Here is a 141799-nt window from a genome sequence, read left to right on the forward strand (position 1 = left end):
CATGCTCAGGGACAGAGGAACTGCCCTTACAAGCTTCTTCAGACCACTGGCAACCCACATATTTAAGAGGTAATTCTCTCCTTCCTGGAGTAGATTTTCTGATACCATTTTAGAGGCTTGGGGATTTGCAAGAAAATTCGGCAACTATAAAGTTGTTCTGTGATTCTGTTATCCTTCTCCCAGATGTCCAGGCTAATCAGTGACAAAAGCTGCTTTTATTTACCGTTTTCATATGAAGTTCTTACATGGATATTCTTAGGGCAGTTCTTTGTAATGGCATTGAAACAATAAAAACCTTCAGTTATCCAGAAAAAGTGAAGACACCAATTTAAAGACCAAATTTCAATACAACTGATCTTGAGACAAATTCTGGCCTGTTAAATGTATTTAAACATTTTGGGGAGTTTTTTTGCAAATACATGATAAGAGTATTCCCAAAAGGTACAGCCTGCTATTGAAAAAAACCACCCTCATTTGTTTGGAGGTTTAAAGTATTAGGGCAAATTATAAGTTACTTAACTTTCCACTAAGACTCTACTTCCTAATGATTCTTACAGCAAAATCAGAATCTTGATTGTAACTATTAACACATTTACCAAGTCTACACATTTTCAGAGTTCATGTAATTTTTTTCTGGTGTCTCTTATGAAAGTAAACAATCCATAGAGCACTTTACCTGTAATTTGTAATGACCTCAGGACTCCTTAATGCTATTGAAGCCTTATTGCATGCAGCTGGAGGTATTTTACTCTTTCATATTTGCCAGGTCTTTCATTTAGTTTTCCACACCACAGTAGATGTCCTGGTAATGACAGGCAATAAACAACATGATTGATTTTGCTCTGATTTATTCCCATCTCAGTGGTCACCTGTTCCCATGTTATTTCTGAACCTCCCACCCTTTTGCTGTTGACAGCTGAATTTGAAAACTGTGGGAAAAGGTTTCATTCAAGACAGTCTGAAATAACTACTACAGTAGTGGATGGGATTTGGGTCATGGTAAGCGGATGGAATATCCACGTTTTGAGTGCCAAAGCTGAAGCCACTCACTAAATATGCACTACTGTTCCTGCTGGGCACCAAGCAGGATTTAATGTTACTTGAAGCAGCAATAACTTCTGGCATATTTTAGTTGCAGGTCTCATACAGTTTGAAGCTTCCTCCTTCCAGGCAATTTTTGTGCTCAGCCCACTGCCTTTCTTCTGCTTTGTCTCTTTGGAGAGTGACTGAGTTATGACAGGACCATCTCTGTGGGCAGCTTCTCTTCCATGCAGCTCTTCAGTCATTGTCCCCGCATTTTCCCACCTGGAGGAAACATGAAGCCTGTAGTAATAACACAACAAAATTAAACAGAGCTATTAAATGAATGACTGATCTTGGTAATATGAAAGATGATAACAGTAACAACCATGGCCAAAACAACTGCAAAGCAGATCTTCAGATAATAAGAATTATTACATTATTACACTTTTAATTTCTGATGAAATTTTCCTACAAAATACTGACCAAAGCTTATTCAAATTGTAAGATATGAAGTCTCTCTAAGCTTTCCCTTAGTTAATGGTGCCATTAAACACATTTAGAAACATTGGAGCTTATACTTCCTGCTTCTCTGACCACATGTGCATACACAAATCCATACCAGGATGGGTTTGCACCAGTGGGAGTTTTGACCGAGTAAGGATTGCAGAGTCAGACCCCACACAGAGCTCTAGACACAGTCTTGTGCTTACTTGGGATAAAAGTGAGTGCATTTTGATGAGCCAAGCACCTAAACTGAGTTAATATCCAGTTTGTCGACAAACTTGTTTTGGCATGCCGGCTAGACCATGGCTGCTTACCTCACATAAACCCCATCTTGGATTTTTTTCATTCCCAGTAAACTGAAGGACCCTAAAATTTCCTTTGCAGTTGGTAGTTCCAGCTCTGTGAGAAGGCAGCTAGGAATTCACAAAAGCACTTGCCAGAGTTTGGGAGGCTTTGCTCCGAGGATGAGCTGAGAACCTCTAGTATTTCCAGACTGACAAATCATACATGCTCAGAGCAACAGGATGCTAAATGTGCAAACAGTGAGTGCAATTATACTGCTCATACAGCATGGGGATGTCCTCTGCCTGTGCCTCCATCAGCTGTTTTCCCAAATATGTGGAAAACTTCACTGTGGGCTGACCAGTGCTGAGGAGCTGGGGGTACCTCTTGAACGACACCAGAATTAATATAGCCAGAATTAAACATACACTACTAGTGCGTTTACCTATACATACAGATGCATATATATGTGTTATTTATATGTAATGTATTACAGTCAGTGCTCTTCCATGAGCACATAAGAGTTTCCTGAAGATAGATACACAACTCATGAAGTGCCTTCCCAAGTGTTTTCCTAAGGAAGGTTTTCCAGAACAAGGATTGTGTTTACAGAATTTATGAAGATGTTTACAGCCTCAGCTACACAAATCTGTCAAAATATTGCAATGGAAATTCAGACCCACTGTTTTGCTTCTAGTTCAGGGGAAGTTGGGGGGGTTCTTGCATATTTTGCAGATTATTTTTAGAATTTGGTGAAAGGTTTGGCTAGTTTTGCAGCAAAAGCTGCTGTTGTGTAAACACTAGTAACTTCTCAAAGACAAAAATGTGTGCATGGTTCTAATTTTAAGCACATGAGGTCACTGGCTAAGTGTTCAAGGACTGTGAGCTGGTCGGACATGAGCGGAGGGATGCGCTGCACAGTCTTGTTAATCCCATTTCAGCTTCAAGTGGCTAAAGGAGGCCGGGAGGCTGGCTGAGGTGCACAAATAAACGGCTTGATTTACACAGACGCTCTGATGCTGACACAGGGTTTTACAAACCTCCAGAGAATCCAGGAATTGCAGACTTGAAGCTGTGTAAGAGGCAGATGGGCTGCCCCACTGCCCTTCCTCAGGCTCCTGGTGACCAGAGATAGCCGAGAGCCAAGGAGGGACAGCTGCTGGCAGCCCACGGGCCAACATCAGCGGCCGCAGCAGCCCACGGGCTCTGTCCCCCCGGCCACACGCAGGGCTCTGGGGCTCCCAGGCCCCCGGCTCGCCCCGCTGGCTCTCTCCGAGGCCTCTCCATGGTGCCGGGCTGAGGGACACGCCCGGCCCCGCGGCGGGCCCTGAGCCCGGGGCACTGCCACACGGCCTCCCCTCGGCGGAGCCTCGCACCTGTCCCGCAGCACCACAGGATACCCCGAGCTGCAAGAGAGCCAAGAGGACCATCGAGTCTCGCTCCGGACCCTGCACAGGACAGTCCTGAGAATCACTATGTGCTGAAAGGGTTGTCCTAAAGCTTTCTGAACTCTCTCAGACTGGCGCTGTGACCACTTCCCTGGGGAGACTGTTCCAGTGCCCACCCACCTCTAGTGACGAACCATTTCCTGATATGCAACCCAAACCCCCTCCGACTGAGCTCCAGGCCATTCTCTCTGGTCACTGGTCAGCACACAGCAGAGATGAGCCCTGCCTCTTATTGGCCATGAGGCGCCATTCCCCTTCAGCCCTGGGCTCAGGGCGCGCCCCCGCCCGGCCCCCACCCAGGCTGTGCCCGTGACGGAGCCGCGGCCTCAGCGGCGCTGGCGCCACAGCAGCGCCCGCCCGCCCGCCCGCGTTTGCCGCGCCCGCCCGCGTTTGCCGCGCCCGCCCGCACCGCCCGGCGCTTCCTGCGGCGGGGGCGGGCAGGGGGAGGAGGCGGAGGAGGAGGAGGGGAGAAGCGGGGAGGGGAGCGAGGCGGAGTCGGTGCCGCCGCCGGATGCTGCGAGGAGGCGCCCCGGCCCCCCTGCGCTGCCGGTCGCTCACCTGAGCGGGCAGGAGGGCGGGGGAGGAGGAGGAGCCGGCGGCCGAGCTGCGCGGAGCCCGGCGGCGGCGAGGCGGGCGGAGGGGCGGCCGGGCGGTCGGGCGAGGCGATGGCGCCGGGCGCGTAGCGGGCAGGAGGCCCCGCGTCCCGCCGTGTGCGCCCGGCTGCCGGCGGGGGCGGCCGGCGGGCTCCGCCGAGGCCTAGGAGCGGCCTCTTCCCTCGGAGCGCCGGGCGCGGCGCCGCCGCGGCCCGCACGATGTCCACCCGCACGCCGCTGCCCACCGTCAATGAGCGGGACACGGAGAACGTGAGTGCCGCGCCGGGACCCCCCTCCCTCCCTGCTTCCCTCCGCCTCTCCCCGGTACCCGGTGGCGGCCCGGCGCGTCGTGCCGCCCAGGCCGAGCGCCCCAGGGGCGGGCGGGCCGCGGCCGTGCCGAGCGCCGTGCCGGCACCGCCGCCTGCCCGCGCCCCAAGCTCCTCCATGCGGCGCTGCCGGGGCGGGTCCGGCTCGCCGCGCTCCACGTCGCCCCGGGCCTCCCGCGGGGAGCCCTCCCGCAGCCCCTTCCAGCGCGGTTGGGCTGGGCCGGGCCGGGCCGGGCTGCCCTTATATGTCCTCGGCCGTCGGCGCACACGGGCTGCTGGCTGCGGGCCCCCGCCGGCGAGAGGCCTGTAGCCCCTGCGGGCGGCAGCCGGGGTGCCCCGCCTTAGGGCGGCCCCCACACACGGCACCTCCGCGCCCGCCTCGGGATATCCACTTGTGGGCTGTCTGGCGGCCTGGCACTTGGCCTTGCCTCACCTTCTGGGGTTCGGCCGTACTTGCTCTTTGTTCGGTTTGCACCTCCAAGACCGTCCCTGGTGTTGTTGTATTCCTTCCTCTGCTTTGCTTTGTGTTGCCTCCGAGAGAGGCTGTGGTCGTGTCCTTGATTCTTCCCGAGTTCATTGTATCTTCCTTTGTGCTCTGTTTAAATATCTTTGCGGTCTCTGCTCCGCCGGGACTCGATGGAGTGGGAGCAGGGTGGTGTTCTCTGCTGTCGTGGTCTTCCGTAGAAAATAACCAGTCTTGGCTATGATGGACAGTGTACCTGAGGAATGCTGGACCGTGTCTGGTCCTGTCCATCAGTGGTGATTATTTACATAGGTGGTGGTGTGGGAGGTGTGCAATTTTCCTCTTGGCTGAGGAGCCGGTGTTAAAAGCAGTATTGTTTGCAATGCGTGTCCTTAATTACTTTTGGGAAGGTGGCAGAAAGGAGAGGGAAAAGGAGTCGTAGGAAATGTAACACATGCAGTTATACCCACCTTCTATTTGTGTGGAAAGTGATTGGTAAGAAACGGGGAAAGATGGCCTGGTGGGCTGAAATGGGGTGGAAATGTTTGTATTGCATCAATCTATTCTGTAGATGCCCTGGCTAGTAGCAGGAGCTCCTAAGATGTGTTACCATACAAGCTCAAGCAGTAGTGCCTTCTTAATAGGCTACTGACTGATACAAAAAGTGAATGTAGGAAGACGATTTGGAAGGCAAAGGTAACAGAAACAACTAATATAGCTGGAGAAATGAAAACCTAATGTGGTGAATTATAATGAGCTTTTAGTATCAGTCACTCAGTGGAAGTTCAATTGATACAGCAATATCAGACTTGTTAGTTAAAGCAAATAGATGTGTTAAGTCTGTCCTTACTCTTCATGGGCTGATGAGTTCTGTGTTGCTCTAAGAACAAAAGCAAGTCCTTGGAATGAAAATTTTGATTTAATTAAATGATAAAATCCAGGTTTGCATGATACGTGTTACTCATGAGTCTCTATTTCAAATGTATAAAGGAATGTAGATGAGAGGTAGATGACAGAAAAGGATAAGAAATATTTATGTATATATCTGTTAGTACAGTCCATAAGACTTGCAAAATTTACATGAGGCAAATAGAAATATTTTCAAATATCATCATCTTTTATGGAATGAAAACTTCAAAGTGTTGGTCGTTAATTTAGAAAATGTTAGGCTACTTGTGAGTGCTCAATTTTGACACCTAAGGAATAGTAAGTGTTATTTTTTTATTACTGTAGTTTTAGAGGGTGCTAATGCATCTGGAACACCCAGGTTTGCACAGCATATCAGAATACTCGAAACTGCCTGTTTGCTTCTGAAAACCTTGGTGTGAGTCTGAAACCTTCTACTAATGAATATAATCTTCTAGCCAGATAAGCACCAAAGATGTGTGCAGTTGTAAATTCCCCAATCTCCAGTGCTGTCATTAGTGGGTGTCCACAAGATTTGGAGCAGAGACCTTGAGTTCTGCCTGTTGGGCAGCCTCAGGAGCAGTCCTTGCTGCCCGTGGTGTGACTTACGTCAGACCTTTGGCTAAAGTGGCAAATGTAGGATGGAGGAGGAGTAGGTGGTCCGTTGCTGACTTCCTGATCAACAGCATTCCTTGATTTAAAATGGGTTCTGTGAGGGTGAGGTGAGACTCTTAAATTACTTTTAATGTTCTTCCTTCTGCTAATAAACAGTAATGGGCGGGGAGCTGTTTATGCTGGTAGCTCATGATGGACCAAGTCGAGCTAGTAAGCCCTGGGTAACCGAGGTGGTGAGAAGTTCTAACTAAAGGGAGATATAATTGGAAAGAGTGAGGAATTAAGGAGCAGGTTTTGGTCTGGTAAAAAGTCCGTCTTTGTAGTGCGTATTTCCAGTTCTCCAGTATGTATATTAGCAAAGCTCCCCTGAGCAGCTAATGGTGATCTTCAGGAGAGGCTCTCTTCTTCCATCTGCTGCTCGTGGCCATCTCGCAGTGTTGCTCCATTGTGTGACTCCCAAGGGACAGACTGGATCTGTGTCCCGGGGAGAGCTGATTGATGCTTCTGAGTACAGCCCTGCCTGTGTGTCCAGCTGTGCTCTGCACGTGGGGTGAGGTTGTCCCACGAAATCATGGGGAGCTACCCTGCCAGCACCACCCCCTGTCTCTTGGCAGCTGTTTTCAGTACTTTGAAATAGAAAAGAAATAAAATTTTCATGTGTGCTTTTCTCAGTGAGTGTGCAAGCATTTGTGTTATCATTTGAAAAAAAGAAATTATAACTTTTGCTATAGCACCTATTAGAAGAATATTCATTCCTTGAGGAATTACAGGAGTTCCTGATGGGATGGGTGAAAAAAACTTGCTTATTTCCATAATGCTTTGTGCCTTTTGTCCCACAGTGCCCTTTGAAAGTATTTTAGAAGAGATAAGATCAGGCAGCATATTACTTGATAAAGTCTTATCAGAAGGCTGAAGTGAAAAGAATGGGAACCGGCAGCGAGGGACAGACAACAGGTGGAGGGAGCCAGGGCCTGGGAGACATCAGTGTGTGTAACTGATAGCTCTGTCCTGTGGAGCTTCACACTCTTTTTTTTCTTTTCTTTGCCTTTTTTGCTATTCCTGACATCTCCCAGGGCTATGTTTAGCTTCCCTAGCATACGTCCACAAATACTTTTCACTGGAAATGTTGTTTCTTGTTCATGAAAGCTGTGTTTAAGGAAGCAAAGTAGATTATGATTATCAAACACTTATTCTTGCTAACGGTTTATTGGGAATCTTGGGGAAATTAATGGGTGGAGGCAGTACTGTATTTTCATGTGTATTCTGGATTTCAAGTGAGTGGCAAGAGTAGTATTCCAAATAATCGTTTCCTCGTGATTTGATTTTGTACATGTAACTATTTACAGCCTCCTCTTGATACATTTTTCGTAGGCTGTGACAGGTAGTGTATCACTGCATTCAGACAATTGCACTTGGGGTTAGTTTGGGTGAACTGAGCTTCTCATATCTGCTGTTGCTGGGAGAGGGACAGGAATCAAAAGCTTTGAGCTAGAGTATCTCTTCTGTTCTCATTGAGTTGATATTAATTGAGGAAAGAGGGGTTTTTATGTTTTTCCCTTCATAATGTGTTGCCTTGTATTGTATCACTGAATTGAGGAATGGTTTTCCTGAATTCAGGCAAAAGAGAAGAAATAAATAGGTAATATAGTCTCTTAGATGGTTTTGGGGAGCTCTGTGTAAGAAAAGACTTGAGATTCAACAGTTGGCTCTATACTACTTGCTGTATACTACTTTTTGTAAAGTTAATGAGAATGCTGGAAGTAGTTTGCTTTTTCTGGCATAAGGACCTCTTAGTCTGGCATAAGAATACACGATTTTTTTTCTTCTATAAGTGTAATTTAATCTTTTGAAGGTATTACTATTTTCTGTGAAGGTGTTGCTGCTCTTGTGCTGTGGTCTCACCTATCTAGCTAAGTTTTCAGGTATTATTTTGTTTTGTACTTTTCAGATATCTCAAAGTTGTTTAATTCTGCTGGAGCAATCTGGCATGTTTACAGTGGAAGAAGGAACAAACAAGGCAGGAGTGCTGGAAGATAACTCTGGCCAGAGTCAAGGAGGAATGTGGGAATTGTGGTTTGTCTCACCTAGCCAGTGCTATATGAGAATGATTGAGATGTCATGGCAGGGGATGTTTTAAGAAGGATAAATGAATTACCTGTGGTCATGTGATTAGCTTCATGATCATACAAATAATGATAACTTTGACTCATGCACACGGGTTAGTGGGTTAGCTATGGGAGGGTGACATCTCACATACGGGCTCGAAGTGGGTGTGGTTAAGGATGCCTGTCTGACGGGAGCCTAGAGACAGCTGCATTTTAAAGAGGAAAGCAGTTGAACAGGGCAAGAGATAAGAGGATAGAATGAAGTGGTCAAGTTGGGATGATAATGATTATACCATGTTTAATTTCCTTTTTTTTTTTTTTTTCCTTCTGGATTTGCTTTTGCACAATAAGAACACATGGTTTTGATTTGGACAGAGGGGGCGTGGGAGAAAGTATCTGACAAGAATTCTTTCCTTCAGTGCCTTAAGCAGAAGAATGGCCTAATTTCCAAACCTTACGGGTTCAAGAGTCCAGCTGTATCTTTCTTATCCACAGGAGATGGACTTGAGCAAAGTGAAGAATGCCTGTGTTTTTTCCTTGCAAGTTTGTTTTCCTTGACCATAAATACACCATTAGGTTCTATGTTTGTTTGAACGGTAAGAAGAGGGTATGTGCTCCTAATCTTATTTTGAAGGTCTGTGTTTCCTCTGTGCAGACCTTTTGTTGTTGTTTTACTTCACATCTGAAGCGAGCTCCTATGTTGTGGGGGGAAAACACATGCTAAGCTAGAACACTATGCATGGAGAGAGCAAGGTTCATTTTGAAGTTAACCTTCTATGTGGATCAGAGAGAATTATGGGACAGGTGATACACATAGTTTAATTTTCTTTATGTGAAGAGGAATATTTTGGTACAAATGACTGAAAATGTTCATAGTTTAGTGTTCTTTCTAGGCATCACAAATGATGTACAGTGTTAAAGTTCAGAAAGAGTTAATGCAGTTTGCTTGTAGCACTTGTTTCATTTCATACTTCCTGGGGTTTTGAGGTTCATAGGTAAACAAAGTTGGATTGTTTGTGGTTGATGTTCTGAAAACTACTTACATGGTGAGTGGACTTAAATGCTGAACTAGAACAAGGAGAATATGTTCTAGGAAAACTGACCAGTGAGGTCTTTACAATTGTATATTTCTGATCCTACAGACTTACTGTTTATATTAAGAGAGATTTAAAAAAAAAAAAAATATGTCTGCACTTTAAATGTTTCATTCATCAGTAAAAGAAGGAATTTTTTTCCCCATGACACCTGATTGCATTTGCAAACTAATGTTTCTTCTATAAATGTGTTAAGTTTCTACCATCACAATTGCTGTTGCTCAGCAGAGGAATCTTCTGCCAGCTTCTAATTGATCTCAGTAGTTAAAACACAGAAAAAGTAGTTACTTAATTTTTAAGTGCAGATACTGTGATTTCTCTAAAATCATGTTCTCAATCAGTGATTTGTAGTTGTACTTGTGGAGTTTTTCTTCTTGTTCTCAGAATTTTGATAGACCTGACCTTAATATCTTACTGATGCTTGAGAGAACTTGAAACAGTGTTTCAGTGGAGCAGGTTCATTAAGAAACTGTTGTGTAAGAAGATGATTTTACAATTAATGTGGAGATAGGGCTTCAGTTGCACTATAGTTTTCTAAGACAGGTTTCTTACAGATTGGCCTACTCACAGCTTGAGAGTTGAAGTGAACTTTTCATATGTTGCAATATAAGAGAGAAAGCATTTTATCACTTCTTTTTAGACTTTATCTTTTAGTAACTTCAGCCTGTCCTTTATTTTAAAATACGTGTTTACAGTCTGTGCTGCCCTCCAGGTTAAACATACTACTTGTAAGCTGCTGCAGACAGTGACAAGTTTCAAATTTAGCTTATTTATGTTGTGGTCATGACACCATCTATTTTGCTGTTGTTGTTGTTGGAAACACAATGCTTGCTTTTTGTGGTTGGATTTGTTGTGTTTTTTTAATCTTTCTGGAATTTCAGAATAGGCAAAAAAAATTTGTTAGAATTTCACAATTTTTTTTTCTGGGTCTTTATTCTTGAAAGTTTACTCTGCTCTAGATAGTAGTCAATTGGGAAGAAATGTTTCCCACAGTTGATTGTGAAAACAGCCATGAAAACAGGAAAATTTCTTCAAAACATTCACATTGTTTAGTGTAATGAATATCATGCAACTTAATCTGAGTTTTAATAAGAAGCTCTTTCTCCACATCAGCTATCAAGCCTGATTAATTGTTAGCATTTCTCTACTTCTTTCACGTTGTCAATTAGCTTTTCTTTGGTGTGTTCTCTGTGCTCAGTGCTAAACCGAGCTTTAAATTGGGCCAGTTGTATTTCACGTAAGAATGAATCATCTTTGTTTTTCTGTGAATAAATTAGTAAAATAGCAAAATCAAAGGCTTGTTGAGATCTCAAGGTCAGCTTGAGACTTCAGAGCTGTATGTGATGATTCAGCTTAGGTTGTTTTGGTGAGCATCCTAGTGAATCTAAGGTTAAAAATTCCAAGATGATAAGATGGCCCTTGTTTTTAAAGTACACTTGCCTGTGATTGTTTCAACTTTTATTTCCTAAATAGTGACCAAATATGCTGTAGTTATTATGGGAAAATAGATGAAGGCAAGAGTATGTGAAACTGCGCTCTGTGCTTGTCATAATCCTGCTTCTTTTTGACCTGAGATGGCAATTAGAAAAAAAAGTTTTGTTGGTTGGTTTTGGTGGTGAGGTTTGGGGATTTGTTGGGGGTTTTTGTTTTGTTTTTTTTAACATAAGCTTTTTTGTGTGTGTCTACTTAAAATGAAAACAGCAACTTCTGCTGAGAGACATATGTTCACAGTTGTAGTAGGGTGCTTGCACAGTTTAGTTCAGCTGGGCTACAATTAAGCTTAGAAGCAATAAACCAGACATGCTCATGGAACACTTCCACAGCTTAGTGTCTAATGATTGATCAATAGTTGTATTTATGTGAAACCCAAAAGTAAGGGTTTATTTGGCATCTCTTAGAGTGGAAGATCATTATATTATTCTAAAATTCTCCATCTTATCATGACAGCTGACAAACAGTCACTTCACATTGCTTAAATCCTTGTGGAAAGCAGACTTTCTTGCTTGAATGAATGTGTTTGTGGGTTTTCAAGCTTTCCTGTCCTGCTGTTTGTTGTATATGGTTTCAGGAAAAAGTAATTTTCCTTTTTTTTAATCTTGGTGTTCCTGTGCTTGTGGAACACCTTAGATACAGAATGTGATGTCAAAGTGAGAAGTGGTCTGCACTCCACTTGTTTGGTTGATCTGAATGTACCTTACAATTAAGATGACTTTTGTTAAGAACCTTTCATGGCTGTTCAAGATTTAAGTGCCCAGTACCAATGACTTCTGTCCCTTTGTGTGCAAACTATTTCAGTTAGCAGTCTTTTATAAAAGTGTATGATTGTTATGGAGACCTAAATATACAATACAGCAACACAATGTGTGTTGAAGAAAAGGGTTCTTACTCTTCACACTTGGTTTCTTCAAAAGCCTGACAGCATCTCAGAAAGAGGATTCTTGATTACAGTAAGCTTTAGCTGGAGTGGTTGTTTATATTGCAAAGATGTATACCCAGTCTAAAAGGGCATTGAATCACCACACACTGATATGTGTATTCATAGCCATAATGATTTCTGAGGTGAGGGCTGTTACATGTAATACTGTTTTATTGAGGTCACAATGAATCAGGTTTGTGACTTCAGACCAGCCGCTGCCTTGCTCACTGTGACCCTACTGATCTGCTGGGAAGAAGCAGAATAATTATCTTGGGTTTTGTTTAAACATCTGTAGAATTCACAAAAGTAGCAGAATGTTAATCAAAGCAGAGAATGATGTCCAAACTTAATATGTATTTCAAATGGTCGAACATAAGGAGTTTCATCCAGCTAAATTGCAGAATCATATTTTAAACACACACAAAATTGTGAAATTTTGAATAATAACAGAGAACTTTACTTCACCCCTAATGAAAGCACTTGTGTAGTACATCACTGTTCATGCAGCTGAACATAGAGAGTTACAGGATAGCCCATGGCAGTCTTTTGCAAAAGCAGATAATGATAATATTACTGGTGACAAAATCTAATTGCTTCTGTATTATAAAGTAAAGTAGTGCATGATAACTTTTAAAATCTCAAGCAGACCCAGAATTAGGCAAGGTTGTTAGAGAGAAGCGATATCTTTCATTAGACAGATGTGGTTGAAGAAAATAGATGAGATTTGGATAGTAGCAGGGCTTGCTGGAAAGGCTCTTGCCTCAGGTGAGGCTGGTGGTAAAACCTGTAGTGCCTGTGCTGTGCTCCTGAGGGAGGGCCCACACCTCACCCATGGTGCAGTAAAACACACACCTCCTTGCAGGCAGAGGCTCAGCCTTAGTCACTGGGATAGAGTGCTATTTTAAGACCTCTTGGAAGGATTCCTCCCTTCCCCACTGCTGGTTCTTGTCTTTTTCATCTTAACCCAATGCTCAAGAAGAAAGTAATAGAAAAATAAAGTAAAACATCTTCGACTTGTCTTCAAGCAGCCCCCTTTATTTTTATTTTTTTTTCCAGAAGGGACAGGCCACGTATTTATAATCTTAAGCTTGTCACATAGATAATTTCTCTTATTTAGTCCCTCAAAAATCTGACCAATTTAATTTTAAACCTGGTACTAGTCCATAACCTGCCATCATCACATCAGCTTTATCCTTCCATAGCCAACATCCATTTTTCTGAGATTCTGATTGACTCTGTTGATTAATTTGCTGGTCATTAAACCCCTGCAATTTGCTATAATCTCACATTCTGGCCCCCCTGCCCACCTTGTTTTCTCCCCCATTTTGCTTACTAACGTGCTTTTGTGCTGGAGCTTGGCATACTCATTGCCAGCTTCCTTATGCTTCTCACTCTTTCTGGGACCTTTTCCAGTTTTGCTCATTTAATGACATAAGCAAACCCAATACAAAGCTTTATAAAAGCCATGTAGTTGCAGCTCCTGTTTATCCTTCAAGTACTACCCTTCTGTATGAATCCCAAGGAGCATTTTAATGTGGGAATAATCTGAATTGTAAAGCTGAAGGGAGTGAAAAAATTCTTTGCTGTGGGTGAGCTGGGAAGACCTGTTTCTGTGTTGGGGGCTCTTCAAATATTAGCAAAACTTATTATTACTGCTTGAAATATTCATCAGTCAGACCATGTTTTCCTCATTCTGCCTTTCCTTCCCTCCACCCTGGTAAAATTACTGGGCTTTCTTCTCTCAGATAACAGCAGAGAGTAACCAAAGCTTTGTAGTGATTACTTAGACAGGACATAAAATTTTATCATGTTCTCTTAGAGTTCTTTTCCATACACTCAGATACATGTGGAATTTAATGGGTGAGAGTTGCAGAGCTGGAGTAGGGGAGGGTAGGGTGTACTGTAGGCTGTGTAGCAGCAGTGTAAATTACTTGTGCTTAAACAGTAAATATCTGAAATTCCTTTTGCGAGTGCATGCTTGGCTTCAGTTGTATATAAGTGTCTTTCTACTTAGATGTTTGTCTTCACTTAAAATAAGTAGAGGCATAGCTCAGAAATTCAGAGAATCTTATGTGTTAAAGAAGAGTCTTGTTTTTGCCATGGAAATTACCTTAGTCTGGGAAATGCTACATTGAGCTCTTGGAGAGGATATGGTTGTTTTCCACAAATGGATTACATGTGTAATGTATTTACTCCTATCTCGTTCCAGATAATATTATTGATTTGAGGTAATATAATTCTTTAAAGCATTTGGGGTTTTATTTAGTAAATTTTTTTCCAACAGTAATCTAATTTTCTTCCTCCTGCCATTATAGTAAGAACAATCTACTGGTGGTTACAAAAAAAAAAATTTAAAAAAATATGTCTTTATTTGTTGGAGGACTAAAATGGTATTTTTTTCTCAAGATCAGACTTTTTCCTTAAGATCAAACTCCCAAAGGAATAGCATTTTTAATCATTCAATACAATGAAATGGGTACAGAAAATAATAATAACACTGTTCTGAGTAGTCTTTAACAGACATACCTATGTATAATAGCTTTTCAAATTCGTTTTTCATAATTTGATATTAAATGAAAAAGACTGGCTGCTATTTAGACTTCTTTCTTTCAGTGACAGACATAAGATGCACATGAACAAAGAAAATTTATGAAAGCCCTTCACAGCGTAACTCTTGCTCCATCTACTGCAGAGTCCAGTGAAATCTTATCCTCAAACCTGGTATGAGCAATGAGGGTAGAGCTAATAGAGATGCTGGAATTAGTCAGTGCAAGACATAATTATTATCAGAGAATGTATGCCTCCAGTAGTGTTTGTAGTCAGGCTAAGAGAAATCTAATCCCACTGCCTGTGCAAAGTAGACTGATAAAATTGCATTTAAAGATCCTTTTTAAAAAAGCTATTCTTGCTCATCCAGTGATAACAGAAGTATAGTACTCATATAAAAGTCAAGTCTGATGATTTGTAAATACCACAAGGTAACATATTATTATTGCTGTTGTTGATATTATTAGTTTTTTGTGTGACTTTTTACAAAACTTTGTGGTTTGGTATTTTGTACAAGCTTTTTCCCTATTATTCATTATATTAATTTCCTAGTGGTGTGTAACATTACATTTCAAGAGTTATTTTCAAGTGAGAGGTGTCAAGCCTTCTGGAGTGGTGTAGAAGAGAGACAGAGTGGACTCCTCTATCCAGCTGTTTGTTTTCATTACCTTCACAAAATAATTACTAACCTGAAGAAGCTGGATTAAATACAGCCCTTGAGTATTAGACTGGAGTTACAATCAAGTGAAGTGTTAGTGGTGCATCAGCCATTTTCCTAATATTGTCCTGATTTAATTGAAGATTAAACTCGGCGACTGACAGACAGAGGAAAAGAAGAAAGCAGACTGGGGGACTGTCGAGTTTATTGCCTGGTAGAACAGTTATTTGTTGGAGTTAAGTGTACCTCCAGATGGCTTCCTACCCTTTCTCCAAAACTATGCTTGATTTCAGGTCACCTGTTGGATCATAGGAAGGCAGTAGAAAATGATTCTTCAACTGTTTGATGAAAAGAGAAAAATATTTAACACAATAGTTGTCATCACCAGAGACTGTGGGAGCATTTTAGTTTGGTAAATTATGGAAAAAAATAGAGTTCCCAGCGAGCCTGTGATAATTGCAAGGGATTGCAATGCTGCATAAAGGGATATGTGATCATCTCTTCTACCATGCTGTGGCTTTCCTCACCTTTTAGGAGGCAAAGAGCATTTTAGCACTGTGGGTGGGAGAAGGACCCTCGACACATTGGTGGTGGAAGAGAGAGCAAAACATTGCTGGCAGCTCATCCTAAGACTTGGAAAAATTCAGTTGTGTCTATTTGAAATCAGCTTAGGGGTGACTTCCCTTTAAGGTTCAGGGACAAATTCCCAGTTTCCACTAGGGAGGTTGGTATAATCCCTGTCACCTGTGACATTGCCCTCAGGTCCCGATGACTTCCTTTGCTTTTATGACTTTCCTTTCCTTGAGACTGAATCAAATTAATTCCTGTTTTAATATGAAACAGTATTTAATATGAGACAGCATTCAGTAAGGCACTTCAGCTGGGGATTTCCAGGCATGTTGCTCTAGTATTATCCAAACTGTTTTGATGTCCAGCTTGGGACAGAATCAGGAGTTGCCCCTGCTAGTGGTGGGTTGGAGGCTGCTGTTGGCTGCTGCTGATAATTTAATGTGTCTTACCATAGATAAAGGCGTCTGAAATGCCCAGTTTTCGCAGCCTGCAGGCTGGGTTGTTGTGTAAAGCCCAAAGCTGGGGATCTGGGATTCCTCGCCCACAGATTGTCAAGGACTCTAGAGAAGGTCATACATATTTTTTCTTACTGTTGGATTGGCTGCTTATTTTAATGACTGTATTCATTTTGAATACATACTAGATTTGTTCAAACCTCTAATCACAGATTATCTGGCTTGTTTCATTAAGATTTACCTTTATATATGTGTCCATTGTTTTTTCCACATTTTCCTGACTTGTTATTTTAATGGTCTGGGTAAATGCAGTATCTGCTGGTTTTGATATTTTCTTTGCACCCTGTGATTTTTCTTCTACTTCCTTAGCCAAATTATGTTATGTGTTCTGTTTAAATTTGTTTTGTTCTTGGTTTTTACATCTGAGTTACATTCACCTGTGATTTCTGTCCATAGGTTGAATCCAGCACGTTGACATCAGTCTACTGTATAGGTGGGGTTGTCAGTATATATTATCTATTGTATCACTGTGTCTTACAGCTTGAAACAGCTAAAGAAATGTTTTTTCTAGCTATATTACATACTTTGCAAAATCTTTGTGCAATATTGCTGCTGTTTGCTTTTTTCATGTATCAATTTAGCTTCCTAGTTGGATGTATTTCTGGAGTGCTACGTTGCAGTAGTTTGTGATCATGAATAATTGAAGCCCAAAGGTGAAAACAGGGTGGCTGCACGAGTTTAGGAACAAGGGGCTCTGTGGGTATTGTAGCCTGAGCTCTGTGAAAAACGGGCTCTTTGATCATAAGATAGGGGCTGGTCCAAGGGCCAGGCACTGTTTGGACAGCTTAAAATTAACCATAAATCTGTGCCAGCCTGGGAATATAGTTGCTAAGTTGAAATGTGGTATAGCATTATCCAGATAAAGGTTACTCCAGCTCAACTGAGGACATTTTATTTGATCTGTTAATTAACACTTACTGAAAAACAAGGTAGAGAAGACTCGCTTCGTTTCGCTGTCTTGTTTGAGTTCACCATGCCCCAGCCAGTTAACTTGGATACATTGTCATAATCTTGCTCAGTTTACATAGTCTTGTAAAGCATAGTTGGTCTTCTGAAAGCATAAATTTAGTGGTATCCTTATAACTTTATCTCCCACCATCAGGTCATGCTCTGCTAGCCTGTTCTCAGGAGACAGAACTCTTGTAAACTGAGTGCTGCTTGAGTGCAAGCTTGTTGGTAAAAATGTCCATGCCAGCTAAGGTGCTTCCTCCTCTTAGGAAGGTGTTCTGGTTTTCCTGTGTGAAAGTATCTGTTACCCCTCCGAGTCAGCCTTATGCTTATGAAAAAAAAAAAAAGTCTGCAGAATGCTAGGTCTGATGAAATTCTGGCTTAAATATGAAAACCACGTTGTAGATAGATGAAGTCCATTAGGCCCTCTGCAGCTCAGTCTTCTGAGGTGAGGCTTCTTACTGACAACAGAACTCCTTGGCTGCAGAACGGTGGACCAGCAGATACTATCAAGCCTTGAAGGTGGAAAAACTAAACTGGTATGCTCTAGTGAAAGAGGCTGTGGAGGTACTCTTCAGGTCAGGAAGGATTCCCTGTGCCTCCCTTGAAGGCTCTGTGGAAGGGCTTGAGATAGGCCTTGTTAATCTGCTGTAGTTCCATGCTTTCTATTCCCCTCTTCTGTCTAGGCATCAAGTTAATTTTGGTAATTACTTCTAGTTACATTTATTTTGTATGTACTGTATTGTATGAAGGGAATTGTTAAGATGAGTCTCCGTACTCCTCAGATTAGACTTCCAAGACCCCTAAAAGGAACAGGTCAAGAGGATATGGGAGACTCATGCTGAACATTGGGTAACGGCATTTGAGACAAAGTTTGATGTGATCCTCAGACGTTATAGAGTCCTGCATTCCCCGAGACAGTTTCTTTTCTAGGACATGTGTACATCAATTACTGTGTACTGCTATCAGGTTAGATATTTTAATTGGTCATCTCATCACTTTTTAGAAGCTGGCTTTACTTTGGAAAGTTAATAAGACCTTGAGGTAAAATACTCTTCAAAATGAGATGGTGATCTGTCTTGATGAATTTGTCATTGGATCCACTGGATAAATCCAATAATGGGGATATAAAGATATTAGAAATACTGTCCAGTTTGCTGGAGGAGGAACTTTATTTTTCATGTAGCAAAGTGTTGGGGTGCTTTGCCCACTCATGTCATCCCTAAAGGGGAGCTTCTTAAGCTCTCATTGTGGGCTCTTCTGAGGGTAAGCAACACGAGTAAGCAAGGCTGTTCACTTGTTTTTGGGACTGTTTTTGTTGGTTTGGGGATTTTTGTTGTTGTGTTGGTTTTGGTTCTTTTCTGAGTCCTTGTGTGTTTTTACCTTGTTGTGGAATGGGAATAAGTATCTCCTAGCTAAAGTTTCACTACTGGTGTCAATTTGCCTTTGGATTATCAAGAAAAGTAGTGTGATCAATTTTCTTTTCCATGTTGTTCCTGTCCTGATAGCACAGTTCCACAAGAGTTTAACATAGAGCTGATGTGATCCCATCTTCCCAGTTCTGGGTGTTGCCTTTTGTCCTTGTGCCTGTGCTGCTGCTGGGGAGGTGTCAGGGGGTGTCTGTGCTCAGGGAGCTGGAGGTGACCCTGGCAGCAGAGTTGCCAGGATGCTCGGATGCCTGTGCTGTCTGTCTGTCCTGCTGCCCCAGCAGTAGTGGGGTTGTAGATGTGTGTGTGTGGGCATGGGAGCAGTGTTGGACCAGCTTCAGCAGCAGCCATCGTGCCACATGGGGACTCATCCAGAGCTATTGTAGGAATGCAGTGGATAAGGAAAAAAATGCCCTTACATAAACTTTGAGAGGAAGAATGAGTTGCAATTCAGAGCCTGGTCCCAATTAGCTGCTGTATTCTTTCCTTCTGTAGAAAAACCTCAGCTGGCCCAGAAGGGTGGTTGTTTGATCCTAAGTGTCAGACATGCTTCACACTCTAATCTGGTCGCTCTTTTGTGAGTAAATCTTGCCTCCTGCTGCTGTTTTCCTCGTCTGGAGACCAGCCTCAAGTTTCAGGACTGCAGTCTCTAGGCTGTAGAAACAGCCCTTTCCCCTCAGTTTTGAAGTTAGATATTAAAGTATTTTCTATTTCTTGAGCCCTGCAAATTCTCGAGAAGCTCCATATGCTTGACATGATTCTGAACTGTAAGTTGTTTCATGTCTCCCTCCTTCTGCCTTTCATCAGGCCGATTGAAAAATGACCTGGCTGCATCATTTATAAGTGCAATAAAAACTCCTGCCAGTTTCCTTTGCCAGAAGTTTCGCTTTCTGGGTGTGTTCCTGTTCTTGTTTGGTTGGTTCAATTAACAACCAACATTTGCATTTAGTTTTCTTTTTGTTTCACAAGGGATTTTTGAGCAAACTGTGGGTGCTGTGGCATTTTGAATCAGTGGTGCCCTGCAGCTGCCTGTGCCTGCAAGCACTGGCAGGATGTCCTGGGAGAGATGGGAATGCTCACTGGGAGCTCTGTGCTGGCAGGTTTGAAGATCTCATGAAATAAGTCAAAAAAGACTGGCAAGGTTAAACTGTTCACCTCCTGAGGAAAGAGCAGTGGCTGGTAAGAAATGTTGAAAGAGCTCTTGTCTGTGAAGGGCTGTGTTTAGATGTGTCCAGGAGGTTGCAGGAATAGTCTTGTTCCTTCACTCTCCCATAAGGGCTTTCCTTCAAAGAATAGTTTTGTGTAAGGTTTCAAGGGTGACGGACATTTGACATTTTATTTTGACAAGATAAGAAATGTCTTGATCTTTTGCTTGATAGGGCTGATGGTGGTTTCTAGTACTGTACCAAATTACAAAAATGAGTATACAAGAGAATTTTACGAAAACTTTGCTTTTTTCCCCCCCCTCATGTTGATTCCATCTGTGGTTTACTGCAGCAGCTTTTAGCTAGCTTGTCTCAGTTTTCGTGGGGCTACAGGGAGGGTTCACTTTGGTCCTTGCAATTAATGGAGATGATATGGGCTGGCTGTCCTGAATTAGCCCTGGAAAATCTTGTTTGTGTGTTTGGGATGAGTCAGGAAGGAAAGTGCCAGGTTGAAATAACTGTGCCAATTCTGAGTGAAATGGAACAAAGGCAGGAAGGTCCTGTTCTGCTGCACCTGCACGCCTGGCCAGGCTGAGGGCTTCAGGCCCAGGGAGGGGAGGAAACATGTTAGCTGAGTTCAGCTTACAAGACCTGATTTTATGCTATGGAGATATTTGTTTTTCTGAAATGCTTTGGCTGTGATCTTGGGGGTTGGACCCGAACGTTTTTAAGGGTTTTTTTAATCCATCATATAAAAAGGATCTGTTATTCCATGTGATAATGAACTCCACCCTTCCACATGACGTTAGTGCAGTGTTCCAAATAAAAGGGAATGGGCATTACTATATCGTGCACAGAATTAATACAGGTTGGTGTAACCATATGAAAGTTAGAATTATTGTAAAGATCCTTCAGTATCGACTTTTGAAACTCCTGTTATCTGTGTCTAGTTCTGCACCGATAGATCATGGGATGTTTTCTTTCCTAGATTGCTTCAAGTATGGAGCTGTAAACATTGTGTCCTGTGTAGCTTGAGATGAGAAAAACAATTCTGTCTCAAAGTTGGCAAATGTATTTCTGTATGTCTCACATAGATCTGCATATGTTGAGTATTTAAAAGACAACCAAACAACAAAACCCCAAACAAAAAACAAGCAAACAAAACCCAGCAAAACTTCCATGGGGCTCAGATCCCATAGTAACAAGCACAGATTAAGATTTACTCAATGCTCAGCATAAATTTACTGTCACCTGTGTACATGTCTGCTTTTAGAAAGGGAACACTATTTGTTTATTGGCATGGGGGGTTTTATTTCACTTTGTAGTGGAAATGTTTTCATGTTACCACTGAAGTTGTCTTTGTGAGATACACAGTTATTACAACTGGGAACAAAAGGGAAGAGATGTGAAAATAAAATGAGGAAGTTATTTTGTTCAGTATCTCTGGACGCTGTATAGTTTGGAGCTTTTTAAGAAGTTTTATAAAATACTTTTCAGAGTTGCAGCGTCAGTTAATGAAGTCTTTGTGCATACTTGACTCAGGCCAGCTTTATTCAAATTGTTGTATCTTATAGCTGATAGATTCAAGTTATGCTGAAAGATCATGTCTGGCATTTTTACATATTATGTAAGTAATCTAAAGAGAAGATGTACATGCACATGTTTGTTTTCTTCTTGCACTTTGAGGTGGTGTGCATAAGCAGGCACAGGAGATGGGTACAGTCTATATTTTGTCACAGTTTTGTCTGATTCTCTTCTTTGTCATGCACTGATCTTGGTATCTGATTTAAGAACTGTAACTACTACTTTCCTCACTCTGTTATTGTTGCTATGTTTTTTCTGAGCTTAGTCCTGCATATTGTTCCCTCTTTCAGGAGGGGAAGGTTGGTTGCTTTCCATTTTGGTGCCTTTTTTTTTTTTAATAGCAAAACTTCTATCATGCATTCACAATCTAGTATGTATTTAATTGCTGTTAAGAAATTATGAAAAAAATCATGTCTACATACATTATGTTTTAAATTGCCCCTTCCAAAGCACTTCTTCATATGTCTGAGAGGAAAAATTAAATAGTGCTCTAGTAGGGCAGAGGTGCTTTAGGAATCATGGTATGATGTGATAGATATGTGTGGCAGGAATAAGGTGTGGTTTGAGCAGATGTGAGGCTTACCTGAAAGAGGAGGGAATCCCCTTCTTCTGCCCCTGTTGGGGCATCCAGTTCTCTGTATGCAGTCTGCATCATACCTGTATCACTTGGATGTTCTTGACACATGATGCAGAACAAGCTCATCTGAACATTTCTGATGGTTTCTACTGTGAGGTTTACCAAGAGCTTTCCAAAAATTGGACTCTTCCAGTTTAGTTTGATTGTTGCTTTAGCAAAAAATCTTGCTTGAGGTGGCTTGCTAGAAGCTCCTAGGTCCGAAGGAGTAGTGACAGACAGCAGCTGGAAGTCCGGGACAGTATTTCGCATCTCTGTCCACTTTCCTTTCCCAGCATTGTATTTTAGAAAACATCTAATTTTATGTGTTTATTTGTAGAGATTTTTTTTTAATACTGACATAAACTGAGTATATCAGGAGTCATGTTTATGGTGTGCTAGTAAAGGAGTGTTTCCCGCTACATTATACATATATTAAGAGCAAAGCTGTTGCAGATCAGAGCTATTTAGAAGACTGTCTTTTCAACCTTCAGATTCTCTCTGTCTGGGCTAGCTATTTTGAAAAATATTTGCATATTTGCAAAATATGACAGCTGTTACAAATCTCATGTGTATGGCACATGCTTGGAAATGGTAGGAGTTATGAACATAAAAATTGGCTTCAAGATACTTACATCCAGGACAGGACAGAAAATACTGAGAGAGAAAAGTGTGATGATTTGCCTTTTCTAGAACTGCATGTGCAGACTTTGCTTCCATGGGCTGACTCTACCAAGGAATTTGTCCTGAGATAAATCAAGATGGGGAATACTCAGGACTAAGAGGTTTGTTTAATCAAGTGAGGTGTGTTTGTAGGCAGATTCATGTGTGGAAATTACCCTCTTACTGTGAAGGACTATAGAGGCCTTCAGTGTTCTTTGAGAAAGGCTGAGTGGATTAGTGACTGGAATGGTTTGGGGGAATTTTTAAGCCCAAGCTGTAGCAGCAGTTAATATAGGTGATGTTGTAAATTTGATTACAGTGTATGATCCCTGAGGGTGCTACTCCAGTGGCTGGTAAGTGGCTAAAGAATGCTGAATATGTGAAGTAGTGAAACCCACATATTGTACCTACTTGGTGGGGTTAGTTCTTCTGAACTTTCTTAAAGATGATGTGTCTGGCCATTGGGTCATCTTGCTTTGGCAAAGTTAACTTGAGTAAACAAAGAAAATGATAGCTTTGAGAAGCAATGGGTCAGGTTAACTCTCTTGTGGTCTTAGTGCCCTTGGCTTTCTGTAACAAGCCTGGTGGAACGTGTCAGAAACAGACCTAGTATGTTACAATTTAAAACTGAATGCTAGAAATGCTTAGAGATTCTTGAAAAGGTGGATTTTGTTTTGCTCGAGCTACTTTCTTATTTTAAAATACTTGACTAATGAGCAAAATACCTAAATGCTCTTAATAAACTGTTTCAGCTCGAAACTTGTTACTGCTTCACCCTATTTTTGTTTAAAATTGCATTTTAAGAAACATCTAGTTTTATGTGTTTATTTCTAGAGGCTTTATTTTACACTGATATAAATCGAATATATTGAGCCATGTTTATGATGTATTAGTAAGGTAGTGTTTCCCACTACATTTATATGTATCTAATCAGGGTATCTAGTGAAATAACAGAATCTCTAATTAAAATCCTTTGTGGGAAATGCAGCTTGTTGGCTGGAATTGTTTTTAGATGGCTGAACTTCAAGGAGAGTGTTGGTTTTTACAGCCCCCTTGTTTCCAGCATCCTGAAAAATTTCTCAGAATTTAGAGATTGTTCTTCTGAAATGGCATTTTAAATAGCCACGTAGTAGCTGATACATAATGAATGAACATATTGTAATGGACCAGAAGGATCTGAAAACTGTGTAGCCTGGCCTTCTAGACTGTGTGGATGTTGCATACTTGAGTGAAATTCAGCTTTAGTATTCTTTGGAAATAATCTCTGAGATACTGTTATTTGACCTTGGTTTTTATTTTTTCCAACTTCTAATCTTTTGTTTCAATTTCACTGAATGTTGATTTCTAAAAGTTGATAAGTTTCTACTTTAAATTCCTCTTTACCTTCCAACAGTAACAAGATGTTTATGTGCAGAAAAGAGGCCTATTGCAAGAACAACTAGAATTTCATTCAGTGCTGTTCAAATTCAGAAATTGTATACATTTATTTATGTGTGGCTCACAAACTAGGAAATTTGACATTCTTTATGCATGATTTCTGTCATCCTTGGGCATAGCTGGAGAAAATGGTTGGTTGACTCTGAAGAGAATCTGTTTGAGAAGGAATAATTGGGAACCATCCAGAGTGGCTTAGTTTTTCTGTCACAAAAAGACCAAAATCCAAAATCATCGCGACCATGAACCTTCTTACTTTTTTTTCTTCTTCAGGTTTTGTATTGTTATACTGTCATTTTGATTAAATAATACTTTCCCTGTTCAATCTGCATTAAAACGATCTGTCCTGTGAGGGCATCTTCCTCTTTGCCCATGGCATTGATTGAGTCTATCCAACTGTTTCTCTAAGAGATCCCTTCAGGTGTCTGCTGGGAGTAGGCTAATCCTGTGAAGCCTATGAAATTGGCAATTGATATTAGGATTGCTGGTGCTTCTGGTAGGCATTGTATCTCCTGTAGTGAAGCTCTAATTCAGTGCATGAAGAAATTCAAAGACTTCTAAAACTTGTTTGTGTAGCACACTGCTGTAGCCCTGGATGGGGTTCTAAGTACAGCTGAAATATTCGTTGTTAGCACCATACAGGTCCTGATTTTGCAGGGTACATTTTTAGGGGAAGCTTTTTTTTGGGCTGTGGTTTATCCCATGTAGGACTGGTGTCCAATGCTGAAAGGATGTTTTCAAAGCCTGTTTGCCTGGAGCTGCCCTTCTGATCTTCTCTTTCAAAGTTCACAGAAAACATTTTAATAATGTGCTTCTAAAGAGTAAATACTATTACTAGCATGTTATTTCAGAGCTGGATAAATTTGTCTGATATACAGAATCTAGACATGCCTGGCTTGCTTGGTTCTCCAGTAATTTGGAAAACAGTTTTAGCAGTGGGAGTACAGTAGTATTTTGTAGAAGGACTCATGCAATGAAAAGACAAACAAAATTATATTTAGGGCTGTTCTCTTGGCCATAGTGAATAATTAATAATGCTGGAGGTGATGTAAGTAGGGTTGTGCTGCATTTGGGAAGAACGTTCTGGTTGTGGTATACTCCTTGTTTTTTCTGGTTGTGTTGCAGCTGTTTGCTACTTTTCCCAATCCCACTACTGCTTATGTCCTGAAATAATCTTGTCTGGTTCAGTGGGACTGTTTGTAAGCCTGAGTGTTTACAGGAGGGGATTGACTTCAGTCTCCAACAAATGCACTGAAGCTGGAAGTACTGCTTTAAATTCTGGTTGTATGTGAAAATAATTCCTTAAGGAATGATGGATGAGATCAGCACAGCCCAGCATTAGTTTGGGTATTGGGAGAAGCAGCAGAACTGCAGCTGCCCTTAGACTCTGCTTTCAGCTTAAGGTCAAGGATCTAGGAACAGGCTCATTAGTGCTCTGTACAAAGATAGACACTTTCTAATTGAGGCAATCACTAATGGGAAAATATTCAGGTGTCTGGTGGTGCTTTATGCTTGGCTGGGAGTAAGCATGCCTTTCTTGCTACAAATCTAAAAACTGCACTGGGAAGACACTCTCTCTACCTCCAGTATTTGCCAGCCTTCAAAGTCTGTAACTTAAAAGATTAGAAGCTAAATTTTACCTGTTAAACATTTGTACCCATCTGCCACTCTTAGAAAGTATTTGAAATACTGAAACACTTAGCACTCCTTTGACATTTTTCATTACTTTGGTTTCTCCTTGGAAAAATTCCAAGCCCCATCTGTAACTTGCCCCTTATATACTTGGAAGTTAGAGTACAGAAGCACTGCAGATTTCAGTGACTAACATTTAATGTGGGATGATGTGTTGGCATGCATTAAAAATAACTTCCTTTTAGTTCTTCAGACTTTTGAGATTTAAAATATTTTATGTGATCTCATGGAGTTTTAAAGAATAGTTATTTTTAAATAAAGATGTAGATAGTTTGCTACTTGAATAAGAACTTTAAAAGATGCAAATATGTTTGGGGAACAAAGCTTAAAAAAAATTAGTAGTGTCATTTGACTGAAGAAAGGTAACAAAAATATAGAGTGAAACCTTGTTTCTAAATATGCCAAGGTACAAGTATATTTTGTACAGTGTACTTTTAAAAGACTAACTTTGATTATGATTAGATAAATTTATTTGCAGCATACTGTGTGGTTTGGCATGTTTAAAAAAAGTCTGTAATGGTTTATAGATTACTGCCTAGGTATCTAGTGATGTCTTCAGAGCTGGTAAAATCTTGCTGCAGACTTTTTCATGAAACGTGTATCAAACTCTGCCCAAAGGCAGCATTTTCTCCTTAGGCTGCCATCCAGAGTTTATCAGTTACATTGTAAAAATTTAAATAAATTATTCCCTTTTACATCTTTTTATGTTCGTGGTCTATTCTGTTGCGATTGTCTAAAATCCAAGGAGCTAAATTCCCAACTATTTTGTCTGCCTTGCAGCACACCTCTGTGGATGGATACACTGAACCACACATCCAGCCTATCAAATCAAGTAGCAGACAAAACATTCCCCGATGTAGGAACTCCATCACATCCACAAACGAAGAGCATCCTCACATTGGAAATTATCGCTTACTGAAAACAATAGGAAAAGGAAATTTTGCCAAAGTGAAGCTGGCAAGGCATGTGCTTACTGGAAGAGAGGTAAGCTTGGGGGGAAAAAAAAAAAAGGCTGGCAGTCTGATTTGTTTTCTCTGGTTGTCTTTATGATAAGTATTTCTTCTAGAAGCTGTTTCAGGATACAGAAAAAGTTACCTGACGTGCCTGAGTTTCTACTGAACCACCCACCCACCCCCTTTTTAAAATGTAGCTTCTTGGTGAAAGGCTCAGAATGTTTGTTGTGCATCAAACGGTATTTTGGGGCTGACAAGGTGTCTGTTCACCCCCAAGCATTTCTAAAACTGAAGAGGAATGTATTGATAGGAAGATTTTGTTGATATTGGTGATCTGTTAATAGAGAAATCTTGTGTTTAGAGGGCCCGGACAAGATAACGTTGTTCAGTCCAAACACAGACAGAAGTATAAAACTCATTCCTTGGTGGCAAAGTTCCAACTTCCTGCTGGTAAATCTTAATAGAGGAGAGAATTTTGCTTGATGAAATGTATAGAAGTAGACACACATGCAGGTTTTAGAGGTGCATCAATGCTCTTGCTCACAGCGGTACAATATACTTTTGTTCAGACTTAATATATTCAAAAATGAATTTTTGTTCTGAGCTTAGTAATTCATAGTTGTTTGTTTTTTTTCTCCAAGGTTGCTGTGAAAATCATAGATAAAACCCAGCTAAATCCTACTAGCCTGCAAAAGGTAAGAATAGACCATAACATCTGAAATCCTGTAAACAGTTGAACTGTGATCCTTTATTTACTTGACAAAAACATTTGATCCCCTTATCTTGCTAAACAACATTTTTGTGTGTGACCTTGGGAGAATGTGGTCTCCCTGCTGTAATGTGCACATACATTTGTCTGAGGGCAGTGACTCCATGTGGTTCTGATCTGAGCTTTGTTGTTTTGCTCTTCCTTCCTCCTCTAGCTTTCCTCTTTGCCAGCAGTAGCATTTCTTTCCAATTAGGTATAAAAACAGTTTGTCTACGTGCTAAACCAAGATATAATGTTGTAAAGGATGGAATTTTCTTGGAATGTTTTTTAATGTAGTAATTGTTTTTTTGTGGACTTAGAGTACCAACTTCTATTGCTTTAATGGGTTTTTCTACATTTGTCTTTATACTCTTTCAACTTTAATAAAATATTAGCTGAACTCAGGGGACCTGTGGCAATTACTTTTTGTGCACAGAATTGACAAAATGAGTGAATGTAATCAAAACAGTGTTGTTTATGCCTGTAGATAGAAATTCAGAAGTCTTTCATAGTCACTGTGATAAAGGTTTTATAGAAACCCTGGGGATTTTTGTTTGGTTTGGATTTTTACTATTTAACTCTGTGTATGTTTTGTTGTGGCTGAAGCACAGAAATGTTGTGTTGACATACTGGAGGATGTCCATTATAAAATTTTGAGGTATTTTTTGTTTACAAATACTAGACTGCTGCTGTCTGTAGCTGTAGAAATGAGAGAAGGACGTCAGGACTTATTGCTGTTATCTCTGGCTGTAATAAATTATTACAATTTATTTTATTGTGTAGCTTTGGTTATGGGGAGTTATAAACAGCTTTGCTTTAATTTTTTTCTTTTATCTCTTTTGTACTTTATTTGCTTTAATGTCTCCCTTGTAGTACTTGAATGAGTTCCTCTGGATTTTTTTTTTTTAATTCAACCCGCTGTGCAGTCCATGCAGAAGCTTTGCTGTTAAGTCCTCTATCCTATATTAAGCAAATCTTCTTGCTAATATTTGAGCTAGAGAAGAGGGACCCAGAGAGGCAGAGTGTGACAGAGCATATTGTGGAAATCCTGTGCTGCTCACGTAGCTTATTTCCTACCTACCTTGGTGTTTACACTTGAAGAACTGGGTTTGTCTCATTGTTGAGCAATGAGAAGCTGAAGTATTTCAAATTTTTCTGGAAAACTAAGCAAGAAAAACTCAGCTTTGGGACAATAGTTTTAATGCTAAGTTGTATTTCATACAAAAATACTTGATAATAGTTCAATAAGCCATTCCAAGTATAAATAAGACTTTCATGGCATGCAAAAATGTTGTCACACTGCACAAATAGTACAAGAAATACTCATGCAATAGGACATGCTGTTATTTGTTTTTTTGAGTGGGAAGCTGGCAACAAGAGAAACAGTGTTAGGTACTGTTAAAAACAGCTGATCATAGAACTAAGGATAGACATTTACAGTTAGTGGTTTAACTGCAATTCCATTCTTCAGTAGCTTTTAAATATATTGATCCTATACATCTTCTGCTCACACTGAAAAAGGGGATAATTTGTTGGTATGTTTTCATTTCTAAAATATTATTTTCAGAAAAATTAATCTTTGTTTTGAAGCATTATGTCTTCAGCTGTGACTGAGTGAATGCATATTGATTGCCTGAAAGCTCTTAAGTAAACTCCAGCACAATTTTTGCACAGTCACTGAAGCAACTGTGCATGTAAAGCAAATAAGGGTGAGAGGGTGGTTTATTAGCATACTTAAGATAATTTCTGTTAGTTTTTAATGGGTCATTTGTGAATTGTAAGTAAAATAATAAAACCTCTTTTTCTGTTCTTTGAAATGAGTCACTCTTTTTTTTTTTTTTTTTCTTTCTGCACTGAATTATTGTATTTTGTTTCTGATTCTTCATGTCCTGTTTAGTATCACAGCAACATAAAGTTTCATAATTTTGCCATCAGGCTTTTACTGTACAAAGGCCTGTTAAGTAGTTGGGCTTTTTTCTTTGAGATGCAGTGTTGGGAATGGGAGGCAGTGATAGTAGCATTGTGTTAATAGGAACAGACACTTATTTAATGAAATTTTATGGAGGACATTGGAGTGTGTTACTTACTGGCACAAAAATACCACTCCTGAGTCTGAACCATCTAAATTCTCATGGTTGAGAGCATGGTCTCTAGAGCTTCAAAGCTGATAAACTGTATGCAGTTCAGAAAAACTTTCAGACTTTCAATCACTACTGATCATTATTATTATTAATCAAACAAGACAAATTTGTAGTTATCTTGGGCATGGGGTCATTCACAAAACCACCCCCTTTCCATTCACCAACTGATGAAGGATACCAAGTGCAAGTCAGTTTTGTTACAGTGTTTGCTATTGACCTAATTAAGTGGAATGAGTCATCATGGCTTCACATGCACCATTCTGTTTTGTAAACAGAAATATTTGAGCCCATACTTCACTTGCTGTAAGTGTTATACAAGCTGGGTCTGTAGTTAGTCACGGGTATGAAAGCAAAGCGTGTTTCATGTCTTAGCTGCTCACCAGTGCTTTTCATGCCCTGTAGTGTGGCCAGGGCACTTCAGACAAGTATTTTAGCTTGTGTCATGGCCTGACATTTGATGGCGTAAGTAAGCTGACCTTGTGAATTTTTAATTTTGCTTTCTTGTCCATGCAATGTGATAGTCTTAGCTTACATTATATTTCTCACTCCAGGACCTCTAGCTCTTTAAACAGAAAATCCATGTTGAATTAAGGGTCCTGCCTTTTTATTTTGTTTTCAGTTTGTTCATTATATGGTTACCACTTGTCTCAGTGAGCATCTGTTTAGAACAGAGCTGGCTTTATTGTTGACTTGCAGTCTTGATAGTAACATACTGTACTGACTTAGCTTTTTCCAATGTCACTGTTGTAATTTGTTCCCAAATGTAAGTATTTGGGTTTTGTCATAACACAAATTTGTATTAAAATAGCTGGTCTATTTTTTGCATATCTGCTGCATTGAAAATTTTGTCTTCTACTGGCTTCACGAGGCAGGTTTCTGAAACAACATTCTGTTGCTCTTCTGCAAACTGCTAATGGAGCAAAAGAGCAGAAGGTGCTTTTTTTCATTAATAGGTTTAATTAGGAAATGGTATTTGAGATACGCCCCTTTTAGTGGTCAGCAAGCTTTTTATTCTTTAAGCATGTTTGGAGCCTCTAACTTAAGTTCCTTCTGTTGTTAAGAGAAGCAGAACAGAAGTCAAGTAGTGTGGAAGATTTGGAACAGAACAATTTCAATATATTACCTATTGAGAGCTGTGCTTCTTTTGTCACGTCCCTTCTCAGTAACAGTTTAGAAAGTAGAGCAGCTTTCAAGCACGTTTTTCCAAGCAAGAAAAAGCCTTGGTTGACTGAATATTTTCAGTTTGATTGTAGTAACTTCAAACAGTAAATCTTTAACATAGCTATCAATCTGACAGCAAGTAGAAATGTTAGTAATGGTGTGGCAAATCTTTGCTTCCTGCAGTTTCTGCCTTGGAAAATTAGGCTGGAAGCACAGAAAACGTTTTTAATTTCTTTTCGCTTCTTTCTAACTACTGATTTTAGGAACTGAGTACAGTGCTGGCTGTCTCTTTCTATAAGTGAAGCTTTTGAGGCTGCAGCACCTTTCCAACACGATGATTGCTGAAGAACTCTTTTTTTGAATGATGACACTTTTTAAGAATGAAGAGTGGTCCTATAAGTATGTGGTGAGGTGAGGAGAGAGAAGTTAGGGAGCACTTACACCTTCTGAGAGAGGACACTGCTGCTCAGGAAAATACACGTGTGTCTGAATTCTGAAAATGCTGCTTTTTGTCAGTAAAAAGATCATAATCCTGCAGTAGGTTGCCTTGTCCTCAGAGAGGAACAAATACTGTTCTGTCCAGATTTTTATAAATTTAAAAGACTTGGCTTTGTAGGAAATAACTGTGGTCTTTTTGCTTAAATACCTCTATGTGCAAAGGAAGAGATGTATGCTGAGTGTTATTGAGGGAGGTAGTGGCTATTGTTTAAAGGTGTTTATATGTGTAAATACATAGTTATTGACATTGTAAATGTTAATGACCAATGTGCTTCTGCATGGGGAAAGCTTGGGGGAGGGGATTTATGTCAAAGTAGTGCTTCATGGAGCGCAGAGTTGCAGTGTAAAATGATGTTAAGGCTTTTATTCAAAAATACTTGTGGAATGAAATTTCATGTCTCTGTAAAATCAATTTGAATCTTAAACCAATTAGTAAACTTCTAGATCTTGTGAGAATGTTTAATAAAATATTGCACATCTTGGTTTATTTTTCAATGCCTACCTGCTTTGTATTAAATATAAAATTGTGAGGTTTATTTTATTCATTTTATATAAAATACAAAATTATTTCAAATTTCTGTAGAAGTCTCAATTTTCTGTGGAAGTCTCAAATTTTAATCGTGCTTTATGAAGGTATGTCTTCATTGCTGTTTTAGTTAATAGTTTTAAGTTATGAAATAGCTTTCCAATCTTTTGTGAGGAACTGATTTTCTACGTACCTGCTTAGGAGCTCTTCAGATGTTTTACTATCCATTCGGTTAGATTTGTTAGCTTCTGATTAGTTTATATTGATTTAGCTGAAAGATTTATTCTTGTGCAACAAATTCCAATACTAAGGAAAACAACAAATTCACAAAGAACATCCTGGTGTGATGTTTTTTCTTAGCAGTGACTGATTTTATGAGGAAAAGATAATTGCTGAAGTTAATTCTGGTGCATAATGTTACATACCTTTGTTTTGTGTTTTAGACGTAAGCAAACTGCATCTGTTCATATTTGCTCAGAGAAATGCTTTTGTAGTCTTCACTTCTCTCTGAAATTGTTTTAATGGCAGTTATAAGGCAAGTGCATAGTAACTAGAATGAAATAAATTATGCAAGTGTAAGTCTAATATTATTACTTGAGCTGCAGTAATCATACTTCATCAAAATCTGATTTTCAATAAGATGTTGCTCTGTAGTCTTAACTTGCAGAATAAATGCAGAATTTCAGAAACATACACTAAAGTGCTACTCTTTGGGGAGCTGTTTAGTCTCTGGCTTGCATCACTGTACCCTTTTGCAAGGGTTGCATCTGATCAACTGGGACTAATTTTGAAAATGGAGGGTGAGATGTCTCTGAGACATCAGGGAAACAAAATAGCACAGTTAATGTGTTGAGTGCAGTTTCTCTCCAAAGAGGACTGTAGTGCTAAGATGTTTCCAAAATGTCTAAGCATTACATTGAAGAGTGAGCATTTCTTCATTTATTTCAGCATCCTACATTAGCCCAATAAGAGTACCAAAGAGTGTGGAGCACAGTAAACAGGGGCTATGCTGTTCAATTAAACAAGCCTATCAGTATTGCCTGCCTCAAGTACACAGCACCAAACTATGTAGGCATTTTTGATTTCCTTCATTTGCCTTTCCTTTGAGCCCATAGATTAGTCTTGATGCACCTCTAATTGATAAAGCCACAAATGTAGAAATTTAAGGGCAATAACCTCTTGTTTTTATTCTTTAAAAAAAAATAATCTGTGTGAAGTATATATACTAAGGGCTTTAAGTTTATCCCGTTGTTTATAATTATGTGATTCAGTGTCATACAGCAGACCTTCAGCAATTCTAAATCTTCAGGACTTACAGGGGGAGAGAGGGGGCTTAGCTGATGTTTGTGACCAATGTAAAATTTGGTAGCTGTGGAAAAAGCAAGCTTGTCTGCTTCACCTCTGTGAAGCAGCAGGACTTGGAAGATATCACAGTTCCTGGTATCTGATTCCATTTGGACATCTGTGTGTGACTTTTCTCTAGTGCTGCACCTTGTACTTGCACCTGCAGTTTCGATGTGTTTAGGGGTGGTTGGCTGAGCTTGCCAGTCACCAGAGAAATCTGAGTGTGAATACTTGTGAACAGTCTGTGGGGTTTGGTCAGTGTGAAACTCCAGAAAGGGCTGTGCAACTTAGTGTATCTGTTGGCGTAAAGCTTAAAAATTAGTCTGGTTTTGGTATGTAGTTATTTGTAGTGGTTATATTTGTGTAATGCATAAGATGTAGATTATGTTTTGTGGAGTTCACTGCACTATATTTATCTATATTTTATGCTAATGCTACTTTCTGTGGCCTTTTCTGTCTTCTTTTTGACATTTAAAATTGCATATCTTGTGTAATATTTTCCTAATAAACATGTTCTAAGGAAATTGTCCTCCTTCCTTGACAGTTGTTTCGAGAAGTGCGAATAATGAAGATTCTGAATCATCCCAATATTGGTAGGAGCCCTGCATTTCTGCAGATTTTTTTTCTGTTACACTGTTTGGCTGTATTTGAATGATTTGCTGTTAAACTTTTTTTGGAGCTAATAGGACAGTAAGCATCCAGTGAATGCTTTGTTGTTTCACCTCCATTATTGACTCCGCTTGCATCAAGAATTTTGCTCAGAGGCGGTAAACTGCTCAGTCCAGGAAAGCCTTACACAGAGTAGGAGCTCTCTGGTCTATCAAGTACTCCAACTCCCTCTTCTATTGAAATTATTCTTGAGACCCAAAAGCATGAGTTTCTTAGGTGAGAGTAGCAGAACTCCATTAGTTCAGTTTAGGAAAGACTCCTGCTGACTGATATTTCCAGAAAATTAGAATTGCCAAGTATGTAATTTTCCCTTTCTGCTTTAGTTCTTTCACCTACCCCACAGCTTCAGGGCCCTACTTTGTGATGACAATTCTTCTGGCTGAGGAGGGCTGGACAGTCTTGTTCCAGAGACAGTTAATGGTCCTGAATTGGCCAGAGGGCTTGTTGCATACAAGGTATGGACGAGGTGTACAAGTTATTACGTGCTAGGCACTCCCTTCTCATCCCTTAAATTGTTTGTTGCTTTTTCAGCATTCATAGCTTCTGCTGGTTTTTGTTTTCTTGGGGGTGGTGGTGGGGATGTGCTTGTTTTCAATGAGTGGTTATATTGCAATGTGAGGAAAGCCAGACATAACATTTCTGGTATCCACTTGGTTTTTAGTTGGTCAGAATCTCGGATTTCTGACTGTGAGCAGTTTGCTAGCAAAACAGGGGAGGTTTGTATGATCCTAAATTAAGGCTGTGTCAGATTAAACACTAATTTCAGCATGAACTTGTTTGTACAGTGTGCATAAACTTCTGAGAAAACTGTGAATTAATATGCTTTATTATCAACTGTGATATAGAGATTAATTTTTGGTCTTTTTCCCCTTCAAAAGAATGCTAACCTAAAGGACTGAAAATTTCTATATGATTTAGCATTATCACTGGCCATAAATTATACTCATTCCATGAGTATAATTTGTTTGTTTGTGCTGTGCTTTTACTCCTGGCTGCAATCTCTCTCATTCATTTTTCTTGCAGTAAAATTATTTGAAGTTATTGAGACTGAAAAGACGTTGTATTTGGTAATGGAATATGCCAGTGGGGGTAAGTGGATTCTGAAATGTACATTAAGGATAAACTGAAATGCCAGTTACATGCCTAGAAACGCTTTAAGGATTTAATGGGTTATTCCAATCTGGCCTTCAGAGCAGTCCCAGCAGACCTCCCAGGGCAGGATTTCTTGACTCTGTTAAGTAACCTCTTAGGTTTGTGCTCGAGGGTAGTTCCCATTCTGAGGTTCATGCTGCAGTATCAAGAGATAATCTGGCACAGATTCTGGCAAAAACTCTCTGCTGGTATTTATCTGCTATATTTAGGCGAGCTCCGGTGCCTCATTTTATCTTGCAAATGTGCGCCAAAGCACTTGAGGAGGCAGATCTGCCGATGGGAATCGGTAACACAGGAAGGGGAACCAGCAGGCTCATAGTGAGCAGGATAGCGAGTGCCTGCTGGAGAAGCTGCTTAGCATCTGAATGGGAAGTGTCTGAATGTGGGAAGGGAATCCAGCACAGCCAGTGACCAGCTAGGAAAGGCTGCTGTCAGGCAGTGCGAAGATGAGAATCTGAAAGGCATTTGAGCAGCTTTATTAGGAAAAGAACAAGAGGGAATAAACAGAAATAATATAAATAACGTTAAGTGATGCCACTAGAGATGTGCAAAACAAATCTGGTGCATAAGTTCCCTGATTCCCAGTGTGTCTTACGCACGATATGAATGTTTTTCATTATTGATTGTTTCTTTCACAGTGGTTAAGTAAATTTGTTTTAAAAATTGAAGAGCCTTAGTATGAAGAGTTTAATTTTTACTTCTTAGTTATTATTTGTCTGAATGAAATCCAATGCGAAAAGTCAAAAGGAATTTTTCATGGCTCCTTCTATTTCCTTTCCCTTCAAGAAGGGAAGCAGCATGGGGTGTGTGTTGTTTTCAAGCATGTTTTGATTGTGCGTGATAGTGAAAAAATAATACTGATTTGCTTTCCTTGTCATGATCAGGAGAAGTGTTTGACTACCTAGTTGCACATGGAAGAATGAAAGAGAAAGAGGCTCGTTCAAAATTCAGGCAGGTATGAAAATAGGGTGTTCGTTCTTTGGTTTTTGTTTCTGTTTATGATGTTTGCAGATAGATGTGAGTGTGAGCAAACTTTTTACTTTAAAACAAATTGTTTTGATAATGTTTATTAAAGCTGCAGTGGAAAAAAAATCCTAAAAGAGAAAAATACCTGATTCCTACATACTGTCTAAAAATAGTAAAATTGTTTTACTTTTTCTTTTAGTCAGTGTTCCTAAGGGTCACTTTTTAAAATTTTGACTCACTTGAAGTTTAAATCTGCTTCTGAATATTTTAGAATTTTACAGCTGTTCTATTTAGAGATGTTGATATGATGACAGGTACTGCTGTGTCATGTCACTGTTTTTGTATGAAGGCAATTCTGTAATAGGCTTTCATATCATTACAGACTTTCTCATTTTAATCCATTTCTTACCTTGGTTTTAGTGATTGTTTTGGAAAAGCTTTAATCAGATAAATTTATCAAGTTTGGTGTTTTTCAGAATTAAGTTACATAATTAACATTTAAAGAAACTGCTCTTAACATGCTGTTTCAGACTTGGTTTTTGTTGTATATGTGAAAGACATGAAAGTGTTGAATGAATTGTTCTGCTAGGGGTGAATTGCAAAGATATGCAGTTGATATTTTAGAAGATAAAATCTGAGATGATGTATCTGGCTATTGGCTTAAAGGGTAGATTAATTTCCTTTCAGTAGTTATTGCTATTGAGTGATTTGCATTTAAAAAATATGTTTCTCCAGTTACCTCGAGTGGTATATATTAAACTTCTTTTTAGTAGGAAAATGAGCTGTTAATAGGGACTTTCTAATTTCAGTATTTAAGCTTTAATGAAAGAAACTTAGATGAATATTTTTTAAGATAAATGTTTTATTCATTTCTTATATTTTAGTGAATCATATCAGGAAACAAAATTACTAAATTATATACAAAAACTTACAGTGAAGTTGAAATAAAATATTTCACTAATCATCTTGGTTTTTCAGATTGTATCTGCTGTACAGTATTGTCATCAAAAATGCATAGTTCATCGTGATCTTAAGGTAGGTTGTTACTTATTTTACCTTTTGCTGCCTATCATACAGACCTAATTTCATGCTGTATATTAGTCCTTCCTACTGCCTGTGAATTCCTCAAACATGTGAATGAGGGAAGTGTCACTTGTATTTTATTCTCAATTTCCTGAAGCACAAAAATAATGTAGCTTGCCTCTTGGAACAGGGGAGAGACAAGAATAGAACATGTGTTACTTTCATTCCAGTTTTGGCTTTTAGAAAAAGACATGTTCTCCAAAGAATTATACCTGCTGTAACGCTGGTATCCACACAGTGAAGCTGCAGATGATCAATTGATACCAGCCATCACTACTTAATTAAAATATTTTCACTTAAAGTATATTGCAAGGATGTATAAAACAGTCTTTCCTTAGGGATTTATAAGAAATAAGTTTGAATTTCTGGTTTATATGCTAGTGTTTAATTTGGGCAGGAAAAATCAATTAAGGGTAAACAGAAATCAGTTGAATTTTTTTTGATCCTTTTTAGTAATCTATTTGTGTAAACCACCAGACCATATTAAGAGTTCAGCAAATGCAAGTACAACCTAAGCCCTGCCTGAAGTTGTCCTCATGCCAGGTTTAGGTATCATGGGACTTGGACATCATCCTCACCCACTTAAAAGCTGTCTTGTGCTGTTGCTTTGATGTCTTTGAACATTTACGGAGAAAATACTGGTGTAGGTTCTTTCTTACTAATGTATCTGAATACTTGTGAAAAGCTGAGGTGGAATAATTCTTAAGAGGTTTTTTTCACCAGTATCTTTCATGTTATCTTACAGTGAACTGCATCATTCTTTCAATCTCATTCTTAAAAATCTGTTCCCTGATACCTGTCAATCTGCCAGCTCCTGTATGTGCGCATGAGGATGGATAATAAATTTTCTGCTGAATTGTCCCTGCCCGGAGTGTTGTCATCTGATTGTGGAGGTGCCTGCTCAGCATTCTGAAGTCAGAATGCAAGGAAGGAAAAGGGCTGGATCTCACCGAAATCTTGATTAAAAAAATCCTCCATATCTTGCCTGACTGTGAATGTTTTGTCAAGCTCTCTGGAGCTTACTCTGCAGCCACTCCTGCTGAGTTTTGCAGAATCCTGCACCCAGGGACTTCTTGGCCAGCCTGGACAAGCCCTTCACTGGTACTCTTGGTCCCATGCTCAGCTGGGAGTAGGGAGCCAGCCACCTCCTCATGGTTATCTAGCTCTGGCTCCTTCAGCCCAGCTATGTGCCTGAATCTTGCTGCATTAACCCGTGCAGCTACTCAGCATCCTGCATCTTGCTCTTTCTCCCAGAGCCCCTTAGTGCCTCCACCTCTCTTCCATTTCTTACTTCCATAGCACACACACAGCTCACAGGTTGAGCTTTCAGGCTTATGCAAAACAGTTTTGCAGCATTCACACAGGGAACTACCTGCCACGAGGAGTCTGCTGCTGATCTCCTCCCTATTTGCAAGACAGCCAGGCAGGCTCCAAAATAACTTTGATTTGATTTTTTTCTCTCTGTCTTCTCTTGGCTATGGAGCTATGCTAGACTCATTTGAAAAGTTCAGAGTAAAGTGTGATTGAGAGCCAGTCAGCCTAGCTGATGAAAAATAAATTCTCCCAAGGAAAAAAGGCTAAATGTGTGGCTTTGAGGAGGTGTTCTTGCTTCATCTGTTCTTTCCAAGTGGTATGACATCTCTGTCTCATTTAAAGCTCTTCTTGTGGAGCTGCAGAGAAGGAAAAAGTAACTTGAAAGTGGTGCCTGCATTCTCATCTGCTTCTGTTGACTCTCCATGGTATCAGCATATTTAGCAATTGATATTGCAGCACAGCAAGGCAGAGGTCCGGAACCACTTTGGATATTTTTGATAAGACTTTTTTGCTTTAATAACAGGGTAAACCCTCTTATTTACAAGTTACTTCAAACTAAACTGGAGAGATGTGTAAGAAACTGTGCAAGTTTATCCAGGCTTTTCTGGTAGAAAAATTGTCTCCTTTTCACTTTGTAATTATAAACAACTTGTGTAGAAAGAGTTGTAACCAATTCCAGCTTTGTGATCCTGTGATGCACAGAACTTATCTTTTCAGTTCACGCTTTTTGCTCTGAACATGTAATCAACAAGAACATCATCTTTCTACTTGGCATATTAAAAAGGTCTTTTGGTGTTCTTGGTTGAAATAAGGAACCTGAAAGCACTTGCCATAGGGCACTTGGGTAGCAGACTACTGTTGAACTAGGAGAACTATTGTAATCACAGAGCAGCTGCACTGACAGTGCTGTTTTCACCACAAGGAAAATGAAGTCTTTGTGAAGTAGTGTAGAAGGCTGTCAGATCTGGAAAACAGCTCTGTGAGTCTGTCTGAAGGCACATCAGCTGGAACCAGCTGGGATTACAGATCATGAATTGGAAAAATAAAATATTTTCCAGGATAGAGTTTGTAAAAATGGGCTGTATTTTATTCCTGATAAAGGCTAAATTCTGTTGTGCAGCTATTGGCTTGATATTCTAGTAGGTAATTGTCTCCTGTTCTGTTCACTGAGTGTAAGTGAAATTATTAAAAATAAACTCAAACCCAGGTAAAATCGTGTTTACCCTTTTAATTGAATGAGCTGACAGATTGCTGCTTCTCCGACTGTGAGCCGAAATATTTTTATATTTTCTGGGCTCAATTCTGAGCACAGCATCTGATCAGGGCTGTCTCTTTGCTATAAAACTGTTGCTTGCTATAAAGCTCTGGTTAATATCTGGCCTCCTGTTGAAAAAGTAGAATTCCTGCTCTGCTTGGTGCTGTGTTGTGTTGCTGGCATGCAAATCAGGAGCTGGGACCCAGTGAGGTAAATAAACATTGCCCAGTTCGGCTGCACTCCATGCAGAGCATCCTTCCCAAGTGATTTGAGAAATCACTTTATTTCCCCAATAATTTATTAGTATTTCTGTAACTTCACCCTTTTAATCTTCTTACCTACCTGCGATACTAAATGTAAGATACTGTTTACTGACTCTCCAGGTACCTGTACACTTGCATCTATGTGTATGTGATGCACTGCAGTCACACGACTGCTGCACAGGCATTAATCTTAGATATATAGAATACATTCTGTGTGAAAAGAATTAAGTACTTGAGTGCTGGCACTTTGGTGTTGCTGTTGCTGAAGCAAACTAATAATAAAAGGGAGAGGATTTTTTTGGTACAGAAGGCTGAGGTACAGCATGTAGCTTGAAGTGTTTCATCTTAGAAGCAGAAGGTATCTTCTTAAGTCTTAAATTCCTTCTAACATTTACTCTGCCATAATGGTAGATGATGTCTAGGATTAGATTTACTCTCCTTGGCATCAGAAATTGGCATGAAGCTGTCAGAAGCTTCAACTGCTGTTCTGAGATGTCTAGATACTTCACTCTAAAGCTGAACTAAGTTATTTCTTCCAGAAAATAAAATGTTAGTGGTTGATTCACTTGCTGACTCTTAAGTTTGTTTAGCTGCTTTTAATAGTTATATTTTCTTGAGTAAACATGGCTGATTTTCAGTCCTTGTAATGTACATGGGGGGATTAGTTTCTTTAATTCTGCAAGAAAGAGGCAGATGGTGAACTGTTTTAGAAAAAGACATTTTTACATTTATTGATCAATGATATATTGTACTGTATATATATATATTTATACTTAACTCCGGTACAAAAATTGTCTTATTTTCCTCTTAGGCAGAAAACCTTCTACTTGACTCAGACATGAACATTAAAATTGCAGACTTTGGGTTTAGTAACGAGTTCACGGTCGGTAACAAACTGGACACATTTTGTGGCAGCCCGCCTTACGCCGCTCCAGAGCTTTTCCAGGGAAAGAAATACGATGGCCCTGAAGTGGATGTGTGGAGCCTTGGGGTGATTCTGTACACACTTGTGAGCGGATCACTGCCATTTGATGGTCAGAATCTAAAGGTACAGTTACAACATGAAAGCTTGGCTTCTGCTGGCTTTAAATCTTCTGTGTCATCAGGAGCTCACCTTTTAAAAAAATCTTATTTTACAGGAGCTGAGGGAGCGAGTACTGAGAGGGAAGTACCGCATTCCGTTCTATATGTCCACAGACTGTGAAAATCTACTGAAGAAGCTACTAGTACTGAATCCAATAAAACGGGGCAGCTTGGAAGTAAGTCATTTTGTCTTGGAAAAAAGGGGGTTCAAATTAAGAAAGAAGAAAATACAACAATTGCTTGAGAATTCTTAGCTTTTCAGGGTAGATACTTTCTTCCTGTTTTAAGGGCCCATAAGTCTTGTTTAAAAAAAAAAAAAAAGGAAATGTCCTAGAAACACTGCAGCTTGAAAATAGAAAGTGTTAATCAATGAAAATCTAACCTTAATTGCAGCTGACTAACGACTAAATTAAGAGCATTTCAAAGCACAAACTGTTCCCACTTGTTTCAGTCAGATAATGGATCTAGTTGAAAATCTGTGGAAAGGGGAACAAGATTGTAAATATAATCCTGGAGTTTTTCAGAAAAACAAGACCAGCAGCAGGCAGTACTATAAGCTTTTTTCAACTGACCATTTTTATGACTTCTTAAAAAAAATAGATATAAGAAGAATAACTAGCAGATGGAAAAGAGTGTGGAGTTTTTTGTTTGTTTTAGTGCCATCATACATGTAAACTCGTAAGAACTCTGTGAATGATAAGCTAATAATGGCTAGTTATTACTGTTCAAGCCTTTTTTTCTCCCTCTTCTGGTAGCTTTGTTTCTGAGTAGCTGGAAAATTTAAATATATGTAATAATTCCTGCTGTGTCCCTCAGGTAAAGTCTGTTTTGGGGATTTCTAATGAGTTATGATTGTTGGTGTTAGTAAATTAGGTTTTCTTTTTATGGGATGTAGAAAATATCTCTGCACAACTTCTAAGGTGTCTAAAAGGTTCAGTGCTTTTTAAGGGGCTGTTTTGTTCAGGATTGATGTATTGGATAGTACTTGTTGCATAGCTGATCTTTAACAAATAATTGGTGTAGAGTTCACTCTAAAAGCTGCCTGGTTCTATTGTGTGAATTCTTTAGCAGGGAGGGATTTTTTTAAATAACATCTAATTACCATAGAGATGAAAGCAGCGCAGAAGATAAATAGAATACTTTTAAAATAGTATTTGCATAAGTTAATCACTAGTGACTTTTGTTTCATCTTTCTGCACATACCTGGGCAGCAGTGGATGTGTTCCAGAAAATAAATCCCACTTAAGCAGCTTTTTGTTTGTAGTGGCATGACTTATGCTTCCTGGCATGGAGGCTACCTGTGCAAGGAAGCATGCACTCAACTGAGCTCTGTCTGCATGCACATTCCAAGCTGATGCTGTTTTATGGCTTTTTATAAATAGTTTTAAGTTGAATAAAGTCTGTGCTGAAGACAATAGTGAATGATGGCTTTGGCTTTACTGACACGTGCTCATTATGTTCTGTGATTACTAATTTATGTTTAAAGGGCATAATGATAAGATTGTAGTCTCTTCCAAGATCACTGTTTACCTGTGTCATGTTTAGGTTTTAGGGAAGTAGTTTTTTCTTTTATTGAATTTTCCTCCAGATTTTCAGCAGTTTCTCTTCAAATTTAATTTCACTTTGATTCTAGGTAGTGTAGTGTTATCCAATTCTTGTAAAATTCCTTCCTGTCCCTGGAGAGAGGTGTTGGATAGCAGCCTCACTGAAAGGCCGAGGTTGTCACATTGTGTGGAAGAGAGCAAGTAAATGTTATGTGTGACTGAGGGTCTTGAGCCAGTTCCAAAAATACTGATAACAGACATTGATCAGTATGCTAACCTGATGGGAGAGAGGGAGGCATCACTGCCTTTTTTTTAAAAGGAATATTCCTGAAATCACATTGGCTGAATTAAAAAGTGTGGTATGTGGTTTGGAAAGAAATCTGTCTGAACGCTTCTGAAAATGTTTAGAAGGAAAGTATAAATTACTTGGAAGCTTCTAAAAGTGGAAAGACAACATCATCTTAGATGGGGAGGATTATCTTGTGCTTTGCCTTTTGATTATTTGCTCAGTCCCAGCCATACATCTTCTCAGTTTCCATGCATGTTTTTGGCAGACCATCCAAAAGGATATTTGTCAGTGACATCAGCATCAAAGCTGAGATCCGCATGGGATCAGCACTGTATGGGTTAGACTTAGGACTTGGCCTCTGGTAAGAACCAGGCAAACCTTTATTAAAATGGTTTCTCTAGACTTTTTCATTGTTGCAGCTGAGAAGAAACATTTTAGAAAGAAGATAATGTTGATACAAACCAGTAAATCTTCCCAGGAAGAGGTGGGGAAAATGTACTGTCAGAAAATATCTCTTAACTGTCAGGATTTCAACAAATTCCTCTTTTTCCTCTCCTCCAGTCTTTAATTCTTTTGCATAGTGTTGCTCTGAAATTCCTCCAGAGCAGATTTATAATTACAGAGTGTAATAAAGCAAAATGATTTTGACACAGGAGTTGAGCCAGACCAGATTTTAATTAGATAGTTTTTCTGAAAATTGAGGAAAAACTCATCAGAAATATCTAACTGGTTGAAATTTAGTTTGGGTTGATGTTTAAGAAGTACAGTTTGTGTCAGATTTCTAAATATTCTGACCAAGGCTGCTGCTCTTTAATCAGCTGACTGAAAGCCCAGCAGAACTCACACAAATGTAGTATTGATCCTGGAATTGGATTGTTTGTGTCGCTTCAAAATGCTTGATTGTAAGAGCCTGTTTAAGAGTTGTACAATAACTCAGTGTGCCCCTGAGATCATGTATTTAAAAGGCAGAAGCCAGCAGAAATGTAGATATTTAACAGATGGAGACAGAGTGGATTACATTGAACTCTAGATCCACCTACTGAAGAGACGTGAAAAACTCTTAAGTTGGAATTTTCAGGTTTGCCTGTTTATTCAAGAAGTATCAAGAAAGGGAGGTAGAATTTGAGCAGTGATTTGTCATCCACTTCATCGTGCTTCAAGTTGATATTTATTTAACAGTATCTTTTAAAAATTGTGGTTGCAGAGACTGCAGAGTCTTTGGGGAAGCTCTCCTGTCCCTGCAAGGCCACAAATATATAACCCAAGTCTCTTGTCAAGTAGATTCATGCTGTGTGTCAGAAATGCAGTATAGCAGTATGTGTTCACAATCCCTCAAAAGCCAAAAAATCAGTTCCATGGTAGAACAAATCTTTAAGTGTTATTGTCAGCAAAATGTTAATTGCCACAAAGTTCTGTATTCTTGTAAGGGTACAGCTGTTGGGGTCTGTATTTTGGCAGCAGCCCTACACACAAAGAATTTGGTTTTATCAATGGAAAATTGAGTCTTTGGCTCTTTGTGAGAAATAACTTAATTTGGTGTTTGCAAGGCATATTTGGAGCCTGCGGGAAACTTGATTTGCTGGCACTTGTTTCGTTCTTCTGTCCATGCAGTGAGCAGTATTAGCATCTGTCCCTGAAGAGACATCTGTGCCTGTTGCTGTAGGAGGGAAAATGATTTTAGCTGTTTAAAGATGAATATGCCCTTAAGGAAAAATTGTGATGGTTAGGGATTCCAGACAATCAATCTTGAAGGCCTACAAAAAGATCCAAGCCACAACAGAAGGAAATTTTCTAAAGAAGGCAGGAGAAATTTTTGAAGTAAATAACTGTATGGCATAGAGAGAGTTAAGAGGCATTTCTCCCTCCAGCCAAACTTGGAAGCATATTTAGGTCAAGTGCAGTGAGAAGATCCATAGGAAAAAATGACCAGTTGGCATCATGATCCTGAAACTAATGACTGTAGGAAGCATCAGCACATTCCTGAATTATGCCTTAGCTTCTAAACACGTCTTTTGCTATTATTTAAAGGAGCTCTTTATCATCGTAGAGCTGGTATTGCATTAGCATCCTAGGATGTTAACCAAGAAGAGCACATGAGTGTCAGTTACTAGACAAAAAAAGATAAGAAGACAGTAGAAGTGAAGGGTACAAAAGGAAAGATTTTGGTTTTCAGGGGTTTTTCTGGTATTTTAGGCAGGGTGATTGTATAGGGAATAGTAAATAGGGGAATGAACTTATGGGAACATAAGGATGTGAAAGATAAAAGATGAGAGGAGGAAAAGAGCAACATTCAGATTATTGTGGACTTTAAGTTAGCACAAGTGTCATGGGGTATGGTAAAGGGCATGTTGGCCTAAAGCTCTTCTCCTTTCTTAGCAAATCATGAAGGATCGGTGGATGAATGTTGGCCATGAAGAAGAAGAACTAAAGCCATATACCGAGCCTGAACCAGATTTCAATGACACCAAAAGAATAGGTAGGACTTTCATAAGGGTGTTGCAGCTGGTAGACACAGGCAGTTTTATCTTGGAAGGCAAACTAAACTCTTATGAATTTGACCTACAATCTCATCATACAAGTAAAATGCATTCTTTTTATTTAAATGAGAAATTCCATTACAATGGTCTTCTTATAATTACTGTTGTGACTTCACTGAGTTGACATCAATCTACAAGCAAAGCAAAAGACAGATAACAGAATTTAGCAGACTGAAGAAGACAGATTTTGTTATGAAGGCAACAATTCTATTTGCTAGTGCATTATTTGTTGTTGAATAACATTGAATGTTGTATAAATTAGTTAAGAGTTGCATAATATAGTTGGGAGTTTTCAAGATGAAAATAACAATGAAAAAGAGGAGTTTGTAGCATTTTTGCACAGTAAAAAAACCTCAGTGGGTTAAGTTGAATCTTAGTTACTTTTAAAGTATAAGGCTGTTTTTCTGTTTTAACTGTCCCTAAGTTGTCAGTAAACCCAAACACTTACTCTGCTGATATATCTGGCTCTTTTTACTTTTAGACATTATGGTCACAATGGGCTTTTCAAGAGAAGAAATCCACGAATCTTTAGTAAACCAAAAGTACGATGAAGTCATGGCTACATACCTGCTTCTAGGTAGAAAACCACCTGAAGTAAGTGCTGTTTACATTTTCTAGTTTGGCCTTTGTGTTGCTGGGTTGAATGATGTTTTTATTAATTATTTTGTAACATTTTTTTCTAAAATTGTGATTGATAACTTATGAATGTCTTTCCCTTTTCATATCCACTTGGATATCTTGTTAGTTGACATACACAGAAATAAATTAAATCTCCAGTATGTTCATGTTTGCTTGTGAATGTGTTGAATTGTTTTTTTTAAAAAGCTGTCTGTTAATCTGAAGTGGTCTGACTTTTAAGTGTTGAGTTTTCATCTTGTCATGTGTGTTTTCAGTTAAAATCTAAAATAGTTAATAGTGATTATTTTTCTGGCTATTCAGATGTGGCATCCTTTATTTCGCAGAAATGTGCTCATCCTTTCTCACTCATACACTGTTTTATAATATATTGAAGTATTCAATAAGTTATTGCATTGTAGTCATTAATATATTTGTGGCAGAAAATCTTGTGATCATTTTGGAAGTAGAAGGATCTATACATCTTTTGGGACCACATGGATTTTTCAAGAAATCAGAGACTAAGGCTTTCTTTGTGAAGAATTTTTTCCCTGCTGTTTCATTTGCCTTCCTTCAATTTCAAGAAAGTGTAGATCTGATATGTGCATCCTTGAGTGCATTTTCTCACATCTCTGAGCCAGAATTCCCTTATGATGGCAGAGCATGGAGGGAATCTGTCTAAAATAATTTTGGCTCAGATTGCTTGGAAGAGGATATTTGTCTTTTCCTCTACTCTTACATAGAACTTACTCTTCTTAAATACGAACAAATCAGTGGCTGAGTTACAGACCTTATAAAGATGTTTTGAAAGCCATAAAGAATCCTTTAGTCAGTACTTGCTTTTTTCGTCCTTCTGACTCAGTCCAATGCATTTTAAAATTGTTCTGGAGCTATGAATGCTCTTAGGCTTTAAAATAAAAATTTAAAAGGCAGGGAAAACCATTCTGTCACTTCAGTTTTAAAATAGCACTATATTTGTTTCTGTCAAGATTATTCTAATTTTGTTTTGAGCATTCATTAACTATGTAGCTTTAGCTATGTGTTTTTAAAGCACATGAAACACAGATGAAGTGAGAAAATTAATCTTGAAGAATATTCAATTCTGGATGCAATGTTAAATTTTAAAAAAGCGCCCTTGATTGAAACTTCGTGCTTTATAATTCTATAAAGGTACCAGTAGTGTTCAATTTCATTTATGCTTTGAAAACCTGTTTTCCTTGTAGTTTGAAGTAGGTGATTCCTTGTCCAGCAGCAACTTGGGTCAAAGGTCTCGTCCCAGCAGTGACCTCAACAACAGCTCTGTGCAGTCCCCTGCTCACCTGAAGGTCCAGCGGAGCATCTCCACCAACCAGAAGCAGCGGCGCTTCAGCGACCACGGTGGGCATGGTGTTCCAGCAAGTGAAGTTACAGGCACAGCTTGGTGGGACTGGGCAGGGATTTGTGGGCCTGGCAGTGCCCCCACTCTGTGCATTTGTTGTGTAGCTCATTGTGATGTGTCTCTGTATGAAGGTGTTTCTGTGGTAAATCTAGATTCATGCACCTCGCAAATTTAATTCTGTGGACTTGTTACTTGGTTGACTCACTAAATGAGACACTTGAGAGTGTTTTCTGTTTAGGGACTAATGGCAGCTCTGGCTCTGGATAACCCCAAGGGCAGCAAACCATTTATTTTATCATTACATTTGGCTGTGGGGCCAAATTGTTTGCTTCCAAGAGACAACAATTTTACCAAGCATTCAGGAAAGGTTTTCAGGTGAAAAATGCTTCTATCAAAAAGGAATACATGTTTAAAACATTAAATGAAAGATGACTTTTTTCCTCCGCTGTCAAATTGCTATAAATATTTCTAAAATATTTGGCTCTTTTCTCTGCCTAATTTACATTATTGTTTTCTGCATTTTTGTTAGCTGATATGATTTTTATTTCAAAGGAATCTAAAAGTCTACTGATGGAGAAGTTTTCCCAAAACATTTTAAAGAATGATGAGAGGGGAAAGAATTGTGATATTTTCCAAGTATAACCATGCTTGTAAACAAATGTAGGCCTATGGCTAGGGGAAAATAATCTTTCATAATATTTAGAGGAAAAGGTATGCAGCAGAAAGTAAAAAAAAAAAAAAACTTTGAAAAATGTAATTTAATTCCTTTTTTCATAATATTGTACAAATTGCATGGATATAAAATGAGAATTAAAATGCCTTTCTAGGTTTTACATATTGATGTGAAATGGGAAGTAGTTCTGAACTGCAAATTGGTAGTGAAGAGAGAGAGAGTGGGTAAAAAGAACACAGGCTGTCACATCTCAATTTAGTAGGTTGGTCTGTGTGCTGAGTTTGCCGTCAGAGTTGTTCAAATGCTTTTTTTGGACTCGGGGAATTATATTTAGACTACTTTGGCCAAGAAAAATGCAGTGATTATTTTTAGATATTTATTAATTCTATTTTTATTTGGCAGTTGGCCCCTCAATTCCTCCTGCTGTGTCATACACAAAAAGGTCTCAGGCAAACAGCGTGGAAAGTGAACAGAAAGAAGACTGGGACAAGGATGTCTCACGCAAACTCGGCAGCACTACAGTGGGATCCAAAGGAGAGATGGCTGCAAGTCCACTTGTGGGTCCAGAAAGAAAGAAGTCAAGTGCAGTTACCAGTGTGAGTTGGGTGTGCTTTTGGCTTGTTATATTTATTTTTCCCTATTTAAACAAAATGTGCAGCACAAGATTACTATAGACATAATGGGTACTGAATAAGCCACAAAGTCTATTTCTGGTAACTTTTACTGGCAGACAGAAATAGGCTACAGTAGATGCCTTTTAAAATAAACCTTTCCCTTCCCCCCCGCTTTACTTTTTCTAACACTAACATAACAGTAAACATGAGAATGTCTGCACTTGGGCAAACTTCAGTTTCTGTCAAGAAAAATACTGGATATTTAAGGAAGGAACATAAGAATGGAGCCAATATGGAGTGCTCTTTTTCTGGTTTCTAATGCTTGTCTATCTGCCAGGAATTCAAGGGACTTCTGGTTCAGAGATTTCATCTGATTAATCCTACATAATATCTCTCGTGAACTTCCTCTGTAAATTCGGCTGTTTGGTTTTCTGAAACCACTTCGTGTTGGACTTCAGAAATGGAGTGAGATGAGGGGGAGCAACCCACTCATTCCCTGGTGCATGTGCCTGCTGATATGATTTACGACCCGACTGTTGTATTAAGCAGCTGAACTAGCAAACTAATAATTTCTTAATGTTTCTGTTATGACATTAACAGTTCTGTAAACTGCTATCATATTACTGCCTCAAACACCTTTGTTCCAAACCAGAGTATGTCTCTTCTAATGTGAAAGCATCTACTTTGCCTTTTGGTAATTCCTGTGCAGCAGGATTGTAGTTTAGGATTCTCAGTGAGAAACACACTTCATGGTGTTTAAACACCTACTTAGGAGCAAGAGTTCATGTGGGGAGAAAAAAATATGCATGAATCACGATTTAAGATTCAAGTATACTTTAAGCTATTTAGGACACATGGTCTATTAAATACAAAAACTCCTGCCATCTTTTGATACAGTAGACTGGCAGCAGGAATTCTCATTATCCTTTGGGATTCTATGTGATCCCATCTTTGGATATTCTGGAAATATGATGTGCATTTCTATTAGAATTTTCTGAAAACAAAATAAATGCTAGTTCATTTAACTCCTAATTTTCTGCAGTACATCTGCACATGCTTCAGTTTTTTTCTTTTTTTTTGATTCTAAATAGGGTTGTTGTCACCCCATCCCCACAAAAGTCTTTGAAATTATGGCTGTGTGGATTGCATGCAGGAACTTTGAGTCTTCTAAGATTAGATTTCATATCTGAGCTTTCCCAAAACTGTATTGCCCCAAAGCTGATTAGAGTCATGTGTGGTACAAGCTGATATGTCACAAGCATTTCTCTGCTTTGTGAGAACTAATTAAATGGAGTATCTTTGCTATGAAGAATGAGAAATTGATTTACTTGCTAATGGCAACTTCAATATTTGTGCATTTTTAGCTCTGTTACTATTTTGAGAACTTTGAAAGGCTTTGTGATGGGCATGATTAGGGAATATTGGTGTCTGATATTACAATAGTAGTTCAAGATTGAGCAGCTTACACAGATAGTGAATATTTTTGTTTAAAACTCAAACATTTCAAGTGAAAAAAGCTAATTTAATGTGGATATTTTAAAAATATTTTTGTGTAACTTTGAGGGTAACATGATGTTCAGAGAGGTGGAATTTCTTGAAAACATATTTATCACCTTCAGTCATATTTGTGAAACTCAGGAAGGTTTACTTTCAGAAACAGCTATTGCAGTAGTTAATCTTCCTTACAATTTGGCCTTAAAACAGTTTATTATGTGGTCTCTGTGGGGTCATACTAATGCTAAAAAACTGTAGATGAGGGAGACCTAAACATAGTAAATCTTGCAGAGTTCATGATGTGCTACAGTACCTGAGTCTAGGGTATTTGAAATCTTTTGCCAGCAGGCATCAGAATGTAATGTTAGCACAGTGCAACCTCTCCCACTCCAAATTCAGTATGTAGTGTATTAAAAAGTGAGAATTTGATGTCATGTACTAAAGCTAAGCCTTCAGCAGCTGACCTGTGCTTGGTAGGAATGGAGAGTCTGTTTATCCAAACTTAAATTAGTAACAGAAAGAAATACCATCAGTATTTTTGCAACAAGACTTATTTGCCATGTTATCTGATTCATAATTTCTGGGTTGACTGACATAGATTGATAGTATTTCTGTTTTTCTCTTGAAAGCTCATTTGGCAGGGGCAACAAACTGGTGCCCTTGTTGGAAAACTGTGCTGTGCAGGAAAGCCTTTCAGCCAGCCATAGGTGTGTTCTCTGGGATCCCGGTTTGTTTGATCCCAGGGACAAATAATACAGGAACACAGTATGTGGGAATTGCATAATAATACTTAGTAAAGCGTGTGTCAGCAAAATTAAACTTCCTTGTGTTCTCTCAGTGTATTCTCAATGGTGCAGTAATGAGATGGTGAATGAGCTATTGGAAAAAACAGCTGATGATGTAAATGATTTGTGTTGACAGATTGACTTAGTACATTTGAAAGCATCAACAATGTGCATAAGTGGCTGAAACACTCTTTTGATTTGCTTCTTCCAATCCTTAGATTTTTGTATAACATGATATGCAGTAGAAAGTATTTAATTTTAGTGTTAATTCTCTTCTAGAACAATGTGTTTTCTGGTAGTGGAATGACAAGGAGGAACACTTACGTTTGTGAACGTTCTTCAGATCGCTATTCTGCAATACAGAACGGGAAGGACAACAGGTACTGTTCAACTTCCCTTGTTTATTAGTTTGGGTACAGGAACAGAGGCACAGAAGAAGCAGGTTATGCAGAATACCATTATGAATCACAGTGTGAAATACATAAAGTCCAAGTGTATGTTTTCATCTTGCACTGCTGCTTTTTTGTTTGTGATGAATTTTTAAGCTAAATATGTCAGTCGGTCTTTGTTTCTTTTTGTGGGATCACGTTGATTTCTGAAGGTTGTCTTCCAACATCAGATGAAATAACTGCTAACAACTGATTGCTCTATGGGCAGTTGTGCTGTGGGGAGCTTCAGATGTATTACTCTGGCAGTATAGCCTGATCCTTTTTCATTTTCCCCCTAACCACTCAAAAAGCTGAAATGGTTAATATTTGTCCATTGTTTTCAATGTAAGTTTTTGGACAAAATAGTATTTTCATAGTGATGGTAACCAGTTTGTTTCTTGTTTGTGGGATGACAGTAAAGCTCAGTTTAGTATGTTTTGTTAAGTAATATTGTTTTAACACTGACAGTCTTTTTAAAATTCTTTTTTTCATCCTTGGTGTTATTTAACCCCTGTATTTCACTGAAAAAATAAAATACTGGCTTTAATGGAAAGTAATAAAAACTGGATTTTTTAAATTTAGATTCAAATAACAGCACTTACTCTGGTGCTTTTCAAGGTATTCGAATACAACAGTTTACAGTAAAATGAACAAAAAATTCATAGCATGAAATGGCATCGTCTAGTAAACTAATTTTATTTTCTGTCATAGTGTTTGAATTTTTTAATGATACATAAAATTTTGGAAATAAGTAGTACAGGGTTGTTCAATTACAGTAAAATGATGAGCTGTGCAACACATAAATGACAACTATTTGATTAAACACTTAAAATTAATTTTCTACTTTTTATTGTACTTCCTTAAAGAATTTCAGTTTCACTTTATTGGATGGGTACTTTCAAAAGTGTTTTCCCAAATTTTTGTGTATAGTTTCGAATATTTGAACAAAGGCAGTAACAATCCTTTTTTGAAAAAAAAAGGCAGATAACAGATGTACTTTAGATAGATATTTTTCTGATCTGACAAAGATATTTTTCTATCAAGAGATTTACTACATAAAACACTGTAAAGAGAAGGGGTTTTTTTCCGAAGTTTTTCATTTTACAGTTGATTTTTTATTGTAATATTGAAAGATTCCTAGTCTGTATTCCTTTAATGAGTGCAGCAAATATTGTGCTCAGTTCTTTGAGCATATTCTGAAAAATTAGTAAGAATTTTCTTCTGAGTTGTATTATTTGCCTTTCCTACAAGATGTTGTGTTGCAGTTGAATTTGTATTTGGTACAGCTGAATGCCTTGTGTCATCGAATTATTCATGTGAAGTCTTTACCTCTTTGCTACAGATATTATTTAGCTGTGGGACTCCAGTTACTAATACATTATTAATGCAATTTCACTTATGCTTGTAGAGGCAAAGCTGTATTTTGCCTTAATTCATTTGACTTTTGTTTTAAAAAGTAATGGCACAGTAGTTTTGCCACTACTTTCATCTTCCTTGCCACTTAGGGAAGGAGAAATAAAAGTACTGATAGAAGGAACTGTACTTTGAAAGGGTTGACTCAGCCCAGCAGTGCCTGGAGGACACTGTCCAGAGGAGGACAAATTGGTCCTTTAAAAACCAGTCACTTCCAAGTGATAATGTGACAGCGGTTCCAATTGTTTCATGTTTCAGATGTTTGTTTTAATTGTAGTTGAGGGTATTCACAAAAGCAGAGTCTATTTGATCAATCTATTGAAGTCTTTGTGAAATTTTTTTTCAGTGTTTTTTTATGATGTTCTTGTATTCATTGTAGTCTTTCTTCATTACTTTGAATAATGTGTGTGCAAGCTTTAATCTTGGGAGGAATGAAAAGGCCTAATTTAACATATATGGAGAATTCATGTATGGATGAACATAGTTTTCTTAGAAATGTGTGTTCGTTACTTTAGCTGAGGCAGCTTGGTCACTCAGTCTCCTCTTAAATTAAGCAGCAGTGCTGAGTTCTAAAAGAAGAAATCAGTTATTTTCTCTTTTTATAAGAGGTTTTACACTAACCTTTCTTTTCTCCTGTGATTTTTCCATCCCTGCTGCCTTGCTACCATGGAACAGCCTGACAGAAATGTCTGCCAGCAGCACATCCTCTGCGGGCTCTGCAGTGGCCTCTGTGTCCACACGCCCTCGGCATCAAAAGTCTATGTCTGCCTCTGGTCACCCTATCAAAGTCACACTGCCAACCATCAAAGATGGTACTGAAGCTTACCGACCAAGGTAACAGATTGATGGCATTTCTTTTTGGCTGTGCACACCAGAAATAATCTTGTTCCGTTCATGACAGACCTCAGGGTGTTTGTAATCCAGTCAAAACTGCCACGTTGCTTTCTGGTTTTAAAAGTAACTTGCTCGAGTATTGTAGATATTACAGATGATTTAAACCTGATTTTGTTCATGGCACACATTTGCATACAGTTAAAGAAGTTCCTTGACTGCCTCCCTCTGGAAACTTCTAGAAAACTTAGGTAGTTAAAAATTTGACTACTTTAGATGGGACTATACAACACAGGCCACCATATATTGAAATGAAATACCAGAATGTAAACCTCTCTGATTTGTATATTGTGAAGCTTATTGGTGTCTAAAAGCACTACTGTGTAGTTGTTCTTACTATTAACTGCCTAAGTAGCTTTATACATTTATTTCTGTCAAGTTATGACTTAAGAAATATCCATTACGTTTTTTGGGGAGTACTTGTGTTAAGGGTATCAACGAACATATTTTCTGGGAGAGGCCTGGGGCACTTTCAGACCTCGCTACGGACTTTTTTACTTTTTTCTTTTTGTCCTATTATCTGTGTATACTTTCTTTTAACAGCTCTAATACTTAATAGAAATAATCAAGAGATATTTTCATTGTAAAATCCAACCCGAGTATGAATCCTAAAAGCAAATCAGGAGCACATTCAGTTTTTAAAAAGAATCAAGAGTCGGGTTTCTTTTCCCGTCTTTTGTGAAACAGTTGTCACGTAGGAGGGCTTTTAGCCTGGTCTTTCTCGTTATTTATGCTTCTGTTTTCCCAGCAGTGCAACTCAAAGAGTGCCTGCTGCCTCCCCATCTGCTCATAGCATTAGCACCACCACTCCCGACCGGACCCGCTTTCCCCGGGGCAGCTCCAGCCGCAGCACTTTCCACGGGGAGCAGCTGCGGGAGCGGCGCAACGCCACCTACAACGGCCCGCCCGCCTCGCCCTCCCACGAGACCGGCGCCTTCGCACACGCCAGGAGAGGCACCTCCACGGGCATCATCAGCAAGATCACCTCCAAGTTCGTTCGCAGGTTGGTACCTCGAGTTTCCAGAGGAAAAAGAATGATAAAAGCACAGCCTGTAAGCAGGACTTTAATTGGAAAGTCTTTGACAATTTCCGGTTTTAATTTTCTGAAGTAAATATAAATTTAGTTAGAATGCTGTTTGGATTTGTATGTTGCTTCCAGAATCTGCCTGTTTTCACTTCCATGTATATATTGTAACCATTGTTTGACCAGCTATTCTGCTTCTTTATCTTAAAGGAGCAAGAAAACGCTGCTCAAAAGGGGCTTTTGCTCCTGGTTCACAGCTGTGATACAATTAACTTAAAATCAAATTCATTTAAATACTGAAAAGAGGGACTTCAAAATGAGTCCTTACTTAATGTTAACAATATTTTACTTCTTTATTAGATGCAGTTTGTTACAAGGGGTAACTTACAATCATTTCAATCATTTTTTTGCTGTTCTTAAAAGAAGTAGGTATTCACAAGTTATTTCAGGTAATTCTAAAATCTGTGAATAAATGAGAAGTTAGAAGCAGGCAGAAGTCTGGAAGTGTAGAAATTATAGTATTTCAGGATCATACAGCCTGTTTTATTATGTCACCAGCTTCTTCAAATGTAAGTTCAGGTTTCTGAAAGAAGAAAACTCAAACATCCTGGATCTGAATTCATTCCTGTGATGATGCTGTCAGTAATAATGTCTCCTGTGAGGAGAGGTACTGAGAAAGGTTTTCAAATACACTGTTCAAGTGACTGTTGATTTAGCAGTCACAAGACCTTTTGCAAAAGAGGGACTTAATTTGTAGTTTGCCTCTTTCTACCAGTGATTTATCTATTAATTCTCAAGCCTGTTTATGGATGTGTCTATAATGCATTATTCTCAGTTTTACAGTCCAATTATATCCTGGAAATTTCTCTTTCCCTTGCTGAATCAGGCTGTTGTGCACTGAATTCTACCATTTGTGTCTAGGGAAAAAAAAATAAATTGAAAGTTAGGTTAAGCTCATAGTTGCAAATTTGTGAGTAAAATATGGTGAATTGCATAAGCTGGTACTCCAGGGGAAGAGAAGAGAGAAAGCTGGAAATGGAGTGATGTTCCTCGCAAAACTGATTTCACCTGGTAAACAGCTGATAGTGCATCAGTGTGTGTGTAAATAATACCTCCTATGAAGACCTAAAAAGAAAAAAGTGTATCAATTATTTTCTTTTTCCAGAAACCTGAACATACAGGACTGTGTTCCTTCCTTATTAGTATCTCCAGCACTTACATAGTTGCAAGGAGATAACTGTTCTCTGATTTTAAAGAGAAAAAAGTACTACAGCAAAACCAGTCATCTGTTGTCACTGTAGATTTCTAAATGGGGAAGCAAGGTATTTTCTGTAGAGTAACTAATAGATTTTGAGAGTATAGACTGCTTTTTAGTGTAAAGCTCCTTGGTTTTTTGCAAGGAAAGGTATCTTGACTTTGTTTTTAACAGATCAAAGAAATAATATTTTTATCTTAAAATATTTAAATAGTATTTTAAACTCTGCGTTTAGAATTCAGATACATCAAATTAGGATATTTTAAATTTATCTTTATAATGGAAGATTTTATACAATTTCCTAGTACGTTTTACAATGTTAAAAGTGTATTTTGTCATGGCCCTGTAGGGTGTGTGTTTTGTTGCTAGTGATGGTGGGGTGTTTTGTTGGTTTTTAGGTGTTTTTTTTAATTTGAGTTGTTTAAGACTTAATGGCTGGGATTACATGGGTGGAGGTCGAGGGGCTTTTTTTTTTTTGCTGTTCTTTGAGCTGGATCACATAACTTTTAACTTCTGTACTGTTAGGAAGTAATGGTTTAAAGCATACTTTGACTAGAAGGTGTCATGAAAGACGTTTTTTACTAACTTTTGACAAGGGTAAATGCCTTTTCTGGTAAGTATTTAAAATGAATGCTTAGTATAATGAGAATGCTTAGTGTATAGGGTATTGAAGTATTTTGGATCAATGGTTTAGGTCCAATGATACTTCCCTGGTGTTAGTTACCAAAGTATTTGTGTTTTGAAGGTATTACATTAATCAGGTAATTGAATTTGAGTGCTTAATATTGGTACAGCAGCACTAGGAACATACCTAGGTGGCTTACAAAGTATGGGGATATATTTCAAGTTTCTTCATACTAAAAAGACATAATATAAAACAGTTCCTTGCAAAGCACAGCTCTAATGCAGCAAGCTAAAGATATGTTTAATCTCAAGTTCTCTGGTAATCTCACTGATGTCAGTGTAACAGCTGATTTGCCTAAAGTTAAGCAGATGTTGAAGTAACCTTCCTGAACTGGGCTTCAAACATTTGGGCTCACAAACTCTTAGGCACATCCTACTGTTAATTGCTTGAATGTGATTAAGCATGGGCTTGTCTCAAAGTGCTTTCAGGGAAACACAAAGGCCTGACCTGCAAGGGTGCAGAGTGGAGCCCCCCTGGACCACCTTGACCAACTGCTCCTCTGTGCTTGCTGGAATTACATGTGGCCATTGCTCTGTCTGCAGTAGGTTCAGAACAACATGTTAATTTTGCCATCAGTTGGGAAAAAGAAATTAAGCTATTACATGTCAGAGCTGGAAAAAGCTAAAATGTCATAAAGGGAAACTAAAATGTGAAAAAATTCTATTAAAGAGTATTAGGCTTGACATTATAATAATGATTTTTTTTTGTCAGTAGCTATTTAACATTGTTCTAGGTGTAGGTTTTCTTAACTTTTATTTTTCACTTTTATCATTGAATCTCAACCTTAACTTTGTTTTGAGGGATCCAAGTGAAGGCGAAGCCAGTGGCAGAACTGACACCTCAAGGTGAGGAGTCACTATTAATACTTCGCTCTTAGGTCTTTCGAATCAAGTGATTTCTTAAAGCCTTTTAAATCAGGATGTAAAAGAGAATAGTGCTTAAATATTCTGTATTTCAAAATTGTTTTCTATCTGGGGGGAGGGGGTCTTGGCAAGGTCTTTTATATCCCTCATTTCTGCTTTCTTGCGAAGTATTTAATACAAAACTTTATGTAAGCATATTCCTTTGAATAATAAAGCCCCCTGTAGGAGTTAACCAATCCTTTAGGCACTTAAAATCATGTTTTGACTTACAAATACTTAATGGTGTTTACTTTTGGTTTCAGTGGACAGTGTAAATACTTCGTGTGTCTGTGTGTATATATGTATCTATTAAATTTTTACTATAGTTACATATTGTGCTCATTACTAAAGCTGCTGCTTGCCATAAGTAAACACCTTATAGTCCCTGAGAAATGAATGCCACTTGTTCTGAGAAAAAAAAGCAAGTGACATTCAGACAAAAAGAGTGGTGACTGCCAAATATTGAATTTCTGTGGCAACCACTGTACACAAATCTATAGATGCTTTGTTAGCAATAAAACATCCTTCATATGCTCATTTTCCAGTATATCTGCACTTTTGCCATGTTTCAGCTTTTGGTGTGCTTAGCACAGTGCATACCTCTTTATTTTTCTGCTCTCTAATGAACAGGCATTGTAGTTTGCATTCATTCTAAACTGGTCACTTACAGAAAGTATTGATTTAGTTTTCAAAACAGAAAGCCTCTAAAAAAATAAACAGCACATTCTTACCCAGATACACTGTATATAATACACAATGCATTTATCTAAGTTAGACCTTTTCAATTCAGAGTCTCTTATCTATCAAATTATTGGATGTGGAAAGGAAGAAGAGACTGAGTGTTCAAATGAAGTGTAAAGTTGCTTTCAGCTCCTGCTTTCATTCTCTAGCTTTCTCTGCTTTTTGTCATCCTACAGTGTCTGTTTGGGGCTAAAAAAAGTCATTTGAGATCTTATCCCTGCTCTATCCCTTGATATCAATGTGGTTCTCTGGGGATCACACAAAGTTGAATTAAAAGTGCTAGTTTTGACTCCTCTCTGAATAATAATCACAGTTTCTAGACTGGAAACGAGAGCAGCACCCTTCCCCAGTGATGGATGGGGAGGCATCAGCATCTGGAGTACCTGGGGCAAGAACAGATACAGCTGACTGTGGAATTCCTGTAAAATAATTAGTGCTGGTTCTCACAATATTTTCTGCAATGGAACAAGTAATCTATTTGATAAGGAAGCATTAGACTAAGAGCATTAATTGGAAATTGCTCCCTTGCAATTTTGTCCTTTATCAAATAATATAGTTTGTGTCTGTATTTGTGAAACACAAGTCGCTGTTTCTTACTTGTAAAAGCTGCTGTCCATGTACTCAAATGGTGACCAACAGGCTGTTCATGACCAAATTACAGTCCAAAATTCTGCCTCATCAGTTAAAATCAAACACATTATAAGGTCTTTTGACACAGAGAGAGGTCAAAAATCTAAACAATTACAAAAGGGGGGGAAGGAGAAAACAGGGGAGGGAATTAACTGAAGACTTGTGAATTGCAGGGTGGGATTTCTTCCTCTGCTGCTTTTACAGTATGATTTCCGCTTCAGGATTGTGTCCCTCAACTTCAGTTTTGTTGGTGTATGGCATGCTCCAGATCATGATACTCAGCAGAACTTCAGTCATGCTTTTACATAGATTCCACTTTCTTTGGAGCAGTATGGAGTAACGTGTGTCTGCTGCAGTTCCCATTGCACATGTTGCCATCAGAACATTGCAGAGCAGGGGTTTCCAAACTTGCTTTGCTGTGTGCCACTGCTGTGGTACGGTGCTGTGCTGAGCACACGTGTGGGGCAGGGCTGTTCCAGCAGCATCCATCCCACTCCCTGAATTCGCTTGCCCGTGACTCGTGGCGTCTCAATGGCAGTTTGGAAACTCCTGTTCAAGAACTGTATTTCTCTTCTCTCTTTCTCAGCTAAAATGCTCTGGGTTTGACTTTGCTGTGTGTCACTTGTTCCAGGAGTGTTTCTGGGGAGCCTAAAGACAGAGAGAAGGAAGATAGCAAAGATTCGAAGCCGCGCTCCTTGCGCTTCACGTGGAGTATGAAGACCACGAGTTCTATGGACCCGAACGATATGATGAGAGAGATTCGGAAAGTGTTAGATGCCAATAACTGTGATTATGAACAAAAAGAGAGGTTTTTGCTCTTCTGTGTCCACGGTGATGCACGACAAGACAGCCTTGTTCAGTGGGAGATGGAAGTCTGCAAACTGCCACGATTGTCGCTCAATGGAGTTCGCTTCAAGAGAATATCTGGGACTTCTATCGCATTTAAGAACATTGCATCCAAGATAGCAAATGAGCTTAAGCTGTAAAGAGAACCTAAATTCTTTGGGATCAGGGAAGATTCATACATGATCTACACTTTGAATGTACTGGTTTCGCCTAATGTGATTGGCCTGTGAAACTCCCCATGTAGAAATTGCCCTTATTGCAATAAGGTTATACATAGTTATTCTGAATTGTAAAGTTAAATCCAGTATGACCTATATTAAATAACTGTAGCTAAAGATTATGTTCACATGTACAGGTAAGTATATAGAGCATTCTGTTCATTTTATGTTCATAGAGTTGTATAATAAAAAGATGACTGCTTAAATTCAGATCTTGTATAGTTGTCTAGATTTCTGCACAGAAATGTATGTTTGATGCTTTGAGTTGGAAAAGTTCTTCCCTATCATTTACATTTTTGGTGGGTTTTATAAGTCTTACCTCTATCATGCGTTTTTTAAAAAACTTGTGTCCTGAGTCAAATGCACAAACTAGTTTTCACAAGTGTAGCATGACCATTTTTAATTATTTAAAAATTGTTCATGAGTTGAACCAAAAGTCGGTGAGTAATTGGCTTTTGTTCTACATGAGACTGTTCCTGCTTATCTTTGGCTCTTAACCTTGTTATTGGACAGTGTTTAGTTGAAAAAATGAGACAAATATGTTTACAGTGTTGGCACTTACAGTTTAGAAACTTTGTTCTGCCTTTGGCCAGCTCAGAGCTGTGGGGGAACAGAAACCAGGCATAAGTGATTTCTGTCTGCAAATTCCAGTGCTTATTCCCATGGCCCATTAACAAATGTAGCACCAAAAAAACCAGAATTATTTCATTTGAATATCTTGGTGTAAAATATCAGTTATTTGCTGCCTTCAGAATACTACAAATTCCATTTTTTGGAAATCTATTAACATTGGGACTGTTTAATAGCACAAGATAATCTGAAGTGTTGACCAATTGTGTAAGTTAATAATACCACCTCAGGAATTAGCTTGGCTTTTGGAACATGTGCCCCAAAGAGTACATGCAATTCCACATAATATTTTACAGCTAAACATACATTGTTTATAATGATAAATTGTTGATTTATGCTTTTGTGGTTGTACAGTTCGTTCCCATGTAACCTGTTTGTGTTTAATATTTTACCAGATTTCTTGTATTTATTCCACATCATTATGCCTGTAATGTGCAGCTTTGTAATTAGGCACTTGCCTACAGAAAAGAAAAAAAAAAAAACCAGCCCCACTTTTTTTTTCCTTCATAATTAATGATTATAAACTATGTAAAACCACTAGTACTGGTACATTTTAATACTTGTTCTTTTGTACTGAATTAACCATAGAGGTTGGTTGTGCAATGTTATTTAATGTCGTAATTACTGTAATATCAACATATGGGCCCCATCTGCACACTCTTGTGAAGAATAGAAAGTTCATTAAGAAATTGTCACTTTAAAAAATAAAAATGAAAAAAAAAAGCTGTGGTAAACTCTGTAACCCTAAGTTAGAAAGCTGTAAGTGTAGTAAATGTGCCATTCTCTAATGGCTTCTTGACCGAGATGGACTTTACATACTGTACTGTGATGTAGCTTTCCTATGTAACAGTTATGTTCGGAAATGGACGTGTATTGTTGCCTTAGAAAAAGGGTGGTGTTTGGAAAGAAAGAACTGTAGCCCCTTTTCTCTTTTTTTTTTATCTGATGTTCATTGAACCAAATCTGATGCAAGTCATCTTGATTCACTGGTGCACTCTATTAAAACTTACTTGAACAGTTCTCATACTAAAATACTTGTTGTTTGCGCTTTATAAAAGCACAGTCATTACTGCAGGTAGCAAAACAGTTTAAAGGTGCACAGGCTCCGTCTTCAGCATGGTGTGAATTCAGGATTAGTATTTCTTGGGTTCAATGGTCCTGCACTGTTCAGAAACTATCAGTGGTTTAACATTGCTTAGAAATTAATGTCCAGGAGCTTTTACAGGAATTCACCAAAAATCAGTCTGGGGAGGAGGGGGTTGTGTGTTTGCTCAATTTACCCATAAATGTCCATAAATGCTCAGCTATACTTAAAAAAACACAGCTGGAATGTAATTGTGATGCTAACCTAAGGTCATGTATGAACTTGGTCATGAAACAAAACCCTTTGCCTTTTCAGAAGGTTCAGTGGGCAGAATATAGGTCATGCTGTGAGACAGTAGATTAAGTACTTAGGAGAGCTTCCCGCTTCACGGGCGCTGTTTTTCCATGGCTAACTTTGCCCTAGATTACTGCTGGTTTTCACCGCTCCACATAACCAGAGCTGTAGCAATGTTCCATAAAACACACATTGCTTTTTCAGAGGACAGAGCTGATGGATTTTAGTTCAACTTTCCCATGAAACATGGCACTGCCAATTTAATGTTTATATATCAGGGCAGCTTGCAAATGGTGTTCTATCCAGTGCTAACCAGCAGTGTGAAATTGCCCTGATTCCAAAACCCTGTGCCCTCCTCCTTTTGCCCTGCTGGAACATGAGCCTTGACTCACCTCATGCTCTCCATAGCAAATACACCCAGAGCTTCATCAAGGACACAGTCTGAGTGCAGAAGGTGTAGGTGCAGACAAGTGCAGCATTTGGCTTTCCAAATCTGCTGCCCCAGCAGCAATAAGCAGTTCTGAAAAAGATCTCAGGACTCTGCTTGCCTATAAAACTTAGTCTGGGCTCAGTGAGATGGTGCCTACCCAAACTCAGTGCCTGGTTCCGGGCACTCTCACCAGCTGCTTTGTGCTGGACCTGTTACGGGTCAGTTACTCCTTAGGTAAGTATGGGATAAGCTGCATTTCAGATCCAAGTGTTCCCAACTTGTGTGTGGTAGGGGCCTGGTCTGCCATTTTATCAGCACTGCTTTAAATTTAGGAATATGAAAGAGTTTTAAATGCCACATCATGTTTCCCAGCTCCAGGCAGGGATAGGGATGCCTCAAACCTTCAGAGGCCTCTTGAATTTAGCTGTAATTTGTTGGCAGCATCTTGGCGGGGCATTTGGGGTGGGTGGAGGGTGAGCAGTGGGTTACTGCATGGTTCAGCTGGTCTGGGTTGGGGTGGGGTTTTTTTGGGGTTTTTTTGCATTACTTCTTTCTTTGAGGTATACCAACATTTCCAGAACTAGTTCATCCCTTTTCACAGTCCAGTTTAAAAACACTGAAATGTATATAAATCAGTGAAAATATAATTAAGAGTAGTTCCTGGCCCACTGAATGAATGACACTGCTGGGGAACCAAGTGGGGTCATTTTGCCATTGGTAATGGATGATGCTAAAATTCCAGCAGCTGTTTGGACATAAGGTTTTGGTATCTGGTGTCATACACTGAAGGGTACCTTAGACCTACTCATCTCAGAACATGTGATTCCCCTGCCACCATGCAAATGGAGACACTAAATCTCAGCTGAGAGATGTATTCTGTGAGGTTTCTGGTCATTCTGGAAAAGGAAGCAAACTTGTGAGGTACAAACCAAATCTTTGGGAAGGCCTGCCTCTCTCGGGAAGATGGGAAAAATTACCTACCTCAGAGCTTCTCCTGTAGTGACAGCCCTGAGCCTTGGCTCACACCTTCCACCCTTCAAGGACATAGCCCCACTGTTCCTTACACAGCTTTCTAGAGCCTGGATGGTGGACAATCACCATCCTTGGGACAGATAAGAATGTGAAATGCAGGATTTACTTTCTGAATGGTATGCACATATCTTGGGGAGATGCAGGTTCAAGGCTTTGTTCGTCAGTAAGAAAAATCAGGGGAAAGGATTGGTCTGTCCCCGTGTTCCATCTGCTTGTCCAAAGCGTTCACAGGTGTATCAAATGTTGATAAACACACCAACTGGTTTAATAAATTGTATCTCTCCTCCCTGTAGAACTTTGCGTTCCTCGATGTACCCCAGGTGAGGAGCACTGCTTAGGAGAGGCAGCTGTTAGCTTGCAGCACCCCAGCCGCGGAGGTGGGGCTATCACAGCCTCCCCTGGGCTATCCCCCAGCGTTTGGGCAAAAGCCACTGAGAAACTTCTTCGCCCCTTGGCCAGGGGTAGTCGAACGCTGCCCAGGACGCAGAAGAGACTTTATCCTTGGCTTTAGTAGGAACACCTATAACTGAGGCACGTCCAAAGAGCTTGGCCTTTCTCGCTGAGGGGGAAAGAGCGTGACCTCCTGGAGCGGTGCTGCCGTGGGCCGGAGCAGGGCGTGCGGTGCCACGGATCTTCCAAGGTCTCGCCGGCCCTTGCGGCGCCGAGGCCGAAGCAGCCCGGGGGCGGTGCGGGCTGTGCCGCCCCGTCAGCGCTCACCTGTCCCGCGGAGCCGACGGGCTGCAGCCCCGGGCTCCTTCCCGCACCGCAGCGGGGCCAGGCTCCGGAGCCGGGGGCACCGCCAGCCCTCGGCCGCCTGCCCCGGGCCGGGGAGCCTCTTCCCGCAGCCGTCCCGCCCCGGGGAGGGGGCAGCGGCCGCCTCCGGCCACACCTGTGGCGCAGCGGCGGAGGAAGCGGCCGAGGTCGGCGCAGACGGGTCGGCGCCCTGCGGCACCATGACGGTGGGCGCACGGCTGGGCGCCAAGGTGAGGGGCAGGTTCTCCCGCCGCGGGCCCGGCGACGACCAGGTCTCCATCCTGCCCGGAGAGGAGGAGGAGGAGGCGGCGGGGGCCGGGGGCAGCGCGGGGGCCCCGCGGCCGGCGGCGCTGCAGGAGGAGGAGGAGGAGGGCACCGGGTGCAGGAAGGTGCGCTTCGCCGTCCTGCCCGGCTCCTACGAGCCGCTGCGCCCGCCGCGGGCCCCCGGCAAGCGGCCCTACGGAAAGCGCCTGAAGAAGTACGGAAAGGTGAGGGCACAGCGCGGCCGGAGCGGGGACCCTCGGTGTGGGGACCCTCGACACGGGGACTGCGGCGCCGGGAGGGTTGTGGGGCCTCGGCTCCGACAGTTCCGAGGGGCTCTCGGAACGCCCCTTATCCCGCTGGCTTTTCGGAACCAGCGCCCGGCTCCGAGGTGGGCTCAGGGCTTGCTCTGGTCCTGCCCAGGAAGGAGCCGGTGCTGCTGGAGGGGGGCCCGACACCGACCCTCGTCTGGATCAAAGAGCACAAAATCTGTCTATTCGAAGTGAAAATGACACTAAGCTGATCCATGTGACGGGTGCTTTGCCTCGCTGGTTCTGCGTTTCCCTCGGTGTCATAATTTTAAAACGATTCCTTAAAATTTCCAGTTAATTGGCCTGCATTTTTTCCCCTTCCACTGAAGTGCCCGAAAGAAACAGTAAACAGCCCTGCAGGACATTCCTTGGCCAAGGTGACTTAGAAATCACTGCTGTGAGTTACAGGGAAAAAAAAATGCAGCTTGTTCTTCATCTGTAACAACAGTTTGGATCAAAATTGTTCTTTTGCTTTCCTGTGTGGGAAGTCACAAGTCCTGCAGTCTGGTGGTTTGGTTTTCCTCCCACCGGAAGATGGGTGCCTTTGGTTACAAAACTGGCATGTGGAAGAATTCTATTGTTTTTCTCTTGTTCATGTCACTTAAGTACATCTCAGGTATGTCTTGGACGTTCATAGAAAAAAATAGTTTCTGTGTTAGCAGGAGAAACCTGTCAGTTGTCAGGAATCCTTTCCTGCTGTTGAGATTACAGATGTCAGCATGAGACGTGACTTTCTACTGCATTCTATTAAAACCCCATGATTTTGGTAAAGATATGCTTGCTATGTCTGACATGCAGAAAATTCCATTAGCTTGGCAAAGTTACTTTTGAAATTGAATTTACAGATGTTGTCGGCATTGTCGGGAGCTATGTCATAAAGAGACGAACAGAATATTTCATTATTTTGTGATGAATTTGATTCTTTGAGTTTCCAGCACTGTGTTTTCCAGGTCCCATGCTGCAGGAAGCTGTCTCAAGCCTGTAGGCCTGATCTGTACAGTGCAGTTTTGTGAGAGTGGTTGAAGCAGGTCATCGTTTTGCTGGTGGTGCTGTTGGTATAAAGGTGCTTTCAATGGTGTTCAGAGCACAGGCCAGTTCTTGTATTCCCTTTTGTGTTGGTCAGCTGACATTCCCATGAGGAAGGGTTGCCAGTTTGGCTCTGGCATAAAGAACAACTCATTAAAGAGCAGGTGAGGTCTGGGTAGACAAGTGAAGAGTGGGAAGGGGGAAAGAAGACTCCTATGTGACATAGTGAAGCAGGGGCAGATGAGGGAAGGCCTTGCATCTCCTCCTCCAGCCTCAGGATCTGCCCCCATGCTCTAGTTGCCTTTTCATCTTGGCCTCTTAACTCCTTTTGAGTAAGTTTCCATAGGAGTAAACCCAGCGAAGTTCAGCTGTGTTGTAGCACCATAACAGCTGAAGCTTTTTATGTGCCAGAACCTCTGTAATCCAGCTTTAAGAAATCATAAGAATATAATAGATATTGATTGGATTTCACTGATTTAAAAGTATTTACTCATAGTCAGTGTTTTCCATGTTGCAAGAGCTCATTTTAATCTAGTCCCACACAACCATAAAGAGTTACTAACAATAACTCTGATGTTCCTCCAAATCTGACCACATTGTATTACTTCCCCAGTCATGAGCAGCCACATGAATAAAAACTATCAAAAATTAAATTAAAATTAGATTAAGGTTTTCAGTTAAATAATCCATGGCAAATTTATCTAGTGCAGTACACAGATGAGTTCCTGAATGTGTACTCATGTGGATCAAATCTTTCTTATTTTGACCAAAAAAATCTTGACAAAAAGCAATGAGGTTTCCATAGAAGTATTCTCAGTGGTTATTGCCTTCTTGTTCAGCTCCAGTTTTAGCACCTTATGAACTTCTAGGAATTACTAACATAGTTAGAACATGTAATGTGGGAATTGTGTATTTCTACAAACTAGGGTGAATTTAAACTAAATTTATTCTTGAATAGAATCACATGTAAAAGCCTGGCTTCCTGTGGAGGCTGCATCCGTTCAGTTTAACTATACCCTGTGGGTGTGTATGCCTATACAAAAATAGATGGTAAAATGTTTTTCCACTCTCCAGCCCTCGTTAACTGTGGGGGAATTTAATTTTCTGGGGCCGTGACATTGGCTGTCAGAATGATTTTATGTGAAGGTATTTTCTATCACTTTGTCTTTTTTTATCCCTTTTTCTCATCTCTCTCCCCAGAATGTCGGGAAGATTCTGCAGAAGGGTTGTCGCTACGTGGTGGTCGGCCTGCACGGGTTAGCAGCAGCCTATTCTGCTCCCTTTGGAGTGTCAGCACATGTGGCATCCTTCGTCCGCTAGTGCAGCTCCCTGTGCCCCATGGGAGAGACAGGAGGCCATTGCTGCTTTCTCAGGATTAAATTTGAGACCTGGATCGGAAAAACCTCTTGGACCAACAGCCCTGAGCGCCTGTGCCAGGTCCTTTCCCAAGACTGAGTGCTCTTCTCTGAAAAAAATTCCAGTGCGTTGTAAAATCGGACTCGGTCAAAGAAGTGTAAGGATGAGAAAATAATCTTTGATTAACTGAACTGAAGTTTGTTTTTGGGCATGAGTTGGTTTTCCAAAACTATGTGGAAGAGAGCCAAAGATGGGTGGAAAAGCAAGTAGATGAGGGAGAGAAATGAAGGAAAACAGAGGTTGGGAGAGCAGCTGGGGAGGTGGAGATGAGTTTGGGTAGATGAGAGGAATTGTCAAAGCAGTGGAAGAAAAAGATAACAGAGGATTAGGAAAAGATAGGTTTTCTGAAGATTGGTTGTCTGAGATTTTGAGTTTGGTGGTGTTTTTTTTCCTGAGAGGGTTAAGATTATGAGTGTACCAAAAAATATACTTGGGCATAAATGGAATGTGGCCTGAAATGTGGAGAGCTTTGCTTCACTGTGATTGTTTGTTTGAAACACTGGACATAATGAGCCTTTAAAGAATCATGAGAAAGATGTAAAAATCCAGAAAGAAAATGTGATTTTGGGGCATTAAAGGCTCACTGTGATTAAAATTTTAAACTTTTCCTCTGCTACTATGAAATCTGCATATATTCTTTTTCTGAGAACAGGGTTCATATGTGATAAATCTAATTCTGGAAGCTGAGGCATTTTATGGCTAATTCTGTGGTGTTCACTAGGGGAAAAACAATTGATTGTCAGCTGCATCTGAGAAAAAATAAATATACATACATTATTTGATATAAGAATGTACAAGTGTGATGTATGAGAACGGGGCCAAATAACCTGCCAGCTCCATCTTCATTTCTGCACCTGGAAGCTGTAAGCAGAGGATGTCAATATCAGATGGCTCAGCTCAATGGTGCAGATGCAGCAGCTTCCATGTCACACCTCCAGGGATATATATTGTACATTGATGACCCAGGAACAAGGTGGTTTATGGGCCTTAACATTTTGGTGGGGTTTGTTTGTTTGTTTCTGTCATTCTTTTGTGGTAGTTGTAAATGACTTCCCTGCTAGCACTTTTTATGTATTATATATACCTTTCTAGTTTTCATGGTGTTTTTTATAATCAAGGAGTTGACTTAACTGGAAAAAAATGTTGTTCACTTGCTTTCTTTGCCTTTTCTGAACAAAGGAGTTTGTATGTCTTGGCAAACCACATTGTATTTCTTTTAAATGTAGCAAATGAATCAGATGGGGGGTGGGGCGGGATGTTACACTCTTCTCTAACTGGACTGTAAATAAAACCCACGAGATCCATGTCTGTTTTTACCTACGCGCGTAAGTCAGTGCACAAAGGAGGAGTTTCTCAGCAGCAGCCCAGGCAGCGAGGGGAAGCTGCAGTGTAAACTTCCCCACGTTGTTTTGCCTGTGGCCTCAGTGCCCTGGTTGGACATGATCGTAGCCCAGACTGTGTGGAAATGCTCTGGAACAGCAAGGTGTGGAGATGAGGCTGCAAAGGATCTAAGGTTGCAGGAGCTGGGGTAGGAATAGCTACAAAGGGATTTTGCTCATTGATTTCATGCATTCAGTTGTTTCTCTTGAGGTTTCTTGTGGGGACAGATCTGTCCCTTTTATCTGCCCCATCAGCATGCCATAGGACTGTTGATAATGCAGTAAGAACAGTCCTAACACCCACATGCCACACCAGGCCGCGGAGTTTGGGATTAACTTCAGAGTTTGCTACACCACTCCATGTTTTACAGTGCTCCTACAGCATAAATCATTAGACCTTTTTTTTTTCAAATTACTAAAGCCATGCAGGGAGAGATACGTGTCTCCATTTTTCTGTGTGGAATGAGTGTCCCATCTATTTGTCTGTGGGTCCCCTGACTAGTAAGGCTGCTCCCTCATTGCAACACACAGGGTCCAGCCCAATCAGACCTTCCACAAAGGTAAACATGAACCTTAGCTCCTGAACTGCTCAGCACAGTGGACTTTTGCCTGCTGACACCCGGCCTCTGCTCACCTGGTGCAGTTTTAAGGGAATAACCTGGGTGCTCTCTATACAGAACCTCAATGACACGTACATGGTGCTTCTGTGTGAGCCTGAGAATAGCAAAGCCTCAGGCATATTGGTGAGTCAGCTTTGGCTGGCCAGTGTTTCTAAAATAGACCAAAAACAAAGAGGAGAGAGAAAGAAAAAGTAAGGAGTAACCTGTGCTATTGCAATAAACCAGCTAATGATTCATTTTCCACCCTCAAAATGAACTGATGTTTCTCACTGAGGTTACCAATTAGTGCTGCTTATCAGTTCTCCTTGAACAGTGATTCACTCCTCAGCTCCTGAAGGGAATTTGTGAGGCCAAGCCCTGTCCTGAGGGTTTGCTACTCTCTTCATTAGCCCAGCTCATGCAGCAGTGACTAGAAAATCTGAATCCAGAGGATGAGGTTCATTTTTCAACTGGGTGGATGGCAGAGGGCTGTACTTCCTGTCAGTCATGGCAGCATCTCTGTTGGGCCAGGTCTGGCTTAGCTATGATGCAGACAGGTGGAACAGGGCAGGTCCTGCAGCTCTGTTGTTAAATGTCTCCATGACATAAGAGATGGAAGAATGTTCCCTGACCACCTCAGCATTGGCTGGCAGGTCATCTGCTCAGCCAACAAAATGGGCAGCCTCCATCTGAAGCAGAACTGGAATTCTGCATGTGAGATGAAGGAGATTGAATCGTTGGTGATGGGGAGGAGGCTGGGATTGGTGAGGAGCCTGGGTTCCCAGCCCTGGCAGATGCCAAGCTGTGAGGACAGTTTGGGACTGAAGCTTGGCTTCTGCACACGTGTTACGTATTCTTGGCAAGGTTGTCCTTGGAGGAGCCACCCCAGCAGGGACAGCTCTCAATCCACAGAAGCACACAGGCTCTTTTATTAAAATAGGCTTATCTGCAGCTGAACTCCTGGTGCCTCTGAGGAACAAAACAGATGTTTGACTTGCTCATAAAGAATGTGGGATGGTGGTAGGTACCATGGTGGGTACATGGTCCAAAGACTTGATTTGATGTTTTGAGCTGGACAAAATACGTTGCTCATTGCTCCACTTGGTGGGTTTTGTCTTCAGTGGTGTGCTACTGTCCTATCTGGTTCCCTTCAGATTTCCATGCCCCTTTCATTGTGCTTTATAACAAATAGCAGGATAAATAGGTTCAGGAAGCTGAATACATGCAAGAGTGGCAAGACGTAGGTAGTCAACTTGTCCATGCTTCTCTCAGCAGCAAACTCTAATAACCAGACAGCCTGGCAAGTCCCTTTTACTTTAAATTCCTGACTGTTCCTGGTGACTGCTCAATGAGTCACAGAGCAGAATAAAGCATATTTCTGATGCTTTTGCCAGAGTATTTAATTACTCCTCTGCCTTACTGTAGGCTCTGAGGAAATCGCAGAGGACTCATAGCTCCTGTCCTTTGCCCTGCAACATTAGCAGCAAGGAAGCACTCTTGCACAGCTCGCTTTGGAGGTGCACTGACTGAGGAGAGCTGTACCACACCACAGCACTTTGGCACTTCCAGATCTTTGCCCCTCCCAGGTCATGGATCACTTCAGGGGTGAATGTCCTTTCTGATCTCTGCCTGTCTGTCAGACGGGGAAAGGGGCAGGTTTTCTGTTGCGGTGCAGTAAAACCAGTTGTCTCTTTTTCTATATCCTGAGTCCCTTGTTAGCTGAACACTGGCTTCTTCGGAGACAAAACTGATCCTAAAATAAGCACAAAATTGCAGCAGTTACCTGTACTGAGTGTGCTGTGGCAATCCTTTTTTCTTCAAGGAAGAGTAGAGAGTCTGAAGAACATTAGATTAATGGAGATAATTAAATTAAGAGAAAGTAAAGGAGTAAAATCCTTCCCTTCCTTCTCCTTTCGGGAAGTAGTATTGGGCTGCCAGGCCTGTTTTGCGGTGAAGACTAGGCTCAGAGAGGGTGGTGCACTTTCCTGAATCCTGCCACATGCATGAGGAGAGATGCAGAGCTCTGGACTTGTTCAGCTAGAGGAGGGAAGACAGGAGAAACTTGACAACAGGTTTTCAATAAATAAGAAAGGGTTTCCAACAAGATGAAGCCAGGCTCTTAACTGAAGTCTGCAGCCAGACAGCAGGAGGTCATGGTCATAAATCCAAACTGGGGAATTGTCAGCCAGAAACAAGTCAGGGAAAGCAGTAATATGATTATTAAGCATAAGAAGAGGTTACTTCAGGAGGCTGAAGTCTGTCTGTGGAGTGTCTCAAGGTACGACTGTACAAAGTGGGACGCAACCCAGTGTGAGTGCAGCGTTTACTCTGCTGTTAGTGCTGGAGGAGAGACGTCCTGGCTTCTTCCAGTCTGGATGAGGGATCCTGCCACTGTAAGCAGAAAGCTTTTCTTTTACCTACTGTATGGAAATGTAGACGACTGAGCTCCTCACCCTTGCTAGAAGCAGTGACGCGGAGAATAAAGCTCCTGGTAACAAGGAGCGACTGGCGAGGGCGGCAGCGCTGCCCGAGGAGCAGCTCGGCTTCCACCGCTGTTGCCACTTCCCTGCGCTCCGCTGGCTGAAAGGCGATTGTCCTTTACTGCCATCTCCTGGGAAAAAACCCACAGATTTCCAGCCCCGTCAGCCTGCCCCGTTGTTCTACCTCATGTCCTGCAGGGATTTCCTGCCTTTCCCTAAGCTGGCCTCCCTGTTTGTCCAGATCCATCCTCAGGATGTGGGGTCTCAGCAGTGCAATGTGCGTCTCTGTATACCAGCGCTTCCTACCCCATGGAATCCCGAGCCTCCTCTGTCCAAGTGTTTCAAATGTAAGGCCATAGGAACATTGTTCTTCTGACAGTTTTTTTCCCTTCAACAACTAAAAATGCATGGCACTTTGCCCTGAAGTTCTTGCTGTGCCTCAAAAACATTCCTTAAGGAAGATTCACTGGAGGTGAGGGGATGAGTCAAGGCCACTTCTTATTTCTAAATCTCACTTTTTTCTGAAGAGATGACAGCTGCCTATGAGAGGATGTGTAGTTTTGAATTAGAGGTTGGCAGACAGGAATGACACCGCCTCCAGGAGTGCCTTGGACCCCAGCTCCAGCAAACCACACGTACTTGCCTCCTCATGCTTTCTGTATTCCCGTTTCTGCTGCCCCTAAAGGAATCCTTGCTCCTTCCTTTCCTGGGACACTGAACTAGCATCCCATTGTTTTTTCAGCTGTGCCTGAATTAGGGTGGGGACTTTCCTGCCCCGTGATGGCTGATAAACCAGAGCTTCAGAAGTGTTAATGTTTCTGCTGCTGAACAAATGTCCTGCTCTCCTGGAGAGCCTCTCCTTTGGTCCTTACCTGCTCTCCCAGGTGACACACAGCTCTACCCTGACTCTTCAGACTCCTAAAGCTGCCGATGGATGTTATATACACATGGAAAATAGCATTTAAGGAACACAGTCAACAGCCTCTGTTAGTTAATACTGGGCCAAACATTTGCCTGAAACAACAATTTCTGTGTTGTCCTATTGCATTTAGAGACTGAATGCTTTTGACTGGAAGAAAATTTTCAATTCATCTTTCTGTATGTCAGCTACCAAAGTAGCCTATCAACTCACCTGGGCTTTGGGTATAAATAATTCTCTGTATAGAAAAAACCTCGCCAAAAAAAGAGAGATCCTTTTATTTCTTTGCTCTGGTTCCATTAAAAGACATCTATCATTAATGACTCTATTTATAACTCTATCACTGCCAATTACTCGCCTGAGATTTTTCCACAGATGAATTTCACTGAGCTCATTTCTAGTGCATGACTCACTGAACTCTGATTTCCTTCAAGATTTTAAGAGGAAACAGCAATGCTTTTATCCTCCCCTCCTCTCTGTGAAGGAATTCTTTGAATTTATTGTTTGTTTCAACTTTGGAAAAAGGATATAATTTGTGTGTGTGTGAGTATAATATGACTTTTATCATATCTTCTTGAAATCAGCATACTTGGCCACATTATCCCCTCATCCCTGCCTTTTGCTGAATTATCAGAGAGTCACTGAAAAAATAATTGCCATATCCTTGGTGTGTCAGTTTTAATTCCTTCATTGAGACAAGCTCAGGCTACATTTAGCTCCATCCTAACACGCTGACACCTGATTGAGGCCAGTATTTTGCTGTCTTTGTCACTGGGTTTTTTCATAATGTCCATGCAAACCTTTCCCCTCAATGTGGTAATTCATACCTTTCCAAAGTACAGCACTGTGCACATATTGAAGTCTTAGAAGATCCCCAGCTGCTTGTCTTTTTTTCTAGTGGAAACAAGTAAAATTGTTCAACTCTTTCCTCATCATTCATCTTAGGCCTCTGACTGAGCAGCTGCTACAAGAGAGTCTAGGTTTGCCTCTAGAATTATCTCAAATTGCCCACTACATCTGAAGGCAGATATGCCTTTAACTTTCTCCCATAAAAAATTTTCCACCTGAAAAATTTGTCCTCTGCTACTGAGTTAACACCATGCTTTTTAAAGATAAGTCAACATCATACACTTACATGACTAAGGGAGCCCAGCCCCAGTTTGCTGCAAGATTGACACTGTGAATTCTTCCTGTGATCAGACACATTTTAAGGAAGCCTGAAACAAGACTCTGGCACAGACAATTTCAGCACAACTGTCCCAAACTTAGATGAAGGTATCAGCAATTGAAAAAATGGTCATTTGCTTTCAAGGGCAGGGATACTGTGCCTCCTCTGGCTACAACAAACACAGTTCTGTCACACAAGAGGCGGTGTCTGGATTGTAACAAAACCTGCACCTATTTTGTCTGAATGGCTCTATTCACATTGCTTAACAGTGCAAGGAGCTTGTGGCTCCTAGGTAAGCACCAGTGTGCCTGGGATGGAAGATTAAACAAACCTCCTGCTCAGGCTGTTTACTGGAGGCAGTTTGGGAGGCACCTGGTTGCATGGGTGAAGAGGGCTTTCCTCAAAGCCTTTAGACTCACACCTGACACCTTTAGCCACAACTGTGCTCTCTGCAGCTATTTCTGATTTTATGTTCCTTGTTTCACAGTAGGAAAGGAGATATTATACAGATGCTGCTGCCATCTTTTATTTCTTTAAACTCCTTCTCACCATACTCTCAAGAAGAGTCAGGGCTGAATGTAACAGAAGGGCTGGTCTGAACAAAATCTCCTTAGGATCTTTAGGTCAGTAGATCTAGGGAATGAAAGTTTAAAGTCCTTCTTGAATTTTGAAATATTTTTTCTCTAAATTAATACCCAATTGTTAGCCAAAGTGAGTTGTTTCTGAATGCAGTTCAGAAACAAGTCCTTTGAACTACAAGAATCTGATTCTGATCATCACTGTGCTGCCCATAATGTGCAGCTAGGAAGGAGCTGTAGCTTCTCACAACCATCAAGGTCTCTACTTCTCCAAATTCTCATGCTGGTAAAGTATATATGTACTGCAGACCTATTTTCTCTGGCACCCAGAAGAAGCAAGAAAGCAGCAAATCACCCAATTTTTTTTTCATCTTATCTCAAATTCTGTTATTTTGATGCCTCATAAACAGAAGTTCGGAGAGCAAAATCAATCTGCACTTTGCAGTTTGCACAGTGGAAAATACTGTGCTCAAGAAACCACAGGAATTCGTTACTCATTTTTGCATTAAGCTTGTGAAAATAAGCATTACTGTTTGTCAGGAGTGGCCAGCATAAACAGCAGTTTGTTTGTTTTTTCCATTTATTTCATGTGATGCATCACTTTCCTTGTTAAATTCTAAAACTAGTTTGTGCTTTTGTTTTCATCTCTTTAGTACCTATGTTAATATGCTTTGATTCCTGCTTGCAAGCACTGCTTATCAGACTTTAGACAGTTGCTGCAGTTTTGTTGAACATTTGCTAACACATAAGATGCCTGGTTCCCCTTATAGCATTTTTCTCCTCCAGTGGGTGCAGGTGCAGATTAAAGACTTCTGTGTGAATTCGGTTAAATTCAACAAAATATAGACTCCATGCTAAATGAGAAGATTAATGGTTACCAAAGAGTGGACAAGGGCTCTCAGTCTGCTCAGCAGGATTGGCTCCCCTCTTGTGTCTGTGGAGGAATCATAAAAGCAATCACAAGTAATTATTTTTCACTCAGTGGGTCAATGATTTGGTCAATTTGGCCAATGATTTGGTCTGGTCAAACCAGACCAAGCAGTTTAGCACCTATGATTTACCTGGAGCAATGAGGAGATCCCAATGATATGGTGGATGGGGTGTCCCAGTGAAGCAGCTTAAGAAGGGATTTCAAGTGATGTGGAGAAGTTGAGCAGGCAGCAGACTGTCTCTGCACATCCCCCACACAATCCAACAGCAGCACAAAGCTCTGCTGATCAATAGGTAATCTCCAGAACTGTTTTAGGCCCATTCAGGGGGCAAATTCTAAATGAACAAATTCTGTTTATCTTTCATGTTGTGGTATAGTTGTAGAAGGAAGAAAGGTCTCAAACCCCATGACTAGAATCAGGGCATGGTTTAAACAGTAAAGTGATGAACCAGAGGGCAAAGACATCGACCTCCCTCTTGCCTTTTCACAAAGCTAATGTTACCAGAGACCTTTACCCCAGCATCAATTAGTAAAATGTGAGTAACAAGGAGCAACCACCCAAAATGTCTGGGAGACCACAGAAGTAATACAGAGCATCCTGATGAGGAATGGACACACTATTTCCTTCTGTTCTTCACCTGCTCAGGTAGATTGCTGGTGTCCCAGCACTACTGCCTGCCCAGCATCCCTCATCTGAAAGAAGCAGGCGAAGATATCTGCAACCAACCCAGGTTTAATTCCCTTCTCTGTGCTCAGGCAGATGTCTGTCTCTTTGGCACTATTTGTGTCATGCTTTCATTCTCACAGTCAATCCTTTTAATCAAGGACTTCTCTGTGGACTCCCTTCTTGCCCATGAGGAAGATCATGGGTTTGGGGGTCATGCCAGTAGGGATAGATCTGCTGTCACTGCCTTTGCTTCTGACATCCAGCACGTTGCCTTCATTGACCAGCAGGTTTTCATAACTCCCACTGTACTTTTTACAATCTATGGTGATTCCCACTAACAGGAACATTCTCCGATCCTTGTCTGTGATCAAGTGATTCTTGAGGTGAACGTGAGGAACTCTCCTGGTTTGATTGCCCACACAAGCCCATTGTCAAAAAGACCCACAACAGCCTCATCTTCAGTGTCTCTCTCCAGCAGGATGCTGCTGATGGAGTTCTTCCAGTAATCCGTTGTGGCTGGGCTGTCTGAATCTCCCAGGAATGCCCAACACTGAGCTTCTCCATCTTCTACCTTCTGGGACTTTGCTTGCAGCACAGCGATCATAAAAATTTCAGTTTGTGAGTTTGACCATCAGATCCCAAAGGTCTTGCTTCGCCTGTGAGGACAGACCTGTGGAAACAGTGGCATTTGCCACTCCAGCCTGCATTTGATGTCATACTTGCCTTGCAGCTGGGTATCCCACAGAGTGACTTCCCGGAGACCCCGCCAACAAACAGGAAGCTCTTGGAAGGGCTCTCAGGAGTTTGGTACAGGCAGCCGGGGTGTGCAGATGTCCCAAGGCGGCCCAACAGCACCGGACACCCCGTGTGCTGCCCTCCACGCCTCCATCCATCCACCTGTTCCCCTCTTCTCCGAGCCAAACCAAACGCACGAATTTAACGCCTCGTGTATTCCCACACAGCCCATGTTTCCTGCAGCGCTGCTTTCACCAACAGCCCAACCATCAGACGGAACGCACCATGCGCCGGTGCTTTGCCAAGCCGGACGCTCAGCCGCGCATTTTCCCCGCCGCGCCGCCCCGACTGCGCCACCGCCGGTCGCGGCTCCGCGCTGCGCCGGGCTCGGGGCAGGCCTGGAGCGCCGGGCGGGGCCGGGGGCGGTGTGAGGGGCGGTGTGAAGGGCGGTGTGAGAGACCGGGGGCGGTGTGAGGGGCCGGGGGCGGTGTGAAGGGTGGTGTGAAGGGCGGTGTGAGGGGCGGTGTGAGGGACCATGTGAGGGGCGGCCCCTCCGTTCCCGCCCTCGGCCTGTCGGCGCTCGCAGCGGGCCCAGGCGCCATGAGCGGCCCGTGGGGCGCGGCGGGCCCGGCGCGGCAGGGCTGGCTGTGGGGGGCGGCGGCGCTGCTGGCGCTGGGCGCCGTGCTCGGGGCCTGGCGCTGGGCCGGCCCGCGCCGCCGCCGCCGCCTGCAGCGGGTCGGGACGGTGCTCAGGCTCTTCGTGTACCCGGTGAAGTCGTGCCGGGGGGTGTCGGTGCGGCGGGCGCAGGTGACGCCGATGGGGCTGCGCTGCGGGGACCTGCGGGACAGGTAGGCGGGCCGGGCCCGGCGCGGAGCTCCCGCGGGCCCCGGGGCCTCCTCGTGGCTCCGCGTTGTCGGGTGTTTGTTTTCCTGAGCGCCGGGGAAGGAGCACCTGCCGTGCGGGTGCTGCCAAGCCCGGCGTTAACCCTGTTGGGCGCCTTTGTGTCCCGTCCCGCCGCAGGTTCTGGCTCGTGGTCAGGGAGGACGGGCACATGGTGACAGCTCGCCAGGAGCCGCGGCTCGTCCTCATTTCTGCCGACTGTGACAACGGGCACCTGATCTTGGAGGCCGGGGACATGGAGAGGATAAGCGTGCCTGTAAAGCTCCCCGCGAAAAACCCCATCCGCAACTGCAGGTACCGAAGAAAGCTTTTTCTTTCCCCCTTCCCACTCTCTCAGTACTGGCTTTCTCATGTGCTTTTCTTTAAAAGATTGTGTGAAACTTCGCATTTTCTTATGCAGAAGTTAGAGTGTAAAAGTTCAATACCTCTGTGTCTTTTCTGTGCAGGTATTTCTCACTGTCTGCTTAAGGGAGATAGACTTCAAACCAGAGCCTGTACTGACAAGACAAGGCATAGTGGTGTTGGTAGGTTTAGATTAGCTGTTTGGAAGAAATTCTTCACTGTGTGGGTGGTAAGGCTTTGGCACAGGTTGCCCGGAGGAGATGGGGATGCGCCATCCCTAGAAGTGTTCTAGGTCGGGTTGGATGGGGCTCTGAACACCTTGGTCTAGTGGAAGGTGCCCCAGCTTATGCTAGGAGAGTGGTCCTAGGTGGTCTTTAAGGTTGCTTCTAAATCTTCTAATTACTGACCAGTCTGTAATTCTGTGACATCCTCTACCATGTGTTACACAGGAGGCCGGGGATGGTTGTCATAACAAAAGCTTTTAATCTGCTAAACACTGGTGAAAACAAATCTCAGGAGAAGATGACAGAGTATCAAAGACCATGCTTTACACATCTGCCAAATGAACTGTGATCTCCTGTCTTGATAGAATGTCATGTTTGCTTATTTGTTTTTACTTCTACTGTTTTTGTTCTTGCTTGGGTGAGCAGCTGCATCTCAGAGCCTCAGTCATGCACTTTGCTATTTCTTAATCACAGCTACCGTGTGCATCAGCATTTTTGCATGCACGCTGGCTGTTCAGAGCTGGTGAGATGTTGGAGTTTAGATTTCCTGACCCCTGTCTTTAGCCATTTAACTGAGGTGTCTCAGTTGAAAACTTGGTAGTCCAAGACACACCCTGAGGTTACAAGGGAAAGACCAGCATCCCAGGGACTTGGGGCATTCCCTATAGGTGCTACCCCAAAGGATTTTCAGGTGGCTGGCTTACAAACAGCGATTTAGCTGTGTGCTTAGAGTGTTGTTGTATGAGTGCAGGCCTAGTTATTTTAACTGTGTATCGAAGTCCATGCTGGAAAACCGCCAGTAGGAAGAGGAAAACCTTTTTCTCTGCTAATATGTCAATTAATATATAAGTGTTTAGAGACTTAAGTGGTGTAAGGCTCTACAAAGATACTGTAAGTGTTTGTTCTTTGGATAGCAGAGATGGTTAATGCGCCAACTGCTGTAATTGTAACTGAAAGAGTGCTGGCACAGAACTGCATTTGCTTGCTTTTAACATAAATCTGTTGCTGTGGAAACTGTTGATCAGCATAGCCCAGCATCTCTGTTTATACAAGGCAGGTGCGAGTTCCACATGGTGGCATTTCTCCTGGAGAAACGGAACAGGCTTTTACAAACTTGTGCATAACACCAGTGGCACGTGCACTGCAAACCACGCGGTTTGTGAGATATTATTTTTCTAAAATTTGTTGTGTCGCTAGAAGAGAATACTTGAATAGTCTAATACCTTGTAGTAATGAAAACTTAGCTTGGATTTCTTGAATTTTCTGGTTTTAGAGCAAAATTATTTGTTTTTCTGATTTCCTGGCTTTTTAAATTTCTTTCTTTGCCTTAATAAATTTGCCTTCCTGTGGGTGCTCATGGGACCTCATGCCCCATAAACTGGAGCCAAAGTAGTGCCTTAGTGCCTCTGGCTGCATATGGCTGTGCATGTCTTGATCTTGAAAACTGCCTAGTCCACTTGCAAATTTTTATATAGGTATTTAAAAGTCCTGTGCTTGGGAGAGTCAAATATAGGACCAAAGCCACACTTTTTGCTTGTGCACATGCTAGAGTGTTTCCCTCTGGCTAAGAAACCTTGTGCTCTTCATCTGTGCTCTTTGTCAGTGTGTGTTGTTACACTTAAATTGTGTCATGTATTGCCGTGGATCCCTGCAGCACTGAGTGCTTAGGATAGATCCACTTCCTGAGTGGAAAGCAGAAGTGTTGGAAGCTGTAAGAGCCTTGCCTCTCTTGTCCTGTCAGTAGGAAGGCATGCAGGAGCTGTGGGATGGAGGGAGGCAGTTGAATGCTGTCTGGAGCAATGATACTTAATTCCAGCCAGTGTCACAGGTACACACAGGAATCCCAGCAAATGGAGCAGGGATATTGATGCCAGCCCAAATGAGCACTCCCCCAGATGAGTAAAGAAGGGCTCCTGGGAGCTGGGCTCACTCTAGATGAACTGCATGGGCGTCTCGATGCTTCAAACTGCCCAGGATTGGATTGCAGATAGGAAACTGCAGAGGGTTTGGGTCAAAATGGCTACTTTGAAAAATGTAACAAAACTACTCATGACTGGTGTTAAAGTTTATTGAAAGATTGAGTCAAGGTTTAGCTTTTCCTGCCAGGAAAATGCTCCTTGCACAAACTTGTTTGTATTCCGTTGGCAGTGGCTTTTTGTGCCCCATGGACTTTGTTTCCAGTGCAAATCTTTAACCTCTCTCAAGACACTGAGCTATTTTGTATGTGAAGTCTGAGCTAAAGTGTCTCACTCATTTCTGGCTAAAGCTGGACAACAGCAAAATCTGAAGGAAAGTTTCCTTAACAGTTAGGGACACTTTTAATTAATAACATTTGTACATATCAGTTGTAGTAACATCTGATCACATTATCTCAAGCTGTAGTTCATTTTCTGAAATTAATTACCTTTCAGCTGATTTCTCAGTAGAAATAATTTGGTGTAGCAGTCATGTGCAAATGCAGGAGCAGGCCCATTTTTCCTCTCAAAGTAGGACAAGCAGCTAGGTTTATTACTGTTACTGTCACTGATGAGGCAGTTAGCTCTGGGCACATTAACACTATTTCAGAGCTCATTCTTTCACCAGCTGGTATTGTCTGGTCACGTCCATGTTCCTTAGCTTTTAAAACGCTGTGGCCACAAGGAGATTGCCTTTGGGAGTGATTTGTTTTCTGTCTATTGCTCCCACTATTCAAACATTATTTTTGCCTTCGAATAAGAAGCTTCCTTGAATCTTCATGTTTGCAGCTGACTTGCTGATGTGTTGTGACTCTTCAGGGTGTTTGGACAGGATATCCAGGGCAGGGACTGTGGTGATGAAGTGGCTCAGTGGATCACCACCTTCCTGAACTCAGAGCCCTGTCGACTGGTGCACTTCGAGCCATCCATGGTGCCAAGGAAGTCAAAGGACACGATTGCCCTTTTCCGAAACACTGATGAGGTAAATGAATGCTCTTTTTTCTCAGAGGTGTGTCCTTTGAACCATTCCCACCCACCGCAACCTGCCCCTTCCATCTTTGTGATTGAGCCCAGTTTGACAAAGTTTGTTGTTTACTGAAACCATGTGAATATTCTTTTCTGTAAAGAAGTGACTTACTTAGTTTTTACTTCAGATTGGTTTTAAGCTATTGACTGTTCACAGCTTAAGAGTCTGAAACTGATACTTGAAGAGGAACTATTACACTGCAGCGTACAATACCCTTTTGTGTCTCAGTTGAATAGAAAAAAAGTTACATCTTCAATGATGTTTTGATAGTGTAATCTGTATTGCATACAAAGACTCCACTCCCTATCCCTTGTTAGGTCTGGGAGTGTACTGATACAAGTTGTGTTGCTTTATTTTGTTTAAACAGGCTGGTTATAGTTGTGGGCCTAGGAATTAAAATTCAAAGGAAGTTTAAGGGGTTTTATCTCTTTCTGTGGAAGAGGCTTGAAGGTGGGATATTAGAGAATATCTGAACAGCTCTTTCAGGTGAAGATGCTTTGAATTGTATCAAGTGTAAGGTTTCTAAACAAATTAAAATTGTGAGTATCTTGCTTTTGTGATGTTATCATCAATAGGGCATCAGTGTCTTGCTTGTTGCACAAAGAGAAGAATGTATATTCAATTATAGACTTTTATAGATCTGCATTTGTTATGTAAGGGCACTGAGACCAATACAAACACAATATTTCTGCCAAAAGGGCACCAGATTAGGAAGGGTGATGTTCTGGAATTGTAGCAAGAAAGAAAAAGCAGAACTTTTTGATAGATATTTCAATGCTCATCATCCTGTGGTTGAAAGGCATGTACAAGAGTGGAGTAAGAATAATATAAGAGAAAGGCAGGAGGGTTATACACTAGAATTTTTACCAAAATGTCTGTTTTTTTCTTCCCTGATCTCTGTGGAACTCCACTTCTTGGAGATTTAGAAGTTTTTAAATATTGTTCATTGGCCTTGTTTGCTAATAGGGCCCTCTCACTGCCCAGGCATCCCAGTCTGATGAATGGTCGTCTGTAATTCAGTATGGGCTGTTCTGGATGTGGAACTCCCTCTGGTGTTGTGATAAGGCAATTTGAGCACACAAAAATTGCCGTGGTGACTGAAACAGGGAAGAGTGTGGTGTTTGCCTTATTAACCTGCTTTCAGGAAAATCAAAACTTGAATGTAGCACCCTAAAAGGCCACTGGTACCAACACCTGTCTTCTGCCACCAGTGACATTCCTGCCATGCTCTTAAAGCAGCCCCAGGATTTGGTGATGTTTGTTTCTGCAGGTTGCCTATCCTGACTGCAGCCCAGTCTTGATCATCTCCGAAGCTTCAATGGACGATCTGAATAACAGGCTGGAAAAGAAAGCTAAGATACAGAACTTCAGGCCAAATATTTTTGTAACAGACTGCAGTGCTTTTGAAGAGGTAAAATAATTGTCTTAAATGTCTTTTTGAAGGCTTAGTTGTGTTCCTTTGTAGTTCAGTCACCTTGTGTGATGGTGCCAAAAAGTATGAGGAGAGCTGCTATTCTGTGATTTTTACAGCTCAGTTCCAGAGATAAAACTTTAGCTCGCATCAATGCACGTGAAACATTGATGGAGGACACAGGTCTATGAATAATTATTTCTCAAATTGAAGAAGTGCCTAAAAGCAGGAATAGATTTTTATCTCCCAGGAGGGTTTGCAATAGAAAGCTTGTATAGATGAGAAGCAAAAACTTACTTCCCCTAAAAATTTTCTTTCTGCAAAACTGTAGATTTACCAGAGGCAACAAATCATATTATCACCTGTAAGATAAGTAAAAATAAATTGCTTTAGGTTCAGTGCTTCAGGCAAGTTTATGTTGCAGAACAGGATTCTTTACTTGTGTGTCTCTTTTTGGATAGAATAATTAATGTGTCCTGAACTGGATAAATGCAGTGGCAGTAGGGTTTTCATTATTTTACTGTAGTGTAGCTATGCATATTTTGAAGGTACTGGTAAAGGTGCTCATCTGGAATGGTGCACCTTTTTGTGAATGGCTGTGCCACTTCTGGAAAAGTAATTGCAGATGCTTATATGTGCCTAATATTTACTTCCCTCAGGACAGCTGGGAGGATATTCTTATTGGTGATGTGGAGATGAAAGGGACCGTGTGTTGTGGCAGGTAAACATTGGAGACCTTTATTTTACATAGGAACAAAGAAGTTTTTGATAAGAAGCCCTGACTGATTTGGCACTGTCTGTCATTGCAGGTGTATTTTAACAACTGTTAATCCAGACACTGGCGTTATCGACAGGAAGGAGCCCTTGGAAACATTGAAAAGGTTATAAAAATAGCACTATTTCTTAGACTGTGAGAGAGGACTTAGGCTAGACCCCAACAGATGGTAGACTAGTATTTTAAAAGGGGTTTGAAGTGTGTGTGGGACATAATAATGCAGTGTGAATGTCTGTGTATATTGGCTTCCAGTCCACTTCTTGCAGTTCTGTGCGGTAAGAAAATTCAGGAAGTTACCTTCTTTCTTGCAACTTCACATTTCCTGTCTTTTTCATATCTGCTACAGTGAAAGCTTGGGGTAACAGGTATTTAAGGTATCTAAAGATCTAACTTTGCCTCTTTGACGTTCCTTTTTATAAAGATTTTTGTATCTATTAAACATAAATGGGTGAATACAATCAGCCTTTTTTCCCTCCATTTGAACTGCTTGATTCTCTTAACTACAATATTTATTTAGTTTTTAGCCTAGTATGATGACCAAAACAAGACATCATCATTTGCATGTCCTCTCTTTCATCACTGATATTTTGCTGTGTAGGTTTTGCTGCCACTTATTCTAAAGAAGGGCTTTCTCTCTGCAGTTACCGCTTGTGTGACCCATCTGAGAAACACATTTACAAAACCAGCCCTCTCTTTGGGAAATACTTTGCTGTCGACAAAACTGGAACCATTCAAGTTGGAGACCCTGTGTACAAGATGGTCTGGGAATGATGGAGACTTTGATCAGAAGATGCTTTTTCCCTTTGTTATGCAGATTCCATGTACGCAGTCACCAGCATAGCCTTTTCTTCTTCCTTGTAATATTTTTTTGTGCTTTTTAAGGTGCAGGAGGTTCTTTGAGGCTGTGAAGTGCCAGTCATTTCAGATCATGTAATCTAATGACATACCTGTAGTAACCACATCTTTAGTTTTCCTGGAGGCTGTGGTAGAAGAAAAGTGATCCATGACAGACTTCACAGCACTGCTGTGAGCATCACACCTCTTAAAATTTCATGTCAATTGCAATGTTGGAATCCAAATTTATGTACAAGAGTTTGCATCATGTGTTAGATACATTTACTGCCTATAAGAAACCACAAAGATAGTCATGCCAAGCACAAAGTTTGTCACAGAGCTGCCTTTACGAGTGATCATGGAGTGCAGGTGACAGGGCTCTGCTTCCCTCCTTTGGTCCTAATCCTTGTGATTCTGCCCTCCTTTGGTCTTAATCATCTTGCCCTGTCTATGTCCAGAGCTAGTTTTTAGCAGTGTTTCTTTCTTTGAAGTTGTTTCCTGAAGATTTCTGCTGTCTCTGGAGTTTGGAGCAATATCAGAAGGAGACTTCTGAGCTGACTAAATGATAGTCAGGTCTAGAGGTGGGGGTGCCAGGTAATGTGTGAGGCTGTGGGCTTGTTTAGTTTGTGACCTCTGTTTGACAGTTTGAGCTGTCAATTTTTTATCCTGTGAACAATACCATAACACTGAGGCTGTAGAACAGTGATACATTTGCTAACTTAGCAGTAGAATTTCCAGTTTGATGGAAAGAACTGGGTGTTCATGTCAGAGACCTCATGCATGTTGGAGGGGAAGAAAAGCTGTAGGGAGGGATCTGATGCTGAGCCTGCCCTGTTCAAACCGCGGTCCAGGCCACTGTTGTAGGGCTCATGCACAGCTCCTCTCTGGCTCAGTGGAGCCCTCTGTGTAGAAAGTTAGGCTGCTGAGTAGATGTTTGGGAAGCTGCAGTTTGAGCATGTTAGCATCCTTACTGGTTCTGCATTTAAATCTCTAGTTGTCCCCCAGTCCTGCTTCGATTTATCCAAAATGTCACCTGTTTGTAGGAAGCTGATAATTACATTTTCTACTGCATAAAACTAGAAAACTAGCTGAATTACAACAGTGTTATCTTTTCTTTAAATGTTACATGATTTTTTTTAAATGGCCTCCAGGACAAAAGCCTGCCATCTTTCAAATGCTTGTCTGCTTGTTTCTTTTTTATGAATTACTAAATTTGAAAAGAGTGTTGTCCTAACCTAAAAGAAGAACCAGATTAAGTGTGAAGGACAAATATGATCCAGTCTGATGTTTAGATTATTCATTTTCTGCTGTAAGTGTGAAAAGGGAATTTTAATGCACGTTCACAACTCAGACCTGTAAAATGAAGAGCTGTTGAGCTTTGAGAAAGAGCAGAAGGATGTATGTGGCAAGCCTGAAGCAATCATGTACTTTTCTTTTATTTGTGAGCTCTGAGTTGTTCTGAATGCCATTTTGTTAGCAGGATACTCTGTAAGTATTAAGTTTTCCTGGGACAGACGAGTGCTGAGTTTGAAGAGCATTGTTGTATATTTGTGTTATTGTTATGCCTGATGCAGCAGCTAGTGGGAAGAAGTGAGAGAAAAAGCATCTTTTGAAAAGAAAATTAATGCTGAGGTTCACTCTTAAAAAGCACATCTTAAAAGAAGCTGAAAGGTTGTGGAATTCCTAATGGTGTCATTAAGCATGGGCAGCCTGCTGGCCTGCCAAAACAATTCGTTGAGAGTATGTCTCTTCATTAAGTCAAAGAGGCGGGAGGAAAAAGAGCTGATTTTATTGCTTCTGGCCAAATGTATTTTTTCCACTGTTGTTCTAGCAGCACATCAGCATTTACGTAACAGAAATTGTGTGGTGTGGATCCCATTGCCTCCCATTAGGCTGCTGTTGATTGGGCAGATTTGGAGATGGGGCTGTCTTTGCAAGGGGAAACTGCCATCTGCATTCCTGTTTGGGAGAGGCCATGGATCTAAACCCCTGCTTTACTCCTGTAAAGCCTCTTAGCAGAATATGGCTGGAATCCTGAAACAGGAGGGCATCTGAGTGCAACATGGTTCACAGATGACACTTAAATCAATTATGTGGCCATTTTGTGGAGAGCATGAATTAGAACATTGCATATCAGCATATAAATGTTGATTTGTTGTTAACTGTAGGAATTGTGTTTGATTTTGTTTAAGCAATTTAGAAAATTGATTGAAGTCATGTCAATTATAAGCCATTGTATTTTTAATTGTGTATTTAAACAATTGTTGATTTTTTTAACTCTAGAGGAAGAAAACAAAAGTATAAACTTTTAATGAATTCAACTTTCTTAAGGTGTAGCATTTGTTTTTGATTTTTTTTTTGTTTTCTGTTTGAGCATTTACTTTTGACTGCTGTTATCAGGATCTCATATATAGTTAATACTGATGATTGTCTTTTTTAATCCTATCTGAGTTCAGAAATATATATCCTCTGGTTCATTGGATATGTAAGAGAGCAGAACCATCAGATCTAAGTGGTCATAAGACTCAGTTTTGCAACCCTTATGATCTAGATAATGAAAAAGACATTTACAGACTTAACTTTTTTCTTCCCAGAGATGTATGAAAATAGGAGGAAATGTGTTTAAAAACATGAGAGTTTACTCAAGTCAATCCATGTCGTGTCTCAGAGTATAACACCAAAGCTTTTTTTACAGCATTTATTGTGCCAATAGTATTTCTTGCAGAAGACTATGTATGAGAATGACAGTTGTTAAAAGCAGAAATTTCTGGGCTGCTTAAGATCTGTGGTGGGTATGTTTTCAGACAAGTCTGCTCTCCCCACAATAAACCTGGGAAAGATTTTGTTTCTACATCCTAAGGAGAAAAGCAGCCTTCCAAAGGCATCCCTCTGCTGTTCTATTAAGAAGACAAGAGATTCACAGACCTTGCCTCTCTACAAAGGGCAAGTTTGAAAAAGGGCTCCCACAGGGTGTTTGTTTCTGCTGTGTCCTAGCACCTGAATTTGCATTTTTTTCTCATTCAAGATCCATAAGAAACTCCCTGTGCTAGGAAGCTGCAGGGCTGAGGACTAGACATGCAAAATCTTTGGTTCTTTTGGGCAGAAGATTCTAAAAAGTGATGCAGGCATAAAGTCCACATGTGTATCAGTCTTCAGCTGGAAGAGAGGCAGCATTCATATCTCAAATATTGGTATTTTTACATGATCTACCTTGTGTTTATGTTAACAATCTCAACTTAGATTGTTACTGTTACTAGTGTAATTCTTTGTATTTTATCTGAAGAAATTGGTAAACTCGGTAAGGGTTTCACACACTGGGCCTTTTCTGTAACAAATCTGCTTGCTCATCATGACCAGGGAACAGGAATGGTTGGAAGGGGAAAGGAGATGGGTAAGGCCTAGGTCTGTAGAGGGTGTGTGTTAGGGCTGGAGCTGCACGAGATGGGACTGTCAGTGAAGGCAAGGTACTGGGTGGTTCCATGTTCTCCAGGTGTTTCTGTGCAGATGGACTGCAAGTGAGCCCTGCTTGTGGAATAGCATCAATTCCCAGTATTCAACAATAACCTGGCCTGAGAAATTCCATTCTCCTCAGTGGCCCACAGCTCATCCCATTGACTTCAGGAAATCACAGAGTTGGTCAGGCTGGAAGGGGCCACAGTGAATCATCTGGTCCAACCTCCCTGCTCAAGTACGATCATCAGAGAGCACATGGCACAGGATGGTGTCCAGATGGTTCTTGAATATCTCCACTGAGGGAGACTCCACACTGTCTGGTCAACTTGTTCTAGTGCATGGTCCTCTGCACAGTAAACAAGTTCTTCATATTCAGGTGGAACTTTTGTGCATCAGTCTCTGCCCATTGCCTCTTGTCCCACTGCTTGGCACCACCAAGAAGAGCCTGGTCCATCGTCTTGATACTCACTTTTGGGTACTTATGGACACTGATAAAATCAAACCACAAGTAATTGTCACCTGAGCTAAACATCAGGTAGAGACTATGTGCTACCTGTGCAGAGCAAGGACATGGAGCAGCCTGTGGTACATCACATTGAAGAGTTTGGGTGGGAATCTCTCATTTTTCTGACACTGTAAAGCTAAAGCACCTCCCTTTTGCCCTTGGACTGTTATGCATGAGACACCTAGGCTGGTTGAAATTCCCCTTTCCTCCAGGAGCAGTATTGTAGAGAATTTTCGCTAGTGCACAGAATTGTTCTGACAGCTTATCACTGCTTGTTTAACAGCTGACTGTTCTCACTTTATTTAGGCACTAGATAATAAGCATGGTGAAACAATTATTGTGCTTCACTCATGTGCTAACTCTCACAGCCTCTTTCCTGTTGAGTTCCTAAAACCAGCTTCATTCACTGTTAATTGGGGTTTATCTTCAAGAGATTATGTAGGCTGACAGTTCCTCAGTCATAGCAGCCACAATTACTTTTACTGAGTCATGGACTGTTATTTTCAGCAGACCTGCCTCCATCACTTTGGTATAAGTTAAAAGTGGCAGCTAAATCTCTATCTTTTCAAGATTTCACACATAGACATGTAGGACTGAAAAAACCCCAAAACAGATGGTAAGAGTGCAGTGTCCTCTGGCTGTGGAAAAGAAAGCAATAGACATTAAGTTCAGAGTTGGAAAATCCCTGCCTCATCTCTTCATATAGCGTGGGCCACAGGGCCAGATTCTTGCATGCTTTGAAAACTGGATTTGTGGTAAAAGATCAAAAGCCACAGTGATAGTTGGAGTGCAAGAAGATCAGGGGAGAGATCAAGAATACCAACAATGTCCTAGATTCTTTCAAACATAAAGACTTCGCTCACTGAAAAACTATGTTCCACTGTGTTTACAGTTGTGAAGTTTGATGATCCATATTAACTCTCCATTCCTTGGGTTTATTTAAGGTAAAGCAGAATACTGTCCTTGCAGTTACCTCAAGAAGCAGTTGACATGAAGTTTAATTTCCCTCAGTTGTCCTTTATTTCTGTTTAATGGACCTAAAGCTGTCCAGTGATAGTTTTCCACATCTCTGGGCTCTGTGGCTTTTAGCAGAACTAAATCTCTTCCAGTTCATGTTCATGTGCTCAAAAATGTGAGTCGCAAGCATCCTAATTAGGTGCCCAGGTTACTGTGTAGTTAATCCTTGAAGGGAACCAGCAAGACAAATAGATCCACCATTCTAAACTTAGTTGTAAAAACTCTGAGAAAATAGCTCATAGTTTTCAAGGAATTCTGGAAGTATCTTCTCAGCCCTGGAAGTGGTTTTAAGAAAAGGATGGGTTTACTTGACATGCAAAGGCACACACTGGAGTCCTGCCAAAGCCGATTCAGATAAGAGCAGCTCTTGGGCACTGGCTCTGATGGAGCAGAAGGTCTGTGCTGTACCTTGCTTGCAGACCAACCCTGTGTGTTACTGCTCTCTAGTTGGAGAAACTGTACTGAGCTGTACTACCCTAACACGTGTCCAAGTGGTCAGCTGGCATCTCCATCAGAGCAAGGCTCTTCGTTTTTAAGCAGAGTGGCAGTGTTGGCTTTGTGCTCTCAGAGGACCCATTCTGGGAGCAGCTGTGCTCCAGGAAGCTGGATTGGAAGGGATTTAAAAGATGATCTAGTTGCTGCTCCCTTCCATGGGCAGCGACACCTTCCACTAGGCCAGGTTACTCAGAGCCACATCCAACCTGGCCTTCAACACTTCCAGGAATGGGACATCCACAGCTTCTCTGGGAATCCTGTGCCAGTGCCTCACCACCTTCACAGTAAGTATTACACTTACTAGCTGCAGAAAAACTGGAGCTGTGGATGGCATGGCCAGATAGTCTCCTTACATGGGGAGCAGAAGTGATGAGCTCCTGTACCTATGAATTTAGAGTATGTCTGAAGCTTTAGTTACTTTGCTTAACCACAAAAATCACTGCATTTAAAGATTTTTTTTTGTTTGCTTTTCAAAGGAAAATTATCACTTTATTTGCACAAACATGTTAAAATATTTAATTTAAAACAAAGCAAAAAATACTCCCTCCTCCATAAAGAACTTCCAAACCCTAAAACTAAAAATCCCTGTCTTTTTTCTGTTGTGTATTATGAAAAAGTTTCTTGATAGCACAGCTCCAAGCAGTAGAAAAGTCATATTGCTGATCAAAAACTGTGTCCTTCACTTAATACATTTAATTATTATGAAGTCCTCTGCCAGCATCTCTTTAGTAAAGATGCAATTTCCTAAAAAACCCTGTGAAGTTTAGCAACTTTATAAGAGCCTTGGAACCCCAATGCTTGTCGCGTGTTCTGCTGACCTTCGACCCTAAAATAGCTATTCCTGCCCCACTGAGCTTTCCATGTACAGAAAAACATTTGATGCCAACTACATTTGAAGAAAATAAACTATATTTAAAGCTATTAGTATCACAGATAGCTCCTGCCCTCCCCCATCCCCCTGGGAGTGTTTGCTGTTTTTAAATGTAGTAGGTTTGGATAGAGTATGTGTCTCTTGCATGCCTGTTCTTAATGGGCCTCCCAGAGGAGCTATTTAGCATATCCTCTGGTAATTAAAGCAGAACACAGTGTATTTTATCTGTTCATCTAGGTAGAGCTGTCAAAGTGGTTTTGGAGCTGGATTTGAAGACCATTTTAAATGTGTAAATTTGATGGATGCATGCCTGCAGGTGAGTCTGAAAGCAACCACATTTACACCGACCTTGGTTATCCTTTAAAAAATTTTTTTATTGTCTATTATTTAAAATAGACTTCATGTAATGGTTTTGGTTATTTGGTTATTTAAGGTTTATTTGTGGGGAGTCAAAGTTTAGTCTTGAAAAATTGCAAAATCTTGAAATTCACCACAAAAATCATACAACAGAAATGTGGTATTGAAAATCAATCCAATTCCTTCTGTCCTCTCTCACTTTTTTAATTGGGTAATGCAATATGGATGGTTTTTCTTTCCATCTTAAACCCATGAAGTAGTCACCTGTTTGTGGTGTTTGTGTATATATGCATGCATATATATATATGTATATTGTTGAATGTCCAAGAAATCAACCATGGTTTCAAAATTATGTGCTTTCCATTTATACTCAAATACTTTGTTTTGTCAGGTTCCCCGAGGTTGCCCCAAACAAATGTCTGAAGGCATCTCAGACTTAGCAGTAATCAGTTCTAACCAGTTAGTTTCCATTCCTGATTGCTTACTTTTTCCCATGAGAAAAATCTTTTTGGGATACCATGTTTAATTGTAGAAGGGAATGGAAGCTCCATTCCTGCAAAATATGAAAGTTCCCTGACTTGCTATTCTTGTTTCATGCTCACCACAACCTATTATAGATGCATGCATGGATTTTTCTGTTTTCTTTCCTGGCAGGTTTCCACTAAAAAACATGGAGGTTTTGCTTTTGTACATCCTCTGGACTAAAAGTCTCCTGGCATCAGTGAAGTAAAGCAGGAAGGTACACAGTGTCCCAGCCCTAGATGAAGTTGTGATAATTAGCTTTTGAACCTTTAAGAGTTGATTGATTTGTTGGCAGGGTTGCTGGTCGAGAGTGGTGTGTCTTTTTTCTTTCCATTATTTTTCTTGGCTTAGTTTTCTTTCTCCTTTCCTCATCTACGTTTAGTGACTGGAAAATGACCTGGTTTAAGGCACCTTAAAGGAAGTTTCTTCTAATGTCCAGCCTCACTGCTTCCTACTGCACTTTAAGTCCCTTGCTGTCATACAGATGGTGCATCCCTTAGTGCATTTGAGTACTCAGTCTCCTTTTCTGCAGGCTGAACATCTTTCCTAGACCTACAATGGCTCATGTAGACACTCAAGGTGTAGGGCAGCCAGATGGGAAGGGAATGTTGGGATTGCATTGGGACTCTCTGCTTACCTTAATATGTGGTGAGGTCAGGGAAAGGAAAGGGAGAACAACTATCGTAATTCATTAAAATGGAAAATAGTTGGGGTTTTTTTGTTGGTTTTTTTTTTTTTTTTTCTAAAGCCCAGTGAAAAATGGGTTTCTACTGGATAAGAGCAAGTTATCTTGAGAACATAGAACCCTCAGTGTTCCTCCTGCGGTTCTGTTTTACCCCAGTATGCCAGGCAGGTTTCTGGAGAATGGTCATAAATGGGGTCCCCTCTTGAAAATGCCAACCCCTGGAGCATGGTGGGCTGTACTGTATCAAAGGTGTCCCAGTGGCACTTGTGGGACTACTGTGCACAGAAGTGATGAGCTGACCTAGCAGCCTCTCCCTGCTCCAACGTGTGCACATCTCTACAGAGATGTGGTAAAAGAGTCCTCCATGTGCTGGATGGTGCCAGGTGGCATCCCCAGAGGTACCCAGTGGAACTGGAGAGCAGCCTTGTGTGTGCCAGTGACCAGCTGCAGCCTGCTTTAGCTTTTGCTGTGACCCTTCTGCTGAGGGCTGGCTGCTGGCCTTCTCTGGAAAATAATGTTACTTATTTTGGTTTTGAAACTCCAGTTAATCTTCTACTGTCTTTTGCATTGTGCTGGGACACATGGGGTTTTCCAGTGTGAAAGGCATTCCTACAATGTTGGTTGTGCCTGTACTGTTACAGAAGCTTTTGATTAATGCATCACCTGCATGCCAAATATCTACCTCTTGAAGATGATATACTGAGAAAGAAAGAAAGATGCAAAATCAATTTGGGATATAGGATGTCCCAGGCTGATTTGCTTAGAGTGAATTTATTTATGTCTAATCCCATTGGTGTCAGAAGTTCTGCTTTCAGTCTTCACCCCATAAGGAAATTAAGTCTTGGCACTCATCAGTGCTAAGAAATAAATAACTGACCAAGATTCTCTCTTCAGACATGTCCCAAGTGAAGTTTTGTGCATAAATTTTTTCTGTTTGTTTCATTTGCATATGTGACTGGAACCAGTCCCTGTCAGTGGTATGGCTGAATAGCAGGGAGCCTTCCATAGGTATAATGGAACAAGCTCACTCCAGGCAGGGACAAGGGTGACATGAAGGCTTGACATAGATCAGCTTATTGAAAATGCTGTATATGCTATCAGTCTCTGAGAAGGAATAACTGTGCTAAGAAAAACTTTCAGGCTGCTCTTCTCTCTTTTAAGATGCTCTGGCAAATTTTGCAGCAGGGACTAAACAAGTGGGAAAATGGTCACCTGGAAAGGAAATCTCTGGGAAGCTTTTGAGATGGCAATGTAGTTTAGAAATGGTACTCCTCAGTCTAGTGCCCCCACCCCCAAACCACACAGTACTCTCTCACTCCCCCATTTTCCCTTTTGTTTTGGCCAAAATTGTGTATTTTTAACAACATTCTTTTCATGTCCTTTTGATGGATCAGAACAAATGGAAGAAAACACTCTTTCAAATAATAAAATAAAAACAAAAAAACCACAGGTGCATTTCCACTACATTTTGGAAGAGCACTGAGGAAATCTCTCCTCTGAGCACTGGGCTGCTATGGTTCAGCCCCAGGCACCAGCCTGCTTCACATTGCTGCTCAATAGTGCTGCACCAGCTCTGTGCAAAGGAGGTGGCACCCATGGGTGATGGAGGGCACCGAGAATCTCTAAACCCTCTTCCACAAGCTTGTGAAAACATGGTTGAATATTGCTTCTGCAGGCAACAGGAGGAGCAGGAAACTGTTTCTGAATTCGAGCCAGGAGTTGCTTGTAAAATACTCCTTTGACTACCTTGTGAAGGGCTTGCAGCACCTCACGTGTGTAAATTCACCTGATACCTCATAAACCCCAAGGGGAATGGATAATCATCCTCTCTTTCTCAGAGAAGAGCAGAGTGAAACATGAGAGGTAAAAAGCTTTGATAATGACAGTCAGACAGCCAGCATTTTGCAGTCAGAAAGTAGTGGCTCCTGGAGGGTTGCCAGGCATTTCTCAGAAACAAGCAGGAGCCTGTGTGTGCTGTTGCAGGGCATGTGCAGTGAGCTGGCAGCATCCAGGAGCCTTTGGCATGGCTACAGGTAGACTGCACATTAGCTGGGTCTAGAAGCCCATGGTAGTGCAGGCCAAGGAACTTTGAGCCAGTTAGCCAGGCCTCTGCCAGGTTGAATCCAAAATGGAGGTATCACTTGAATTCTGCTTGAGGGCTATCTCTGCTTGGTGCTCTACTGTGCTGTGAGGAGCTTGGGTTGGTGCTTACAGGGGTGATTATTTATCTTGTCCTTGGCTTTTTGGGCTCAGAGCCTTTAGTTCCTCTTCCTTTGCAGGCTGTAGTTGGCTCGCTTTCTGAAGCAAGGCCTGGTGATAATCATGTGTTACCACCAGGTAGTCAGTGTTGATCCACAGCTGCAGTGGTGGCAAAACTGCATTTCATTTCTATGAGGGGAAGGGCAAAAGGTTCATTCAGGATTTAACGTTGCCTGCTGGAACAGAAACTGGAATGGCTTCTCTGCAGGGCATCCTACTCCCTAACTTTACTGCAGCCCAAACAGTAAATGAGTCTGCCCTCATAAGCAGATAGAATTTAACAGACAGGAATGTATGGTGGCCCTCCTTTGTGTATAGCTGAGCAGTGGGCTTGTCCAGGTTCAGTGTTAGGAAACCTGTCTGAATGATAAAGGGGGAATGATAAAATAATTTATGTTAGAAAAGATCTCTGAGATTGAGTCCAACCTGTGACCAAACACCTTGGCAAGCAGACCATGGTATTGAGTGCCATGTCCAGTTTCTTGAAAATCTCCAGGGACAGTGGCTCCACCAATTCCTTGATAATCCATTCCAGTATTTAACAACCCTTTCTGTGAAGAAATCTTTCCTAATGTCCAACCTGAACCTCCCCTGGCACAGCTTGAAGTAATTTCCTCCTGTCTTGTTACTTGATACCTGGGAGAAGAGACCAGCCCCCCACTTGGCTACAACTTCTTTTGAGAGAGTTGTAGAGAGCACTTGAGCTTCCTTTTCAGGGGAAAGAGGAGGTGGACAAGGCTGTGCAGGTATCAGCAGAGGCTTTACTGGTGGAGATTTTTAAGGACAAGTTGGACAAACCTTGTATGACATAGTCATGGATCCTGCCTTAAAGCAGGGATTAAAATTGAATGGTTAGTCACAGTCTTTTCCATGCCCTTGTTGTGTTGTTTTGGTGTTTTTGTTGGTTGGTTGGGTTTGGTTTTTCGGGGTTTTTTGTGGGGTTTGTTTTGTGGGTTTGTTTGTTTGTTGTTTTTTATTGCTACTTTACTCTGTAAGTTCTTTCTGGAAGTGTAAGTGCAGAAAGGTGTTCAAAACATTTTAGCCCATAGGTTCAGGTACTTGCGTAATAGATCTGGCATTTGAAATCATTAACAGCAAATGCTAATCCCTGCCTATTGTGCAATAGATATCTTTGGATAGAAAGAATAGGCAGGCCAAAAGAGATTTAGATTGCTCTTGAACTCTCCCTGCACCTTCTGGGAAAAAGAAAACAAAGTAAACAAAATCGAGGTTGTGTGCAGTCTGGGCACACTGACAAGCTGAATTGGCCTCACATATCCAGTGAGCACAACAAACCTGTATGGCTTCTCTTCAGTTATTATTTATACTTGTCAAAGCTCACAGTGCAATATTTACCCTCAATTTCCACTGGAAATTGGTTTTAGAGTGAATTATTTGTTCCTTTTTTTGATTACTGATATGTTCCACGTTTCAGTAGCTCTTGTTTGAATACAGATAGCCTTAATCACTGGCCTTTTTTTACTTATCTCCTTTAAACTGTAAAAGTTGAAGGTTTGTAAGCCCAAAAAAACCCCATATATCCAGCATCTACAAGACCGAGAGCTGAAACTGAAAAATCATTTCACCTGAGTGAGTAAGATTTGACTTGAGATCTCAAGTCAAGTGCTACAGATGATCTTTGTCTTTCCCTTTTGTGGAACTTCAGGGGTTTGTCTTGTATCCTTCAGAGCTCTGCTTGTTTTTATGTCGGAGCTGACGAGCCTGACAAGTCTGGCTCCTTGCCACACAGGAGCATCCCTGTTTGTGTTACCATCTTATTTATATACAAAAATGCAGCACTGAAAACAGCACTTCTACTGTAAGACCTGTTCTAGCTGAAGTCTACATCCAAGAAGCCCTGATGTGGTCTGCTGCCATATACCTGCTCACTAGGATGTCTGTAAGGCAAAATGAGAACTCTGTCTGTAATGGGCTTCAAAGCAACTAAACCAAACTCTGTATTTTTGATCGTCTCACAAAACTCATAAACTTCTTCCTGATAAAAGATTCAGCATGACCTCTCTAGCCTGTCTTAGGACTGTGCGTGAACTTTAGGCTCCCATAGTTACAACAAACTAGGTTTCCAGGAAAGGGAATAATTAATTTGAGAGGATGACATCCTTTGTATCCCAAAGGACAGATCCAGCTGAAGATCCTTCACTCATGCCTGAAGGAGACTTGCATTTGGCAACACAGTGTCCTATATCTGTGCTAGCTCTACAGTTGTCAGCAAACTGTTCTCCTGCTCCTGTCCTTTTCCAGATGTTCAAGAAGTAAAGCTGTATTTTATTCTTATTGTTAGCTGTTTGACAGTGCTGCTGCTTTTTAAATAAATACATAAGTTAGGATCTTAAATCACAGATAAAGTATAAATACACTTTAAACCCACATTTAAATAGAGTTGCTGTTGCTCACCTGTCAGGGCTCTGTTGCTATTACTGGAGCTTAGATCACCACTGGCTGAATGTTTCAGAGGACTTTGCTTCCCTTGCTGTTTAGGTAGTTTGGTAATACTGGAAAATGCAACTTTTTTGGCTGGGGTCTTGAGAAAGATTCTCTCTGTCACACACATATCCCTTCTGAATTGTGTTTTGCATCATATTGACCTCTGGAAAAATATTACTCATACACAGATTATCATCCTGTGACTGGCCAAACTTTATTTATTTTTTCCTCTCATGCCACCAAGTGATATACTGATGTTTGATCTTCAGGTTTTCTTTACAACATATGCTTACTCCATCTAATAGAACAACAGTCCTGAAATTAATATGAATTATATTTTAGGCCATATGTTTTATCTGGTTGGCAGAGTAAGGAAACAGAAGGAATATGACAGGGAAGGCAGTTCTTGTTTACTGTACTTTTTCTAGCAGACCAATGTAACTAGAACTCACTTAGGTTAGATGAGAGGGTAGGATGGTTTTTGCTTTCTTCTCTGTGCTATTATAGCATGGACAGTGACCTGAAAAACTTTTATCAAGCAGAAGGAATGCTGTAAAACAGCTGTGGCAATCACTTAGTCATGAGCACCACTATCCATATTATGACAGTCTTTATTCATTTGCTTTTCTCACCACCTGTCTGCTCTCTCTTTGCTAATCTGTCCTTGTGAGTTTGTCTTCACTCAGCAGTGTTCATGAGGTGGTTCCTTGCCCTGGCTCTCTTTCCTAATAACTCTCATTATTTGCTTTCTTAACGTATAGAATTGTATAGAAATAATATTGTCCTGTCATTTTTACCATTGAAAATTAATTAATATATGGGACCAGTTTTCCAAATAACTTCACCAAGTTGTATACTATTTGAAAATAGGACTGTAACTCAGATATTCAAATCCTCATTTTTCATAATCTCCCTTTTTACCCTTTTTAGACTTTTTAATGACAGCTTCATTCTTTGATCTGAATAAGCAGCTCAGACCTTGTGCAAATGAATAGTGTTTCCACTAAGTGTATGTATTTACAATGTATTTTACATATAAGAGCTTCAACAAACTGAAATGCTGAGAAGTTTGTTTAAATCAGATTTTTTTTAATGGTGTTGAGTTACACATGACTTAAGGTTATGGGCTTTCATTTTGATCAGCTCCTGGTCTTTATGTCGTATGTGTATGTGAATAACTCCATCCCTCAACTCATGTGTGTGACCACAAAAATAAAAAACCCAAAAAAGCAAACCACAGTTCTGAGACAAGAGTAACACACTTAGGGAAAAAAAAAAAAAAAAAAAAAAAAAAAAAAAAAAAAGAGAGAGAGAGAGAGAGATGATTAAAGGTATTTCTATCAAAGGCAACAATTACCAGATTCCTTCTATGCAGGTTTTTGTATTAGATGGTTAAGTATCTTGAGAAGAAGCACATGGTAATAGAGATAATTGTATTGGAAGGCTGGTGATTCAGATTTTATCCATCTATTTTCTTGCTGTAGCTGCATGATGGGAATTAGAATTTCCCTAAATTCTCCTGAACTTCCTCTTTGCGGTGTCTAATGCAGAAAAGCCAATTCTCTCACTTGCTTTTTGTTTTTGTGATGGTTATCTTTTCATTTATCTGTTAGTGAAAGTAGACAGGGAGTATTTTATGTGCAGGCACCTATAGCTCACAGGACTGGCATAATCATTTAGAGGAGAGTGGTGGAGTGAAATGGATGAGACTTTTGTTTAGACAGGGATTCTGTTCCTAGCTCTGCCTAACGTGACCCTGTGCAACCTTTCTGAGCCTCCTGTATTTTATCTCTGACATGGGTGGACTGGTACTTGCTTTCCTCATAAAGTAGGAAGATGGAACTGTGCTTAGTAATTATCTATCTGAAGTGTCAGTGTCATTAGGCATGATCAGGGGAAGAAGTAAAAACAGGACTCCTGGGTCTCCTCCAAGCTTTCTCTGGCTGGCGAGGCACTCCAGCAATCCCAGCTGTTCTTCTGTAAGTGCCAGTTTTACTCAGTTGTTTTTATAAACAGTGGAGGAGGAACAATGGGTTCAAGAAAAATGCATAGGATGGGTAGGTAAAGTCTCTGGAAATGCTAAAAAAACATATGAAAAGTGAGACCCTTCTTTATTCAGCAAGTGGATCTTACAGCAGTGCCACACCAGCTCTTAAATCCTGACGGACTCTCTTCTTGCCAAAATCGGAATTCTTTCTACAAACCCCATAAATATTACAGGCTTTTCAAGGAATCATAGAAACATTTAAGTTGGAAAAGGTCTTCAAGATCATCGGGTCCAGCCATAAATTACATTCTTCAAACAGTGCAATTTTACTGTCCTTATTTCTAGAAGTAGATGCAGGCCAATATAAAGGGTGATATGTTTCCTAAAATATGCACACATTTTTTGCATTTACTCTGGAAAAGAACATGGAATTAAACTGAGGCTAACCAATCAAGGTAAATACCAAAAGGTCAAGGTAGGAATTTTTCGAATTACTGGCAATTCTGAAAAAACCAAAATCTACAATTCCACAGTCGCTTTTTTTTGGTATCACAGCATCTTGCGAATTCAGCCTGAACACAATGGGAATGTCAGCATGAAAGATATTACTATTTCAAGTCTTTATCAGTTTGGTTTAATCTAAAATATTCAGAGTTCAGATGTAATTTGGTGGAGGCCCATGTATAAACATTTCTTTGCTGTCTGCAGAAATGCAGTCTGCATTTATCCTAAGCTCTAGGGTTCCTCATTGGTTTTAGCATGTAGAGGAAACTGTAAAAAAACCCCGACAAACTAACAAACCCAAACAACTTCTTAGTTCCCCTCAGATTAGCTCTTTTTATGAGCTTGCTTTGAATTTCATTGCACTGTGTTTATGTCCAGATTTTCTCAGTTCCTTTTGTGTGGCAGTTTTCCCTGGTTTGGATGGGTCCTTCATACCAAAAAAAGGCAAAAAGAAACATAGATTAAAGAGAGCTGAAGGTGTGATATTTAAACCTCTTTAAATCATACTCATTTGTTGTTGAAATTTTTTCAGTCTAACAGCTTTGTTAGGGTCTAGAGAAAACAATTACTAAGAAATGAGGAAAATGTTATTCAATCAGAGCAGATTAATTGCATGCATTATTACCACAAAGATATGTATATGTATCCTCAATATGCCACGCACAGGAAAGCTTACTTGGGATTTCATGTACTGCCATTTGGAGCAAGAGCTCAGTTTTGGTTGCTTGAAGGTCCTCTTCCCTGCCCTGGTCTTCCATCTTATCATCCACCCAGCACTGGGTCTCTGGTATTTTGACACCTGCTGGGTCTCAGGCTGAACCCAGTTAATTAACCCGTATGTTGTTGTTTATTTCAATAAAAATACCAGATTACTTACAAAGAAATTAAGCAATCTCTTCAACTGCTGAGCGCAGCCTCATGGGACAGCCAAGGACAGCTGTAAAGTTCTGCTTTTTAAGAAGTTCTGGTTAATGTCAGCTGAGAAAGCTCTCAGTAAACAAATGAATAATTGATTGCTCAGCTTTCACATAGCTACTGCGTTTCTGGGCCCACATGACTCATTTGTGAACCATTCCTGTCGTCCTAATGCCATAACATTGGAGAAATGATGATTGTTTCTTGGAGGATTCTTCTGTGGACATAGTTGCCAAGACCAAAGCTGTAATGGTTTGTTATTATGACCTTTGTTATTCCATTAGGCTCAATAGCTTTAAAAAAAAATGATGTGTGCATACTTTAGGAAAGTTTTTACCCTTTACATTGACCTGACATCATAGTTTATGCTACAAAATGTATTAATGACAAAGTAGTGTTTTCATGTCAGGAGGACAAATTTTAACAACTATAATCTGCCCTTAGTCATCATAAATACAAATGTATTGGTAAAACAGACCTTGTTAATGCAGCCAAGACAAATGCTAGGCCATATTTCAAATGAATTTGAAGCACTAGTCTATACACTCCACAATTTTTTTTTTGTGTAGCTTCAAATACATTATTGTCAAAGCACTGTTAACGTGGTTTTCCAGTGGGTATTGTAGAGCAGTAATGGCCCATCAGATGCAAACAATTTAGGCTGTTTCTTCTTGGTTACTTGAAGATGTGTAAATGTCTCTGAGGATATGGAAGGGCATAGGGAGCATTAAATTAATATTGTTTTGATGTTTTTTCAATACTTGAAAAATCAGCTGTAAGAAAAACTCTTGTGAGCCTGAAAGTACTTGCAAACTGCCTTGTACAGTAGAGTTTAATTTGTAATAAATTCTGTATGTTATAATCAAGTACACCTTATCCAGTACCCACTGCTCACTGCAGTGATGATATAAAGTAGGTTTGCTGTTTTCAATTTTTCTAGAACTTTGAGGGCAATACAGTGACCACAAGTGCTCTGTTCTGGTTTTGCTTCCATAAATTAAGTAACTGTATGCAAAAAGGTTGGCTTTGTTCCTTGGCTTGCACCCTTTCTTGGGCACCTGGGTCTCTCAGGGCAGGATGGAACTCTAGAAGAAGCTGCAGAGCAGAAAGGCTCCCTGCTTTCTTCCAGCTCCCTTTCATGTTTCCTAGCTGGTGTTTGAAGAGCTGTTACCTGCATAGACATGTCCTGAAAGGTCCCAAGGAAATGTGTAAGAAACTCTAGGCCTTTGTTTTTCTAATGCCTTTGTGGAGGAGAACTGCCTGTCACTGTACTCTGACACCAGCATGCTACCAACATCAGGGAATCCTCCCTCGTGGAGACTTTGCTGTCAGGTTTTCATGCAGAGAAAGGAAAGAGTGAACTTTCAAAACTCTTTCATAGATTTGCAAAGAAGCAGAATTGAGTCAAATTTGGTTTTCTGTAGGTTCAGGCAAAGGGAAGTTTCTCACACTGCTTGTGTTTACAGGAGAAATGCACCAGAAGGTGTCCCCCCCTTGTTAACTCCTGTCAACAGTGGTACTGGAGAAATTATTCTTTCACTCAAAATGACCCTGCACTAAAAGCAAGTTTGCAAATATCTCTCCTATCGACATTGTAAGCTGAGGAACAGGTATTTGCTGCTGCAAAAAGTGATGAAGAATTCTTGATGTCAGAGAGCAAGAAGAGACTTAGCACAGCTACTCTTCACAAGAAGGAAACATCCATTACATATTATCCCATGCATATGGATAAGTACATATTTAAAGATTCATCTCCCTGGTTTTAGACCTAAATCCTTGTGGAAAACAGTATGTGTCTTAGGAATCCTGGATGCAAAATTATCATGCTTCTGCTCAGTGATGTTTAACTGCCGAATTAATCGAGTACAATTGCTTAAGGCTCTAGAGGGAAGGATGTAATAAATCTTGGGAGTATTTGCTCTGGTTTATGGCTGGGAGAAACTGCGTAACATTAAATCAGATGTTATAAACATTTGCAATGGCACATTTTCCTTACTCGGGGCATTGTGGCATGAGTCTTGAGAAACTAAAGAGGGTATGTCCTGAGGACTGGGTGCATTTATTCTAATTTTTTGTAGCTGACAGCGTTGCTTTGCGCGGGGTGGGAAGGGGCCGGCTGCTGAGGAGCCGCACGCTGTGCATCCCACGCCTTCGGGTAGAGGGCAGTCGGGTACTGCACACGGGGCTGGCAGCCCAGCTCCGGGCTGAGCCCGCTGCCCCGGCCTGGGGATGGACAGCACCCCCCAGCCCCAGATAAACTTCCCTGAGGTGGAGAAACAGAGAGCTGCATTTTATTGTACCCAGACTCTGATACAGCCCTGGAGCAAGACAATTTTCTGATAATACATGGAGCTTCTCTGCACTGGGAGCAGGAGCTGCAGAGACGTGCAGCAACCAATTGAAAAAACTATCCTGGCCAAAATAGGAATCTTCCTGAGTTTAAAATGGAGCTGCCTTGAGCTGTTTTCCTCCCTGCAAGTGGGGGACAGTCCCAGTGCACTGAGCAGAGTGTGCTGTTCTCATGCACAGCATGTCCTGCCCCTGGGACATTGATCACTGGAAGCAAAGCAAGGAGGCAGAGCCTCTTTCCCTGGAAAAAACAAGTATCTGCCATTCCAGCAAAAGGAGCTTTGTCTCACTTTACAGGACGATGTCTTGAGGCATTTGTGGAGTTTTATGCTTCTAATTTGCAAGTACCTGAACAAGCTGGTTGGACTTCGCTTGTTCACTCTGAGCCCTTCAGAGCTGCTTAGAACCTTTGGAAGGTCTAAATTGTTTCAGTCTGGATGAGGAGCCAAAGCTGGACTCCTCTTGTGCCAGGGAGGGAAGGGTGAGCTGAAGTTTCTGGGTTGAGCCCTGAAGAAGAGCCAGTTCTGCTCCTTGTTCTTGCCAGGGATGGGTGAGAAAGTGCTGCTTCTGCCTCTGGTGGCCCAGCCTTCCTCTGCAAGAGCTCCTTGATCATTTGCTGGGTGAAGGAGTTGGAGGGGCTGTGATTATTGCATTGTCCCAGTAGTTTGTGGCCCTAGATTGGGGACAGGAGCTTGGCTGTTCCACAGGGAATAATAAGCCCCTGTGGTAGCAGGTCTTCTTGCTCAGGTGTTTGAGAGCCTCTGGTTGATGGGAGGATGCAGCTGCTTGAGTTGCTCGAAAAGGACTCTTGGGAAATGACTCCAGAAGCTGCACAGCAGAATTGGAGATTTTGTTGTTCAACTGGTTTAAAGGAAGGGAGAAGACAAAGGCAACCCGGGGCAAATGTCTGCTGCCGAGGCTGAGCACATAGTGTTCATTTATCCCCTTGAACTCTAAAAGCCCAGCAGGGGACCAGTGGGACCACTTGCCTGCACCAGTATTAAATCTGGTCCCATGTCATTCAGTTTCTGTGGAAGGTTCTGGGAAGCTCAGACCTTCCCAGCAGAACCTCTACAGTCACTGGGCAGTGCATCAACAGACAAATCAGCCCTGCTTTAAGAATGCAGCTGAAAGCAGAAAGGATGCAGGATGGAACTGTGTCTGCAGAGGGGGCTGAGGCTCCTCTGCTTCACATCTTGCAGTGGCTGCAGAGTAAAGCACATCCCCAAAGTTGCACAGGGCAGGAGCCACCTGCCACAGCAGCCTTGCAGACACCCCAACCAGCTGGCTGCGTCCCAGCTGGTGTTGGAAGTCTCATTAGGAAAGTGCTGCCTGCTGAGGGGCTTTTACTCATCCAAGGGATATTTTTGTCATTCCCCATTGGGTTGATGAAAGCACAACTTGTGAGAATCAGAACATGCTTGGGCAGTGAGGGACATTCCCCTCTCTGGGAGCAGTGTCTGAGTGGGAGCTGCAATGGTGAAATGCCTCAGGGTTTGCCTATCACGGCCTCAAATCCAAGCAAATTCCCAGCTGTGATGCTGGCATTGCTGGGGATGCTGCTGGTGCCCATGAGCACAGTGCCTGCATTTCTCTGTTCCCTGGCTCCTGTCCTTCCCATGCCAGTGCACCACACCTGTGCCTCTGTCCCAACAGCCCAGCATCACACTGGCTTTGTTTGCAACAGCTGTAGAGAGCAGCAAGGCCACACCATAAAATATGACCAATTTTTATCAGAACAATTTCCTGGGAAGCTTTTTTCTTTCTTTTCCTTTTTTTTTTTTTTTTTGTTTTGTTTTGTTTTTTGTTTTGTTTTATTTTTCTCCTTCCGTAACATAACTTTAGGTTTTAAGAGGGGAAGGAAAATAATAAATAGTCTAGAGAAAATAGATTAGTGAGACCATGTCTTAGGACACTGGAACAAAGGGGCATTCAGTGAAATTAGAAGGTGGTAAATTCGGATCAGAGGAAATTTGATTTACGTGAGGTGATTCCAGGCTGATAATCTCATTGCCTCTGGTGACAGCAACAGCAAACAGTGTGGTGGGTTTTGAAAGAGCTGAAATTTGGATGGACTGCAGGAATACTGAGAGTTACCAAAATCAAGAGAGGGTGCATGGTGTTAATTGGGTAGAAATACTAAGCTTTCAGGCAAAAGATGATCTCTGTTTATCACAAGCTGTGATCTGCAGTGGGAGAGGTTATCCAGTGCTTGGTGGGACTCCAGAAGCAGACCCAAACATCCCCAGCACAAAACAGTGATGCAGAGAAGCTCCTTCAGGGGGTCTGCAGCAGCACCAGGATATGAGCACAGAATATGCCACAGGGCCACGCTTCCTCTCACAGGCTCAAGCTTTCAGAGCTTCTCCTCATGTGAGCAGGGCTTGGACAGAGACAATCTGGACTTGCCTCTAGTGAGAAATTGTGAGTGTCAAGAAACTTGGGTTTTATTCCTCTGCTTCAATGCTGTTGTAAAAATAAATGTCTTTAGAGATATTCATAAAAGTTAATGGAAGTCCCGAATAGAGCTTTTTTCCCTTCCTACCAACCTAATAAAATGTATTGATTTTCTCCCAAGTATTTTTATATTAGCAGGCAGCAGCTGCTGCTGGAGAAGAACTGTTCTAGTGCTATAAAATGACTCCAGATGGAGACCCTCTTGCTGTTCACTGACTTCAGGCTCAAGCAAAGCTGAAATGTAATGCTTGTCCTGATGGTCACCATCCTCAGCCAGGAAATATGGGAATGTGTTTGGCTCAGGGAGCAGCGGCGATCTCCCCATATGATGTCTGATTTATCGGATGTCTGCTAAAACAATAGTTTTGGAATAATTTTTAGGTTTTCTTTAAGAAAAGGAAGAAAATGAAGATGAATGAAATGGGACTGGTGCTCTGGACTTGACAGGCGTAGCACAGAAATCAGTCCCCGCAGATTTGGGTTTAACATTCATACTGACTGTCTGGATCCAGAGCTCATGGCAGATCATTTTTCCATCTGCTTGGGAAAGTCACAGCCACTCTCTCCCGACAGCTGACATGGAGATGCAGCCAAAGGGCTGAGCAAGGGCTGTGGGTGCCCACCACCATCAGGACTGAATTCTATTAAAAAAAATTAAGAATAGAAGACTTGTGTGGTGCTCACTGTACAAGGAAGGAAAAAAAACCTCCTTTTTCCAGTGTGCAGAGGTACATCACTGCTGTGGTGGCAATGAGGTGAGGGGCTGAGCAAATTCAGGGTGAGCTTGATCCTGCTCAGGACATCTCTGCAGAGCACCTGGTATCCAGACATGCTGCTGCTGCAGCAGCAGGAGGACATCCAGTCTGGAAAGATTATACCACTGCTAGAATACGCAGCAGCAGTAGTGGAATAAGGATTTTCTGTGCCTTAATGCTGAAATGCTTCAGGATTTACCTACCAAGCTCTGAAATCCAAGCAAAGAAAATCCTGGCTCTGGTGAATCACTGAACAGATGCTCCCTGTTGTTCCTTCTGGTTTGGAAGAAGCAAAGGAAGTTATCTATTAGCTTATCTAGGATAAGCTGTATAGTAAGAGTCTGTGCATCATCTCCCTATTTTGTTAGCGCAGAGAACACATCCCTTTCTCGCTTATGAGACAATTTATGCACATTTCATATTTTCTTTGGAAATGGCTTGCACTAAGCTAAACTTTTATTCCCTTTCTCTGTAGCCTGCCAGGTTTTCTGCTCTTTTCTAAGTGACCCACACTCTTAACATCTTGTCCTGGCTGCTGTGCTATTGTTCCACACACATGTGCTATCACCACTATTGCTGCCGGGCTGTTTGTCTTTTGATTGCATGTGGCTGTAAGATTAAGCCTCAATGAGCCCCCATTACTTTTTCATGGGTTTTCCTCTCCTGCAGCAGCTCAGCCTGGCAGGTGACTTTGCCATTGTCATGCCGTCTGGGGCTACGTACGCACGTAGGAAGTTCACAGGGGAGATTTTCTACGTTTTCTTTTCCTGCCGAGGGATCTGTAAACACTGTCAAAGCCAAGCATTTGACTTTTCTGTTGTCCTCACGGCAGCACGCTGAGGGTCAGCTGTGCGCCATGATTTTCCCTAAGAAAACTTGGGAGATTTCAAGGAGGGAAATTGTAATCCATTGTTGGATACCAGTTCAGTCAGGTTTCCTTCTCCACTGAAAGCAGCTGACAGGAAAGCAATTACAGGAGCAGATGTGACTTGTGACGTAAATGTTACTTCTGGCTCTTTTGTGCCTTTTTTTTTTTTTTCCCCCTTTTTTAATCCAATAGAGTGATTACAAAGCAAGTCAGCTGGTACGTGAGACATGTGGGCCTATGGTGGTCATTTCAAGCTTTTCCTTGGTTCAGTCAGATCCAGGGACAATTTGCAATACCTTACCAACCATTTTTGAAAATAAAACTAGCAAGTAAGAGGAATTTTTGTAGCAACTTCAATATGTGCATCCTGTGTAATTGCCTGCATGAATCCCACTGCTCTGTCCTCTGACTGATGTCTCTGTTGTGAGCAAGATATTGAAGTGTTGTTTGTAATCCCTTTGTAGTAATAAATCTATAAGTGTTTTCCAGCTCATGTTTCTTTTCAAGACAAGTTAAATCCAGCCAGAAGTCTGGAAATAAAGCTGGTTTTAACTATTTAGGTTTTTCATATCACCTCATTTTTAAGGACATCGTGTAATTTCTGCTGTATCAGATGGAGCTGTTACAGAGTAAGTGTTTGTAACCTTTCTAGATGCTCACTTGTCTGGATGTTTTGTGAGGATAAGCCCAGTGAGCCGTCAAGTTTGATCTCCAGTCTGGCCAACACTGGTCCCTTGGCATAGCCCCTTCCCTGAGCAGCCTGGTGTCCAGGTCATCCTAGGGCTGTGAATTGTCGCCCCAGATAGCTGCAACCCAGGAGCTTGTGTCTCCCTGCACCAAAAGCTGTGAGTGTCCTTGAGCTTCCTCAATGCCAGCACAGCAGTGCCTTGATGCTGTCTTTGGGCTACACACCAGCCTTGGAGTCCCAAAGGGAGTGGTAACTGCTGGAGCCCTGGGAGTCAGACCCTGAAGTCGCTCATCTCTTTATGCACAGGACCTTCATTCTTCTCAAACTCACCTGGTGTTGTCTGCCCAAAGCTCATGTGTCAGCTGGAAACTGGACACACAGGTTAGTACTGACTGATGGCAGAGCCAGGCACACATCTGGTACACATCTGGTGCAGTGGGTTCCCATCTGGGGGCAGAGGACATGTCTGCTGCCCACCTTGCTGCTGCCCAGCACTGCAGGGGCCCCTCTCCCTGCCCACAGCCCCAAGCTGTGCAGAGACAGCACAAGTAGTGGTGGGTATTGTGCCTGTTCGTGAAATAGGGCACTGTAAAGCTGGATTTACTCCACACCCTTCACTGGCAGAGGTTTTGCTTTCACATTCAGGAGGGGTGGCCGAGGAAGGGAAGTTGGCAGCCACAGCTGGCAGGAGTGGCCACCAGCAGGCTGCAGCTCCCAGTGGCACCTGTTAATGTGAGGGCTGACTCTGTCTCACGTTAAGTTATTCATACACTCCTATTTCTGGCCAGAGAAAACTTTCTTCCAAAATGCGCCCTGCCTCATTAGCAGTCCCCACCCAGGGACCTCCTTTCAACTTCTCCAAGCTTCCCAGCACCTCGCCACAGGGACCAGTCAGGGACACAATAGCTCCAGCCTGTTTATTTCATTTCACTTTTCCTCTCCTCTTGGCCGGCAGCCAGCAGAGATGTTCTTTGCAAAGATAATAGTTTCAACTTAATCATTCACCTCTTATGTGTCTAAAAGGAGTTAAGGAGACTGGAAGTTTCCAAGAAAAATAAATGAACTGAACTCTTTCAAGGGGGCCTCTTTAAGGCTGTTTTATTGATTTAAAAAAAAAGGCAAAGCAGCAAGCTGTTCCTGCACATCACCCCTGCCCTATTTATTTTTTAAATGCATGTTTAAATTTGGAGGAACAATCATGAATAGAAGGATTATGAAGTGTTTCTCTTTGGGAAGAGATTTGTGTTTAGAGAGATGCTTCTAGAGTGATATTCTAGTCGTATTCATTCTGGGAGTTGTAAAGCTGGATCTGTATTTCAGGGGACTCCTTTCTCAGCCTGCATGTGAATGACAGGCAAAAATTCATCCATTTATTTGGTTTTGGTTGGTTGGTTTTTTTAAGGCGATTGTGATTCTGATGTTTCAGAAAGTTGGAGGACCCAGTCTCTTGATGATGGATCCCTTTGGGTTGCCTCTAGCTAAGCAGCCACTGTCACCATCTTGTTTTGGAAACACGACCTTTGTTTAAGCCACAGAAAACACATCTTCCTTCCACCTGGCCTGGCTGAGGGACAGTGATTAAAACCCATATCTTTCCCACTGGCACATCCTGTCTATGAAGCTGTTGAGAAAATGCATGTCCTTGGGAACTGTTGATAAAAATAAAAGGTTTTCCTTTCAACAACATTTAACAGAGGCGCTGCCTTTTTTTTTTTTTTTTTTTTTTTTTTTTTTAACTCTAAATCAGAAAAAGTGGATGTTTTGGGTAAAGAAGCTCACTTGTAGCTGGGGGTGGATTAAGACACCAGCAGTAAGTCTGAACCTGAAGAATGAGCTCCTAAATCACACAACTTCAGGGGAATCTGTATTTTCATTTAATCCTCAGACCAAAAACTACACTGTGGTGGACCCTAAACCATAGGGAGAACCAAATGCCATCTGGAGAGTCTAGAAGGACCAACAGGCTGCCCTGAGCTCAGGCTGCTTTTCCTTGGCTCTCTGGGATGGGGCTGTGGGTTGTGATTCTGTGATTCCTACAGAAGGTTTTCCTACCTTCAAGGAATCCTCTTGTCAGAAAAGGGTGAAGTGTCTGAATCCATTCCTCTTCTCCCATGGTTCTGGCTCCATCCTCCGAGCAAAGTGACTGCGTGGTGCTCTGAGCTCTCTGTTGTGGTGCAGCCTTTTGCTCACATTCAAGTATGTGCATGTATATGTATTTAGCACCCTCTCCCTGCAGCTATGGAGGGTCTCTGCCTGATCCCACCTTTGGAAAACAGGTTTCCTTGTGGGTACAGATTGAAGTACTCATGTAAGTGTTCATAAAATAGTGGGAAAGGGAATAAAGTTTAAACTGTCATTTGCTATTCGTAAAAATTCCTGCAGTGCAGACACCCATTTTCCAGACTTCGACGACTAGGGGAAAAATTGTCCTGCCAGGTGGAGTGGGATTTCTAGTTCTCCTTTTCACAAATGAAGGGCTGAATTTAGCAAGCTTGGAGTGAGATGGAAGTGAAACATCCGTTCTTCTCCTCCCCCTCTTTTTCCCTTTTCCCCTGGGCATGCAGCACCCTCCTCCTTGGGGAACACAGGCATGTTCATTTTCATGAGGCTGTGATGAGGCTCTAGGCTGGCTGTGTGTTTCCCTTCCCCCTCACTGAGCACTCAAGTAACCACACATTACCCAAGCCCAGCACTTTCTGCATGACTCAGATTTTTTTTTTAAGAACTAGAATCCAGTGGACATTTTCTTCGCTGATACCGCTGGGACTAGAGGTCTTTTTTTTCCCACCAACCTTAAAAACATGCTGATATACTGCAAATTTTTTCCTTTGCAATATTTTGTTGTTATTTAAACAGCACTAAGTCCCACAGCACCAAAGGATGGGATCTCTCCTGCTCTTTTCTCCCTTCTTCAACAGCTAATAAAAAAATAGAAAAAGGTGAATTAGATACAAAACACTGAGGTACACTTGTACCATCCTTGATGGCTGGGCTGAGCTGGGGGCACTGGCAGGGTAGGATGGAGACATGGCACAGCTTGCAGCACCCTGGGGTGCAGAGGAGAGGAGGGGAAACATCTGCCATCCTGACAATGGATCATGCTGGAAAAAACCTGCACTTTTCTTAGACCTGAGCCATCCAGCTGGGCACACATCACCCAATGCCAGGTGAAGAGCAGAAAATGTCTTGTGTAGGCAGAGGTAGTGACTTTCAGTCCCTCTGTCACCCAGGGTCTGGGTCCCAAATACAAACAAAAGTGCTGGGCACATGATTAGGTTGAACAATAAGGCAGTGAGCTCCCATGCAAAGCTCTCTGAAGACAAGGAAAGAAGTTTTGGGAGGCTGGCACCACATTTGGTTGCAACATCATGTGGCACATGTGATCTGCATGCTCTCCCATGCTGGAATCATAGATTTGTTGTGGGTGTCTGGGTATATCCATGCTCCTGCTGGCTTGGTACAGGGAAGGCCCAGCACTGAGCTTCCCCGGGAAGCACAAGTAACATATGGAGCCAATGTGTGATTCCTCCTGTGAATCCCAAGGAGTTCAAATGGACAGGTTTGGGGCCATGGTTCCCATCTGACATTGCCTGCCTGATGTGATTATTCAAGCCTGAATTCCTTCAATTGACAGCCGTGCTATTTCCAGTCTCTTAGTCAGCATATACCACTCTGCTTCCCAATCTGATGAGACCTGGATTTTCCCACACTCCTCCTTAAATGGAAACACATTGTTCATCTTCATTTTATTTATTTATTTGGTACAAAAAACAAGATACTGCTATAACTTTGAAGTGCTGGCTTCTACAATGGTTGGTTCCTTTTTGGAGCAATGGGTTTTCCTAAAAGCCACTCTCAGCAAGATCCTTATCAAACTTTCCTTAGCAGGAGACAATGAACATTTCACAGCATGAAGAGAAAAAAAAATAAAAAGGTTGGTGAGAAGACAAATGCTTTAAGTGAAGAGATAGCCAGAGTGAAAATGAGATCCCCCAGCCTTGTAAACACAGATTATTTTCTGTCTACCCTACAGTTTCCGGACATTTCACTTATTGAGTCAATTACAGAGTTAATTGAGGAGTGAACATGAGGACCTGGGCAATGTCTGGACACTTCCATTTGGAACCTATAAACTTTACACTCACGTGCCCAAATACGAAGAACCTCACTGCCAGTAGTTGCCAGGGGTGGCAGTTATGAAGGGATTTGTCAGGGAGAGGTGTCTTTGCAAGCCACCAGGAGTGGCTTTCCACAACAGGTCACACTGGGATCAGTTTGTTCCCTGCTGGCTGCAAAAACAGTGGCTGACCTGTGTGGTGGCACTTGGAGCTGTAGGGAGACAAACCTGCAGGAGCCCAGCTGCCAGGCCTTGTGGGCAAGGGGCATCATCTCCCACAGCCTGCCCAAAACCTCTCCTGTGTCAGGTCAATGCCAAAGGATGCTCTGGGCAGGCACAACGTGGGGTCAGCTTTAGACCTCTCCTAAAAATGCCGGTACTACTGGACAGCTGCTATGGGAGATGAGCAAGCACCGAAATGGATCATCCTAGCCCAGCATGTGCCAAATGTGAACAGCACCTGCCAGCTCAGCTCCACAGAGCCTCCATGGGGGCAGGCCCTGCGGGTGGCCAGTCCCCTGGGTCAAGGCAAAGGCCTGGCACTTGGTTCTGCTGGGGACAGTGGCTGCTGTGCTCTGGCTGAGTCCAAGCAGCTCCATGCAGGCGGGTGGCAGCTTTGTGTGGAGGAAATGTGTCGGCTGGCGTCTGCCGTGGGTTTCAGGTTTTTTGTTTTTTTTTTTTTAGCCTAATTGTATTTTTAATTATTTGTTGGATGGTTTCGAGCCAAGCCAATGCAATCAGTCAATGTTTGTTGGTTAAAATAGAAGTAAACACTAGGTTATATAAACAAAGGAGTGCTCTGGTTTATTGCCCAGGGATAACACCGGCATTGTTGCGTGGATCCTCATCTGAAGGCTTTGAAGATTGCTTGCTTTATTTATTTTTCTTATGATGGATAACTTTGTTCTGTTTGCTCAGCTTCTTAAGGGCTTGAATAGACAAGGGGTAAAGTGCAGCAAAGGTGGGTTTGGCTCTGAAGGGGTCCAGTGGGAAAATGTGTTTTTGGATTCTGCTCTCATCCCAAAAATATCTTGCATTTCAATACCTTTAGATAGCTTACACATTGGAAAGGCTAAGGAACGAGAAACCTTTGCTCCAAAATCAACTCTGCTTTAATTTATACTTATTTTAAGACAGCACTGAGAGAACAAAACAGTGCTATGTGGAGCAGAAAGAAGCCCGTGAAGAGTTTGGGGCTGAGTGGGGGTTCAGCCCCCATCCCCACTGTCAGCTGGATGTCAAGGATCAGCATCCTGAGATGCAGGGGAGGTGTTCACACGAGGTGATGGTGAGGGATGTGACACAGGGGAGAAAACAGAGCCACCCTCCAAGCAATAGCAGCAACAGCAGAGCCCAGCCATTGCTGGGGAGAGGCAGGTGGTGGTGTGGGCAGAGCTGTGCCCCTGGGGGTGGGGAGGGGCTGAGCCTGGCTCAGATGACCTCCAGCCCCCACAAAGGCAAGATTCAGGGAGCACATGTCCTCCTAATTTCTTCATGTGGGAGAGATGTTACAGATTCTCAATTTACAGATGGGAAAACGGAGCAGCAGAACATGAGGACACACGTTTTCTTGCCTCATGTGGGACTTGACTTCTTCCTTTGGGCCTGACCTGGTATCATCCCTCGCCTTGTTTTCTTGTCGTAAAGTTGCCGCCTGTGCCTGTGATCCACTTCTACAAGTCCTGGAGATCATTACAAATAATATTAGATTTATCACTTCTCTGTGTAACATGCCAATCCTGGCAGCACGTTGTGAAAGCACAACAGCAACAAGAAGCATATGTTCTGCAAGTCAAGTTAGTGGGATTTTTTTTCACTGCCAAGGACAATAATTTTTTTCCTTTCTTTTTTTTTTTTTTTTTTTTTTTTTTTTTTTTTTTTTTTTTTTTTCAAAATAAACATCATGCTGGAATGTGCTGCAGCAAATGGCTTGGGCTCTATTATATTTCATGCAGCTCTCTAAACAATTTTCAACCCTGCTGGCCCAGTGTCAAACAGAAGGCAACCAACAATAGCAAAATCCCATTAAAGCTGAGAAGGTTCCTTCCTGAGGTGAACACGGCCAGAAATAGTAATCTTGGCTCTCTTTTCAATTTGGCATTGGGGACTAATAATGCCTGTTCTCCTAATGGAAATTATCTAATTTCATCCAAGTGCAGCTCCAGAGAGAGCTGGGCTGACGCACAAACAGTCAATATAACAACATTCTTCTTGAAGAGCTGAACAATGGGGCTTTGGTGGGACCATGATTAACAACGTCAAACTAAGAACAAACAGAAGGTGTAAAAATAGGCATCTGAGGAGTTGACACAACGGACTATTTTTCATCTGTAAGGCCAGAGGAGAATAGCTTGTTAAATTGTATGCTTGGAGCACTTCATCAGATGTTGTGTGGAATGAAGAAAAAAAAAATCCATTTCCCATCTGGGTCTGAATGTACTAAGGAACTGCACATGCCTTATTAATATAAATCATGCTAGGAGTATAATTCCCATTAGCATTAAAGGACCATTTTTCAATGAAATACTCTTGCACCAGGAACACCTAATGGGAAATAATGATGTTTGCTTCATTTGGAGAGAATAGTAAAATACAGTGTGGAGACAGAGAAGGTAGAGAAGCGTTTCTTCTCTCCAGTGCAACAAATTTTTGTGTCTGCTGTAAGATATCCCCTTCCCACCCTAGCAGAGCTGTATCCAGCCTCTGTGCAGAAGCCCCCAGAGGTAGTAAGGAATGGTGATGAGGGGAAGGGCTCCTCCAGAAAACTGGAGCAGTGCTATGGGCCCAGGTCAAAGCGCTGCTGTCCTGTTTCCCGCAGGCCCCCACCCAGGCTGGGTGAGAGAAGGGGGTCCAGCCTCCTTCCCTCTACCCCTGCTTCCCTCTTTCCCTCCACCCCTGCTTCCCTCCTTCCCTCCACCCCTGCTTCCTCCCCAGGGCAGCCTAACATTTGGAGAGAGCTGAGATGGCTTCAGGCCATCTCCACCCCCTTACCCACACCAACCTCACCCTGTGGAACTCCTTGTTGTTAGCCTAAAAATAGCCCTCCCCAAAATCAAATCACCACTCCAGACATTATTTCTCATGTCTTGAGAAAAAGCAGCAGCTCCTACATTTCCCTTTAACAGTGAAGCTGTGACTGGTCTCACAGTGTGCCTGGTATATTCAAAAAGCAGAAGCATTAGAAGTGGGTGAAACCACCACACAAGTCATTAGCTCTAGTGCCTCACCTGCTTTCCCCTGGACTCTGATATTTGCTCTGCAGGGACTGTACGTGCCCAGGATGAATGTCAAACCCTGTGTTTGTGCAGGCACAGAGTGGCCCCCAAACTTCTGCATCACCTTGCTTTGACACTGAGGGATTTACTCTCCTTCCCTGCCTTAAGCACTGCAGCTTCCTTCCAGCTCCTAATGAAAGTGAAGCCTTGCAATGTTGGATGAAATTCCCACCTCTGGTTAAGCAGGTTTCTTTTCATTTTTACAAAATCTCAAGTAGCCATTCTCTCAGTGTTATTTTTAGAGTGTGAGAGGGGAGGTCTGTGTTTTCTGGATCTGTAAAACCCCCAGATGTGCTCTGGGGCGGTGGGATTTTGTGCGGGACACGACACAGTTAACTTGGCTCTGTGTTGTAGCCGATGGCATCCAAGAATGACCCTGCTCCCCCTCGCTCACCCCACAGGTCACCCCCTGCTCAGGGTCTGCCAAAATTGTGTCGTTTTCTTGTTCTCCTTCCTCCTAACAACAATAAAACTGATGAAACGTATGGAAATTGCTAGTAATGAAAGCAAATTGCACCAGAAGTAATACAACACCATGTTGCCCTCAGCCTCAGCTTTCACACCTGGTTAGTCCCCAGAGCTCCCAGAAACCAATGCCTTTCTCCATGTGAAAGTCCCAGTCCCCCCTCCACACCCAGCCCTGCTTCCTGCAGCCCAGCCCTCAGCTCAGCCCCCTCTCTGCATCAGCCGACCCCTTTTCACCTTCCCTTTGGCCTCTGGTCCTTTCAAACCGGGTAGGACACCTCTTATATATCTCAAAACACCCAAGATGGGAGACAGACTCCTCACAAGGAATAATTTCTCTACTTCCAGACTTTGGTGGGTAGCAGTATCCCCCAGAAATGAAAGCATGGCCATCTCTGCCTCCTGGCTGCAGGCAGTGCTACTGCCTTGGGTCTGCCAGAGCCCTGGGGAACGTCCAACATCCAGCGGGTGCCCAAAGCATCCGAGGGGGTCCCAGGGAGGAAATCTGAGAAAGTTTCAGAGGGAAGAGTAAAGCCTTGTGGCTGAGCTCACTCCCAGCAGCTCCAGTGACCGTGCACCCAGACCGAATGTCACCCAGGAGGGTTGTTGTGATTGAGGATCTTATTGTCAGCTTGCACTAGAGGGTGCTGCTTCGTTAGGGTTTGGGAAAGATCATAGTGATGAGGCCGTCTCCACTGTCTTTATTCCTTGCAAAGTTAGGCTGAGACCTGAAACGTGTTGAGATTCATATTACCATTCAGCATGGCCCCAAAATGAAATGGATTGCTTAGCTGGGAAAATGAGAATGTCTTAGCTTGGAAAGGAGTTTATACATCTGGGGGGCAAGGGTAAACATTTGGGTTAGACACTGTGACAAATGAAAGGAAAAACCGATCAGCCTTGCCTTTTTTTCTCTCCATTTCACAATTCCGAGATGAATGGATGCCTCAAGGAGCTGAGAAATCAGGAAAAAAAATTAAGGACAGGACAGTGAAGGCAGACATGGAAGATAATGAGACTTTGGAATTCATTGCCACAGGACAGATAATCAAAATCTCATGATAAAACATTTTAGAAGAAATAAAAGCAAATTACCTTTTATGACCGCTACAATCTTTTGGCTAAGATAAAGGTAACCATATCCCATGCACTGAGATATAAAATGATGTGTTAGAGGTATCAGTAGGAAATTACTTCCCCTGTGTGCTGCATTGCTGTGTTGAGTGTGCCTCCTCTGTTTTTGTTTCCATTTGCTGAAGGCGTGGAGGAGCAGCTATTGCTGTAGGCAGCATCCCAGACTCTCGGCTGGGAAGGGGATACCTTACACCACCCTGAACATCTGCCCACCCTCCTGGGTGTCTCACAGGGAGGTGACCTGGGTCTTCCAAGACCTGGTGGAGCCTGGCACAGGGAGTCTGTGAGGTGTGCAAGTGATGGCTGAACTTTATTTGGAGCAGATTCGGTCCCAATGAGGAAAGTAGAGCTCTGGAGGGTGCTATATACGCACTGTATAGTCTGGCACACTTGTTTATGGGCCTATAAAACTCCTCTGGCTGGCACTCCCATTTGGCATCCACCAAGAAGCATCTCCCTTGGGCAAAAAAAGGTTAAGATGGGACTTTTCGTAAGGGCCTTGATGACATAATTTTCCTGGTGCTTTATATATGCTAGTAGCAAGGAAATAGCTGGTTTTAAAGTTGAGCTGATATGTACCAACTGTATTTAAATCCACTTTGAACATGAAAGGAGGGGTAGAAGCTAAACAATAACTATTCTCAAATCCAGATGAGTTTTACAGAGTAGTTTTCTTCTAGAAACTTGACTTCCTTATGGGGTTGATTTTGCCTTTTATGCGTCTGCATTCTGATATCTTTATTTTCAGCTTCCCCACATTTTTGACCGCTGTTGGCAAGGAGGAGGAAACTGTTTCTTACTAAGATTTTTATTAGGCAGTTATTAGTATTTCCTTCTTCAATACTGAACGGCTTTTCTGTGCAGTAACTTTAATGTACTGCTGCTGGAGAAGCAAAGGGCCCAAGGCATCAGCCAGATTTTGTGGAAATAGTCTGGGATTGTTCCAGCAAAATGGTAGAGATGATGATCCACTATGGGAGTAAAAAATTAAATAATTTAGTTTTCATCTGTACTTGCATCTAAATATCCAGCTTGAACTGAAGTACCCTGAGCCTGTCCTCAATAGCAGTAGTTTACCTCAGTTAAGGAGCTGCCCAATTGGGTCTCAGCTGAAAACAGGTGTAGTTACACTCTGCTGTCAGATTTAGGAAATACCTGTGGATTTTTTTTTTTTTTTTTTTTTAACTGAGAGTCAAATCACCTTCATTTTAGGCAGTGGTGCTTGTTTTCAGCTGCTGTGCACTGTGCCAGCTAAATCCAGCGTGTGCAAGCAAATGCTTCCCTGATGGGCAGTTGCACATGAGAGCAGGGGGTCAGCACTTCTGCACGTCCTGTCACCTTTAATCAGCCACCAGAGGGTTAATTGCACACCAGCCCTCTGCAAACCTCTCTGTTGGTGAGGCCTGGAAAATCGCAACTAGCCCGTGATAAGTCCCCCTGCAAGCAGATTATGGTCTGACTGCAGCGTGAAGGCGGAGTAGGCTATGAAATCAGGATGATTGGATGGTGTATATGATATGATGCTGATGGAAAGGAAAACAAACTCAGGAGCTCTCCATGCATGAAGGACCCATTTCAGATTGCAGAAAGCAGTTACAAGAAGCAGCGCTTAAATTAATGTGTGACCTGATGGGAGATTAGAGCAGACTAGAAGAGGGTCACAGCAATCCTGCCAGCCTCTCTCTCAAATGTGTGTTTCCCCCAGCACCCTCACCCTGGCTGGCCACATGATAAAGAAGCTGGTTTGGGTTACTATGGCAGTATAAAACTTCTTACTGGCAGAGTTAATTTGACATCCCCATGGATAGGAGCAGACAGGCTGTAACGCAGGGAGAATAGCAGACTGGCACTTGTAACTTCAAGCAGCTTAAACCATCATAGCATTGCAGGCCTACAGTTCCCATTTCCCAGCACAGCATCAGGTGCCTAAAAATGGGATTCACAAAAGGCAGCACAGTGAGCAGAGCTGCCTGCTCCAACCCACAGGAAACCCCAGGAGAAAGGACATTCTGATCCTGCTAGTCCTCAGAATGCAGCCTTATTTCTTGGGAGCTGTGAAGAGGCACTTCTCTCCAGCTGATATTTCTTACCCTGACCATTCTGTAAGATTTATGAATCTTCAGCTTTTCACACACACACTTAAAAAAAAAAAAGGAAAGATCTTTCCTTTCTTTTATATGCATGACGGTGGATAGATGCAGTGCCCTCCTACATCCCAGATCTCTGAGCTAGGTACTAAAGAGCAGATGTAAATCAGTGTTTTCAGGTCCCCTCTGTCCCCTCTCAGTTTGAAGGGACTCGAGGGGACTACACAGCATTTGCGGAACTACGAAAAGTCTCTCCCCATTGAAACCCTTCAGCTTCCCATGCTCTAATGTGTTTCCTCAGAAAACAGCAGCTTCAGCAGTTGAAAGAAAGCCACAGCATGCAAGCGTGCAAGTGTGAGAACAAGTCTCCAGCTCAGTGGCTGTGTGCTGCCCCTGGAGTTGGGAGCTTCAGGCTTTGATCCGCACTCACATATGGACACGTTCAGTGGAACCTACTCTGCTGGAACATATGGACAATTCTTGGGACTGAAAAACTCATGGAGTTTTCAGGCAACTGTAATATAGACATTTCAGAGGAATTTTGCTTCAGAGCAATTTTAGCATGCCCTGTAGACTTAATTCCCATCTAGGTTTCCTGGGTGTGCACACAACACCTCTCCTTGTTACAAAGCTGCAGGTGAGGAGGAGGATCAGGTGCTTCCCTCCAAAATCACGCTCTGACCCGAATTCAAACGGCAGCTCAAATACACCCGCAGGCTGCTTGAGATCCTACTGCACGGAAACCCAGATCCCGCCTGCTCTCCGACGCCTTCCACTGCTCCTCAGCAGATGACATAACAGCCGTGACTTACTGACACAGGTATTCAACTAAATAACGCGTGAAACAATGGAAAGGAAACGCCAAGTGGTTGACCAGCTTAGTCACTGGGTTCGCTTGCGGTTCTGGGCAGTTCCTGCCTGCGCTGCTGTTGAGCCTTTCAGATAACGAGCTGTGCTCAGCTGGGGGAAGCCCCTCCAGCCCCGCTCCCAGCGGCGGATCCCGGCCGGGGGTCTCGGCCGGCGCTCGGGGGCGCGGCCCCGCTGCAGCGCTCCCGCATCCTGCGGCGGTGCGGGAGAAGCGCGGGCGGCGGCCGCCGGGACCGCCCGGCTCCAGCGCTGTGCCCTTGCCCACCCTGCGGCCCCAGCCCGGCGCGCCTGCGGCGGGAGGGCTCCCCAAAGCTGGCCGCCCGCTCGCGCGGCCCCCGGAGTGGGTTTTTTGGGAGTGGGAGGGTTTGGGGAGGGTGGGGAAGTCCCGTCCCGGGGACTCGGCAGATGGCGACAGAGCACGGGCTTTGGGGGGTGCCCGGCGCTGCGCGGGCGGGCGGCTCCGCGGCGCAGGGGTACGGGGGTCCCGCTAGCGCCGCCCGAGCGAACCTTCTTCCTGGAGGGCTTCCCGTGAGGATTTATTTTAACAAGTACTCTTCCAGAGACATGTAATAGTATTTTAACTTTTTAAACATTTTTGTACATCTCGCACATATACGTTTCTAGATACAAATATAGGAATAATCAGAGCACGTATAGAAGCCTAAAACCCGACAGGCAAGGGGCAGGCCGCGGGCGACGGAGAAGGAGGGCTGGAGGCCGCTCCGCCAGCATCCTGGGCCGGCTCGGAGGGGCAAACTTGGCTCCCCAACCCTCAGCGCCGGGCCGGAGAGCGCTGCCCGCGGTGATGGGGAGCCCGCGGTGGGGCGAACGGGCTGCCTCGGGCTCTGGCACCGTTCGGGGCTCGGGAGAGGGGTGGCCGGGGGATCGGGCTGCCAGCATCCCGGCGGGATCCGTGGGATCGACCTGCCTGCAGCTGGCCGGGGAGCTGGACGGGGCAAGCGTTTGGCCGAAAGGGCTGTGCGTCCTTCCCCGCGGGGCGCTGGCGGGCAGCGCCCGGCCCTTTCCGGGATGCTCCCGGTCCCGTGCCCTCGAGTAGGGACGGGGAAGCTACAGAGCCTCGGGCTTAGTCCTTCTATTTTCCCCTCGTAAGAACTCGAATAATTTTTTCCACCTCCTTTGTCGGCCTCGAGGAAGAAAAAAAAAAAAAAAAAAAGTCCTTCGAGACTCTATTCCTAAAAAAAAAAAAAAAAAGGCAGCATCGCTTCTGCCGCACAGTTCATTCGCCTCCTTCTCGAGTCCCTCGGAAAGCAAGATTAAAGGGGAAAGTCGCAGCTGTATATTTATGTTTTCATTGCTAGAAGGGAATTGATTTCCTTGCATTTATTTTTGTAGTTGCAATACACAAGGGCGGATTTGCGTCACCAAAGCAACTTGCTGGTCGAGATAAAGTTGCACAAATATTGAAAAGGGAAGTGCTCGCGCTCATTATGAAGTTTTTCTCCGGAAGAAATAAGGATTTCTGCTGTATCCTAAAATACTAAAGCCGCTTCTATTTTGGGACAAATCTCGCAGGCACATCCGCTCATTTAGTCCGAGTTGGAACCTCTCAAAAAACAGGAGATGACCTGGGCTGCAGCGAGCCCCGGGTTTCCTGCAGCCTTCTCCCTCCTTGCGCGGGGAGGAGGGGCCGCCGCCTCCTCGGCAGCGCGGCCGCGCAGCCCTGCGCGTCCCCGGGCAGGCAGGGAGGCCTGCGGAGGCCTTTGGGAGAAAGGACACCCTTGTCCCCAGGAGGACGGAGAGGCCGGGGGGTGAGGCAAGCGCTCCTGGCAGCGGAGGATGCGCGGGGACCGAGCCCCGGGAAAGCACCTGCCCCTACGGCCCGGACTCCCCGGTTCCCTGGCCCTCCCGAGGCCCAGCCCGGGTGGATGGCTTTAGTGAGGGGCCTTCAGCGGTTCCTTTCGGGTTATTTTGGTGGCCGCGAGACGACAGCGGGGTCGACCGGCGGCACTGGCGGCACCGAGGCCACGGAGCCGCGGCCGTGCCCCGGTCGGGTCTGCCCGGCCCGTCCCTCCGCTGCTGCTCATCCACGGGCCCTGCACGGCGGCGAGGCGAGAGGAGTTTTGAAATCAGCTCCTAAATAAATAAATAAATAAATAAATTTTAAAAAATAAAAAAGAAGGAAAAAAAGGAAGAAAAACACCGCGTTTGGTTTTGTTTGGATTTTTTTGGTTTTTTGGGGGGTTTTTTTTTGTTTGTTTGTTTGTTTGTTTGTTTTTTTTTGCACTGACTGCCTGGTGAGCAGCCCCAGGCTGGTCCAGCGCTCCGGGGTGGCAGTGGTAATTGCAGCAATAATTTAACGAGGCGGTTTGCGGCCGGGATGCAGCGCCCACGACACACTTCGTTGCCTGTCCCTCGGGCGGGCTGTCCGGGCGGCTCTGCCCGGCGGTAGGAACGCGAGTGGAACCGGGGTCGTTCGATCCGGTTTGAGAGCAAGAGGATGGCGCTGGGGTCAGCTGGCGTGAGAGAGGGATGCGAGGGAAAGGGGCTTTCCGATGTCGAGGAAGGAAAAGCTGAGACATTATCAACCTTTTCTTTCGCCGCCTTCGGGTTTCGGACACACCTTGGCAAGACGGCTCATCTTCATTTTTCAGTTTTGCCTCGTTAATAAGAACCAAATCAAAGCAAAGAAGTGCCTGACTTTTCCAGGAGAACCAGCCTCACCTTCGCCCCTTATGGCACACGGTTATGGCTAAGAAACGTGCTCACTCGCAGGTGGTTCCAATATTCCCATAGAAGCTACATCTTCATACCTGGCGAAAGAAAAATAGTTCGTCTTTCTGGCGGTTCCCTGAAAACCGTCAGAATTTGGGAAAAGCTTTGCAAGAAATAATATGATTTTTTTGAAACAAAATCAAAGCCAACTTGCAATAGTCCGACCCGGCAGGCTGCTGAAAACGACAGCGACTGCTTTACTTGTACGAAAACTAAAAATAAATAGTTGATTTTTAGAGTCAGGTCAGGACAGATGTGATGTTAGAGCAGAGCGGGAAAAAAAACACAAAAAAAGCTTTCGTAAATTTGTCTTTAAATCATCGCAGTGAATAGAGCATATGATTCTGGTGTACTGGAAAAAAAATGGGAATAGTTCTGTCGTCAAAGGTTTGGGAAATTACGAAGTAGTTTTTAAGGTGTAATTAGTGTGGAAGCAAATGCAGCCACCGGGATGGAGAACCTGGCAAAAATCTATCGTAAAATTACACTGTCGTCAAAATAATCGCTGCAAATGCAGGATCCAACGTGTCCTGGGCCCCGAATATCTGGGAGCTCTCATAAATACATATATTGCGTGCATCAGCATGGACTCCTTCCCTTCCAGACTATCCCAGGCTCATTTACCCGGGAAGGAAACACATTTCCTTGGGAATCGTTTCCAAGAGGACAGACCTGCTTCCAATAGCCAAGATTTTCCCCGCGCGTTTCTTTCAAACGTTTGCAAATCGCGGCGGCAGCAAGCGCGGCGACCTTGCGCTGGTTTTTGTTTGGGGTTTTGGTTGGGTTTTTTTTTGGTTGAGGGGGGCAGGGAGAGGGAAGGTGGTTGTTCAAAGTCTAGAGCGCAATTTAAGGGGGCGATAGGTGTGTGTTGGGGTGTACTTTGCGGGGCAAATCGCGGCTCCGGGGCCGCGCAGCTGTGGCGCTGCGGGCGCGGCGGCGGCCCCGGCCCCGGCCCTGCGTGGGCGGGTCGGCGGGCGGTGCTGCCCGGCCCCGCGGATCGCGGATTGGGCGTGGGGAGGGAGCGAGGGCTGCTCGCTGCCAGAGAAAGTTTTGGGGAGGGGTGGATATTTTTTTCTTCCCCCAGTGCGAGGAAAGGGGGTTTGGTTTGGGTTTGTTTTGTTTGCGCCGCTCCGCTCCTCGCCCGCTCGCTTTCTTCGTCTGGCCGTGGGTTCTGGGGACTTTTTAATTTTCGGGGTTATTTTTTTCTTCTTTTTTTTTTTTTCGTCATTTTTTGGTGGTTGGCTCTCCTTCCTTGCCCCGCCGGGAAGTGCTCCACCAGCCGCCTCTCGCCCCGCCATCCCTCCCCATGCGCCCGGGGCCGCGGGCAGCTCCGCGGCGCGCACCCGGGAGCTGAGCTGCGGAGCGGCGCGTCCCCTCCTCGGGCAGGATGTACACGGCCGGGCTGGCTCCTTTCTACGCCTCCAACTTCAGCTTGTGGTCAGCGGCGTATTGCTCTGCATCGGGGCCGGCGGCCGGCGGCTGCTTCCCGCTGGACGCCGCGGCGGCGAAGAAGCCGTCCTTCTGCATCGCCGACATCCTCCACGCCGGCGGCGAGGCGGCCGCAGGAGCCGCCGACAGCCTGCCCGGAGGGCCCGGCAGCGGGATGCCGGCCGCGCTGGGAGCCGTGCACCACGGCGGTCCCTTCCACGCCGCGGCCTCGCCGCTCCGGCCCACGCCCGTCGTGGCCCCCGACGCCCCCGCCGCCGCCTTCCCGCCGCGCCTCTCGCCGCTCTCCGCCGCCTACCACTCCCAGCACCACCGCCCCCCGCAGCACCGGTCCCCCGCGGCGGCGGCGAGCGGCGGAGGCGCCCCGGCCCCCGCCCGGCTGCCCGGCGGCCACACGCACGGCTCGGCGCCGGCGCCCGCCAGCAAGGACCTGAAATTCGGCATCGACCGCATTTTGTCGGCGGAGTTCGACCCCAAAGTCAAGGAAGGCAACACGCTGAGAGGTAGAGAAATTGGCTTGTCCGCTTTCCGTGCTAACGCTCCCGGTGCTCTGTTACTCGTGCTGTGATCAGCGACTACACTCGCGGTTTGAAAACTTTCCGATCTAGCCGAGAAAAGAATTATTATTTAAAAAATATATAGAGTTATAAATCGGAGTCTCTAACAGCTCTCACTGAGCCACCCGCTCACTTCCCCCCCTCCCGGCCCCGGCCTCGGCACGGCAGAGCCGGGGAGCAAAGCTTGCGCCCCTGGGAAAATAGCGATAGCGTGAAAATAGCGAGCGGAGCGCTCCGCACTTCCCGGAGCGGCCGGGGATTTCTGTCTCCCAGGGCACAGCGCGTTGTAAAGGCTTTCGCTGCAATCCATCTCCCCTCGCGGCCTGTAAACATCCTGACCAAGGGAGTAAATATGTCGGAGGACGTCTGACTGCCGGGGCACGGCCGCCTCTCCCGAGGAGAGCCCCTGGGGGCGGGAGGCGGCTGCTTGGTGGTCCCCCGAGCCCCTCCGACCGGGCACCCGCTCCGAATCATGCCAGGTTGTCGGTCTCGACCGCGGTATAACAGAGCTCTCCTTGTTCCTGTGCTCGCAGATCTGACCTCCTTATTAACTACGAGCCGCCAAACTGGGGTTCATCTCCCCAACTTGCAGCCTTCCGCCGGCCAGTTCTTCGCGTCTCTAGACCCCATTAACGAGGCCTCTGCTATCCTGGGTCCCTTAAACACAAACCCAAGGAGCTCAGTGCAGCACCAGTTTCAAGACACTTTTCCAGGTACATCTCGTCCCTCCTCGACCCTCCCGTGGCGCAGGGCCCTCCGTCCCGGAGCAGCCCCCTTCCTCCCGGAGGGACTCGCCAGGCAATTTTACAAGGCTGGGGTGTGTGTAGCGAGGTTTAGATTTTGGCCGAAAGCCGGGCTGCGTGGGGGGAGGAAGAGCCGGCTAGGGCCTGATCTAGAGGACCGTCCCATCGAGTACAGGAGTAATAACCGGGGCCGAGAGAGAAGAATCGGGGAGCGGGGAGAGGAAGAAATTCGGGTTCCGGACTGCTCCACCCGCCCCTGAGGCAGGGCAAGCGGGCAGGACACGTACCCATCGGGCAGGCAGAGCCACGCTGGCCCGGGCCCTCTCTGCATACCGCACTCCAACTCTTATTCTGATCGATTTAAGGCGCCCTTTCGGGCTGTGATATTAATAACGCCGTCTCCCCCTCTCTTCCCCCGCTTTTCTCTTCCCCTCCCCAGGTCCGTACGCGGTTCTAACCAAGGACACGCTGCCCCAGACGTACAAGAGGAAACGCTCCTGGTCCAGGGCTGTTTTTTCCAACCTGCAGAGGAAAGGTTTAGAAAAACGGTTTGAAATCCAGAAGTATGTCACCAAACCGGACAGGAAGCAACTGGCGGCGATGCTGGGGCTGACAGATGCTCAAGTAAGAACGGCTTCGGTTTTATTTAAACCTCACTTCCAGTTTAGATGGATACCAGAGGGCAGTGAGGTTTCAAAGTGTTTTCCCTTCCTTTAATATAAGTGAGGCTGTCTCAGGAGCTGCACCTCGCCCCGAGTATCTCTTGCGCCCAGGTTCCGCGGCGTTCCGCGGTCCGACGCGGAGTTTTCGCCTGTGTTTTGGCGAACACAGAAGAGCAGGCCGGGCGGAGAGACGAGCGGGGCCAGGGCAGACCATCAGTGTGCGCTTTACTGGAGTGCAATTTGCTGTAGGAGGCAGTTTAAGGCAAAGGAAGTAGAAGCGAAAACACTGTCCTTAATGTCCCTTTTTTTTTTCTTTTTGTTTTAATTTTTTTTTGTTCTAAATCTTTCCTTGAGTTGTGAAATCCTTCGTTCTGAGGAAGTGAGAACACTTCTTCAAACGGAATCATTAGACACCGCTCTGTAATGATTCCACTCTTGAGGGCCCGCAGCGCACAGAATTGTATAACGCTGTGGTTTCTTGAGCAAGATTTGGTTTCCTGGAAGAAGTAGAAGGGGAGAGGAAAAACCCCATCCAAACAAACAAACAAACAAACACGGGCTGGGGTGTGTGCGGTGTTTAAATACACAAGCTAGAAGGAGGGAAAAAACAAAACAAAGCCCTTCAGTCGTTTAAGGATGTGGGCAGCGGGAGGGGAGGACGGTGCCTCCGTCTCTCCCCCGTTGCCGGTGCCGGTGGAAGGGGCCGGGGTCGGGGTCGGTGGGGGCGCGGTGCGGGGCGCGGTGGGGCCGTGCCTCCCGTCTAAGGGCGGCGCGGCCGCAGGTGAAGGTGTGGTTCCAGAACCGGCGGATGAAGTGGCGGCACTCCAAGGAAGCGCAGGCCCAGAAGGACAAGGAGCCGCCGCCGGAGCCGGAGCAGGCGGCCCAGCGAGCCGGCGCACCGCCCGCCGCCCCCGGGGAGTCCGAGCGCAGCCCCAGCCGCTCCGACGGCGACAGCGACAGCAGCGACGCCGAGTCTCTCGACATGGCCCCCAGCGACACGGAACGGACTGAGGGCGCCGAGCGGAGCCTGCCCGCCGCCGGGCTGGGCAAGTCCTCGGGCAGCACCGGCCCGCCCTCCCCGCCGCCGCCCGCCGCCGCCAGCCCCGAGCCGCGGAGCGGCCTATAGTCGGGGCGGCCCGGGACCTGTGCGCTAATTTATCTCCCTTCCCCGCCCCGGGAGCGCGGCAAAGCCGGCCCGGCACCGGCCCCGGCCCGCTCCTGCCTATGGCCAGCGCCCGGCCCGGGGCGAGGGGCCGAGGACGCAGGCGGAGCGCGGAGCCCCGGCCCCGGGGCGGCAGAGCGTGAGGCGGCCGCCTTTCCCTCGGAGCTGCTCGCAGGAGACCGGGGGATCCCTTTTTGGTTTTTTTCTTTTTTTTTTTTCTCCTTTTTTTTTTTTTTTTAAATTTTATTTTTTTTTTATTTTAATTCTCCGTTTCCCGCCCCTCGTTCTCTCCGAGGAAAATCCGAGCGAGGGACTGCGAGAACGCTCTCCGAAATCCCCACCTTTCCCCGCCCCACCCCCCATACCAATTTACAATGTGAAGTATTTTGCCAACGTCCTCATTGGTTGCAACTTGTTGCTTCGAATAATCCGGCCAAGAAATACTGCACTGACAAAATATATAAATATATATATATATATATAACTCCTGTAAATAAAATGTTTGCTATGGTTTGTAGCCACGTCAGTCTGTTGACCAGGGGCGAGGGCTGGCGTGGCTGCTCCAGCTTCTTTCACCCCTCTCGAAGGCAGCAGCTGCCTCTTCTCGCCTCCCCAGGCAGCCTCCGCTGGGTTTTTTGTTTTTTTTGTTTTTCTCCTTTTTTTTTTTTTTTCTCATGAAGGCAGTGACGAGGACTGGATTGGATGACGCAAAGTTCTGTCCCGATGAGGAAGTTGCCGATGCCACCCGCAGCCCCCGTGTGCCCGGGCCGTGTGCGGTGGCTTTCGGTGGCGGCTGCCGAGGGCCGGCGGGGCCCTTTGGGGCGCAGGAGGGGCACGGCAAAAGCGCTGGATTTGCTTTGCTGCGCTTTGCTGTCGCTCCGGTTCGCCGCGCACCTCTCGGCGAGCCCCCGTGACGTCACAACGCGGCCTCGCGGCTCCGGGCGGTGACTGTGACGTCACATAGGCGCTGTGACGTCACACAGGCGAAGGGACCGATGGCGGGATGGGGGTGGGGTGAGTACCGGGGTCGGGAGGACCCGCGGCGGATTCCCCCCCTATCCCGGTGGCTGCTGCTGGGGCCGGGCTCCCTCCCCGGTGCCCGCGGCCTCCACCGGGACCTCCCGGGGGTCCAGGCCGGGATCCGACGGCTCCCTCGGGCTCACAGTTAGCTTCGCCCTCGGAAAAAGATAAAGCGCCGCGCTGCTCCATGCTCCGTTCCTCCCGGGCCACGAAGGACGACGGGGGCCGCTCCTGAGGCTCCCCTCTCCTCCCGTGCGCAGCAGCAGGGATTAGAGGGAAAGCGGCGGCGGTGAGCAGCCCCCGCGCTCCCCGCTGGGAAGCGAGGTTTTTGCCTCAACAAGGGAATCCGCGGGGGCAGGGATCCCGCTCAAGGAGGCAGGACAAGGGCAGGAGAAGCCGTCCCATCCCCTCCCTCTGCCCCGCAAGCTCGGCTGGTGGGCACTGAGCCTCAGACATCGCTAGAAGGAAAGGGGAGACAGAAATAAAGCGAAAGACCGGGAAAATGCCGGTGCTCTCCAAGGATTTGGAGGCGGGTGCAGGTCTGGCCTTCGGCTGCTGCTTCTCTGAAGGCTCAGGCGAGGAATCCTTCGGGGCTGTGGGGGTTTTCCGGGGAGGACACTCTCCTCGGGGCCACCCTCGTTAGCGAGAGCAAAGCCCCAGGGAAAGGGAAAGAAACATCCACAGAATTCCACACTCCACACCCCCCCCGAAGCCCTGGGAAGAAGGAGCTGGGGCATACAGCAGGCCGAGAGACACCTTGCCGGACGAAGGAGAGACGGTTGAATTGGTGACAAACGTGTAACGGAGAGGGCAGAGGCTCCGTCAGAGCCACCACAGGCAGGGTGATCTCCGAGGGAGGCTGATGCGCTGCTGGATGCCCGCAGAGCCCGCTCGGGATAGCGCTCCCGGGGCGCAGTCCCTGACCGACCCCTCTCGGGACAGAGAAGTGGGACGGGGGAAGAAATTATCTGGAAGGGCCTTGTAAATTAATGCTCTGCCTTTAAAACCTCGCCAGGGAGGAAACGAAGGGGTGTCATGGCTTATCGAGGCACGGTGTGGGCCTCGCAGTTCGCTTTCAGCCCCAGAAAGCGGCTGCGCCCATCAGCGAGGCATTTGCCATGATGTTGGAACTCCCCTAAATGTAAGGGATGCCGGGGGCCAGACGCCCAGCGAAACAGGACTGCTTCTCCTCCGATAAACCACCGTGGTGCGGCTCACGGAACCGCAGGAATTTGTTTGCCTGTTGAATTTGCTTCCTGAAGACCAGCCCGTGCAGGAGAGAGGTTTTTGGAGTGGCTCTTGTCAGATGTGAAAGGAAAAGCGGGTCGGGAAAGAGTTTCTCTTCCCCTGGGTTAAAGGAATCTGCGTCTCCTGCAGCGGAGGGCTGGGTGCGCGGGGCCAGGCTCCCTCCACCTCGGCCACCCCAAATAACGAGAGCAATTCCCTCCTGGACTTGGGGTTGGGGAGAGAGAGAGGCAATGCCTTTACAGCATAATTTTAAGATAACACGTAAAAAAACTAAAAAAAAAAAAAAAAAAAAAAAAAAAAAGGAAAAATGCTGTCGGGCTCAGGTTGGAATGGAAGAGATGGGATAAGACTCCTTCGTCCTGCGCCCGCTTTCTGTGCTCCGTGCACCTCCGGTGCTGTTCGGGCCAAGGGGCCAAGTGGCGGAGCGGGAGCATGGGATTCTTTCCTCTCCCCCGGTTACAAGAAAAATTAATGATATCTCCCTCCAGTTTGCTCCTCCTGTACACGTGCAGGTAGATCAAAGCCACGAAAACGAGTTTGGGGTAAGATGCGCCAGTGGAGGGATTTGTGCCCGTCTCTACAGGAAAGGGAGTTTTCCCTGTCCCGCGAGGCTGCAGTTACTGCTCGGTTTCCGCGGGAAAAAATCGGGACAACGTCGTGACAGGAGGCAGCTCCAACGCCGTTGGCTGGCGAAGGCGACATGCCCCTGGTGCAATGCGACACCCCCGGTCCCAGAACAGGTCAAAGAAAGCTTGAGGGAGCCTCTATTTTGTTTGCTTGTTATGGCCTGGCAACAAAAAAAGGCTTTTGATGTTGGTTGTCTCTGAACGAGAGACGCCCGAGCCCACCGTTTAACTGCCGACGGTGTTTCAGTCGGGGGCGGCAGCTTTCCGGGCGGTCCCTTCACCTCCCCTGAACCCGCTGTGACTCTTTCCAGGCCTGTGCCGGGCACCGCAGTCCCCCGGGCTGTCCCCGCCCGCCCAGCGCTGGGTGACAGCCGGGTGTCAGTGGCGGGGTCCCCGCGGAGGGGCCGCCTGGAGCTCCCCCGGCGCTGCCCTGGTCTCTGCGCTCCCGGCCACGGCAGACCCTCAGTACAAACTCGCTTCGTTGCTTTGCTTCCCCCCTCGGATGCCCGGAGAGATTTTGCGCGCTGATTTCTGATGAAAAGCCGTACGTGAGACCAAGAAGCGGGAGGGATACACGCTGCCGCACGGAGGTTTTCCTGCCTCCTCCTGCCTGGCATGCATGGGAAATCGGATTAATACAGAAGCGAGAGGCCTCGCCGTGCCGCTCCGATATCCCAGCCCTGTCTGAGGGCATCCACACTCGCAGAGATGCGCAGCCGGGCTGATAAGAGCCGGGTCGGCCCGGCCTTCTTCCCGGGAAGCAGCTTACCAAGAACTCCTCCACCTTTCCCGGGCGCTGTGTTAGGAAGTCCAAGCAGATACTTTTCTTTTCGCCCGACTTCTTACCAGAGACCTCCCATCTCCAGAGACCCGACTCAACCTCAGAAATAACAGCCACATTAGAAGAAAAAAAAAAAAAAATTAAAAAAAAATCCAACACCACCCCACACCCCCCAAACCCAAACCCAAACAATAATGGAACAAAAGAGAAGCAATATTTTAATCAAGCGGTACAGAGTGCAAAATGGCCGGGCGGGGAGCTGGCACCGGGGGCGGCCGCTGTCCTGCCCGGCGAGGACGGGGTGTCCGCCGCGGTCCCCCCGCCTCGCTGCTGCTCCCAGCCGAGCCCCGCGGGCGCGGAGCCGGCGGCAGCGAAACCTGAGTTCGCCTCCCTCGTTAGCAGAGCGAGACCGGCCCCGCTCCTTAGGAAAATATTTTTATTTTATTTTAATGTCGGGCTTAAGCTGATGTCTTAAAAAATAATTGTTTTCAGACCCCAGTTCGCTCGGCATCGCCGTTTCACACTCGCAGGCACACACAGCTTTCCCTGCAGTTCATGCCTCGGGACTGCCTGGCGTCGGCAAGACAAACTGCAATCTCCAAAATGTCAACTTTTGCCACAATCTCGACTGAAAAAACCACCCCCTTCTTATTGCTGTTGAGCGCTCATCAGAAATAATGGCTGTTTACACAAAACCTTTATTCACTTTCTTAAATAAACACCAGTGAATTCAAATAAAGCAAAGCCTCAGCTATAATTCAAGCACAACGTTTGCTGTGTGCATTCTCGGCTGCGGACCTGGAGAGATTCCTCGGAGAGAAATATGAGGTCTCTTTTCATAGTCCACCTCCATTAGCTAAATATGCTAGCTCACCTCGGCCAGGTTTATACTACTTCGGTTTTCCTTTTCTCCCCTCGTTTTTGTTTTTCCCCAGCTGAAGCGGAAATATTTCCTCCCTTCTCCCCAGTCTCTTTTTACAGAGGTGTGGTCCTGACGCTTTTCTTTTGAAATCAATTTGCAGAAGCCCCTTCCCCTCCCCTTTTCACAGCCGCGGCTCGGGGTGCGCGCTCCGGGAGCACCGCCGCCCTCCGCAGCCCTCCCGGCCGCGGATGCTCGTGGCTTGTGGGCTGGCGAGCCCGGCGAGGCGATGCCAAGGTCTGGCTTATCTCGGAAAGAACGGCCTATTAAAGCAGTTCGTGCGGACCCGGGAGCTCTGGCGGGCAGCGGGGAGCGGCGGGGACCCGCGGAGGGAGCGGTGCCCATGGATCGGCCCTCGAGGGAACCGGGTCCGTCCCGGCGCGGGGAGCGCTGCCCTCCGGCTCCCCTCATCTCGGCCGCTCCCAGGCCGGGACTGGCGGCCCCAGCCCTAATGAGATCCATTAAGGGTATTATTGATGTGGAGGTTTGCTGTGAGGTCCCGGCTGGAGGGAAGCGGGGCTCCGCTGCAGATACAGGCTCTCTGATCTGCACCACCTGGCTGAAACCAGAGAGCCGCCACTTCATTAATGGGTTTAGCCTCTGCTAATTGGTGTCTTTAGGAGCCTTGCCAAATTCTGCTCCGCGATCTTTGGAGGCAGCTTTTGTTTTCGCTTCTGCCGGTGACATTCGTTGACGGCAATCAGAGCCGATCCCGGCGCAGCTCCAGCCGCCCGCCAGCCCCCGACGGGCCGGGCTGGGCTGTGCGGCCTCTCCGGGCACCTCCTGCCCGCCGCTGCCTCCACCGTCACCACCCACCGTGGTCACCGTCAGCAAAAGTGGGAACGCCGCAGGTGAACCCCGCAGCGAGCAGAGCCAAACCCGCTCCTCCCGCCTCGGCGGCGGCTGCTGCAGGTGACACCAGGGCGGCTGGGCAGAAAGGAGCCCTGTGACCCGCACCCGCCCTGCGGAAAGAGGCCGGGACTGTCCCTGTCCGCCGGGACAGCGGGGAAAGCGGCCACGGGGCCGATCCCGGGGAAAAGGGGAGCGGGAGGAGCAGTGCCCAGCCCCGCTCCCGCAGCAGCCCGGAGCCGCCGCGGCTCTCCCCGGCACAGAGCCCCTTTCGCCACCCACCCGCGGGGTCAGCTTCATTCCCGGCCCCGCGGCTCTGAGCAGCTTTTCCGAGACTCAGACGGCAGTAGCTAATGAAATCCGTCCACCGCAAATCACAGAGCTCTGCCGTACGCTATAATCAAATTTCTGCTTGCCTTAAAAAACCCGGGCCACCCTCCACCACCCCCGTTCTCCGGGCAAACCCCAAATCAAAGGTTTCTAGCCATCACACCCCTCCAGTTATGCCTGGTCCCAGGCCATCTCTCCCGGCCTTCGTGCCAAAGCCGTCCTTCCCGCCTCCTCGCTATGACCACCTCCTTTCCGAGGCCACCAAAAGAGGAGCCTGCTCGGGACAATCCCTGTCTGCTTGATCGGTCACCTGCACGGGAGCACGGGGGTGACGAAAGGATGGGAATGCTGGAGAGAACAGAGAAGTTGGAGGGTTTCTTGCCCAGCAGCCCAAAAGAGGGGTCGGTGGGGAAGAAACACACTCTCACAGACGCGCACACACAAATCACGCCGGCCTCATTTCCCGGGTAGTGTGTCACTAGCAGTGTAAGTGTTCAGGGGTCAGACGCGGCTGATAAATCACGCCGAGCGGGGATTTTATCCCCCTCACGGCACCGTGGTCACCGGGCTTTGCTGAACCACTCCCCGGTGCCGGCCCCGGGGCGAAGGGTCAGAACAGATACGAAATGAAGAGGCGCTCCGGTCCCCCCCGAGCCCCCTAACCCGAGCCCGCCGGGCCTTGGCCCATTTAAGCCGGGCTACAGAGGGCTCTGACCCGTGCGGGGCTGGGACAGACCCCCCTGCTCCACCGGACCCGCGAGCCCGTGCCTAAACGGAGCCATGGAAAGCAAGAAGAAGCAGGATGAGATGCGGCATGAAGCCGGTCTGTGCCCCCGAAAACATCCCCGTACAGTTAGTTCCAAAATTCATGAGCTCCCAAGCCGGCCACTGTCGCTAGAGCGCTCCACGCTTCCATGGACGAGCCCAAGACCTGGCCCTAAGCCTTGTCATTGTCCTTTGACACCACATAAACAAAACATGTAGTTGCAGATGAAAAATAACTCGAGGGAATTACAGCCTGTGTTTTACAAACAATCCATTTGAGCTTTTCTATTATGATCATTATTTTAACGACAGTACAATACGTCGGAGTTCTCTTTTCCAGCGCATTCACACGGATATCCGCAGGTATGTACTGGAGTGTGGACATGTCCATAGATACACGCATATCCATATGTAAAAGCAATCCATGGCAAACACCTGTCTGTATAAACGACTAGACTGTGCGAGGGCATCAATGGCTTTAAAAGCCGTTTGCAGCAAAAGTGCCTAGATTATAGCAATGTTTAATTACTGGCCGTAACGAGACCTGTCTGGATCTTAACAGAGCTGCCCAGGACAGTGACTATAAGATGACCTGATGAAGCAGCGTGGGGTTAGTCTACAAACATGGGCTGTTGATGAGGTGAAAAGGGGTTAGACTGCAGCTGATACAACAGCCCCTTCTTATGGCTACGGCCCTTCAGCACGGCTCGGGAGTATTTTTACCAGTGGTGTAACAGGGAGGATGTGGAGCTCGGTTCTCGCTCGGGCTTGGCTCTGCACGGCTTTCCTTTTTACTGTAATTCTTCAGCTCTCTAGAACTTAAGATATCCAGTACCGTTCTCTTCACAGCGTTGTATTTCCGAGGACAAATCTTAGTGTGGATCGTCTGGCCCAAGTGTCCCCGTCCGCATCCCCGGAGAGTCCCCTCCCGCCCGCACCCACCCACCAGTGTTTGTGACCGCAGCCGTGGCGGGTTAGCCGCCGGTGGGTGAGGAGGAGGAGTCCTCTACTTTATCCTCAAGCCTTTGGGAATGTTGGCCGGGGTGGGGTGGAGGTGGGAAAGGTCTTGACGCCCTCCCCTGAGCTGTGGATTGCTCCGACCTCCTCCGTCCCTCGCCCCCGCAACTCACCCGGCCGGATCGGGCTCCTCTCTCCGGCTACGGTAGACGTGTTTATTTGTGCGCCCACCCCTCCCCATAAATCCCACCATCTATAATCATTATCTACATGGAAACTTTTGCCCCCTGCAGCCCCCAGGACCCCCCCACCCCCCTCCCCAACCCTAGTTAGCGGTGATGATTTTAAAAGCATGCGATGATCTAAGCCCTAATACTAATATTATGCATCATTTGGACAGGATAACCATGCCACCTTGTCAAACGCTGCCTCTTTACACAACCCATTTGCTGCATCGCAGAGTCATAACGGCGGTGATGGATGTGCCGGGGACCCCCCCGGCGCCCCCCCGGCGCGGGCAGGAATGCGGGCGGGCGGAGCCCCCGCTCCTGCGGCCGGCCCGCACCCCGCCGGCGACAATTTATGGTCTGTATATATTTGCTGGCTCCAGATATCGGCAACGTAATGGATGGCTATATTTTATGAATCCGAGGCTCGGATCTAGGGACTCGGGAGTCCCTTCCATGTATGGTGCACTCCTGTCTCGCCCTTAATCCGCCCGGCAGGCAATAAACTTCCCCGCTAAATGCGCCGGGAGATAACAGACAACTTTTATTGATTACAAGAAAACGCTCGAAACTAAATAAAGGGTTTTTATGAGGATCCCTGCGAAGACCCTTTCCCCCGCAACCATTAAGCGCAATATCGACGTTTTACTGTGTGTAAACTGTGAACTTGTTTAGCCATAAAGGTTGGAGCGGGCGGGGGGCAGATGAAGAGCGCGATGCTCGCCGAGAGGAGCCGGGCTCGGAGATGCCGAGGGGCTGCCAACCCGGAGGGTGCCCGGACTTCCCCCCGCCCCTCTCTCCTCTCCCTTGCTGAAGGAGTCGGGGCGGGCATCTCTCCCAGCCCTGAAATCGGGAGCGCTGGGGTGCAGCAGCGGAGATGCGGAGCTGGGAAGGAGTGAAAGGAACCTCGCAGCTGCGTTAGGAGCGGGACTCGGGAGAGCTGCCGCCCGGGAGAACGCCGAGGGGAGGATGCGGGGCAGTCCGCTCGTGTTTTAAAGTGGATGATCGTGGAAGGTTGCTCCACCTTCCCCCTCTTCCCATGGGCCCGCGTGGGGGACGTGCGAGAAAAGAGGCGAATTTATATATTTTATTGTATTCCGACCGTCTTCTTTATAGCCTCAGAGGTGTAAGGGGCGTAGAAGTCTCCGCCTGGAAGAGGGATGATATCAGGGCGGGCGGGGAGGGGGAGGTCCGGCAGCAGGCAGCCGGGCTGTGCCCAGGGACCAGGCAGAGACCCACCCGTGGTGGCTTCGCTCCCCTCCGGGGTCTGCACCTCCCCTCCCCGGCCCCGCCGAGGGCTCGGACCGCTTCGGGGAAAACAGTTTTGTTCTTCCATAACACACTGCAGCAGCCCATGGGACGGGCAGGGGCTGCCAAAGGCATCACGAAAATATAAGAAAATATAAACCCCACCAGCGGTCCTGACTTTGAAACAGCAGTGATCGCGCGTGGTATTTTTTTTTTTTTTCCGTGGCGGCGCTCAGTCTTTTGAGCCCAATCCTCTAATAAATTGCTTTAAATATCCCGTGGCTTCATTGCCGCTGGTATTTCTGTCCATAGGCAGTCGGCTCGGAAGTCACAAAAGTTATTTTTTCCTGCAACCTCATCGCCAGCCTCCAACAGCAAGAGGCAAACGGTGTTGAGGTTTTTTCCCCCTTGCTGTTGTCCTGTTTGCCGCACTTGGAAAGGTAACTGTGAAATCACTCAGTGTCTGCGACTTGTATCGCATTTCACTGGAAAGCCATAAACCTGTCTCATTCCCTGATGTTTCACGATTTACTTACGAGTATAAAGGAAATGCTTGAGCACTGTTCCCTCTGCAGTTTTCCTTCGGCGAGGGGAAGCCAAGGGAAGATGCTAATGCTGCCATCTCGTTTTACAATTTATCCCGTCTACCCGGACAAGGGGCGTACACAGCCCAGGGTGCCGCGGGGTTCAGTTTCGGAGACGCAGCCCGTGATCTCGGGGGTCACACTCGGCGGTCCAGTGAATTGTTTAGCCTGCCCCTCTTTGCTGATAAAAAGTGGGCTTTCGTTTAAACAAACAAAGCGATCCAGAGCCATTCGTCTGTTCCGCAGAAGTTCAGTGAGCGGGATGTCCTGGCAGGGATGTCGTGTGTGCGCGTGTCACCCAGCAGCCCCCCTGCACTGTCACTGCTCACCCCAAACAGGATTGTCCCCTCACCAGCCACCTGCACAGGGGACTTGCCTTCCCCGTGCAAACAGCTTCCCTCCAGCCCACCACGTGCTTTATCTCTAATACATGTGCTTCTCTAGGCACACAGATAAAATACTATGCTGGCTCTTGTTTTTAATTGCCCATTTTTAATTTTTTTTTTAATTAAGATGCAGCTTCATGAGGAATATTTAGCCCATTAGCTAAAGTAGCTGGCGAGAACTAAACCCAAACAGAAAAGACACGGGCATCGGTATCTGCAAAACTGGAAAACATTTGGAAGGTTGTTATATACACTTCAAGTCATAAATTAATAGCCGGTTTATTCTTCAATCAGGAAAAAGCCATTAGGGTTTGTTCAGCTCTGGTCTGTGGGAAAATAATTTCTTTGATTGAGTTCCCCCTAAAGACCCCCAGAAGTTTTCTCTCCTCTGTCATGAGCAGTCTGCTCTTTCCTGTCTTCCGGACAGAGGGAAGAGTAAGACCTCTGGAGAAAAGCAGCTTTTCAGCATCTTGAATTTCACTTCGCATCTGTCTTCCTACCTGCTGATTTAATTTCTCTTTGCATTCGGGACCTTTCTAAGTCTGCCTAGAGAAAACTGTGGGATAATGAGAGTTGTGTATCATCTTTTATCAGCTTTTTCTTCCTTGCTGGTGGCCAATATCGTGGCTCTGAAGAAAACAGACATTTGAAGGCAAGGGGCTGAGGAGTGGGAAAGCACAGCATGGAAAGAAATTCAAGTTGAGGAATGAGAGGAATGGATAAAAAAAGGCAAGGCTGATGACTTTTTCATTGCATAGATTTCCTACAGGAGCAGTGGTTACCGATCCTGGATCCGCTTATTTATTTAGTGTGTTTCTGAAATGCATGAGCTCCGAAGCCAGCCCGTGTCACTGGAGCACTCCACGCTCCCATGGACGAGCCCCAGGCCTGGCCCACAGCCTTGTCATTAGAAAGGAGCCGTTCTCCAGCCCATGCAGCCTCTGGCAGCACTTCTGGGTCACTATGCATCATTTAGTGACTCATCGGCTGCTGCCCTGAGGTTGGGAATTTGATATCAAAGGGCCATTTGCCTTAGGGGTAATCAGACCTTTCCCTCTCCCCATTCTAATTTGCAAGGTGCTATTTTAAGGTTCCTCTTGGCTGATGCTGGCTCAGATGCAGTTCAGAAGATCCTGGCAGTGCATGGATCCCAGCATGCTGGCTCTCAATCCTTAGGGGTTCAGGAGCTGATGGGCTGCTGAAGCCTTGAGCACTATCTAGCTCTCCTTTGGTCAGTGCTCCTTCAAACCGAACCCTCACTGTCCCTCCTGGGCCAAATTTCAATATAGCCCCTGCTCTTTTTGGTCCAGTACCGGTGGTGGGTGGTGGCACAACATGGTTAAGTGGGAGCTGACTCAGCCTGCAGTGCAACCTCACAACGATCCATCCCATTGTTCAAACTGAGCACATCGACACCAGCCCTAAGAAACAAAGAAAACACTTTCCTTCCCTATGTAAGGGTTGAGGCAAATATACAGTGGAGATCTGTGATTTGTGTGGACCTCTGCCCTCGTGGTGAGATTCATCCCAGCCAGCAACTCGGGAGCTGGCAGTGATGGAAGCCTGTGTCACGATCTAACCTGTGAAAGGCAGTAATTAAAATTAAGGGTTTTCTGCTGGGGAAGTCTCAATACTGGGCCTAAACTTCACTGATCTGATGCATCATGAACAAAGTTTACTTAGGCTTCAATTTGTCCCCATTCTTTTGCCATTTCTATTATCTTTATAACCATGAGGCAGAAGAAAAATTGGGGCAAAAAGAAAAAAGCAATAGCACTAAGTCTGCTGGTAGAAAAAAACCCTGAGTTTGTTTAATCAATTCTTGACCTTTCAAAAAGAAATTTTAGCATTATAAAGTATTTTAAAGGCAATTTACAAGAAGCATAGCAGGTAGGATTCCTTGAATGACATTGTTTAAAAAGGATAGTGTGGAATAGTAATCAGAAAAATGAGTTGAATGAAATCCTACGCTGCTCCTTGTAGGAAAGAAATGCTAAGTGGGTATTTTTCATCTATAGTTGCCTTCTTTTAAAGGCATTTGACTAAAATATTCCTGAAATGTTCCTGTGTACCAATAACGGGCCCTGCACACATTTTCTTGAGCAATTATTTAATCTGCTGTTGCACTGGAATGTTGAATTATTTTCAGCTTTGGCTTTTCTAAGCTCATCTCTAGTGCAGTGAAATCTCTTGCCTTGGTACGAACTAGCTGTGAGCAAGAAGTGATTCAGAGGCATTTGGTGCCCAAAGTTATTGTCTTGGATTCAGCTAGGGTGGAGTTAATGCCTTCAAACGTGGATTGGAGACGGCCTCTTACAGAAGGCTGAGCTGCTCCCCTCAAAACAGCCTTGCTAAAAGGGAGGAGATGCCTTCTGCAAATGAGTATTTCTAGGAAGAGTTTCTTTTTCTTTCAGATTTGTTTTGTCCCTTGAAGAGTGAGATTCATCTGAAATGCCTGAGAGGGTATTGAAGAAGGTTCACCCGGGGCAATAATCCCATCCTTGTAATCCTCAATGAGACAGTATTACCTGAGAGAGGTAGTGATGATGAAGTGATACATACTTACTCTTTATTATGAATTTTTATTATGAATTTCATTTTCTCTTGCTGTCTGGGAATGATATATGAAAATGCATAGGCATCCCATGCCTGACTGAGGTAAAATGTTCTCATCCACGGCAGAGTGTGGAGTTCCTGAGAGGCAATTCCTCCTAACTGCCCTTTGCTGACTGACAGATTCAGTTTGTTCTTACTCAGGCATGTGAAACGAATCCGGCTTTCAGCTGCTGTATTTGTTTTTTGTTTCCAGTGTGGATCCATTTGCTTGGCACCATTTTCTCAAAACTTTACTTTTGGATTGCACTGTCAACATGATTGTGTGAGAGTTGAGCTTGCTTTGCTCACGGGGGTCCCCGACTGCAGGAGCTCAACGCAGACCTGTGCAGCACATGGAGCACATTACAGTGAGAAGCCACCTGTTGAAATTGCAGAAATCATGCCATTTTTTACATATGCACAGCAAAAAAAGTGGAGAGATGGGCTGTTTGAGATATTTCCAAAGCCAGAGGTTGTTGAAATATTGATGGAAGTACACACTCCTTCACTTCTATGCTTCTGAAATACAAAATATCCATTAAAAGTGACAGACTTGAAGCCAAGGCAAACAATTTCGTAAGCTAAACTTGAACACTTTTACTTGCAAGTACTGATCTTGTGATGACAGATTCATTTTTCCAGCTCTGGCAAATTTGTTCCTACTGTAGCCTTGCTGGAAATTACCCTGCAAGTGTTTATAATCCTGTCCTACTGTGAAGGACTCCTTGTGGGATGCATAATTCAGACGAAGAGAGGACCTTGTGGCTATGGGCAAGGTGGGTCTGTGTAAGTATCACAAAATGATTTGGGTTGGAAGGGCCCTTATAGAGAGAGGTTCCCTAGTTCCAACCATCCTGTCATGAATAGGGACACCTCCCACTAGACCTAGGTGCCTAAAGCCTTATCAAACCTGGCCTTGAACACTTCTAGAAGAAGGATATTCACAATTTCTCAACAAGTAGTTTTAGATTTTGCCTTTTGCACTGCAGGGCCCTGGTAGTCTTATATCATGCTACACATATGACTGTATTTTGACTCACTTTTAAACTAAAATAAAAATATCCAGACAGTGCTCTGCACAGCAGTTTAACAACTGTTAAATATATAAATAGACATCACATATTAAAATACTGTGTTGATATGAGCCATATAAACAGAAGAGAGCAGAAATACGGTAGTCTTTTTAGCCCAATCTAATTTTGTGTCTAGACAAGCTTTACTCAGCACCAGAGTCTGCCTCAGTGCTGCTTTCTGGTACTTGAGGTAGGTACAGCACAGTCCTGCTTCTCAACATTATTAATTTTCCTAGTGGGCTTATGCCTCTAAGAAAAATGGCAAAAACATTTCCAAGACTGCCACTGGAGTCACAGAATGTTTAGCCTGAGAATCCAGGGGGTCTCTGGTACCAGCAAGAGGCTTGCAGTGCTTTTAACATTATTAATATTATGGTTCTGATCACAGCTGATGAGGGAAGGAAGGAAAGAGAAAAGGGTCAGAGTAAAAGATAAGAAAGAGGTAGTGGTAAGGTATAGCATTTTCTCTTTTATCTGCATTTTTCTGTCTGAAAAATGTAGAGCTTCTGCCAAGGCATTTATTTATTCGTTGCTATGAAAATCGCTTTGTGTCCTAGTTTCAGCAAGGTTAATGTATTTTTCTTCAGTAAGTGATTATCTTTTATGACCAGTTTAGACTTATATGGAGGTGCAGGAATATGCCATAAAACTCTACACCATAAGCTGTGTACAGGACATATCAACTACTCCAAAGTGATTACATTAATGAGAGAAGATCCAATCCTTCTTACGACTGTGTGTTATAGCAGATGAGCTCAGTGCTGCTGAGGAAGACATTAAATCCTGCTGGTGTAGAAGGTAGAGAGACCCACTATGTGACTACTGTTTCAAGAAAATATGATGCAGATACGGACCTAGATCCAAGTATGGAAATTGGCTGGTGGGCCCCTCAGGCTTTCTGGCAACCCACATGCCATGCAGGAAGAAGAAACAGCTGCTGCAGCTATCACTGGAAAAGATGACAGTGAAGGGAACTAAGTCTTGCAAAGGGGTGCAGGTCGCTGTGAAGGAGCCATGAAGCCTCAGGCTGGTGCTGTCAGGGAAAGCTGTGGCATCACCAAATGTGGCAGGAAGCCAAGCTCCCGATCCAGCCTGCCCTGGAGCAAAGAAGAGGATAACTGGGGGCAGGAGGGCGTGCACAGTGTGTCTCAGACACGTGAATGCACACATGCCCACACACAGACACAGACCTGTGCCCTCCCCGTGCCTGGCATCCCATGGCCGGGGCATGAGATAGCAACATTTATGTTCAGGCCCACTGTGACAAACCTGTACTGATACAATAAATAAATGTGGCTGAGGTTTACAGTTCAAACCAGCTCGGAGGAGCCACCACAAATCAGCTTGTCACGTCGCCACCAGCTTTACAATCAATCTCCCATAAAGGGCTTAGGCTCTGACTCCTTCCTCCAGTTTGCTTATTTTTGTGGGAAAACTGGCTGCAAGCGAGTCACTAAAAGATGACTGGACTCAGACCTTTCTGTTTTTAAATGAGCAAAGCTCTCTTAGAGTTTAGCAGTAGAGCCCACTTGGAAAAAGAAAAGGATCAGGAGTAAAGCAAACAAAAGCCATCCACCTCTGTGCTAATGGCCTGGGTCTGGCCCTGGCAGTCAGAAAGGCTTGACAAAAATTGCTGCTGAAGCGGGGGAAGATGTGGGCAGCTAGAGCTGGAGCAGTGGTGCCATACTATAACAAATGAAGCCCTGGTTTGTATCCTTTGAATGCTGTGCAGATAATCCCCATCACACAGTCAAAATCAACTTTTGGATTCCCTTCACTGTTACCTCCTTCACTGTTACCTCCTCCTGCTTCAGCCCTGTGTCCTGCTTCCCACCGAGGATATGGAGAGGAGCTTCACTCACCTCTTTCAACAGGCTTGGCTCAGAAATGAAGCCTCTATCCCGGGCAAAGCAGGTCCATGTGGCTCTGGGAGGGTCATGGTAGCGGTGACCTCAGTCTTC

At 43.7% G+C, this 141799-nt stretch overlaps 4 protein-coding genes and 1 long non-coding RNA gene across 13 annotated transcripts; all 5 read left to right on the forward strand.

Annotated features, from left to right (window-relative positions):
- The first annotated feature begins 3794 nt into the window (after positions 1–3794).
- On the forward strand, positions 3795–61351 carry MARK1 (microtubule affinity regulating kinase 1). Of its 7 annotated transcripts, none has more exons than XM_066316227.1 (18): positions 3810–4120; positions 26352–26555; positions 27166–27219; positions 33487–33535; positions 34635–34700; positions 35648–35718; positions 36708–36764; positions 40456–40692; positions 40784–40903; positions 44937–45036; positions 45579–45691; positions 46936–47089; positions 48166–48359; positions 50936–51036; positions 53173–53331; positions 54137–54391; positions 57153–57197; positions 59257–61351. In XM_066316227.1, the coding sequence occupies exons 1-18, from the start codon at positions 4070–4072 to the stop codon at positions 59609–59611; spliced, it is 2385 nt and encodes a 794-aa protein (XP_066172324.1). In that variant the 5' UTR covers positions 3810–4069; the 3' UTR covers positions 59612–61351. The 7 variants fall into 7 exon arrangements, with proteins under 7 accessions (XP_066172330.1, XP_066172326.1, XP_066172324.1 ...); XM_066316228.1 differs by having other exon boundaries at positions 3813–4120; positions 54140–54391; XM_066316229.1 differs by lacking the exon at positions 57153–57197 and having other exon boundaries at positions 3809–4120.
- A 2674-nt stretch (positions 61352–64025) lies between these two features.
- Positions 64026–68230, forward strand: C3H1orf115 (chromosome 3 C1orf115 homolog). Its single transcript, XM_066316234.1, has 2 exons — positions 64026–64400; positions 66711–68230. The coding sequence occupies exons 1-2, from the start codon at positions 64113–64115 to the stop codon at positions 66828–66830; spliced, it is 408 nt and encodes a 135-aa protein (XP_066172331.1). The 5' UTR covers positions 64026–64112; the 3' UTR covers positions 66831–68230.
- An 8717-nt stretch (positions 68231–76947) lies between these two features.
- On the forward strand, positions 76948–86171 carry LOC136359527 (mitochondrial amidoxime reducing component 2-like). Its single transcript, XM_066316235.1, has 7 exons — positions 76948–77230; positions 77403–77576; positions 80623–80785; positions 82101–82241; positions 82901–82962; positions 83051–83122; positions 83658–86171. Exons 1-7 carry the CDS (start codon positions 76983–76985, stop codon positions 83785–83787), a joined length of 990 nt encoding a protein of 329 aa, XP_066172332.1. The 5' UTR covers positions 76948–76982; the 3' UTR covers positions 83788–86171.
- A 3264-nt stretch (positions 86172–89435) lies between these two features.
- On the forward strand, positions 89436–118661 carry LOC136359528 (uncharacterized). Of its 2 annotated transcripts, XR_010743296.1 has the most exons (4): positions 89436–89604; positions 90429–90507; positions 91203–91287; positions 118362–118661. It is a non-coding gene; the product is annotated as an uncharacterized lncRNA (long non-coding RNA). The 2 variants fall into 2 exon arrangements; XR_010743295.1 differs by lacking the exon at positions 118362–118661 and having other exon boundaries at positions 91203–91327.
- Positions 118662–122650: 3989 nt separating this feature from the next.
- HLX (H2.0 like homeobox) lies at positions 122651–126747 on the forward strand. Of its 2 annotated transcripts, XM_066316236.1 has the most exons (4): positions 122654–123609; positions 124197–124376; positions 124846–125030; positions 125850–126747. In XM_066316236.1, exons 1-4 carry the CDS (start codon positions 123048–123050, stop codon positions 126192–126194), a joined length of 1272 nt encoding a protein of 423 aa, XP_066172333.1. In that variant the 5' UTR covers positions 122654–123047; the 3' UTR covers positions 126195–126747. The 2 variants fall into 2 exon arrangements, with proteins under 2 accessions (XP_066172334.1, XP_066172333.1); XM_066316237.1 differs by lacking the exon at positions 124197–124376 and having other exon boundaries at positions 122651–123609.
- Positions 126748–141799: the final 15052 nt, after the last annotated feature.

Source organism: Sylvia atricapilla, chromosome 3 (assembly GCF_009819655.1).
Source record: "Sylvia atricapilla isolate bSylAtr1 chromosome 3, bSylAtr1.pri, whole genome shotgun sequence".
NCBI classification, from domain to species: domain Eukaryota; kingdom Metazoa; phylum Chordata; class Aves; order Passeriformes; family Sylviidae; genus Sylvia; species Sylvia atricapilla.

Excerpts from the sequence above, each read along its gene's own strand:
- MARK1 (XM_066316227.1), top strand. The coding sequence starts at position 4,070 with ATGTCCACCCGCACGCCGCTGCCCACCGTCAATGAGCGGGACACGGAG. Across the intron at positions 4,121-26,351 it reads ATGAGCGGGACACGGAGAAC|CACACCTCTGTGGATGGATA; the intron begins GTGAGTGCCGCG and ends TCTGCCTTGCAG. Across the intron at positions 47,090-48,165 it reads GCGGCGCTTCAGCGACCACG|TTGGCCCCTCAATTCCTCCT; the intron begins GTGGGCATGGTG and ends TTTATTTGGCAG.
- C3H1orf115 (XM_066316234.1), top strand. The coding sequence starts at position 64,113 with ATGACGGTGGGCGCACGGCTGGGCGCCAAGGTGAGGGGCAGGTTCTCC. Across the intron at positions 64,401-66,710 it reads GCCTGAAGAAGTACGGAAAG|AATGTCGGGAAGATTCTGCA; the intron begins GTGAGGGCACAG and ends CTCTCTCCCCAG.
- LOC136359527 (XM_066316235.1), top strand. The coding sequence starts at position 76,983 with ATGAGCGGCCCGTGGGGCGCGGCGGGCCCGGCGCGGCAGGGCTGGCTG. Across the intron at positions 80,786-82,100 it reads TTTTCCGAAACACTGATGAG|GTTGCCTATCCTGACTGCAG; the intron begins GTAAATGAATGC and ends TTGTTTCTGCAG. Across the intron at positions 83,123-83,657 it reads CCCTTGGAAACATTGAAAAG|TTACCGCTTGTGTGACCCAT; the intron begins GTTATAAAAATA and ends TTCTCTCTGCAG.
- HLX (XM_066316236.1), top strand. The coding sequence starts at position 123,048 with ATGTACACGGCCGGGCTGGCTCCTTTCTACGCCTCCAACTTCAGCTTG. Across the intron at positions 123,610-124,196 it reads GGAAGGCAACACGCTGAGAG|ATCTGACCTCCTTATTAACT; the intron begins GTAGAGAAATTG and ends CTGTGCTCGCAG. Across the intron at positions 124,377-124,845 it reads GTTTCAAGACACTTTTCCAG|GTCCGTACGCGGTTCTAACC; the intron begins GTACATCTCGTC and ends TCCCCTCCCCAG.